At 38.7% G+C, this 144,179-nt stretch overlaps 1 protein-coding gene across 3 annotated transcripts; it reads left to right on the top strand.

Moving 5' to 3' along the window:
- Positions 1-61,947: 61,947 nt before the first annotated feature.
- RAB18 (RAB18, member RAS oncogene family) lies at positions 61,948-107,554 on the top strand. Of its 3 annotated transcripts, XM_037835583.1 has the most exons (8): positions 61,948-62,136; positions 66,432-66,487; positions 83,156-83,217; positions 88,272-88,344; positions 89,538-89,656; positions 89,730-89,796; positions 95,352-95,438; positions 104,269-107,554. In XM_037835583.1, exons 1-8 carry the CDS (start codon positions 62,069-62,071, stop codon positions 104,280-104,282), a joined length of 546 nt encoding a protein of 181 aa, XP_037691511.1. In that variant the 5' UTR covers positions 61,948-62,068; the 3' UTR covers positions 104,283-107,554. The 3 variants fall into 3 exon arrangements, with proteins under 3 accessions (XP_037691511.1, XP_037691509.1, XP_037691510.1); XM_037835581.1 differs by lacking the exon at positions 104,269-107,554 and having other exon boundaries at positions 61,957-62,136; positions 95,352-99,303; XM_037835582.1 differs by lacking the exons at positions 61,948-62,136; positions 104,269-107,554 and adding an exon at positions 62,159-62,975 and having other exon boundaries at positions 95,352-99,303.
- Positions 107,555-144,179: the final 36,625 nt, after the last annotated feature.

The raw sequence follows: 144,179 nt of genomic DNA, 5'->3' as shown, positions 1-144,179 counted from the left end.
CCTGAATAGTTTTTGGTTTCTGTGCTCCAAGGGAGTGGTTCTGAGCCATTTGACTTATTCGAATTGCATTTGAAACAAAGTTCAATGCCCAAGTCGTCTTCTGTCTCCCTCATCTGCAACTCCCACATACAAGCCATTGATGAATGCCACGTGAACGTGTTTTATAATTTTATTTCTTATTTTATAGGAATGCCATTAGTTAACAATATTTCCTTTTTAATCTTAATGTATTTTGTATTTAACTATGTAAATTACCATATTCATATTGATAGTTTTGGCTGACATCAAATTTTTGAGCACCAATATATAAGTTGGTTTAATGACATTGGGAATCTGTGAATAAAGCAAATGCATATATCTGTCATGTTTAGATGACTTGCCTGTACCATTTTTTTCCCCAGCAATTAATCATGAATAAGTCCATGGGGTCATTTTTCAATCTGGAGTTTCTGCACTCTAGAAGAAACTCTCCAAAATGTGTGGGATAGGGGTGATACCTTCCCTAATCGCCAATGTTTTTATAAGCTTGTCTCTTTTTTAGATTTCTTTTGTCCATGCACCAATTAGTCCCTGGGATGGGGACTCATTTTTTATGAAAATGCTTACCTACCTTTTGACATGCACTTAGTCAGGCTCTCAGAAGGCAGATCAGATGGTGCAGTTTCTAGTCCTTTGAAAATTGCTTGGTCCTTTTTCCATGGCTGGCAATTACTGAGCATTAATAGTTTAGTAGTAATTGTGTTGCGTGCATGTAGACACAGCATCTTTATGAAATCTTCAGAGTCTAAGAATCAAGGAAAAATATCTTTAACAATATTTTCAAGGAGAGAAAAAGAGGAGATTTTGTATGCTGGCTTTTCAGAAGTCTAAAGTCCTTGTTTAAGTGTGACCTTATTAAAATAACCACAAGATGGCACCAGTTTTCTATTGTAAAATTTATAGCAAATTGGCCTGAGGAGTCTTTTGTCTCGTGTTTGTAGAGCTGAAGTTCTAGTTACCACTGCCCCTTGAGTTGAGCATTCGTGACCTACAAACCTAATGGAACCTGCACCACATCTAAAGTCTGCAGATAGAGTAACTGCGTTAAGGATTCCATTTGTTGAACCCTATCTTCATATGGAGAGATGGCTCAGCTGGTCTCCCAGATATTTAAGGTAGAATGTCAGAATGTGCGTCTTCACAAGTCCTATGCCATGGAGCAAACCCAAACCCAGGGCTTCTTACTGTCTGTCTTTATGGTGTTTCTTTAGCACAAGGCCAGCAGATTTGTTTTTCCTCAAAACACGAGTACTAAATGTGTACCAAATGTGTACCATTGCTTTCTAAGTTCTATAGAAAAATGTGTGTGCTTCAGGATCGGGTTTTAAGTAGCTTCCTTACTCTTTGATTGCTAGTATTAGTGTGACTTTAGAGTGTCAGACAAAAAAGACTGCCATTAACTACTGTCGTGCCAGTTTTACTGTCTCATTCTATAAAAGGAATTTGGCTTTCTTAAAAGGCCTAGGATTTAAAATCAGTCCACATATTCCACGAGCTCATCTGCTTTTTTTTTTTTAATATTCATTTTATTGAGATATATTCACATACCACACAGACAAAACGAATCGTACATTTGATTGTTCACAGTACCATTACATAGTTGTACTTTCATCACCTAAATCAATCCCCAACACCCTCATTACCACACACACAAAAATAACCAGAATAATAATTAAAGTGAAAAAGAGCAACTAAAGTAAAAAAGAACACTGGGCACCCTTGTCTGTTTCTTTGTTTCCTTCCCCCACCTTTCCACTCATCCATCCACAAACTAGACAAAGGGAAGTGTGATCCCCATGGCCCCCCCAATCCCACTGTCCCCCCTCATAAGCCACATTTTTATACAATTGTCTTCAAGATTCATGGGTTCTGGGTTGTAGTTTGATAGTTTCAGGTATCTACCACCAGCTACCCCAATTCATTAGAACCTAAAAAGGGTTGTCTATATTGTGCATAAGAGTGCCCACCAGAGTGACCTCTCGGCTCCTTTTGGAATCTCTCTGCCACTGAAGCTTATTTCATTTCCTTTCACATCCCCCTTTTGGTCAAGAAGATGTTCTCCGTCCCACGACGCCAGGTCTACATTCCTCCCCGGGAGTCATATTCCACGTTGCCAGGGAGATTCACTCCCCTGGGTGTCTGATCCCACGTAGGGGGGAGGGCAGTGATTTCACCTTTCAAGTTGGCTTAGCTAGAGAGAGAGGGCCACATCTGAGCAAAAAAGAGGCATTTGGGAGGAGGCTCTTAGGCACAATTATAGGGAGGCCTAGCCTCTCCTTTGCAACAGTCTTCTCAAGGGCAAATCCCGTGGTAGAGGGCTCAATCCATCAAACCACCTTTGTCTGTCAGCATGTTAGCAGCCATCCAGATAGGGCAGGCCAATACCCCTGCATTCTCCACCAGCTCCTCAAGGGGGCTCTGCATATTTTTTTCCTTGTTTATTTTTTATTTATTTTTTTCCTAAATCAACTGTATGAAAAATAAAAAAATTAAAAAAAAATTAAAAAAAAAACATACAATTAAAGAACATTTCAAAGAGACCATAACAAGGGAGTAAGAAAAAGACAACTAACCTAAGATAACTACTTTACTTCCAACATGTTCCTACTCTACCCCAAGAAAGTAACCTAATATAGCAACATTTCTGTGAACTTGTTCGTACTATGCCCATCAGAAATTAACAGACCATAGTCATTCCTGGGCATTCCCAGAATGTTAAAGTTACCCATGATAGCTAATCTGTTCTAATTGGATTATTGTTCCCCCTTTCTTAATTGCTCTCTATCGCTAGTTTCCCTACATTCTATATTATAAACCATTTGTTTTACATTTTTCAAAGTTCACATTAGTGGTAGCATATAATATTTCTCTTTTTGTGCCTGGCTTATTTCGCTCAGCATTATGTCTTCAGGGTTCATCCATGTTGTCATATGTTTCACAACATCGTTCCTTCTTACTGCCGTGTAGTATTCCATCGTGTGTATATACCACATTTTATTTATCCACTCATCTGTTGAAGGACATTTGGGTTGTTTCCATCTCTTGGCAATTGTGAATAATGCTGCTATGAACATTGGCATGCAGATATCTGTTCGTGTCACTGATTTCCAATCTTCCAGGTATATACCAAGAAGTGCAATCGCTGGATCAAAAGGTATCTCTATATCTAGTTTTCTAAGGAACTGCCAGACTGACTTCCAGAGTGGCTGAACCATTATACAGTCCTACAAACAATGAATAAGAGTTCCAATTTCTCCACATCCCCTCCAGAATTTGTAGTTTCCTGTTTGTTTAATGGCAGCCATTCTAATTGGTGTGAGATGGTATCTCATTGTGGTCGTAATTTGCATCTCTCTAATAGCTAGTGAAGCTGAACATTTTTTCATGTGTTTCTTGGCCATTTGTATTTCCTCTTCAGAGAACTGTCTTTTCATATCTTTTGCCCATTTTATAATTGGCCTGTCTGTGCTATCGTCACTGAGTTGTAGGATTTCTTTATATATGCAAGGTATCAGTCTTTTGGCAGATACATGATTTCCAAAAATTTTTTCCCATTGAATTGGCTGCCTCTTTACCTTTTTGAGAAATTCCTTTGAGGTGCAGAAACTTCTAAGCTTGAGGAGTTCCCATTTATCTATTTTTTCTTTGTTGCTTGTGCTTTGGGTGTAAAGTCTAGGAAGTGGCCGCCTAATACAAGATCTTGAGGATGTTTTCCTACATTATCTTCTAGGAGTTTTATGGTACTTTCTTTTATATTGAGATCTTTGATCCATTTTGAGTTAATTTTTGTGTAGGGTGTGAGGTGGGGGTCCTCTTTCATTCTTTTGGATATGGATATCCAACTCTCCCAGCCCCATTTGTTGAAAAGACCATTATGACCCAGTTCAGTGACTTTGGGGGTCTTATCAAAGATCAGTCGGCCATAGATCTGGGGGTCTATCTCTGAATTCTCAATTTGATTCCATTGATCTATATGTCTATCTTTGTGCCAGTACCATGCTATTTTGACAACTGTGGCTTTATAATAAGCTTCAAAGTCAGGGAGTGTAAGTCCTCCCACTTTGTTTTGCTTTTTTAGAGTGTCTTTAGCAATTCGAGGCATCTTCCCTTTCCAAATAAATTTGATAACTAGCTTTTCCAAGTCTGCAAAGTAGGTTGTTGGAATTTTGATTGGGATTGCATTGAATCTGTAGATGAGTTTGGGTAGAATTGACATCTTAATGACATTCAGTCTTCCTATCCATGAACATGGAATATTTTTCCATCTTTTAAGGTCCCCTTCTATTTCTTTTAGTAGAGTTATGTAGTTTTCTTTGTATAGGTCTTTTACATCTTTGGTTAAGTTTATTCCTAGGTACTTGATTTTTTTAGTTGCTATTGAAAATGGTATCTTTTTCTTGAGTGTCTCTTCAGTTTGTTTCTTTCTAGCGTATAGAAACATTACTGACTTATGTACATTAATCTTGTATCCTGCTACTTTGCTAAATTTGTTTATTAGCTCTAGTAGCTGTGTCGTCGATTTCTCGGAGTTTTCCAGTTATAAGATCATATCATCTGCAAACAATGACAGTTTTACTTCTTCCTTTCCAATTTGGATGCCTTTTATTTCTTTGTCTTGCCGGATTGCCCTGGCTAGCACTTCCAGCACAATGTTGAATAACAGTGGTGATAACGGGCATCCTTGTCTTGTTCCTGATCTTAGAGGGAAGGCTTTCAGTCTCTCACCATTGAGTACTATGCTGGCTATGGGTTTTTCATATATGCTCTTTATAATATTGAGGAAGTTTCCTTCAATTCCTACCTTTTGAAGTGTTTTTATCAAAAAGGGTTGTTGGATTTTGTCGAATGCTTTTTCAGCATCTATTGAGATGATCATTTGATTTTTCCCTTTTGATTTGTTAATGTGTTCTAATACATTGATTGATTTTCTTATGTTGAACCATCCTTGCATGCCTGGAATGAACCCCACTTGGTCATGGTGTATGATTTTTTTAATGTGTCTTTGGATTCGATTTGCAAGTATTTTGTTGAGGATTTTTGCATCTATATTCATTAGGGAGATTGGCCGGTCGTTTTCCTTTTTTGTAGCATCTTTGCCTGGTTTTGGTATCAGATTGATGTTAGCTTCATAAAGTGAGTTAGGTAGTGTTCCATTTTCTTCATGTTTTGAAAGAGTTTAATATTGGTGTCAATTCTTTTTGGAAAGTTTGGTAGAATTCCCCTGTGAAGCCATCTGGCCCTGGACATTTATTTGTGGGAAGCTTTTTGATGACTGATTGGATCTCTTTGATTGTGACTGGTTGGTTGAGGTCTTCTATTTCTTCTCTGGTCAGTCTAGGTTGTTCATATGTTTCCAGGAAGTTGTCCATTTCCTCTACATTATCCAGTTTGTTGCCATACATAGTATCCTCTTATAATTTTTTTAATTTCTTCGGCATCTGCCGTAATGTCACGTTTCTCATTCATTATTTTGTTTATATGGGTCTTCTCTCGTTTTGATTTTGTCTGTCTAGCTAGGGGCTTGTCAGTCTTGTTGATCTTCTCAAAGAACCAGCTTTTGGTGTTATTTATCCTCTCTATTGTTTTTTTGTTCTCTATGTCATTTATTTCTGCTTTAATCCTTGTTATTTCTTTTCTCCTACTTGGTTTAGGATTGGTTTGCTGTTCATTTTCTAGCTTCTTCAGTTGATCCATTAGTTCTTTGATTTTGGCTCTTTCTTCCTTTTTAATATATCCATTTAGTGCTATAAATTTCCCCCTCAGCACTGCTTTTGCTGCATCCCATAGGTTTTGGTATGTTGTGTTCTCATTTTCATTCGTCTCTATATATTTAACAATTTCTCTTGCTATTTCTTCTTTAACCCACTGATTGTTTAGGAGTGTGTTGTTTAACCTCCAGGTATTTGTGAATTTTCTAAGTCTCTGATGGTTATTGACTTCTAATTGTATTCCATTGTGGTCAGAGAATGTGCTTTGAATAATTTCAATCTTTTTAAATTTACTGAGGCTTGTTTTATGTCCCAGCATATGATCTATTCTGGAGAAAGTTCCGTGAGCACTAGAAAAGTGTGTGTATCCTGGTGATTTGGGATGTATTGTTCTACATATGTCTGTTAAATCCAATTCATTTATCAGATTGTTTAGGTTTTCAGTTTCCTTATTGGTCTTCTGTCTGGTTGATCTATCTATAGGAGAGAGTGATGTGTTGAAGTCTCCCACAATTATTGTGGAAACATCAATTGCTTCCTTTAGTTTTGCCAGTGTTTCATGTATTTTCTGGCACCTTGATTGGGTGCATAGACATTTATGATTGTTATTTCTTCTTGTTGAATTGCCCCTTTTATTAGTATGTAGTGACCTTCTTTGTCTCTCAGAACATCCCTGCATTTAAAGTCTATTTTATCTGAGAGTAATATTGCTACACCTGGTTTCTTTTGGCTGTAGCTTGCATGAAATATTTTTTCCATCCTTTCACTTTCAATTTCTTTGTGTCCCTGTGTCTAAGATGAATGAGTCTCTTGTATGCAGCATATTGATGGTTCATTTTTTTAAATCCATTCTGTGAATCTATATCTTTTAATTGGTGAGTTTAATCCATTTACATTCAACGTTATAACCGTGAAGGCATTTCTTGAATCGGCCATCTTATCCTTTGGTTTATGTTTGTTGTATATATTTTTCCGTCTCTTTATTAATATCCTTTAATGTACCCATATCAAATCTCTTTAGTACTGAACCTTTCTCCATGTCTCTCTCGCCTTTCTTTGTTTTTCTGTTTGTAGGGGCTCCCTTTAGTATCTCCAGTAGGGCAGGTCTCTTGTTAGCAAATTCTCTCAGCATTTGTTTGTCTGTGAAAAATTTAAGCTCTCCCTCATATTTGAAGGAGAGCTTTGCTGGATAAAGTATTCTTGGTTGGAAATTTTTCTCACTCAGAATTTTAAATATGTCATTCCACTGCCTTCTTGCCTCCATGGTGGCTGCTGAGTAGTCACTACTTAGTCTTAAGCTGTTTCCTTTGTATGTGGTGAATTGCTTTTCTCTTGCTGCTTTCAGAACTTGCTCCTTCTCTTCCGTGTTTGACAGTGTGATCAGAATATGTCTCAGAGTGGGTTTATTTGGATTTATTCTATTTGGAGTTCGCTGGGCATTTATGATTTGTGTATTTATGTTGTTTAGAAGATTTGGGAAGTTTTCCCCAACAATTTCTTTGAATACTCCTCCTAGACCTTTACCCTTTTCTTCCCCTTCTGGAACACCAATGAGTCTTATATTCGGACGTTTTATATTATCTATCATATCCCTGAGGTCTATTTTGATTTTTTCTATTTTTTTCCCCATTCTTTCTTTTGTGCTTTCATTTTCCATTCTGTCATCTTCCAGGTCACTGATTCGTTGTTCAACTTCCTCTAGTCTTGTACTATGAGTATCCAGAATCTTTTTAATTTGGTCAACAGTTTCTTTAACTTCCATAAAATCATCTATTTTTTTATTTAGTCTTGCAATGTCTTCTTTATGCTCTTCTGGGGTCTTCTTGATGTCCTTTATATCCTGTGCCATGCTCTTCTTGATGTCTTTTATGTCCCATGCCATGGTCTCATCGTTCATCTTTAGTTCTTTGATTAGTTGCTCTAGGTACTGTGTCTCTTCTGATCTTTTGATTTATGTGCTTGGGCTTGGGTTATCCATATCGTCTGGTGTTTTCATATGCTTTAAAATTTTCTGTTGTTTTTGGCCTCTTGGCATTTGCTTAACTTGATAGGGTTCTTTTAGGATTTGTAGACCAATTGAAATCCTTATGTCTAATTTGTGAGATCTACAGTTTCATGGAGTACACTTTCTCTGACTAACCAGCAGGTAGTGTCCATGAGCCACCTGTTCCCCTGAAGCCAGTTCTCCCCTGCTTTGCCTCTGTGGTGAGTGGGGGAGTAAGTCTTGTGGGGTCCAATTGGTGTACCAAGCTTGCGTGTGTAGTTGGTGTTGCCCGCCCTGTATAAGGGGCGTGTGTCTGGGCAGTCAGTGAGGGGGGCGGCTCTAACAGTCAAATCTCTGCGGTGTTCCTGGATTTTTAAAGCTGCTGCAATAGTCTAATCCTTCATTTCAGTCCTACCACAGTTTGTCTCTGCCACTGACCCAGAAATCCTTGGTATTGGTGTGTGGCCCCTGAGACTTGCGAGTGGGTCCTTCTCCTAGGCCTTGCACCCCCTGGTCTTCTGTTGAGGGATGACTGTGCTATGTCACAGGTGAGTGCCATCCCCCCAGGGCAGTTCTGAGCTGCCGGTCTGTGTAGGGAGGCTCCCAGTCTGCTGAAATGATGTCTGAATGGGGCATGTTAATTCATGCTGCTCCACTTTCCCAACTCTGGGACAGCCAGCTGAGGGTGCAGGGAAGGCTAATGTTCACGCCCAATTTTGTGGTGTATGCGTGTTATTGGAAGCACTTGCATCACACTTGGTTGTCTGGGGCAGCTCTGGGCTATGGGGCCGGCAACGGGCAGGAGTGTTTCCTGTCCACCAGGATGATGGCTGTGAGCAGACGCCCCCCTTTTCTTGGGAAGTTGTGGTGTTTAGTGAATTTTCTCAGCCACTGGATTATTGCCTTTTGTCTCAGAGCTCTCTTAGTTCTGCTCTTGTCTTGACCTGCCCAAATTGCAAGTCTTTGAGCCTTTCTGTATTGGGCTTCTTAGAGTAATTGTTTCAGAAAAAGAAAAAAAGAAAGAAGAAAGGAAAAAAAAAACAAGGGCCTCCTGGCAGATCTAATGGGTTATTGAAACACTAAGAGACAAAGCAATTAAGGCTATTAAGGAAAGATCCAGGGGGCAGAGAGATCAGTTTTTCTTCGGGATTTGCAAATGAGCCTCAGGGCCTGAGCTCTGCCCTCCCCCTTTCTGTGTTCACCAAAACTCCAGAATACCTCCCCTTTTATTTTTGAGTTTTTCTTGCTGTTTTTTGCTATGCCTGTCTCCTCTCTGCTGGGCTGGCTGCTCTCAGGTTCTCTGGTGTCTGGTCTCAGTCTATCTGTGCTTGGAGTTTAGACCAGTAGAATGAGTTTCCGATAAGAGCTGCCACTGCAGTTCTCCCTTCTCCTTCCCATTGCTGACGGCCCCTCCTCCCACGGGACTGAGCCTGGCAGGGAGGGGCGCGGGTCCCCTGGCCGCAAAAACTTACAGATTTTGCTGATCTTAGCAGTTCCATGTTTTCATGAGTGTTGTATGAAGTATGCCCGAAGTCAGATTGCTCTGTGGTGTCCAGTCCATGCAGTTCCTGGCTTTCTACCTACTTCCTGGAGGAGTAACTAAAACATACACCTCACCAATCCACCATCATGCCCGCCTCCCTCATCTGCTGTTTTTGAGTCGGTGTTCAGCTCTCAACTCTGCTCTGGTACAGCAGTGGAAGGGCCTAGAAGTCATACGGCTCCTGGTTAAGCAGATCTCAGATGGTTCTTCCTTTCACCCTTGGAAGACCCTACTGGCCTTTACTCTGGGAATAACATCCATTTTTTCAGAATGGGATCCCTCACAATGCCCTCTGTGTGTGAAGGGGAAGAGAATTGGGGGATTTTAAAGTATAGTTTGGGACTCAAAAAGTTATCTGGTCTACGTCTTACATATATTCAGTCTAGACAAAATTAAGCAGGGAAAGCATTATTTGGGGCTGTGACCCACCCTATCATTATCACTTTCACTAGGTAGTTGCTATTTTCCTTTTGTTCTTTAGTCCTTCTCAAGCAGCCCCTCTGCTCCACAAATTTCCTTTTCACCTTCTCTCCTTTTTCAGTCCCATTCCCTCAGGTCAGCTCAAATAAGTTTGGTATGAATAATGTGAAGTTGTCTGCTTACTCTTGTAGTAACTATAAGATCCTCTGTTGTAATTGTTTTAGTTGTATGCATATCTTTTTCTTACACTTGATTCTGAGTTCCTCAGAGGCAAGGCCCGTGTCTTGCTCAGCCTAGTGTCTAGCTCTCAGAGGACACTCCAGTGTAGTCATAAGGGAAAAGGGAAAACCCCTTCAACTGAACTGTGTCGGCATCTGCTTATTCTCACTGCTTGGGAGGTCTCACTTGCCTTTCCATAGCTCCAGAAATGATATTGTTAAAATATGGCAGACAAGGTTATGGCTGAACTGGATTCTGTTGATAAGCAGAGCCTCCAGGGTTTGTTTGAATGACTCTGTTCTGCATCTTCTCATCTGACCTACCTTCATCTTTTCCTCTTTTCTTCCTTGGTGGAAACATAAATATTTAAGAAGACTGGGGGAGGGATAGAAGTGATGGCAGCAGGACCTGACCAGGAATATTGTGTTGGGGGTAATATGTGGCCAAATGTATAAATATATTCAGGTGGGGAGGTAGACACTTATATTGATGGCCTCCAATGAATCAAGGCTCCCAGCGTTTATGACCTTTTGTGGCCCCCTCCCATGGTGACCTTGGGCTTGGCTGTGTGACTTACTTTGTCATTGTAATCAGTGGCGAGAGCTGCAGAGTCCTCTCGGGCTGAGGCTGCTGCAGGCAATGGACACTGGGGTTTCAACATATATGTGAGGGTTTCCAAGCATATCCCACACATGTTAGGGCCAGAGCCAGCCTACCCGTGCAAATTCAGTGGCTGAGACTGTGCTCCTCAATAAAGAAAGAGGGTGAAATTTCTCTACTCCCTCACAGGTACACTGAAAAAAAGCCAATTGCCCTTGGCCAGAAAAAGAAGCAGAGGAAACTGGGTGAAACTGGATTTGTGTTACCTGGGCAGACCCAGAACAAAGAGTCTCTACTACACCACCTGTTGAAGGGCAAAACCAAGGACAACCTGAAAACAGCAACCAGAGGCCCGTGGGAGCAGATTCCTAGGCAAGATAAGGTGACAGATAAAACTTGCAAAGAATAGGAAACAAATCCTGCACAGTGAAAGCAGGTATGGAAGTAAAGATGATGTAAAAATCTGAAAATAACTTTAAAATAAGCAAAAGTTCTCTAAAGGAGAACACAGCATCCATGTAACAAAAACAGGATATTTGCAAATAAGAATAGTCCACAATATCTATTTTCTAAGCTGTTGGGAATAAGAAATTAGTACTTATTAAATGCTTAAGACACAGTACACACTAAATTAATGTTAGTTGTTTTTATGGATTATTATTGTTTTTATTGTCACTTGGAGAGCTCTGAAGAGAGAATTAACAAGTTAGAGGACTGAACACAGGAACATTTCTAAAATGACCCAGAGAGATAAAAAAAAATGGAAAATATAAAAGAGGGTTTAAGAAACATCAAAGACAGTAAATGATTCCATATAAAAATAACAGAAGAATGAGGGAGAAAAAATATTCTCAGAAATAAAGCTGGCAATTTTCCTTACATTGAATAGTCCTTCAGGTATTCAATTTTAAGACATTATTTATTATTTTAAATTTTACCTTGAACTTATTGGAGTTTTGTTCACTACTGTTTCTTTTATCATTTATCTTCCTTTTGTATTTGTTTTTATTTTTCTGGGGGAATAGCCACATGTAATTGTTTGATATTCAATCAAGGGGTAATAAATATGGAATCTTTGAATGTCTGAAACTGTCTTTATTGTCTTCATACTTGAATGATATTTTGGCCAGGTATAAACTCTTGGATTAAAAATTTACTTTCTCTTGCTACTTTCCAAATTTTCTGTATTGACTTCTTGTATCCAGCTTTGCTATAAAAATCTAATATCAATCATATTGTTGCTCCTTCGCACATATTTTTTTCCTTCTTTAAAGGCTTTTAATTTATTCTTATTATCCTTCTAATATTTCATGAGAACATGTCAATGGTTGTTCTTCATCCTGCTCAATTCTTGGTAGTGCCTTTCAATATGAAGATTGTGTCTTTTGACATCCTTGGAAATGCTTTTCTATAATCACTTTAATTTCTTTTTCTGTCTCATTCTCTCTGTTCTGTCCTTGGAAATCCACTCACATGGATGCAGGAGCTTCTGGGACCCTCCCTCAAGCCTTAACTTCTATTCTTTTTATTCATTCACTCTGTTGTACCACATTTAGGGCTTGGTAGTCAGTCGGCTTTTCCTTCTTATTAATGTGCTTCAGTGTGTCCATTCTATCACTCAGCCTATGGATTGAATTTTAATCTAGGAAGCCTATTCTTCACTTTTAAGGTCTCAGATTGCTCAAATGTTACTTATTCTTTTTTTCATAGTTTTGTTCCCCTTTCTTATCTTTCTGAGGATATTAATTTCACTTACATTCATTCTTTTTGCTCCATTAGCTGTTTTTTCTTGGGGCTTAGTTCTGTCGATTAAGTTTGTTGCCTCGCCTTTATGGTGCTGGTTTTCCTCACTTATTTGGCAGTTCTTGGTTGGGGTCTTAAACTTGTCTGTGTCTATCTCCAGGGTTGTGGAGATGCATTGTTGGATGGGGAATGCCAGGTGCCCCGACCCTCTGCTTGGGCAGCTCCATTCATAAGGGCTGCTGCCCTCCTCTCCAGCTCACAGGCACGTCTCCAACCTGGAGCAAATCTCCCAGCTGCCTGCTACTTGACAGAATGCGGAGAGAGACTGTGGGGCAGGAGGAGGGGATCGGGCCACCTGGCTGCTCTGTAGGTCACTGACTGTGCCCCAAGACTCCTCTTGCACCTTGAGCCCATTGTCCCTGAGCGTAGGACGCCTCAGAGCATCCAGCTTTCACAGTGGCCCTCTCCTGTGTGTTTTTGCTGGGACTCAGCCAATTACATCTGCTTTGGGTCTGTTAGGGGTTCCTCCAAATTCTTTTGCTCACCAATAGTATTCTTTCTTGCTTTCCAGCACTGTTACAGATACATTTTTTTTCTATCATTTCTAAGGATTTGGAGTAAGAGGGGTAAAAAGGGAGGTGGAAATGTGTAATTTTGATTTTTTCTCTGCACTACCCTATTAAATATTTGGGTACATTAAAATTAATTTGCTGTGATTGGAAAAGCCACAAGGACCACACTCCCCTTTATCCAGTGTATGGATGGATGAGTAGAAAACTGGGGGCAAAAAAAAAAAGAGGCACCCAATGTTCTTTTTTACTTTAATTGTTCATTTTCACTTTAATTTTTATTCTTATTATTTTTGTGTGTGTAGTAATGAAAATGTTCAAAAATTAATTTTGGTGATGAACAGACAACTGTGTAATGGTACTGTAAACAACTGAGTGTATGCTTTGTATGACTGCATGGTATGTGAATATATCTCAATAAAATTGAATTTAAAAAAATTAATTTGCTTATAACTTTGGAAAAAATACTTTTATTTTAATTAATAATAATTTAGGAATTGAAATAAATTCTTTAATTGTAAAAATTTTATAATACTTTATCCCCACTTTGCCAACCATCCCTAACAGAAGTTCACACTTAATGCCATTAAATTTGCTGAAAGCTACAAAAGAAAGAGCATCTGGTGTCTTGTTTTTGTGGACAGTATAATAAAAGGCAGATTCAAGGAAATGACTCAAAATTCGTGAGATCAGAGGGTGAGAGAAAAGCTAAGGAAAAGTGAGGGTGTACATGTGTATATGTTCAAACACCTTTATTAGGATGCTAATTAGGGAAAATACAGTTTCTGGAGAGGTGATTAAAAATGCAATATCACCATCAGAGAAAATGGAATGTAAAATTTCAAAGCATTTATTAATAAAGGGAATTCAATTTGGGGAATGTGAGAAAGGCAAGTTTGTTTCTGCTGTAATTTCCATTGATAATAGAACAGTATTCAACAACTGTACACACTGATTGTGCTTAAATTCTTAGAAGATGAGCGAGTGCATTTTCTTAGGTCAGGAGAACCCTAATTCAAATGTCTATTTCTACAGTAAGGATAAAAGTAATTCTTTAGCTGCTTCATCATGAGCCTCAGTAGGTTCTTGGCCCAAGATTTAATTGGCTCTGATTTCCTGTTGATGATCTGCATGTTTTTCCTATCAGTCACTTTTGTTTGTGAATTCCACTAGAATTTTAACTCCCGGAATGTAGTTCTCTTTAGGGGATAAGGAAGGCCTTCTCTTTCCCTCTCCATCTCTTTCTCTCCGTCTTTCATTTCTTTCTCTCTCTCTGTGTCTTACTTTTGGATTAAGTCTGATACTTCCACTGTACATGTTCACCATGATATTTATTTGATTTGCTAGTCACTGGGTTTTGCTCTGCGATGAAACTTAGCATCTGTGAGCCCAGTATTATTGGGCTAACAGTGAAATCTTAGGTTTTACATAAAAGTCATATTTGAGCCCCTAGGAATGTTTCTGGACATATTGAATAAATGACCAAAAACAATGTCACCAATGATACATCATAAGTATGTCGAATATGTTTCTTTGCTGATGTGTATTTGGGACCAAATTTATAGTCTGATTTGGAAAAACTTTCCTTGTGTAGACTGCCAACAAATTCCTTTCTTTTTGTCTTCCATCACTATTGAGATTAAAGCACACTTACAAAAGCAAGCCCAACAATTACTGGATACTACCTGAATGTTATTTGACATCCTACAGTATGCTGACATGCCTAAATTCAGACACTTCAATTGTGTACTTATGGTACACGGGAACATAAATTCATCTGTTTTGTTCATCTGTATCCTGAAAGGTGAAACTTCTACATTTGTGAATTCTTAGAACAAGATTAAATTCCTGACTGTATCATAAAAAATAAGGACACATGTTTAGGGTTCAAAAGCAGTTTCCCCGTGTTACACTAAAGTTGATGCATACTCTAAGCACAATTGCCCTATAAAAGAGAGGAGAAATCATGATTGGTAAGATGTAATATTATAATATTTCTTTCCTGCAATGTATCTTGTTTTAGTAATAAACGGAAAAGTGTGGGTAACATTCCCTTTTCCTCAAACTGATCACATTCTCAATCAATACTTTGTTAGCCTTCTGTCTTACTCTTCTTGCTCATTCTGCAACACCGTACTGAGGATTCAAGCCATTTGCTATTTTTCAGCAATAAAATACCCATTAAATGCTTTTTATTGAAGATTTGAAGTTTTTGTACCATTTTATCAATTATACAGTTGAAGTATTTAAATCCTGTTATAACAATACGTTTAACTACAAATGTGGAACTCTAATATGGAAGCTAAAAACCGATTAAGTTCTAAAACGTTAACCCAGTGCTATGGCTTTTGTAGGAGGTATCTCAAAGGGAAAGGAACTCTATATTCTTTTCCATTGGGAGTGAGTGAAGGAAAAGATTTCTTCTCTCAGAGACTCTAGCATATTTATTATTGATGAAATAAGTAACTTTTGTATCAATTTGATGTGACTTCTTTTGACATCGTTGTATTATGAGTACATTATAAAGCTTATTGCAAACATTTTTAATTTTCCCCATACTTTGCTTTTGAATAAATCACAGTACCTGAATGTACAACTATGTAATGGTACTGTAAACAATCGAAAGTACAATTTGTTTTGTATGACTGCGTGGTATGTGAATGTATCTCAATAAAATGATGATTAAAAAAAAAAAAAAATATAAAGTCCAAAAAAAAAAAAAAAAAAAAAAAAAAATCACAGTACCAATGTATTACTTTACCATGCAAAGTATAACAAGCAAGCCAAGCTCTCTTTTACGGACTCACATTCTTTCTGTATAGTAAAGATATGTGGGAAGTTGCAGTTCTACATTTTTAAATAATTTTTGAATGGTTTGAGGCAGTGGTTCTGCAGTGGACTTTGGCATGTGAAGATCTTTGGAATTCATGTGACCTTTCTCAGGCACAGTGTGCATGTGTGCACGTGTTCATGGTTTTTGCCCAGTTTCATAGGTTCCTGGCCCCCTGGGGCTACCCTTGACTTATGGTTTGGTAGGGGGAGAACAGAGCAGATTCTTGGATGTTCTGCCAGTGCTGCAAATGCTACAGTTATGTGCGTCACGCCCCATTTTCTCTTAAAGTTTTTACTGTGTGGAATTTGCATGTGCAAGAATAATTATAATAAGCCAGAGAGTTTTAGTTTCCTTGGCTGCTCAAGCAAATACCATGCAATGGGTTGGCATAGACAATGGGAATTTATTAGCTTATGGTTTTGAGGTTAAAAGAAAGTCCACACATCAAGGCATCATCCAGGCACTGCTTTCTCCCCGCAGACTGTGGCATCCTGGGGCCGGCTGCCGGTCATCCTTTGTCCTGGGCGCCTCTGTCACATGGCCATGCTCATGGCGGCCTCCCCTGGCCTCTCCCTCTTCTTCCAGGTGTCATTGAATTTCACCTTCTGGCTACTCCCTGTGGCCTTTCTCCCTCTCTGTCTGAACTTCTCTCTGCTTATAAAGGACTCCAGTAATAGGATTAAGACCCATCCTGATTGAGGTGGATCATATGTTAACTGAAGTAACCTCATCAAAAGGTCCACAGGAATGGATTAACCTTAAACCTTGTTTTTCTGGGGTACATACTGCCTCAAACCATCACAAAGAGTCTATTAAATTTAATAGAAGACTAAAAAGTTCCAGGCCAGAAAGGGTGTTTCATTACATCCCTGTTAATGTGGTGGAAGACAGGAAGATGGGAAGTTATATTTGTCCATTTGCACCAACAGAACCAGCCCTTTAAATTGGGTCATTGGGAGGTGGTGCTGTGTCCCGGTTAGGAGTGCAACTCTGAGGTCACGTCCCCATGTTCACATCCAGGCTCTGTAATGGCTTTAGTGTCAGACTTGAACTGGTCAAATGGAGATCAAGGACCTACTTCCAAAGAGTTTACGATAGTGCTGGCATGCTGCAAGCACTGAATAGATGGTCGTATTGCTTTCTTAACAAAATAATTTTGATTTTTGTAATATTTAGAGCTATTAGTTTGTTCATGGGAAGACTTTCTGAGCTCTACTTTTGGTGACATGGACTTATCTGGAAAGAGTTTCTTAGGCTTTTCCTGTGTCTCCTGGATTGAGCAGTCTTCCTACAGCTCAATCTGGGAAAGAGGGGTGGGGGTGATTACAATTGGAATCTAACACTGAGCAATGCTATGATGACTTCACGCAACATGAGCCTTCTGCCATGCTCTCTGAGGCTGCAGATGGAAATTGTGATTCTTTCTGCATTTCCATTCTGCAATTTGTAGTTTGAATTTGAGGGTATTAGATGTATTTCTTGGTGTTGATTCTTTAGAAAATGTAAGTCTGCCAAACAAATGAAAGACTGACAGCACTGCTAAAGCTAATAGAAACAAGAGACTTCAAAGCTCTAAATTTAATTTTAGAAATTAGATATTTAGAAATGTTCTGTTAACTAGGGCAGTGGTTTCATTTCTTCCAAGGACAGTATATTTTACACAAATAAATGAAAATAATTACAATTTAAAAACATTTCCAGAGTGAAGCTCTGGAAGTGACAACATTCAAGCACTAATTTTCATACTGTGCAATTTAAACATGTGGTAGCACTTACAAAAACACGTAAGTAGACAATTGAAATTAATTCATTATACATTTATGTTTCAGTCATATATTTGCATAGGTGTTCCCTTATTCTTGGAGGGTCAGTGGCTCTTTTGGTAACATATCATGTAGCAGATGGAAAACATTAACTACTATTTTCCATACTTGTCAAAAATGTTTTGTAATCATTGCCCTAATTATACATACATATTGTACTAAGTCACAGTTAAAGGAAATATTCATAATAAAGTGAACCATTGGTGTGAAATGAAAAACAAGCTAGACTTTAAAACAAAAATAAATATGAGTTGGATCCTGAGCTGGGTAACAATTTTAAATTAAAACTCACAGAGAAATAAAACGACAAGAATTTGATTTTACTTTCTTGGGTCTTTACACAACAGTTCTATATATTTTAGCATCTGAAAAGCACAGGCTGTATCTTATACTTCACAGGTCACTTCTGAGAGCTGGTAACAGTTAGTCATCAACACTAACTTGTTAACTAACTGATAAAGAATATTCTGAAGTACTTAGTCTGATTATAACATTGGAGCTAAGTCAGTTCTACAGCCTCCATTTTGTTGTTGTTGTTTTTATTTAAAACAGTTTTATTCACACGTCATGCAATCCATCCTAATTGTTCAACCAGTGGCTGTTGGTATAGTCACATGTTATGCATTCACCACTACAGTCAGTATGAGAACATTCTCATTTCTTCTGAAGAAAAAAATCCCATATCCCTTATATGCCCCTTTTATTAGCATTTAGCTTTGGTATAGTGCCTTTGTTACAAATAATGAAAGAATATTACATTGTTACTGTTAACTATAGACCTTAGTTTACATTAATTGGATCCCCCCCACATATAGCATCCTATTATTAACACTTTGTAATAGTGACATATGTTTGTTCTAGTTCATGTGAGAACTCTCTTATATTTATACAATTAAGCACCATCATTGCCCAGTCTGGGTTTCACTATGCTATACAGTCCCAGTTTTGTTTTGTTTTTTTCACTCAATAATTCATTGCTGATTTATTTAACAATCTTTATTCAGTATTTCAAATATTTAAATCTGGTTGATAAGTTTTTGAAGGATAGAGTGATGTATCACACAATTTATTTCCAGTGATTTGCTTTACAATTGCTTTACTTCAAGATTTATGTACAGTTTGCATTCAAAGCTAAAGTACCTAGCTACAGAAATTATCAGTCTTTAAACATAAACTAATGTTAAATTATTCAGATCAAAGCCCCTACAATAATATACAGTAAAATCTTTACAGTTTCCAAAGTATAAGAGAGGCATGTTGCACATAGCATTAAAAAGGAAAATTAAAGAGAACTCAAACTTTGATTGGGTTCTCATACACTCATATTAGCAATTTGTCTAAATCAAGAGGTCTTTTTTTGAAAATATAATTTTATTGAAATATGTTCACATTACAGTCCCAGTTTTTATCCTCCAGCTTTCCTTCTGGTGATTTACACATCTCTAGCCTTCTGCTCTCAACCATACTCACACTTCGTTTTGTTAATTACCTTTACAGTATTGTGCTACCATCACACAGTATTGTGCTATTTCTGAGCCTTTACAGTGAACCTCGTTGTACATTCTGTACTCCTTAAGCATCGATTGCCCAGTCTCTGTCCCTTGTCGATCTCTTGATAACCTGTGCTCTTGAATTTAATTCTTGGAGTTTGCTCATTATAGTTAGTTCATATTAGTGAGACCATACAATATTTGTTCTTTTGTTCTTTTGTTTCTGGCTTATTTCGCTCAGCATAATATCCTCAAGGTTCGTTCACCTGGTTGCATGCCTCACGACTTCATTCCTATCTGCAGACGCACGATATCCACTTGTATGTATGCACTGTATTTCCCCTTCGGCTTATCAGTCGATGAACCCTTAGGCTGCTTCCATCCATTGCTAATCCTGAATAATGCTGCTATAAACATTGGTGTGCAAATGTCTATTTGTTTCCCTGCTTTCAGCTCTTCTGAGTGTATACCTAGTAATGGGATTGTGGGATCATATGGCAACTGTATACTTAGCTTCCTGTGGAACCACCACACTGCCCTCCAGAGGGGCAACACAATTCTACTTTCCTACCAAGAGTGAATAGTTGTACCTCTTTCTCCACATCTTCTCCAGCACCTGTAGTTCTCTATTTTTTTTAACAGTTTTTTTTCACGCACTGCAATCCATCCCAAGTGTGCAATCATGGTATAATCACATAGTTACACATTCACACCACAGTCTATATGAGAACATTTCCGTTTCTTCCGAAATAAAGAAAAGAAAAAAAATCTCATACCCCTCCCTTATATCCCCCTGTTATTGACATTTAGTTTTGGTATAGTGCCTTTGTTACAATTAATGGAAGAATTTTACAGTGTTACTGTTAACTATAGACCCTATCTTGAATTAATTGTATTTTTTCCATATACCATCCCATTTTTAACACCTTGTAATAGAGACATACATTTGTTCTCGTTCATATAAAAACTTTCTTATATTTGCATAATTAACCATGCACATTGTCCACTCTAGGTTTTGCTAAGTTACACAGTCCCAGTTTTTATGCTCTATCTTTCCTTCTGGTGTCATACATGCTCCTAGCCTTCCTCTTTCAATCATATTCACACTTAGCTTTGTTCATTATACTTACAGTATTTTGCTACCATTACACAGTATTGTGCTCTCCATTTTTGAACCTTTACAGTCTAGGTAAACATTCTGTACTCCTTAAGCATCAAATGCCCAGTCTCTACCCCTTGCCTATCTCCTGATAGCCTGTATTCTCAAATTTAACACACAGAGTTTGCTCATTATAATTCGTTCATATTACTGAGACCATACAGTATTTGTCCTTTTATTTCTGGCTTATTTTGCTCAAGATTCATCCATGTTGTTGCATGCATCATGACTTTATCCCATCTTACAGCCGCATAATATTCCATCAAATATGTATACCACAGTTTGTTTATGTACTCATCAGTTGATGGACATTTGGACTGTTTCCATCCATTGGTAATCGTGAATAATGCCGCTGTGGTCAGAAGGGGAGAGGTTTGGTTGGCAAACTACTGCTCCTAGGCCAAATCCAGCCCACCACCTGGTTTTGGATAGCCCTGGAGCTAATAATAGTTTTTACATTAAAATTGTTGAAAAAAAGCAGCAGAAGAAGAATAGTTTGTGACACATGAAAGTCATATGAAATTCAGATTTTGATGTCCATAAATAAAAGTTTTATTAGAACACAGCCACACCCATCATTTGCATGTTTTGCATGGCAGATGTCGCCCATGGCCGAGTTGAGTAATTGTGACAGAAGACCAAATATATTTGTGCAAAGCCAAAAATATTTACTATCTGATGTTTGCTGACCCCTGCCATAGGGCATAATTCATGGATTTTAGGAAGAGTAATAATAAAACTAATATTTGCTTAGTACTCACCGTCACCCGGCACAGCTCTAAGCCCTTTACATATATTTACTGTAATCCCAAAAACAACCCTGTGGAGTAGGGCTTTATCTCCCTAGAGACAAGGAGAGTTAGGTATTTTGTTCAGGATCATACCATTAGTGAGGAGGAAAGCAGGGTTATTGTGTAATTCTAGAGCAATAATGTGTAATATCTAGTTTTCATTTCTTGCCTGTTATGTGATGTAATTCTGGGTGGTTATTCCTCAAAACTTCAGTATTGCCGTATAAACCATGGCCCCCTGATCTTGCTGTGGAGAATTAAGGGATTGGCCTGTGCCTACACCTGGGACAAGGGGTCAGTGAGAGAGGACAGGAGCCTAGAACAACGTTGCCATTTTGATCCTGAGCTTTCCATCTGACAGCATCATGGAATGGAGGACCTCTTGGTGTGTGCTTGTGTGTGTGTGTGTGTGTGTGCTGCTTCCATGGAACATGTCTAGAGGGACAAACCCCAAACTGCAAATGGTATTTGGCTTTGAGGAGTAAATTGGATGCTGTAGACTTACTTAGTGATGTCTGCATTTTAATTCTATGTATTTGAATTATTTAAATGAGGTTGTAGTCTTTGTATTGCTATTAAAAAACAAAACAACACAACAACAACAAAAAACTCTACATGATATTGGAGAAAGAACTCTGTTCTGGTTTGCTGAAGATGCCAAAATGCAGTATACCAGAAATGGATTGGCTTTTACAATGGGGGTTTGTTAGTTCACAAATTTATAGTTCTGAGGCCATGAAAATGATCCAGTTAAGGCATCAACAGGATGATACCTTCTCTGAAGAAAGGCCGATAACATCTGGGGTTCCTCTGTCAGACGGGAAAGCACATGGCTGGTGTCTGCTTGTCCACTCCCGGGTTTAGCTTCTGGTTTCCATGGCTTTCTCCAAAATGGCTCTGGGCTTCTGTCTTAGCTTCTCTTTTAGCTCCCCCCGGGGGCAAACTCTAGATTCCATATCTGATCTTTTCTGAGCTCTCTCTCACCATGAGCTCTCTTAAAGGACTCCAGTAAAGGACTAAGACCTACCTTGAATGGGTGGGGCCACACCTCCATGAAAATGATCTAATCAGAAGGTCCCACCCACAATTGGGTGGGTCACATCTCCATGGAAACAACCTAATCAAAAGATCCTACCCGCAACAGGTCTGCCCCCACAAGATTGGATTAAAATAACATGGCTTTTCTGGGGTTTATAATAGATCCAAACCAGTACAGACTCCCTTGACCAGTTTTTCCTTTTGTGAGTTCAATTAGCTAAATTCTCCTTTAAGCATCATAGGTATTGAGAAAAGATAAGTTGTTCAATAATCCATTTCCCCAGGGTAAGGCCTAGATGGAAGGAAGATTATTCAGGCACCCAAAAATGCCCTGTTCCTCTGTTTGGGATATGCCCAACTGAGTGGGGAGAAGGAGTCAACTCTCCTTCCTGTTGAGGTTACACAAGGTCACTGGGCTTCCTCTTGACATGGAGATACTTCCACCACTTGGGAGATGAAACTCTGTGGAAACAGCTTATCATTTGTTCCACTTGCTGTTCTTGGAAAAGGAAGAGAAAGCCTTTTCCCTGCTCAAGAGACAAGGAAAATCGATGCTTGGCTTTACTCAAGGGTGACTTCTACTTCCCTTTGAGATAGTGAGACACATGCTGTTCTTAGAATCTTGTGTTCTCAGAAAGATTACGTACATTTCTCTGGTCTTTTCCCACAAGACCGAGAGAAAGAACAGCCCCGGGTGTTTGGCTACTCAAGGATGGAAGGGGCTGGCACAGCCCTCCCACACTCGACTGTTGCTCACACGTGGGGCTCCGTGGTTCCCAGCCCTCAGCTTTGGTGGGGATGGGAGCTGGTCTTCCAGGCTCCTCTTGAAATCTTGGGGGGCTACCTCAGGTTAAGTCAATGGCAGTGAGTGTTGCAACATTAAAAATTGAAGCACCCAGATAAGCTGGATATTTGAGTTTCAGGTATCTTCCAATGTTGAATATAGACTTCCAGTTGAGAAACATGTATCTAGGTGAAAAATGATCACACAGTACACAGTGAAATATCATACAATAGATCTTTTTCTATACTGAAAGATTTTAAAAATAAATCGGTAGAAAGCTTGCAATTTTCCTTTCTTGGAAAACACTATCCTTTTCTCTGAAATTATATTCTTTCCATGTTGGGGGAAGGAGCGTCCTCCCTCTTATGAAATCAAGAACCCCTGTAATTTACAAGGAAGTGTTCTAGGCATTGAGGAGTTAGCAGTGAACAAACCAGGCAAAGTCCCTAACCACACAGAACAGAGTCTATGAAAGAAACAAATATATAATGTTGTGTCAATACTAATAAGTGCTATGAAGAAAAAGGAAGCAGGGCCAGGAGTTACAGCTGTGGGCCTCATCCTTGGCTCAGCATTGGACACACCTGGGAGCATCAAAATATACAGGCGCCTTGTTCTTCTGCTGAGATTCTGTTCCATGTAGTCTGGAGTGCAGCCTGGGCATCCTGACTTTTAAGCTCCTGAGGTGTGTCTAATGTACAGCAGAGTTGACAGTGACAAGGGGTGCAGTTTTAGGTGGGTGGCCGGAGAATGCCTCTTCAAATAGTTTACCTTTGAGGAGATACCTGACTGGAGAAAGAGAGCAAGCCATGAGCTTTTCTGAAGAGCATCTCCAGCTCATGGACCACGCAGGCCCAGCCCCAGGGTGAGTGGGTGCTCAGGGTGCCCTCGGGACAGGAAGTAGGCAAGATGGGATGGTGCAGAGTGAGCCAGGGGAAGAGTAGAGGACCGAAACCATGTCCGTGAGAGCCTGGGGACTGTGGAAGGAACCTGGGTTTGTTTTAAATGTGATGGGAAGCCCGAGGAGGATTTTGAGCAAATCTTGGGTGAAATAATCTGATCTTTATTTTTGAAGGATCATCCTGTTGGCTGGGTGGAGAATAGACTAAAGGTCAGGGTCAAGAGCAGAGGGAGGGAACTGGTAGGAACCTGCTTTTGAAGATCAGGCCAGAAATAATGGTGGTTTAAAGTAGGATGTTAACTGATCAAGGTGATGGAGATAATTTTGAAGGTCAAAGAATCAAAAGAATTCACTGTTAAAATTGATGTGGGATGCAAGAAAAAGAACAAAGTCAAGAATGATTCCCAGTTGTAAAAACTGTGTGGCTGACATTCCCTCTATCAAGTGTATGGGTAGATGAGTAATAAAATAAAGACATGCATGAAAAAAAAATAAAAGGTTGGGAATATGGGAAAAAAATACCTCTACATAAGCTACATAAGCAGCTGCCTGTACAGACACGTTGAGCCACGGGGATGCTCTCTCTGCTCACAAATACTCAAATTCAACATAAGCTACATAAGCTTATGGACAATAGTTATAGTATTATTTTCACAATCTTTCATGAATTGTAATAAATGTAATTACTGTTAAAAAGTAGTAGAATTACAAAAAAGTGTTACCATTTGTAACAAATTTTCCACACCAATGTAAGTGTTGGTGGTGGGGAGGTATATGGGAATCCTGTATTTTATGCATGATTGTTCTGAAGCCCACAACTTCTCTAATAAAAAATTTAAAAAAAAAGGGATTTCCAAGATTTTGGCTTAAGCAAAGTGTTTTGGGTGAATGGTGGTACGTACCTCTTACTAAGCTGGATGACACCGGAGGAACAGGTCTGTGTTGGCAGAAGGGGATGGAGAATTTTGTTTTGGGACATGTTGATTTGAAATGATGGTGGAATAATAAATGTTAGTCTTTTTGAAAAATTAATATCCTCAGTTGACACAGTTGGTAACCCTATGCATCTTAATTTTTAAAGTTTTACTAAGGATTTGAAACTAGCGACTTCCTGTTGTAGGGAATGATTAGGAAATATTTTTGTGTTTATAAATATTTCCTGATAAAAGATGTCTAAAATAAAGTTTTAAGAAATTAATGGTATTTCATTTCCAGTTTTTCAGTTTTCCAGTTTTAAGAAATTAACGGTATTTCATTAACAAGACTGTCAAAGTAGAAGGTTCCTGGTTTTATTATTTCCCTGAAGTATCTACAGTACAGCAGAATTAAAACATTAGGCTAATTTTAGATTTGGGAGATCTATGTGGAAATAAACTCACAGCAGTGGCTGGACTGAATTTCTTTAGTTTCATGTCATTGTGTGTGAGTAAAATCAAAATACTTATGATATGAGATAATCCATAATATCCATTGTGACGTCTTAAAGAGGAAAGTCAGGATTTCTATAAACTAAAAAAAAATCTTTTTTTTCAACACTAGGGGTGATGCTGGAATATAATATGTTATAAATGCTCAGGCATGTCGTTAATATTTAGTGGAGTCTTTTTGAATATCTGATTTTCCTACTATTATTTGGCCAATCGAACAATAAAACAATTCCTGTGACGTCAGTGGCCACATTTTGAATTTGAGTATTTGTGAGCAGAGAGAGCGCCCCTGTGGCTCAAAGTGTCTGTACAGGCAGCCGCTAGAGTGCGTTACTATGTCTTTCAAGTGGGAGTGAAAGTTTTCTGGCAACAGAAGTGGAAAAGCGACTTACATTTTTCTTTAAGAAAAAAGAAAATATGAAAGAAAAACTAAAATTTCTAAGAAGTTGGACATCTTTCAATGAAGCTCATTTCCTAGTATCCAAAGCTTTTATTTACTTTCACTAGCTATAAAAGTCTCCATGTTGAAAAGCTACTCAGCAAAAACGATGCAAATGCAATAAAATCATCCCTTGGGGAAGGAAACTGCATTTTATAATTTTGTTTATGGTCATTGTATTTGAAACTCAAACTGTAGCCCGGTACCATATGGACATTTGTGAAATTAAAAGCTTGTTCAAATTGTGCTTGCTTGGGTGATTTTTAAGGGTCTCATCATAAATTTAAGTCTTGTAAATAGCCAGTTAGGTCCATAATTTTTCCTCTGGAATTACAGAGGCTAGAAGCTTTCTACCGATTTTTCTTCGCAGATCTATGACATCTCTCTCCAAAGCAGAGCTTCATGTATGTATCAAGGAACTTTTCATAAATAAAAAAACCTGCCTCACCGAGGCATCCTGAGCATGCTCTCCTCATGGCCCGATAAAGTAGCTGTCAGGGGTGATGGGAACAGAAAGTGACGTCGGGAACAGCAATCCCAGACTCTGCCTCTTTGGGACTTCACAACTTCTCTTTCTCGGCTTTCTTTCTCGCAACCATGAGAAAAGTTTAAAAACATGGTATCTGGTTAAAGCTGACCAAGTTCCCTGAAATCCTGCTGGTACAAATAAAACTCAGTCTTCAGCACAGTTATCTGTCACACACACACCTGATAATAACAGCTAACACATGTTTAATGATTTACTTTGAGCTCCACAGATATCATATCATTTAATCCCCCAAACAGCCCTATGCAGTAGGTTTAACCATTAACCCATTTTTCACATGAGGAAATGGGCCTTAGAGATGATGACATTTCCCCAGTTCGGCCAGCCTCCATGCAGAGCAGCTGGACACGCTATGGTGACTCTCCAGCCACCCCCTCCTCACCCGCCTCACAAGAAGACACACCACGTGGTGACACCCTTGGGTAAAGGGTAATTCGTGCTCGCCCTTATTAGACAGCATCCCAGAGAATCAAAAGAGCAAATGATATTGAAACCTAGAAGTACGTAGCCAGCTAACACTGTTTATTCACCTGGCAAAATCTGGTCCATGGGAGAAAGGAAAGGGCAGTAATTGTCTCATAAAATCCCCCTTCCTTGTCCTGAAAGTTAATTTGAAAATAGAAATAGAGAAACCTAGAGTTGAAAGGGATCTCTAGAAGCAAAGGGATCTCTAGAAGCAGATCATTCCTAGTTCTTTTTTTTTTTTTTTTTTTTTTTTTTTTACATGGATGTTCATACCACCTTTATTTGTAATAAACCCAAACTGGAAATAACCTAAATGCCCATCAACAAGCGAATGAATAAACAAACTGTGGTATCTCTATACAATGAAATACTATTCAGCAATAAAAATAAACAAACTATTTAGACCTTAACAATGCAGATAAATCTCAGAATTGATACATACAACACAGATTAGTTAAAGCAATGATGCTGAGTGAAACAATCCAGATTAAAAAAAAAGAGAGAACATTTTGTGATCTTATTCATATAAAATTCTAGAAAACTCAAACTAATCTACAGTGACATAAAGCATATTCACTTGGACATGGGGGTGGGTAAGTGGGAAGGATAAATTACAAATAATAAGGAGACTTCTGGTGGTGGTCAACATATTCATTACCTTGATTGTTGTGATGGTTTTTGTATACATATGCCAAAACTCATCAAATTGTACAATTTAAATATGTGCAATTTACTATACATCAATTATACCTCTATAAAGTGAAGGGAAAAAAAAACACAAAACAACCCACACATGAAAGGCAGAAAAACAAACACAAAAGAAACTAATTATTTTACCAAATTCACAGGTACTCAAGGTCCCTGATTACATGGCCCTTCTTTTCAATTCAAATTTTTTTTTTTTTTTTGTTTGTCTTTTTTCTTTTTTTTTTTTTTTAACTTTCCCTTCTTTTTTAAATCAACTGTATGAAAAAAAAAGTTAAAAAGAAAACAAACATACAATAAAAGAACATTTCAAAGAGACCATAACAAGGGAGTAAGAAAAAGACAACTAACCTAAGATAACTGCTTAACTTCCAACATGTTCCTACTTTACCCCAAGAAAGTTACATAATATAGCAACAATTCAGTGAACTTGTTCCTACTACATCCATCAGAAATTAACAGACCATAGTCATTTCTGGGCATCCCCAGAACGTTAAATAGCTTATCTGTTCTTCTTGGATTATTGTTCCCCCTTCCTTAATTGCTCTCTACTGCTAGTTCCCCTACATTCTACATTATAAACCATTTGTTTTACATTTTTCAAAGTTCACATTAGTGGTAGCATATAATATTTCTCTTTTTGTGCCTGGCTTATTTCGCTCAGCATTATGTCTTCAAGGTTCATCCATGTTGTCATATGTTTCACCAGATCGTTCCTTCTTACTGCCGCGTAGTATTCCATCGTGTGTATATACCACATTTTATTTATCCACTCATCTGTTGAAAGACATTTGGGTTGTTTCCATCTCTTGGCAATTGTGAATAATGCTGCTATGAACATTGGCGTGCAGATATCTGTTCGTGTCACTGCTTTCCGATCTTCCGGGTATATACCGAGAAGTGCAATCGCTGGATCGAATGGTAGCTCTATATCTAGTTTTCTAAGGAACTGCCAGACTGCCTAGTTCCTTTTTTATTTTAAGTAAATTCTTGAACATGGGTCTTTGTTTCAGCATTTCACATACTCCAGGGTTTCATAATAGCAGAATATGGCTGGGTTTCAGGCCTTCGGCTTCTCCAGTAGGAAAGTCTTGCCTTGAAAGCATTTCTAGCTGAAAGGCTTCAAAAGCAAGCCCTGGCAGCAGTTCAGAGCCATGAACAACCTTGTTGCTTCTCGAACTGTTCTACTCAGAAGTCGATTCTGCTTACTGCTTGCCAAGTGCCCAGGCCCCCCTGAACCCTGTGGCCTCCCAGAATTCATCTCCAATCACATTTGCCTTGTCGCCTCTCCGGGTTAATCTCAGCTCTGTACACCTGAGCAGGGGAAGGTCCAGAGGTTGGTAATATACTTGGGCATGTGTTCCCTCTGATCTGCCAGCCCAAGTCAGGCCCAGGTGGGTGGTGATTCAAGTTGAAACTAACCCTGGCCTGGTCCAAGCTTTTGGTTTTGATCTGTAGGAAAAGCTCTTTTTAATGTGTGCCAGGGAAGTACAATTTTTTTAAAAAAATAACAATATGTGGGGACGTGTTATATGAGGGTAATATTATTTTATGATCCCTTGGCTGGGATGTTTCAAATGCTGTATTACAAGGAGAAAAACATAAAGTGGAGGAACATTACAACCAAAGTTCTGGTATGAAATGCTCCCTTATTAGAGAGACTGGAGTTTTAAGCCCTCCTTTTAAAGGACTCTGAGGTCATCCCCTGACTTCTCAAGAAGTCTTCCCACTCGCGGCTGTGCTGCTGCTGTTTTCTCTCAAGCCCACAATAGTATTGGAAATTGATGAAACACGAAGCCAAGAAGAATCTCCTCACTCTTGTCCTCATCATTTCTCCTTTCCCTTCATAGGACCAATTTTATTTATAATGAAGTGGATAGTTGAAAACAATTCTTCAGCTAACTCTGGCAAACATGTTTTAATATGAGTTGTTAAAACCGTTGCCTCAATTCTCCATTTATGAATGTAATGCAGACATATCATTTATTGTCCAATGACATATGCTCCATTTTTATTTCTCTGGTTAATTATTTTTTATTATTAATGTTGTAAAGCATATCTAAAGCTGGTAAGTCCTGAGAAGGTACATAATGATCTGCTTGAATTGAACTAAAAATTAAACTTTATCATTAATAAGGAAAAACACTACTTTAGGTAGAATCTAGGTGGTGTATACATGAGTGTTCCCTGTAAAATTTTTTCAACTTTCCTGTGCATATGAAATTTTATATAATAAAAGGTTGGGGGAAAAAACACTAGACTTGTCTGATGTGACCTCTCTAACTTTCCCATTAAAATACCCAAGAAGATACACGAAGGGACAAAAATTGGAAACAACACTGGAAACTAAATGGAAAAAAAAAAAAAATACTGCATTTCCACTGTTATATCACCAGGGGTAGACTAAGGGACTATATGCACCTGCTAAACTAAAACAGTGAGGATAGCAGCTGTAAAGAAAGAACAAAGCTTTGCCCCACCTCCACTGCCTGCCCAGAACAAGGAGCTGCCCTGGAAGAAAGCACCAAAAAGGCATTCAGCCACCTGCCTTCCGTGAGCTGCCACAGGTTGGTCAGTTAGCACCCCTCCACCTAGACTTGGGGCTAGTCTCTTGTCCAAAGGGAGCTAGAGATAGCTCCAGGACAGAAAGTCCCCACAGCCCATACCACTTCCCTTGGACAAGGTATTGGTGATCGTGACTTGGTGTTAAAGCCAGGTTTTGTTTTTTTTTTAATAATTCAATTTTATTGAGATATATTCACATATCATACAGTCATACAGAGCGCAGAATCAGTTGTTCATAGTACCACCATATAGTTGTGCGTCCATCACCAAAATTAAGTTTTGAACATTTTCATTACCACACACACAAAAGTAATAACAATAGAAATTAAAGTGAAAAAGAACAATTAAAGTAAAAAAGATCACTGGGTGCTTTTGTTTTTTTGCCCCCATTTTTCTACTCCTCCATCCGTTAACTGGACAAAGGGGAGTGTGATCCACATGGCTTTCCCAATCACACTGCCACCTCTCATAAGCTACATTGTTATACAATCGTCTTCAAGATTCAAGGGTTCTGGGTTGTAGTTTGATAGTTTCAGGTATTTACTGCTAGCTATTCCAATTCATTAGAACATAAAAAGGATTGTCTGTATTGTGAGTAAGAGTGCCCACCAGAGTGACCTCTCGGCTCCCTTTGGAATCTCTCAGCCACTGAAACTTATTTCATTTCATTTCACATCCCCCTTTTGGTCAAGACGATGTTCTCCATCCCACGATGTCGGGTCCAGATTCCTTCCCCGGAGTCATATTCTATGTTGCCAGAGAGATTCACTCCCCTGGGTGTCAGATCCCATGTAGGGGGCAGGCAGTGCTTTCACCTGCCAAGTTGGCTTAGCTCGAGAGAGAGGGCCACATCTGAGCAACAAAGAAGCGTTCGGGAGGAGATACTTAGGCACAATTATAAGCAGGCCTAGCCTCTCCTTTGCAGTAACAGTCTTCCCAAGGGCAAGTCCCATGATTGAGGGCTCAGCCCATCAAAGAAGCCAGGCTTTTATGTGGAGCTGGTCTCAACACACATATTTACCTCTTCTAGTGCTCTTGGTTTTGCTCTGCAGATCCTTTCTTCCATTTGGTATCACTTCCCTTCAGCCTAAAACCTTTCGTTAGCATTTCTTGCAGTGACCAGTCTGTTGGCAGTGAATTCTGTCAGTCTTTTTCTGTTTGAAAATGTTTTTATCTTGTCTTCATGTTTGAAGGATATTTTCACTGGCTATAGAATTTTAGCTTGCCAGGTTTCTTTCCCCCTTCAGGACTTTAAAGATGTTCAATTGTTTTATGGCTTTTTTTGTTTCTGAGAGAATTCAGCCATTATTCTCTTCATTATCTCCATGAATGTCATAAGTTTTTTTTCCTGCTGGATGGTTTTAAGATCAGCTCATAATCTTTGGTTTTTAGCAATTTGATTCTGTAATGTCTAAGAGCAGTTTTCTTTATATTTATCCCACTTGGAGTCCACTGAGATTCTTAAATCTGTGGATTGATACTGTTATTCAGTGTAAGAAAATTCTCAGCTATCTCTTCAAACTTTCACTTTGCCTGTCCTCTCCTTCTGGATTCCCTATTACATGTATGTTAGGCCATTATGGTTGTCTCAGAGAACAAAAGAATTTTTCTAACCTCCATTTTCCCTCTGTTTAGTTCGATTTGGATAATTTCAATGACTTGTCTGCAAGCTCACTAATTTTTTTTTTTCCTCTGCTGGGTCTAGTCTGCCACTAAGTCCACTAAATGATTCTCACATCTGTTACTGTATTTTTTTAATGTATAACATCTCCATTTGTTTCTTTTAAAATAATTTCCAGCTCACTGTGGATATTGCCCATCTGTTCATACATGTTGTCCACTTTTTTTTTCCACCGGCTCCTTCAACATATTTATCATAGTTATTTTAAAGGCCCTATCTGATAAATCCAGCAGCCAAGCCCTCTCTGGGTTTGCCATTATTGACTGTTTCTTATTTCAACCATATTTCACATTTTCTTGCCTCTTTGCATGTTTAATTTTTAAATTAGGTCAGGAGTTTTGCGTAGAAGGAGATGGAACTAAGTCATACTGACATCCAGAAAAGTGCATTCTGATTCTTATATCAGGCCACTGGTGTAAGGATTGAATTGATCTATTCTGCAGTAGAGCTGGATCTGGGTATTTTTGCAACTTTTTTAGGTTCATGTCATCACTGCATTTAAAGGTTTTTTTAAAGGATGAGGACATTCCCTTTAGGTGGGCTTCAGCAAGACCCTACAGATCTCTTTATACTTTATGAGCCATGGGAGATCTCCTTCTGCTCTCTATGTTAGCTGCCAGATTTCTGGGCCAAGGGAAGTTCTCTTTCCCTTCAATTACAACCCCTACTCAGGGGGCCTCAGGAGGACACGCTGTGCCCATTCACAGCTTCAAAGGGCCTCTGCAGCTCACTCTGTGAAGGCTCATAGAGCCGAGGCAGATTTCTTTCAGCTCTTTGTCCTGCTCCTGGCTTTAGGCACCTGCCAGCTACTGCCTTGCACTGGAAGTAAGATTCCGAGGATTTTCTGTCAGAACTTCTGATATGCTTTCAGATTTTGCTTACTATTCTTGTGCACTGAGTTAAAGCCCATGGGACAGAGTTGACTGGTGGGGGCAAATATAATCTGTGAATAGGGCTCCAAATAGAAATAAGGAAATAAAAAATTAATGAAACAGATAATCATCCAACAATAGGATTTAAAAAGCCCAAAGTTGGGTCTTTGAAAAGGCTAACAAATTTGACAAGTTTCTGGTAATGCTCATCAGGGAAAAAAGACAAAATACATAAATAGTAATGGGAATGAAAAACACTTCAGATGTTACAGAAATTAAATAGCTAAAAGGGTATTGTAAAATAAAACAACTTTGTACCCCTGAAATGGAAAACTTAATTGAAATGGAAAAACTTTTTTAAAAACTGATGAAACTACTATATGATGATACTTTGAACAATTGGTTATACACTTTGGATGATTATATGGTATGTGTACCAGTTTAGATGCATTATGTCCCCCAAAATGCCATGTTCTTTGATGCAATCTTGTGGGGGCAGATGTATTAGTGTTGATTAGATTAGAATCCTTTGATTGAGTGTTTCCATGGAGATGTGACTCAATCAACTGTAAGTGAAATGTTTGATTGGATAATTTCCATGGAGGTGTTACCCTGCCCAGTCAGGGTGGGTATTAATTGGATCACTAGAGTCCTATGAAGGAGTTCACAGACAGAAGGACCTCAGAGCAACTGAGAGTAACATTTTGAAGAGGAGCTGCAGCTGAAAGATGCATTTTAAAGACAGCCGTTGGAAGCTGACACTGACATTTTGAAACCAGAATTCTAGAGCAGATGCCAGCCACATGCTTTCCCAGCTAACAGAGGTTTTCTGGACACCATTGGCCATCCTCCAGTGAAGGTACCTGATTGTTGATGTGTTACCTTGGACACTTTATGGCCTTAAGACTGTAACTGTGTAAACAAATAAACCCCCTTTATAAAAGCCGATCCATTTCTGGTATTTTGCGTAACAGCAGCATTAGTAAACTGGAACAGTTTGTGACAATATCTCAATAAATTTGCAAGGAAAAAAACTAATGAAAATAATGCAGAAAGAAATAGAAAACATTAGTAATCATTAAACAAACAAACAAGCATTAAATAAATTATATTGGTAGTCAAATAACTACAGAAAAACAGAACTACAGGCTCATATGGCTAGGCAGGGTCTACCAAGCATTCAAGGAAGAAATAACATCAATCTTGCCACAAAATCTTCCAGGTAATGAGCATAAGATGGTGTTTCGGTTTGTGAAAGCTGCCAGAATGCAACATACCAGAAATAGAGTGGCTTTTCAAAGGGGATTTATTGACTTAGAATTTGTAGTTCTTGGGCTTTGAAAATATCCTAATTAAGGCATCAACAAGATGATACCTGGACCCTGAAGACAGGCTGCTGGCTCCTGGGACACCTCTGTCACATGGGAAGACACATGTCCTGTGTCTGCTCGTCCTTCACTCCCAGGTTTCATTGCTTTCAGCTTCTGGTTCCAGTGGCTTCCTTTGTAGGCCCTCTCTTATCTTCTATGGGCTTTTTCTCTCTAAGCTCTTTCAGCTTTTTCTGTCCTTTATCCTTTCATAAAGGACTCCAGTAAAGGATTAAGACCTACCTTGAATGGGCTGGCTCACATCTCGATTGAAATAACCTAACTGGAAAGTCCACCCATAACAGGTCTGCACCACAGAATGGATTAAAAGAACATGGTCTTTTCTGGAGTGCATAACAGCTTCAAACCAGCACAGATGGGGAGGGCTTATTTTGTGTGGCTAGCAGAATTTAGTTTTAAATCCTAACAAGGATAGTACAGGAAAAGAAAATCACAAGCAAGTCTTGTTCATGAACTTTGGTACAAGAATTCTAAAACCATTAGCATTATTGGGAAAGCCATGTGGATCACACTCCCCTTTGTCCAGTGTATGGATTGGATGAGTAGAAAAACGGCGGCAAAAAAAAAAAAAAAAAAAGTACCCAGTGTTCTTTTTCACTTTAATTGTTCTTTTTCACTTTAATTTTTATTCTTATTACTTTTGTGTGTGTAATAATGAAAATGTTCAAAAATTAATTTTGGTGATGGACGCATAACTATATTGTGGTACTGTGAACAATTGATTGTATGCTTTGTATGACTGCATGGTATGTGAATATATCTCAATAAAATTGAATTATTTAAAAAAAAGGGAAAAAAAAAAAAAACATAAGTAAACCAAATTCAATAATTATGAAACTTCTCTCTCCAATGGTGAAACTGAGTCTACTTATAACTATGCCTAAAAGTCACCCCAAGAAAACTTCTTTTGTTGCTCGGATATGGCCTGTGTCTCTAAGCCAACTCTGCAAACTAACTCAATTCCCTCCCCTCTACGTGGCACATGGCCCCCAGGGGTGTAAATCTCCCTGGCAACATGAGACATGACTCCCATGGATGAGCCTGGCCCTGGCATCGTGGGATTGAGAAAGCCTTCCTGACCAAAAGGGGGAAGAGGAATGAAACAAAATGAAGTTTCAGTGACTGAGAGATTTCAGATGGAGTTGAGAGGTTATTCTGGAGGTTATTCTTATGCATTATATAGATATTCCTTTTTAGTGTCTAGTATATTAGAACAGCTAGAAGGAAGTACCTGAAACTGTTGAATTGTAATGCAGTAGCCCTGATTCTCAATGATGATTGTATAACTGTATAGCTTTTTATCATGTGACTGTGTGATTATGAAAACCTTGTGACTGACACTCCCTTTATCCAGTGTATGGGCAGATGAGTAATAAAATAGAGACAAAAACATATAAATAATGGGGTTGGGGGATAAGGGATATGGGATGTTTTGGGTGTTCTTTTTTATTTTTATTTTTTTATTTTGATTATTTCAGGGGAGTAGTGAAAATGTTCTAAAATTGATTGTGGTGATGCATACAAAACTATGTGATGATACTGTGAGCCATTGATTTATACTTTGGATGGATTATGTGTTGTGTGACTACATCTCAGTAAAATTGCATAAAAAATTATACCACTTAGGATAGCATCCAAAAATCTGTTATCTAGGAATAAATCTGACTACAGAACAGAAAATCTCTGTAGGGAAAAATGAAAAATTTTTTGACACCTGCAAAGAGTTAAATAAATGAAGAGAAACACCGTGCTCATGGATTAAAAGACAATAATGCAAAAAAAGATTAAGTTTTTCACAAATTGACTCACAGATTTAAAGCAATCTCAGTATCATTCTTCAGTGAAATCTCAAGAAAAATTCTGACAGGTTTGTGTTTATCTGTTTGTGTGTGTGTGTGAAACTGGACGAATTGATCCCAAGATTTACACAGAAAATAAGAAAGCCTAAAATTAAAATTTATATGAAACTTAGAAAGGCCAAAAGTAGTCAAGGTGTTCTTGAAGAAACACAGGTGAGAGGGTTTTCTTTACTAAATATTGAGACAATTTCTAAAGCTTTTAGTAGTCAAGATATCATGAAATTGTAGATGGAGAATAGAGAACTTGTAAACACACGCACATGGACCCTTTGCCATATGACAGAGTGATGGGCAGAATAGTAGGAAAGGAAGGTATTTTAGTTTCATTGGCTGCTCAAGCAAATACCATGCAATGGGCTGGCTTAAACAAAGGGAATTTATTTGCTCATGGTTTTGAGGCTAAGAGAAAATCCAAATCAAGGCGTCATCAAGGCAATGGTTTCCACCCAAGTACTGTGGCATTCTAGGGCTGGCTGCTAGCCACCCCGGGTTAGTCTGTCTCATGGCTGGGCATGTGGTGGCATCTCCTGATCTCTCCCTTCTCTCCCAGCCTCCGTCAGTGTTCAGCCTCTGACTGCCCCCTCTGTGGCTTTTTCTCTCTCTAATTTTATTCTCTTGTAAAGGACTCCAGTGATAGGATTAACACCCATCCTGATTGGGCTGGGCCACACCTTAACTGAAGTAACCTCATCAAAAAGTCCTACTTACTACCAGTTCACATCCACAGGAATGCATTGAGTTTAAAAACATGTTTTTCTGGGGTACATGCAGCTCCAAAACACCACAGAAGTTTCTTTTAATAAAAGTGCTGTGATAACTGGATGTGCATATGAATAAAATGATACTGAATCCTTAACCTTAAATTATGTAAAAATTAAACTCAATTTTAAGACTTTTGTACTACCAAAGCAGAGTTAAAAATAAAATTAAGTCCAAAAAAAAAAAAAAAAAAAAAAAATTCAGACTCAGTAAGATTAAAGCCAAAATGGGAAAAGTAAAACTATAAAAATTTTAGAAGATGATAAAGTGGAGTGCCATCATTACCTCAGGGAAGGGAAGAATATCTGTAATATGACCCCCCAAAAAGTCCTAACTGTAAGGAAATATGTCTGAGTTCAGTTATGTTGAAATTAAGAATTCCATTTAAAAACACTATAGAAAGAGTGAAAAGACAAACCGTAGTGTGAAAGAAGGCATTTTCAACTATATAAATGCCAGAGAACATTTAGAAGTTCAGAATATTTAAAGAACTTCTATAATAAGAAAAAGAGAGATAATTCTAAAAATGGAGAAATCCAAATGATAAAGAAATGTAGGAGACGGTGATCAAATTCGTTAGCAATCAGGGAAATGCAAATTAAGACCACAGTGAGATATTACTTCACAGTCATCAAATTGGTGGTTTTTAAATTTCACTGTTGATTAGCCTGACTTCTATCTTTAAAATATCTAGACGTTCTCTGTGGGGCTCTGCTTGTTGAAGATGTTAGCTGGGATTGGGCCCAAGCATTGAGGACTTGTTAAAAAATAACTTTGAACATGCAGCGTTGTGAGCTTGGTACCAAGAATTTTGTTTTTCCTTTAACTATTTGGTTGCAGCATCTTAAGTTGCCACATGATTGACAAAAATCATAAGGTCTCACAATACCAAGAATTGGCAAGCGTGTGGAACTAGAAGAACTCACATGTACAGTGATGAGGGTTTAAACTGGTGCAGCTGCTGTGGGAGAAGGTTTGGCACTACATGGTCATGTTGATGATGTGCCTGCCCTGTGACCCAGAAATTTTACTCCTTGGTATACCCAAGATACACGCACGGAATGTTCACAGCAGTGTTGTCGACAAAATTGCCCCAAACTGGAAATAGCCCGAATGGTCATCAATAACGAAAAAGATAATTAAATTGTATTTTCATAAAATAGAATATCATACAACAATGAAACTGGATGAATTATAGCTATACATACTATGTATACATCTTATAAACAAATTAAAACACGAGACAAAAAATATTATTCCTCTTAGGAAATTTTAAAAGAGACTAAACCAAACTATATTACTAGTGGATGTGTGCACACACAGTAAAATTGTAAAGAAAAGCAGGGGACGATTAACTTAAAAGTTGGGGTAGTGTGTACCCCTCTGGGAGGCAGGGGAGTGGAAGCAGGAAGGATTGCACAGATGGGAGGCTGGGGTGCTAGGAATTTTCTGTTTTGTGACTTACATGATGGAAGCACTGGCAAATGATTTCTGACTATACATGGACCATTTTATATGTAGGTAATATTTCACTGAGAGAGAGAGGGAGGGAGGGAGAGAATTGTTTGGTTTGTGTGTTGACTTGTGGACTGAAGATAGAATTTGTCAGCAACAATCAATTTTCTACTGCCTTTTTAAAAAAACAGATTCAGTTACAAAAAGAGTTGTTGTTGTGTGGTTCAAAGATAGCCATGGATTAAAGAGCTGTAGACCTAAAGCAGATCTTTTCCTTTCATGTCATCCTTGCCCTCTTGATGCTGGATTTTTGTGAGTTTTTAGTGATTCCTAAAATAGCTGTCTCTCTGTTTTCTCCTAAAAATAGAAGATACCAGGAGAGAATATATCTCTTATTTCTCTTTCCAGACAAAGCCTCCCTCATTGTGAAGAAAGTGGATGGATCACATCTACTCACTCAGAGTTTTGTTCTGTCTTTGAAGTTGTGGATTTTTAAAGCACAGCAGCAAAAAGGGATACTAGAATAACTTTGGGTTGGGTTGTAGAACTTAGAAAGTATGCATTCTAACTGAGGGCCTCTAACTGCGACAGGAATACTACATTCTTGGGTTTGTCCTTCATAGTTGTGAAGGTGTGGTAATTGTAGCTATATATGAAAAATATTCCTAACTTTAAATAGTACTAAGAGTTACCTGTGAAACTTTTAACTCCTCCTAAAACAAAAGTAAAATGAAATTGCCTCCCTACACACTCACACACACACACACAGACACACATACACACACACATCCTTCAGCAAAACTACTTCCTATAACCTGGAATAAGGGTGGCTCTATATTCTCAGAAAAGAAAAAAAAAGGTTTTTGTGTTCTTTAGGAGCATGATTACAATGAGTATTCAAGTAAAAGGAAGTTGAGGGAACCAAAAGATCCTTTCAAGGAAGAATGAATAGCTGTGGGAGTTAATGAAGGCAATAAATATATGTATTTAGGCCATGACATTGCTAATTTGGCACACACTGCCTGCAAATGTTTAAAATAATCGTCATGAAGAAAAGCACCTTATATCAGAGGAATATGGTTTACATTAGAGTAATGGGGTAAAATTAGGCAAGAGTAAATAAAGGCTAATTTTGAAAACTTCTTCCAGGATGATTCGTTATGGTATGGAAATGACTTTTTAGGAAATGAATGATTTTCCCAAAGACCTTTTCGTGGGGCTGATCCCCTTGGCTTGGAGAGTCCCAGTGTGCTGAGATCTGCCAGCCTGGGAAGGCCTCCTGCCTCTCATGTGCGTGGCACAGCACGGGGACAGGGTCTCGGGATCTGCTTGCAGCCCTGCCCTCGAGCCAAGTGTTTCACATCACAGGAGCTGGGAGGGAAGGACCAGAGGCAAGCCTTGTATTTCTGTGTACTGCAGTGACAACAACTCTAGATGAAAGAGTTGGGAGACCTGGGTCCTAGATACATACAACTGCGGGATTTAGAGCAAGACACTCAAACTTTATAGGGCTGTTTTCTCATCTGTAAAGCAGGGATAAAACTACTTATCTTGCCTCAATCATTGGGTTGTTGAAAGTATCAAATAAATGAAGCATTGTGAAAATACAAAGTAAATCATAGAATCCTCATCCCCGCCTTCTAGAACAGCCCTGTGTGCTGCCCCTCCCCGCCTTCCCAGCATCCTTTGCCCCGACACAGCTCTGCCCTTGCTGCTGGACCCAGGACCCTATCCTGGAGTTGGTGATGGGAGTTGGCAGTGATGGCGCAGACGCTGGGAGCTGAAGGAGCTGAGCTCAGCAGTGCCTGCAGATCAGTTGCCCCTAACAGGTTGCTAGCTACAGCCCCAGAGAGGTTCCTAACCTGGAAGGACATTTCTGAAAATTATTGGGCAATAACAGCAGTGTCTCTGAACATTTTTTTTCTGGCTCTAAGTTCTCTCATTCTGGCCTCCCTCGTGAATCTTCAGGATTGTTAGAAGGAGGGTTCTTATGCTGAGGCCATCCCCTTCTCCTCTGGAAAGAGCACCCTAGGCATGGTTGAATCATGGAATAAGTTGAGTGCAGTGGAATATGATTTACTGAGTATTGCTCAAGACTGACAGGATGGGACAGGCCTTCACGATGGTAACGCTTTGCTGAAAGTAACACGTCTTTTAAAGGGGTGTGGAGAGGACTGTCTCATGACAGTGTTCTCTAGACTTTTCTGGGTGGAGCACAAGCTTGGCGTGGATATTTCAGGCTCATGGTTTATATGCCTGAACAGGTGCTAAGAGGGGTCGCCTTAGAAGGGAATTTCCTTATTCTTTCCGAGGGGTCACAGGTTAAAAGGGATTTCCTTTAGGTTAAGAAGTGCTAACATGTGTGTAGACACTCAAAGTTGAAGCCAACTCTGAGCAGACAGACTTGCCTTACCACCAAAACGGCTGCTCTACTGATATTTCAGGCTGGATAATTCCTTGTTGTGAGAGACTGTCCTGTGTGTTGTAGGAGGTTTAGCAGCAGTCCTGACCTCTACTGTCCACACACCAGTAGCCAGCAGCACCCCCTCAGTTGCAACAACCAAAAATGTCTCCAGACATCGCCAAATGACCCCTGGAGCCAGAATGACCCCTGGTTAAAACCACTGCATTAAAACCATTAGTGTAATTTACTGTGCAAAGTATTGTCTCTACTTCTGGAAATGTGCTATTATGAAGAAATATGTTTTTTCAAATAATCAGTAAACAAATTTGAGTTATCACTAATTTTATTAAGTTATTTTGATGGCACTTTACAATTTTACAAAATACTTCCATGTACAATATTTTGGAAGAGAAAGAAGGAAAGGAGTTAAAGTTTATTATTTATTATGTGCTTAAGGACTTTCTTCAAGTACATTCTTCCCTTTAGATCTCAGAGTATTTCTAAATGAGAGTCAGTCCCCGCTCCCCAATTTTACAGATGAGGAAACAAGCTTAGCAACATTAGGTAGCTCTCCCAAGACCATATAACTAATAAGTGGCTGAACCAGCACTGAAATCCACGACTCAAGACTTCAAGTTTTACTACCCTCTTTTTTTTTTTCCCACATCACAGCTGCCCGGGAGACACTGATCTTTTACACTTGAAATTGAAAACAGCAATTATAATCTGTGTGTCAGAATTACCTATATCATAAGGGGCCCAAGTCGTTTTTATGATAGTATCAAGCTTCTCAATTGTATAGTGTAAGAGGCCAGCCCCAAATTACCAAGTTGCAAGCATGTATCATTAAAAGAAAAATCAGTTCAGTGTTCTGCAACAGGCAAGTGAACATAACCAAATCAACACACAGTCTCCCTGGGTGAGGAAGTGACAACACCCTCCCATTGGCAGGTTTGTATTAGGAATATTATGGGGGTGGTAGTTAGCAGGGTGACTAGGGCAAGGTGGGGATTGCCTTCCATTCACACAGCTGAGCGTCAGCTCTTCACCCCTGCTCAGACTGGGGTCTACACTGCAGAGTTGAAGACACATTCATCCCTTTGCAAAACAAAAGTCCCTCTCCTTTGGAGCTCACCCCTCTGCAGAACTGGAGACCAGGCAGAGGCTTGGCAATTTCTGTCTGTGCCCCCTGCTCCTCCCCCACCCCCATTTCCCTCCTCCTGAGCTCTGTAAGTGGAAGAGTTCAGTATAGATGTTCCTTTCCCATGGTTATGAATAATCTACCCCTCCCCAACACACATCTTAAAAAGACGCAGTGGTAAGTCAGTTTTCATTCTTTTAATACTTGATATTAGAGTTTAAAATACATGCTGAAAAGTGCACAGTTCATAAGTATACCACTCTATTAATTTTTAAAAACTGAACACACCTGGGTCCATGGGCTCCAGAACAAGAAACAGAACATTACAAGTGCTCCAGAACCCTCTTTGTTCCCTCTACCGATCCATGTAATGTCTTCTAATGACAAAGGGTGTAATCTCTTCTAATGACATGTTACCCAACCAAGAGCTTTGCAATGAGTAGTTTGGTCTTATTACTATGTTGTGTCCAACCACAAGTTTGTACATGAGGCACAATTGCTTATATTGTTTTGTACACATGTCATTGAAGATGTAGTGATTGTATGAATATTAGAGAGAACTCTCCCAGATCCCAGGCCCGGGATTTCTCAGAATCTATTAGTCTTGCCCAGGTGGGATTCTCTTCTAGTCACCCAAGAATCCCCAATTTTTCTTAGGTATCATGGATATTGTCCATTCTGAAAAGGGATTACAGCTCTCCTGGCAGAGCTCACAAATAATTGCATGTGAAATTTATTACTCCCGATTTTAATCTCCCAGTTGTTAAAACAAATATCATACAATGGGTTGGCTTAAACAACAGGAATTTATTGGCTCACAGTTTCAGAGGCTAGAAGGTTTGTTTCCTCCCGGGGTAGGTATCTTCTGGCTGCCAGCAATCTTTGGGGTTGCTTGGCTTTTCTGTCACATCGCAGTGCATGTGGTGGCATCTTCTCCTTTCTGGTCTGGGTTCCATTGACTTCCACCTTCTGGCTGCTCCCTGTGGCTTTCTCTCTGTGTCTGATTTCCATTCTTCTTGTAAAGACTCCTGTGATCTGGATTAAAAAAAGTCCAACCTGATTCAGTTAGGCCACACCTAAGCAAAAAAATAGCATCATCAAAAGGTCCTATTTATTCCTGTGGTTCACACCCATGGGAATGGATTAAGATTAAGAACATTTTTCTGGGTCCCATAACTCAATCCCCAACACTCCCAGAGCTGCCACCATCATCATTTTACAGTGTAACTGTCTCTGTACATACAGGACCCTGAAATCATGGAATTCTCCAAACCAGTTGGTCTCATCCCTGGCAGTACATTAGAATTATCTGAATAATTACAAAAAAGTAAAAAGTAATAAAGATGCTCATGCCCACTCAACCATTTATATCAGAACTCTGGAAGGCTGGATTCCAGCTTGATAGTTACTAAGAGTTCTAGGCGTTTCTAAAGTAACTAGGATTGAAAAGCATTGCAACTTCTCAGCCTCTCCTTGTAGCTCCCTTTGATTTTTATTTTAGGCATATTAGCAACTCTAATTATGTTCTCAAGGTGACTAATAATTTAGCCCGAACTCATGCCCTAACCACCTCTCAAACATAGGGTAGGGCATCTCTGTACCAAGGGACTACCCTTAAGCTGTCATAAACTGGCAAAGCCTGTCCTTCATCTCCCAGCTTACTTCCATCAATTCCTGGATGGGAACCATCAGTGCACATGGGCCCACCATGATCTGATCATTCGAGCCCTCTCTCCCAGGGGAAGCCAGGTCCTCTCCAGCAAGAAAGTGGCTTACATCTGGCCATGTCCAAATGAGGACATTCTCTGGCTAGGCAGAGCCGCATAAACAAGCTGCTCTCTTTTGCCTCTGAAGACAGTCTTACTGCCAACAATCATGAGTCACTCACTGGCTACATTTTTATAGCTTTGAATCTGCAGTGGTGGTGTGAGGGGGCGAGTGAGTTGAGGAGATGGGGTTTGCTCAAGTTGATTGTGAGGGGAAGGGAGTGTCCTGGAAGTTCAATTCGGAATGAGTGCAAAGAGAGGGTAGGTGTTGGCAGAGTCATGGAAGGGCACTTCTTACAGAAAAAAATCAGTCCCTGTAGTCTTTCATGGCATCATGTACCCGCTTCTCTGCCTTGCTCTGCACCCCTGGGAAGTGTTGGGGCCAGGAGACCTTCCCTAGAAATGAACCCTGCCCCCAGCACCTGCATGAGGAGAAATCAAGGATGGACAGGGTCTTCATAGGTTGTCCTGGAAGGAGACATGTTGACTGTCCAGGGGCTCCCATCCAGGTATGCAGTCAGCCCCAAACATCTCCAGCCCTGACTATACTCCACCACCACCCCTTCCCACCCCACCCCCCCAAAAAAATGGAAATTCTACCTTTCTTCTCCACCCCCTTCTCTTCAGACTGCTTTATTTTTTATTTTCCCACTTTTTGAATTGCCCTTCATGTTTATTTTAACCTGACACTTCCCTGTGAAGTTTTGTAGAATGGATGTCATGCTGAGTGATTGCTACAAACTCTAAGCTGCCAAGCATCATCTTTGCTAGAAGTGAAGGTATAGCCTTTGATAAGCCTCTTACCCTCAAGCCCCAGCTTTGAAACTGGGTCAGAGGCAAACAATTCTTAGGTCAGCTGTCCATAGTAAAACTCCTGGGGAATCACTGACATTGATACAGTGATGACCAATGATGGGCTCAACAACAACAACAACCATACTTTATTGAGGATCTACTATTCACCAGGCACTGTACATTTATCATATTACATGATCCTCACCATAACCCCAAAAGGTTAGATATAATTCATCTCCTTTTATAAATGAAGAAATAAAAGCTCAAAGCTACTACACAGGTAGTAAGTAGCTGAACAAAGCTTTGAAACCAGGTCTGTCTGATCAGACCTACCTCTAGTAAACCGAGTTGGTCTTCCCTGCCCCCTTTTACAGGCAAAGCTGCTAAGCCCTCTCTGGGGTCTGGGGCTCTTATGCTAATCCTGGATTCCCAGAGTCTCTCCTAGTTGCAACCCAACTCAGGGCTGTCTTCCTCCTCCAAAGTTTCCCACAGAGGGAGTTATCCTATTGGGGTCTACCCAGGGCCCTGTCTGCTTTAGGAGGCAGCTACCCAAAGCAGTGACAGTTCTATCTGCTCTGTGCCAAATATATTAGGTCTGTATTTTGTACTTCCCAGGTAATACCTTCCATTTCTGAGAGCCATCCAAAAGCAATGCCTTAACCAAACTTGGCTCTGATGGGGTGGGGATTCTAAGAAGAGAGACATATATGGGGAACTTTTAGAGATTTTTTTTAATGAATCAGTCAGTACTCTTTGGTTGGTAAGAAAGGGAAACTCAAATCCAACCTGATTTAAGGGAAAAGAAGGTGTTCTAGTTTGCTAATGCTGCTGGAATGCAAAACACCAGAAATGGATTGGCTTTTTTAAAGGGGGTTTATTTGGTTACAAAGTTACAGTCTTAAGGCCATAAAGTGTCCAAGGTAAGTCATCAACAATCGGGTACCTTCATTGGAGGATGGCCAGTGGTGTCCGGAAAACCTCTGTAGCTGGGAAAGCATGTGGCTAGCGTCTGCTCCAAAGTTCTGTTTTCAAAATGGCTTTCTCCCAGGATGTTCGTCTCTAGGCTGCAGTTCCTCAAAAATGTTACTCTTAGTTGCTGTTGGGGTGCTTGTCCTCTCTTAGCTTCTCCAGAGCAAGAGTCTGCTTTCAACGGCCATCTTCAAACTGTCTCTCATCTGCAGCTACTCTCTCAGCTTCTGTGCATTCTTCAAAGTGTCCCTCTTGGCTGTAGCAAGCTCACTCCTTCTGTCTGAGCTTATATAGTGCCCCAGTAAACTAATCAAGGCCCATGCTGAATGGGCAGGGCCACACCTCCATGGAAACTATCCAATCAGAGTTATCACCCACAGTTGGGTGGGGAGCATTTCCATGGAAACAACCTAATCCAGACTTTCCAACTTAATCCCCACTAATATGTCTTCCCCACAAGATTGCATCAAAGAATATGGCTTTTTCTGGGGGACGTAATACATTCAAACTGGCACAGAAGGTGTACTAGCCAAACATTGGAAGCATCCGAGGGGGAACTGATGAATACTTACCTTTATGGAATTTAGGATGCCATACGCTACTTCTCTCAACATAGCTAAATCTCCAAGACAATGCCGAATGAAAAAGGCAAGTTGCAGAAATATCTGTATAATATGATAAAATTATAAAGTTAAAAAATCTGTAAAATAAGTTCAAGGTTACATAAATAGGTAGTTATAATAGAAAATCATGTGTAGACACGATAAACACTGAATTATGATGGTAACTGTCTCTGGAGTGAGAGGAAGAGAGTGGGGTCAAGGAGGAGCACTCAGGAGCCTCAGATGCATCATAACTATTTAATGCTTTATGGGGGCCCAGGGCCCGGGCCCCTCTCCTCCATAGTGTGGCTGCCTACTTGACCAGGACAATCATTAAAAGTCATCAGACCTCCCCAGGGTAGGAAAAAATGTACTGTTAACAAAGCATTGAAACTCCCCTCCCCAATCTCTGTTGATAACAGAGCTCCACACCCTTGTGTCACAAGAACCTGCCAAAACTCTGCTGTTACACCCCCCTTGTCCTAACCCTTATAAACCACCCCCAGCACCCCCTGCTTTTGCGGAGCGCTAACTTCCATCTTTCCTGGCCTGCCGCCGCCGTGGAACCATAACTCCTGTAAGTCAGTCCTACTAAACTCATGTCTGACTCCATGCCTGGGGGGTTTGCTAAGCTGGGTTGTGACATGCTTTAAATTAAAAATATCTAAAGTATGATGCCTCATATATTTGATAAAACTTGCGTCATAAGCACATGGGTGTTCATATTCTCTACTCTGATGCATAGGTTTAAAATGTTTCATAATCCTCTTTAAAAGGGGAATTTCATATAAAAGAAAGATCTGTGAGTATGGCTTTGAGTACAGTTTGATTCTGAGGATCAAGAGGTGCCATCAGGAGCTCTCCGTCTCCATCTCTTGGCTCTACTTTCTTCTTTCCGGGTTCTGTTCTCATTCAGGTTCTTTCTTCATGTTAGCAAGATGGCTTCCAGGAACTCCAGGCCCATGTCCTAACCTTTTGGCATCTCTTACAAAATGAACTTCTCTCTTCCCAACAGTTTCAGTAAGAGGCATAGCATTTCATTTCATTAATTCAGGTACCCATGCATTAATAAAGTCATTTTGACCAGGGGAGTGAGCTGATTAGCTTGGCCTAGGTTATGTACCACCCCTTGGACCTGCTGAGAGCAAGGATCAATTTCTCCCAAATGACACAAAGGGAAGCATTTCCCAAGGAAAATAGGGGAATGCTAACCAGAATAAGGGGATATAGATTCAGGGTAATAAGAAGCAATAGCTATCTACCACAATGAGCCCCTCCACAAAGAACTTTCTGCATACTGTATCTATAATTGTCTTAGAACAAAGCCTGCTGTACTCCCCAACTAAGTGTAAGTGCTTGTAGGAAAATATAAATCAGTATCACTTAGAAATGGGTGTGTATATGAATATATCTTATGCATATATATGAATATATAATATATACACAAACATAAATAAAATGCCAGAAAATATAATTGAACAATACATAAAGGCATACTTTATAAGACCATTGAAGATGTACCTCAGTAAAGTATAATGTAAGAAAATCCATTAATATAATGCATTGCATTAAGAAGTTATGAAAAATGACAATAAACAATAAACTCTAGAGATATTCCTGTTAAAATCAGGAACAAGATAAACAGATGGTTGTTGTTGTCACTATTTAATAAGGTTTGTTCTGAAATGCTAGTCAATGCATTAAGGAAGAAAGCAGAAATAAAAAGTATCATTAAAAGAAAAAGTTGTTCTAACATAAAAGACCCAAAGTAACAGAGATGGGCAGATTCAGTCCAGCTTATCAGCAAAGAGAACTGGATCTAAAGGACAGAGACACAGGTTTTCTGTGGAACAGAGACAGTGAGAGTGGTGGATACTGAGCCAGGTCATTCTAAGAATTATCTCAGAAAAGAAGGACAAGGCCCAGCCCCCAGGAAATGAGGCTGGCAGGAATGAAGTCGGAAGCAGACTCCAGCCAGCTGGCTTGATCCACAGGGGGCTGACACCTTTGCACTGGGAGCAGCAAAACTCAGAGTCCTCAAGGGGAAGAGTCAGGTGGGGGCTCCAGACTGGAGCTGCAGGCAAGTGTGACATACACATCCTTCGGTGAGAGTAGCAGGGCAAGAGTTTTTGATACGGTGCTGCGCTGGCCCATCATTGGCTCAGGAGAGGGAGAGGACAGGCTGCTTTTCCTAAATGGATATTTCTCTGTCACGGTTGGGTTGAGAATACTACAGGACAGGCCCTTGCACATCAAAAATTGTGAATGGCATATAAATAAATCACTATTTTTGAAATGCATTAATGAACAACATTGTGTTTAGGTTTGAGCTTTTGGCATGGTGGATTTTTCTTTGTTGCTCAATAGATATACCCCTGTTAGTGGACTAGAGGGCCAGAGAGTCCAAAAATCAAAAGCTGCTGGTTCATGGGCTCAGTTCCAGGTAAGAAGGAGTCCGTAGACCCCACCCTGTGTCTCCCATTGAATGAAACTGTATGACCTGGACAGAATGCACAAAGCAGCTGTTTAAGGATTCTGAACAGTAAATAGTAGCAGGTAGATGGGGAAAGAAGACCAGAATTTGAAATGCCACTCAACTGACAGTGAGTTTACTGTCTTTTTTTTCCCTCCAGTATGCCCTGGTCTAAACATACTGCACTGAAAGTGGGCACTGGGGCACAGAGAGAGAGAGCTTCAGGTGAAGTCCTCTGGCTCTGGCTTGAGGAGTGGGAAAAGTAACTTGCAGAACCAATTTTGATGAGACTGTACTAAGCATTGTTTCTGAAAAGACTTAAGGCTTTTGGGATGTTGTGATGGAATTAGTATATTTTGTATGTAGAAAGAACATGTGTTTTGGGGGTCCAGAGGGTGGAGTGTGGTGGTTTGAAGCTGTAGCTACCCCAGAGAAACATGTTCTTAAATTTAATGTACTCCTGTGTGTGGGAACCCATTATGAGTAGGGCCTGTAGGACTTTTGATGAGGTTACTTCAGTTAACACCCACTTCAATCAGGAGGGGTATTAATCCTGTTACTGGGGTCCTTTAAAAGGAATGAAACGCTGGGCGATAGAGTGAGGGAGAGAGGGAGAGGGAGAGAGAGAGAAAGAAGAGAAGAGAAGAGGGAAGGGAAGGGAAGGTTGATGAGAAGAAAGGCAGGGAAGGCAGGGGAGGGGAGGAAGGAGGGGAGGGGGCAGGGGAGGGGAGTGGGGGAAGGGGAAGGGAGGCAAGAAGCTGAAACTGGAAGAGAAAGGAGAGACCAGGAGACACTGCCACGTATCTTGCCACGTGACAGAGAGCCAAGGATTGCTGGCAGCCAGCTCCAGGGTGTCACAGGCTTTGGGGAGAAAGCAACTTCTTGATCATATCTTGCTTAATTTGGACTTTGTTTTAGTCTGAAAACCATAAGCAAATAAAACCCCATTGTTTAAACCAACCCATTTCATGGTATTAGCATGAACAGCCTAGGAAGCTAAAACGGTAAGATTTTTACATTCCCCTTGTATTGGTAAAATACTGATTCAAACTAGACTATGAAAAGTTAAGTATGTATATTGTAATCCCTAGGTCAACCACTAAAGTCAATGCAAAGACGATATAATACAAAACTGGAGAAATTAAAATGGAATATTGAAAAATGTTCAGATAACCATAAAGAAGTTAGGAAAAGGCCAGCAGAGTCATCAAAAAGAGAGGGAACAAGAAGAAATCAAATACTAAAATGGCAGACCTTAAATTCAAACATATCAGTAGTTACATTAGGTACAAATGGTATAAATACATGAATTAAAACATTGTCAGAATGGATTAAAAAGATTTGTGAACTAACTATGCTTTGTACAAGAAATTCAATTTCTATACAGTGCTGTATCATGCAAACACTACTTAAAAGAAATGGAAATGGCTATATTTTTTTTTAATCTTCATTTTATTGAGATATATTCACATACCACACAGTCATACAAAACAAATCTTACATTTGATTGTTCACAGTACCATTACATAGTTGTACATTCATCACCTAAATCAATCCCTGACACCTTCATTAGCACACACACAAAAATAACAAGAATAATAATTAGAGTGAAAAAGAGCAATTGAAGTAAAAAAGAACACTGGGTACCTTTGTCTGTTTGTTTCCTTCCCCTATTTTTCTGCTCATCCATCCATAAACTAGACAAAGTGGAGTGTGGTCCTTATGGCTTTCCCAATCCCATTGTCACCCCTCATAAGCTACATTTTTATACAACTGTCTTCGAGATTCATGGGTTCTGGGTTGTAGTTTGATAGTTTCAGGTATCCACCACCAACTACCCCAATTCTTTAGAACCTAAAAAGGGTTGTCTAAAGTGTGCGTAAGAGTGCCCACCAGAGTGACCTCTCGGCTCCTTTTGGAATCTCTCTGCCACTGAAGCTTATTTCATTTCCTTTCACATCCCCCTTTTGGTCAAGAAGATGTTCTCCGTCCCACGATGCCAGGTCTACATTCCTCCCCGGGAGTCATATTCCACATTGCCAGGGAGATTCACTCCCCTGGGTGTCTGATCCCACGTAGGGGGGAGGGCAGTGATTTCACCTTTCAAGTTGGCTTAGCCAGAGAGAGAGGGCCACATCTGAACAACAAAGAGGCATTCAGGAGGAGGCTCTTAGGCACAACCATAGGGAGGCCTAGCCTCTCCTTTGCAGCAACCGTCTTCCCAAGGGTAAAACCTATGGTAGAGGGCTCAACCCATCAAACCACCAGTCCCCTATGTCTGTGGTCATGTTAGCAACCATGGAGGTGGGGTAGGGAAATGGCTATATTTTATCAAACTGGACATCAGAGAAAAAATAATTACTAGGGAAAATAATTAAAGGGACATTGTATAAAGGGGTCAATTCATGAAGGAAACAAAACAATTCTAAACATGTATGCAGCTAATAAAGGGGCTTCAATATACATAAAGCAAAAACTGACAGCACTGAAAGAGGAAATAGATGATTACAGTTGGAAACTTCAACACTCCTCTCTGATAAAGCAAGTAGACAGAAAATCAGTAAGGATATAAAAGAACTGAACAACACTATCAACCAACTGAATCCAATTCACATAAATTTATAGAACACATTACCCAAAAAGAGAAAATATTCATTATTTTCAAGTGCACATGGAACATTCACCATTGTAGACCATATCTTGGGTCATAAAACTAATCTTAACAAATTTATAATAATTGTACTCATATAAAATATGTTCTCCAAACACAGTGGACTCAAACTAGAATTCAATAGCAGAAAGATAATAGGAAAATCTCCAAACCCATGAGTACTAAACATGTCATAATCCGTGGGTCAAAGAGCAAATCTCAGGAAAATTAGAAAAGGTTTTGAAATAAAATAAAATGAAAATGTAACATACCTTTTATCTAAATCAGTGCTTGGATGGAATTTTATAGCATTAAATGTTTATCTGAGAAAGAAGAAAGAAATCAGTTCCATAATCTAAACATCCTCCTATGAAACTAGAAAAACAAGAACAAAATGAACCATGAGCAAGCGAAGGAAAGGAATAATAAAGATGCAAGGAAATATCAATGAAGTTGAGAACAAACAGGGAAAAAAATCAATGAAACCAAAAGCTGTTCTCAGAAAAGATTGATAAAATTGATAAGTCTTTGGCTAAGATCACCAATGAAAGAAGAGAGAAGACACAAATTACCAATATCAGGAATGAAAGAGGAGATATCACTACAGACTGCATGTATTAAAAGGATAAGAAGGGAATAATGGAAACAACTCTACTCACATCAGTTTTGCAATTTAGATAAAATGAACTAATTCCTTAAAAATTACAAATTGCCAAAACTCATCCAAGATGAAAAAGGTAGCCTGAATAGTCTTATAACTATTTTAAACATTGTACTCTCAGTTAAAAACCTTCTGAAACATATCTGGTCTCAAAGGGTTTCACTGGCAAAGTCTACCAAACATGTAAAAAGGAAATAGCCCTGATTCTACCCGGTCTCCTCCAGAAAATATAAGAGGGAACACTTCCCAACTCATTTTATGAGGCCAGCATGACCCTGACACCAAACTGGACAAAGGCAGTCCTTATAAAGAAAAGTATACCAATATGCCCCTGAACATAGACCCCCACATCCTCAAGAAAATATTTCAAATCCAACAATATTTAAAAGGAATAACACACCAAAATTAACTGGGGGTTATCCCAGGAATGTACAGCTGATTCAACAGTCAAAAATTAATTAATGAAATCCACCATATTACAGGCTAAATAAAGAAAACCACATGCTTATATCAGTTGATACAGAGAAAGAATTTGACCAGGCTTCCAGTAGACCAAGACGGTGGTATAAGTTGGGTGCTGTTTCCCCCACAGAATCTTTGTACAACTAGCAAAATCTGGGAGAGTCAGCTTCCTCAGAATTCCAGAAAACAATGCAAGTTTTTAATTTTGATGAAATAAAATATATCTATTGTTTCTTTTGTTGCTCATGCTTTTGGTGTCATAGCTACTTGTCCATTGCTGAATCCCAGGTTGTGAAGATTTTCCCCTATGTTATCTTCCCACAGTTTTATAGTTTTAGCTCTCTTTAGGTCCTTGTTTCATTTTGAGTTGATTTTCATGTGAAGTAGGGGACCTGTCAGTTTGGATCTGATCATGGTCTTGGTCTGCATTCTGGTGCGTATTGACCCATTGCATATAGGATCTCTTCAATATGTTACTTCAGGTGAGGTGTGGCCCAACTGAACCAGGTTGGGCTTTAATTGCATTATGGAGTCCTTTATAAGCAGAATGGCATTCAGACAGAGTGAAAAGCCAGGAGAAGCTAGAAGCTGAAAGTCAATGGAACCAGGAAGAGAAAGAAGAGGACATAACCATATGATTGAAAAACCAAGAAATTACAGGGATTGCTGGCTAGCTACAGCAGGCAGCCGTCTTCAGGGAGAAAGCATTACCTTTCTGATGCCTTGGTTTTAGACTTCTATTCTCAAAACTGTGAGCCAATAAATTCCCGTTGTGTTTGTTTTGGAAGCCAGGAAACTAATGCACTTTTTGGTACCAGAAAGTGGGTTGCAGCTGTTACAAATACCTAAAAAATGTGGGAAAAGTTTTGGAATTGGGTAATAGGTTGAAGCTGGGAGAATTGTGAGGCACTTGATAGAAAAAGTCCAGATTGCTTTAAAGAGACTGTCAGTAGCAATATAGAATTAAAGGTACTTCCAGTGAGGCCTTGGAAGGAAATTGGAGGAAAGGTGATCCTTGTTACAGAGTAGCAGAGAACTTGGTAAAATTGTGTTCTCATGTCTGACAGAAGGCTGAATTTACAAGCAAAGAACTTGGATATTTATCCGAGGAGATTTCTAAGCTAAGAGTAGAAGATGTAGCCTGGTTTCTCTTTCCAGCTTATAGTAGGATGCAAGAGGAAAGAAATAAACTGAGAAGTAAACTGTTAAGCACAGTGGAACCTGAAATTGATTATTTTGAATGTTCTCAGTCTATCCTGGCAGAGTGATCTGAGACTGGGACCAGAAGCAGCTAAATCACAGGGAGCTGAGCTTCCGGGAAATGAATCCCCAGAGGACAGGACTCCATGGGATGTTTAGCTGAACAACTCTTTGCTAAAGAGGATGTGGCTGAACATGGATCCAGTCAGCCATTGTGCTGGAAGTCAGGATTGGAAGTTAGTTGTGTAGGAAGGATCTGTGGAAAGTTCTTTTGTCTGATGATTTATACCCCCTTGAATTGCATGAAAAATTGACAAAGTTTCTGCAAAATTTGTATGATCAGAACCACTGGCAGCTGGGACTGAAAGGGACAGAGAAGGGATGAACTTAGGGAAAGATGACTTAAGGGCAGAACCATGGAAGCAGAAGTTTGGAAAGAAAAGATCTCCCAGGACCAATAGAGTGGGCCCACATACATGTGTGGGAAGGGCAGGTTCACCCCTGCCCTTGGATGGGGTGGGCCTTGCACCCCATTTTTCAGGGAGAGTGCTGCCACCCCAGTGCATGGAGATTTTGCAACCTGTTACCCAGTGTTCATGAAGAGCCTGGCCTCCACCGTGATACTGAGAGGGTGGGGCTTATGACCCAGTATTTGGAGAGAGCATTGCTTTTGCACAAGTGCTTAGAAGTTGTGGGGCTGCCATTCCATCGGGCCCAGAGGACAAAGCATCAAGCCACAGATGACTCTCATACCTTGAGATCTAGTGGGGTTTTCTCTGCATGGTTTCAGGTGTTTTTGCGACCTGTAAGCACTATTTTCCTTTTAATTTCTCCCTTCCTGTTTATACTATGCTTATCCTACTGTTGTATATTGGAAGCAGATACTTTGTTTTCTAAGTTTCACAGTTTCATCAAACAGAGGAATTTTGCCACAGGATGGACACACTCATAACTGAATTTGATGAGACTTTGTATTTAGCATTGCTCTAAAATGGCTTAAGCCTCTGGGGGATGTTGTATTGGAATCAATGTATTTTGCATGTGAGAAAAACTTGTCTTTTCAGGATCCAGAGGGTGGACTATGGTGGGCTGAATTGTGTACCTCAGTTTGGACATGTTCTTGGTCTTGGTCAGCATTCTGGTTTGTGTCGACCCATTGTAAATAGGATCTTTAAAAGATGTTACTTCAGTTAGGATGTGGTTCAACTGAATCAGTTTGGACTTTAATCCAGATTTCTAGACTCCTTTGTAAGCTGAAAGAAATTCAGACATAGGAGAAAAAGAACCACGACTAGCTAGAAGCCAGAAGTCAATGAAACACAGAAGGGAAAGGAGAGGACATAGCCATGTGATGGAAAAGACAAGGAACCCCAAGGATCTCTGGCCAGCCCCAGAACACCACAATCTTCACAGAGAAGGCACCCATTGTACATTATTTGTTTTAGCATCCAGGAAAATAATACAGGGTCTAACCCCATTCTCCTGCATGTAGATATTCAATTTTCCCAACATCGCTTGTTTGAAGGGACTATTCTGTTCCCACCGTACTTACTTTGCACCCTTGTCAAAAATCAATTGACCTTAGATGTGTATGTCTATTTCTGGACTTTCAATTCTGTTCCATCAATCTATTTGTCTGTTTCTGTGCCAATATCATACTCTTTTTATTATTGTCTTTATAAAACAATTTGAAATCAAGAAGTATGAGTCCTCCAACCCTGTTCTTCCTTTTCAAGATCATTTAGGCTATTTTGGGCCTCCAGCAGTTCCATATAAATTTGAGGATCAGTTTTTCCATTTCTGCCAAAAAGTTTTCTGGAACTTTAATAGGGATTGCATTGAATTAGTATATTGCTTTGGGTAATATTAACATATTAACGATGTTAACTTTTCCAATCCACAAACATGGGATGTTTTGTCATTTATTCAGGTCTTCTCTAATTTCTTTCAACAGTGTTTTGTAGTTTTCAGTATACAAGTTTTCTTAGTTAAATTTGTTCCTAGATATTTTATTCTTTTAGATGCCATTGTAAATGGAATTGTTTTCTTAATTTCCTCTTTGGATTGTTCATTTCAAGTTTATAGAAACACACTTGATGTTTCTGTGTTGATCTTGTACCCTGCCACTTTGCTGAATTCATTTATTAGCTCTAAAAATTTTCCTGTGGATTCCTTTGGATTTTCTATATATAAGATCCTGTCATCTGCAAATAGAGATAGTTTTACTTCTTCTTTTCCAAATTTGTTACCTTTTATTTATTTATCTTACCTAATTCCTCTGGCAAAAACATTTTGATATTAAAGAAGGGATTGACACATAGATCAATAGAAAAAATAGAGTCCCAAAAATAAACCCATAGATACATGGCCATTTGACTTTTTACAAAGGTGTAAAAGCAATTCAATAGGGAAAGGATATTTTTTCAACATATGTTGGGCATCCATGTGTAAAAATTGAAATTTCACCTAAACTTCATACCTTCCTTATACAAAAATTAATTCAAAAAATGCATCATAGATCTAAATGTAAAATATGAAACTATACAACTTTAATGTGAAAACATAGAAAAGCTTCATCATCTGAGGTTAGGCAAAGAGCTCTTAGATATGACACCAAAAGAGCAGTCCATAAAAGAAAAAGTATCAATAAATTGTGCTTCATCAAAATAAAAAACTTTTGACCTGAAAAAGACACTGTTAAAGAGAATGAAGAGAAGCTGCAGATTAGGAGAAAATATTTGCAAATCACATAAACAACAAAGGACTTGTATATAGGATATATAAAGAACTCCCAAAATTGAATAGTAAGGAAACAAAACAATGCAATTTAAAAATGGGTCAAAAGACTTGAACAGACACTTCATCAAAGAGAATATGCAGATGGCAAATCAGCATCAGTCGGGGGGTCCTGGGTAGAAACAGAGTCTCCTTCAGATACCTCAAGAGACTACAATGAAGGGGATATTTCAGCAGCAAAGTCAGGTTAGGGCCACCAACAAAGGGAAAACCCCGAGATTAATTTTGGTTGGAAGCCTTTTCTGTGGCTACACCTGGAAAGATAGAGGCAGGAAATGATGTTACCAGAATCCAGTGAGGCTGGGACTGTGGGTGGAGCCACATGGGAGCAACATGTAATACAGACCTGGGGGGTCAGGTGCTCCCCACTGACTAGGAATTCTGTCTCTTGAGGAAACAATGTGACTTGTAGATTGCAGATTTAAAATTTATACTCACATCCTGTAGGGTTGGCACCCAAACCCCACAGGATATTTTCTCCCTGCTGGGACCAGGCTGTCAGAGATCCCATCTGGGTGATGGAGTGTGCTGGGGACACAGGTGAAGTTCGAGGGCGTGCATGAAGCCCACTGTCACATTCTCTCTTTGTAGAATGAGTTCCTTGGTAGGAAGTGAGGTTGTGTGGGTTATAATAAAGGAGAAAATGGGTCTGGGGGCAAATGGAGAATAACAGCACAATGGCCCTCTCCTCAGTCTCGGCCTCACTGTCCCATGGGCCCTGAGCAGCACTGCTTGTGTCAGGCTACAAAGCCTAAACAGGTCTTCTCCAGCCCTGAACCTGACCTTTCCTGTCTAAGGACTGAAACCCCACCCAGGGGTCAGAGGGAACACCAGCTCTCTCTCACTTATCTCTCCCAAGCCCCCAGGCTCTCACCCAAGCAACTACACAAGAACAAAAACTCCTTGGCTGCACACCAAAGTTCCCCTGCACAGAAGCGAAGGCAAGGAGATGCTAGGGAAAGGGAGAGCATTGTTTTGGAACTTCTGCTCAGCCAGGAGCCCGTGGAATGCCGCACGACTCCTCTCACCAGCAGGGCCAGTGTGGAGACACGGAAGGTTCCCTGGCTTGATAAGTTATACAGGGGGGCCGCTCCCAAGCATTGGAAGTCTGAAGGCCGGCACCAGGCTGGGAGAAGGCCAAAGCTTTGCATGCCTGAAGGCAGGCAGCAATTTAGATAAGGGAAAAGTCGCCGGGCTCCTTCTGTGCTCCTGTCTCCTGCTCCTGCTGTCTTCGGACTAGCCCCAAAGACATTGTCTCTTGAGATCAAAGACATGCAACACACCTTATGGCTTTAGAAAAAATGAACCCTCCCTGAAATACCTGAAAACAGTCACGTAGGAGACTACCTTGTATGTTATAAAAACCTGTAAGAATGAGTAGAATAAAACTTTCTTTTGCATGAACACAGAGACGGGGTCAGCTCCCTTCTTTCACAGGCCAGAACTGCACCCACAAAGCCTGTCACCCGGCAGTGAGTCACGGTGTTCCTGCGGGTGCTGGATCAGAGCATGTGAGCTCTACAGGCAATATTTCTGTTCCCGTCTTCACCCATGATCCTAAGAGGAACAGGACACCAAAGGGATGGAGAGAAGCCAGTGGTCTGAATTGGATTTTGGTCCCCTTTTGTTTTTTGCTACAGCTGCTTCCCTGGGGCTCCTGCTGTGGGCACAGGGCTGACAGCACAGACTCCAGAGCCTTCCCTATCACAGCTCCCAGAGGTCCATTTCGATCCCTTCCTCTGTTGTGGGCTTGCGCATCCATCATCTCAAACTTAAGTTTATAGGAATATTGCCTCCGATTTTACCTTATGAGCTGATTGTGTCTTAAGAATATTGTGGAAAGGATTAATGCTAGAAGATGGAGCTACAGAGAAAAAGACGGCAATGTATGCCTGAAGTCGATGAAAGAATTTGCCTCTTTTCTTCCAGGGATTTAAGGACAATAATGTGAATTGTACATGGAACAGAACACTCAGCAGAGAGCATCGGTTAAGAATGTCATCTCCTGATTTTGTCTTGATGTCCTGGAGTCTCCTTCCCTGATACTGTAACCGCAGGCTACAGTGTTTATACTTGTTATTGTAACGGTTACTTTAGCTTAGTTCCCCTCCTTTACCTGATACTATAACTGTTTATACTTGTAGTGTAATGACCAGCTATTTTAGCTTAGTTACTTGTTATTGTAATGGTAACAACTCTACCACCCCTTGTTTGAATCCATAAAAAACCCTAAACTCTTTAGACTCTGGGAGACAGATTTGAGATTTTTCTTACTCCTGTCTCTTTTCATGGGGGCAATGAAATAAAGTCCTTTCTCTCTCTGAAGCACTAGTGTCACTATATTGATTTCAGTGTGCCTCGGGCAGTGAATCTGCCATTTTTGGCAACAGTATCTGCCCTGAGCTTCAGAACCACAGCTCTAAAAGTGTTGTGAAAAAATTTGCCTCTGTCAATCTAGAAATAATAAACTAAGCTGCAAGGCTATAAAGGCATTTATTTGGGGTTTTGGAATTGCAATTTGGGGAGAATAGATTCAGGTGGCAACCCAAATCAGGTCCCACTTTGGCATTTCCAGGCAAGGGTTTTTAAAAGGCAGAGAAGAAGGTTACACATGATGTTTGTGGATGGTGGATATTCGGGGTACTCCAATTGTCCTTCACGTTAGTTAACTGAGTTTTTTAACTTGTGGTTTCTTTATGGTGTCTGGAATTCTTAGGGTTTTCAGGAACATTGTTGCTTGAGGCTTTGCATAATGTGGCAGTTTGTGATAGCTGGCTGAACCTGCTTAAGAGGAACCTCCAAAATGACCTTCTGACTCCATTTGAAATCTCTTAGCCATAGAACTCTTTTGTATAACTCTTTCAACACCTCCATGGCCCACCTTCATGTAAAATTCAGCATGGCTGAAACCAAACTCTCATTTTCCTTCCTGATGCTGTCATGAGTTTTCTTTCTTGTCAGTGGCACTGAAACTTGAAACATTTAATATTTTTTCTCCCCCTTTTCTTCTCAATCATTGTGTTGCACACTTCCCTTCATTTCCAGCCTGCCATCTTCACACTGAAGTCTTTCAATAATTTCCTCTAACGTCTCCATGCCTTCTTTCCCAAACCCTTCTCTAAAACTTCCTATACCCAGCCAGATGTATCCATCTAGGAGATTATATTTTTTCTAGTTATCCTGGTGCTTGAAAACATTTGGTGCTCTAGTGCCCTCAGCGTAAAGCAGAAACTCCTTAGATTAGCAATTAAAATGTTCTCAGTCTGCCTCTCACTATTTATTTACCACTTGTTACCCGCATAAATTCTTGGCTGCTGGTAAATTGGTCCTCTCAGGCCATGCACATTCCCACCTCTGGCAGTTCAAGGAGTTTGCTTATACTTAATTCATTCTCCCCAAAGAGCTGCTGCTTTCTAGTTGTCTACATTTACCCTTCTGTTGTGAGAGAATAAGAGTGATAAAGTAAATAACTACTTAAATAATTGTGAAAATAGTGTTGATCTTGCAGACCTTCTGAAAGCTTCTCAGGATTCCCTAGGGCTCTGGGGAAGACACTTGGAGAATCACTGCCCCACAGCAGGAGAGTGTGACAATACCGCTAACCTCACAAATGAGTTGTCTGTCTTTGGTCAAGAACAGGTTGGATAGATTTGATTGAGGAGGTTTCAAGGGCTATTTTGTAAGAAGTTGAAGTTATCCTCTTGACATCATCCTCTAAGATTAGGGATGACATCTAGAACATTCATTCACTCATTCAACAGATATTTATTTAGCACGCATTATGTACCAGGTACTATTCTAGATACTGAAGATACAGTGGTAAACAAAACAGACAAAAATCTTTGTCTTCCTGAAGCTTCCTTTCACTTTAAGAGAGGTCAGACAGTGAATAAAGCAGCAGTATGTACAGAAGAATAGTGAACTCTAACCCAGATGCTTTCCCTTATAATTGCAAAGGAATCAATAATTTTGTGACCCTGGGGTTACCCCTTATCCTGTTTTCTTAACTTAATGGTCTTATGATTCTGCTAACAACTCCTTGTTTATTAATGAGGAAACCTGAATTATTCCACCCCAGTTCTAGTTCCTTTTCTCCTAGATAAAACCATTTTCAGTCAAAGTTGGCCCTCTAGACATGCACAGTAGTAATACAGAGCCTTAACCTATAGTAATCTAGTCCTTATTATAATATTAAAAATCATACCCATTGTTCTAGTTTGCTAGTGCTTCCTGAATGCAAGCTACCAGAAATGGATTGGCTTTTATAAAAGGGGGTTTATTTGGTTACACAGTTACAGTCTTAAGGCCATAAAGTGTCCAAGGTAACACATCAGCAATCGGGTACCTTCACTGGAGGATGGCCAATGATGTCCGGAAAACCTCTGTTAGCTGTGAAGGCATGTGGCTGGCGTCTGCTCCCAAGTGCTGGTTTCAAAATGGCTTTCTCCCAGGACGTTCCTCTCTAGGCTGCAGTTCCTCAGAAATGTCACTCTTAGTTGCACTTGGGGTATTTGTCCTCTCTTAGCTTCTCCAGAGCAAGAGTCTACTTTCAACAGCCGTCTTCAAACTGTCTCTCATCTGCAGCTCCTGTGCTTTCTTCAAAGTGTCCCTCTTGGCTGTAGCTCCTCTTCAAATTGTCACTCACAGCTGCAGTGAGTTCCTTCTGCTTGTTGGCTCATTTATATGGCTCCACTGATAAAAGGCCATGCCTCCATGGAAATTGTCTCATCAGAGTAATCACCCACAGCTGGGTGGGGCATGTCTCCAAAGAAACACTCAAAGAATTACAATCTAATCAACACTGATAACATCTGCCCACACAAGTTTACATCAAAGATAATGGCTTTTGGGGGGACATAATATATTCAAACTGGCACACCCATCATGTCAAGGCTGCCATTTTCATACATGTCCTATGAATAAGCATGCAACTTGCCTGCAAATGCTCAACCAAAATACCACCCCAGATTCTGTCACCTCAGACCACTGTACTTATCACCATAATCATGCCCTTCACCAGAATACTATAAGACTTCCCGAGTCTTTCCAATCCTGGAGACAGATCTGAGGTTTTGCTTCCTGTCTCTTTACACAGCTGCTCTTTAATAAAGCTCTTTCTCTCTTTGAAACCTTGGTGTTACAAGGATTGACTTGTGTGCATCAGGCAGCAAAACTGGCTCTGCAACAGTGATAAGTGCTATGCAGAAAAATAAGGCTGAGAAAAGTTACAGGGAATATTAGAGGGGTTTTCAAATTTCACATGTGGACAGGGAAGGCCTCATGAGAAGCCAACCTTTGGACAAAGACCTGAAGAAGGTGAAGGAGCCATGTGGATATCTGGTAAATGAGGTTTCTAGATATTTAAAAAATTAACTCATTAATTTATTTAAGTTATATGTATTCTTCATCAATTATCTGTTACATATGACATTAGCTCCAAATATAAAGAGATAAGAGGAGAGAACTACTGTTTATTGAGCGCCTGCCATGTACCAGGTACTTTGATCGGTGTCGAATATGAGGTTTGGTACCTTCACTGAGAGTTACAGCAGTGAAGGAGACAAGGCGTTACCATACATTCTTGGGGAAGCAGCTGTTATGAACAGGAATTAGTTGAAGTTGCACATCAGACGTTTGTCTGCACCTGAGCTATATGAAGTTTATCTCTCCCTTTGAGAACGAACTGATGTGTGAAGTGCGTTTGTCAGTCTACAGAGGAAAGCCAGCCGGGAAGCTAACAACACCTGATCACACCTTGTATTTATAGAGCACTGCAGTTTACAAAGTGCCTTCATAAATGTACTCATCTAATCTTCACAGTAATTCTAAGAAGTTGGTATTGTCCTAAGAAGTACTGATGTCTCCCTGGGTAAGACGGGGAAACTGGTTCTTCAGAAGGGTGGGTAATGTGATTGGGAGGCTGTACTGTAGGGCCTGGACTAAACCCTAGATAACCTGGCTTCAAGCACGATGCTTTCCCTCCCGCAGTGCAGCTGCGGAACGGCTGATGAAACAAAAGAGCTTTGTACTCCCGGGCTTGGTCCTCCTTCGATTTACAAAACGGAAGTAGCATTAGGATAACAGCTAGTGGTCGAACTAGTCACACAGCCTGCGCATGCGCAAGGGGCGGGGATCACGCTCACCGGAAAGGCGCCTGGGACTCTGAGTCCGCGCAGACGCAGAACTATCTCCCGGCGGAAGCGGGGCTGGCGGGGCTCTGGCTGCCTCAACACCCGGTGTACAAGGTGGCAGCGCGGCGCAGTGCGCATGTGCGGCAGCTTTCCTAGGGGCCGGGTTGAGAGCCGGACCGGGGCCAGCTGGGCTGGTAGCTGAGCGGGTGAGGATGGACGAGGACGTGCTGACAACCCTTAAGATCCTCATCATCGGCGAGAGTGGGGTGGGCAAGTCCAGGTGAGGCGGGTCTGGGGCGGCGGCCGGTCTGGACGCCGTGACGAGGACGGTAGGGCTGTATCTGCGTCCTGGGCCGCGACGGGAACGGTCGCTGGCGGCGGCGGCGGGCCCGGGCGGCCTGGCCCGCGCCCTCGGCCTCCCCGCGCGGCCCGCTCCCCGCGCCCTCCCCGGCTCTGGCCTCGAACGGGCCCGAGTTCCCGGGATCGCCTCTTCGGTCACTGTTGCACCCAGAAAAACAATCGTGAGGGCCCCCCTTCGGCCGCCGTCGTGCGGCCCGGAGCGCAAGGCGTGGCCGGCCTCCCAGGGCCGAGTCCGGCTGCGGGGAGGCCTCGCCCTGGGCCCCTCGGGGTTCGGGCTCCCTGCTCCCCGCGGGTCGTCAGCCGGAACTTTATCACTGGGGGATTTCTGTCGGGCTCCTCGAAATACGTAATGTCCCACCCAGGAAGTTTCATGGCGCGTTAGAGCACAGCCCTGACTTATTTTGGCGCAACCCCAGTGTCGTTTATGTTTTGTTTTGTTTTGTTTTTTTCATGAGTCGCCCGTGGAAGAATTCATTGGTGTTCACACTGCTTAAAAAATTCGCTTTAACCTAAGATGTGAGAGCTTAATTTATGGGACGTCTTTGAAAATAAAGCGAAATTGCCACTTCTCTGCCACATTGTGTAGAATTGTCTTTTATGTTCTGACCCTTTCTTGGGGGAAAATAATATTGACAAGACGTTGAGTGGAGGATAAGACAAGACATGGATGGGTGTGTGTGTTGCCAGAGGGTTGTGAATTCGTCCAAGACTCTCGAACAGAGTACTCCAGATGAGGTCATCGTTGCCATCTGATTTTGGGTAGGTTGTATTCTAGACAATCTTGATCTTTCAACAGTATTCATAATCCAAGGGCAAGAGGCAATTTCATATCTTAGCCATAATACCTGATATGTATTATCCTTCAACTCACTTTTTAAATTTCTTGGTCTTTCTTAGATAGTTAAGGATTTGAAAGCTTGCTCTGTAATATGTTCTGAAATTTTACTATTTTTAAATGATGACTGCGTTTTCACAGTTTTCTTCACTTAATGTACTTTGTATTTACTGGGGTGAGGGATTTGTACATACCATGGAATAGATTAATGGAATAATGTGGGCTAGCAAAATGGTATGATTTCTGTGTGTGTGTTACTTAAAGGGCTGATAAAATCCTTGTCATAGTTGCACGTTTTTGAGTGTTAAAAAATTAGTCGATCTATTGAACATTGTCTTGATGAGAATTCCAAAGCCTTGTGACCTTTCTCTTTCTTGAAATGTGGCCCTTATTTGGGTTAAGGTATATGGAATTGCTGTTTTTGAAGTCAAGTGTGGTCCAATGACATTTCTTCTGGTTTGACCCAATACATGGTTGGTTAGCACTTTTTCTGAATGTACTGGATGGAAGACTAGCTTAACTGTGAAAATTCTCTGGAGGGTTCCCTGAAGGTACAGTGTTGATGTAATCAAGGATCCCCCTTTAGAGTGAGGTCTGCTAAGTGGATTTATTATTGGTTGCCCTGGTTTGTCGTCCCCCCCCCCCCCCAACAAACTTACTTGGGCTTAGTCTGTACTAAGCTTTTTCTAAATACTTAAGTAGCGAATTATCAATGCTCACCTCTAATTACCTCTTTCAAGAAAGAATAGCATTTTGGGGAAAAGTTTACTTCTTTTTCTAGCTAGGTAAGCATTACTGGTCTGTGTGATGTGCTGTTGAAAACAATCGTGAACACTACTTTCTGAGTAAAGATGGGAGTAAATGACTCGGCTAAAATAGAAGCCTATGCTATTTAAGGTAACTTAGTAGAAAAAAATTGCTCAAAGATATAAACTTACAGGGTTGGTCTAACCAATAATTCATTTCTGTTTCCTTAGAGATCTGGAGCTAGTGGAAGTGAGATATCACTTGTGTTGTTGAAAAATTATTGCACAATAGAGGATAGTTTAGCTCAAATTAGTTTTTCCAGTTTTATTTCAGACTGTTGGAGGGTAAAGGGTATGTGACAGCAGCCACATCAGGGTTGAGACTGGTGTCACCACTTGGGTGACCTCGTGTACGCTACTTTAACACTGGGCCTTAATGCCTTCATTTGAAAAGTGAGGGCATTGGAATAGAAACCTTATAAGCCCTATCTAATGTCAAATGTATAACGTTCTTTGTTTCTGTGGCTGGGCTGATGAAGGAAGGATGTAGCAAAGTGTATCAGGAACTGGAAGGGAGTATAGAGACCTTCTGTTAGCTGAATTACTGTCCCTCCCACACTTCTTCCATCCTTTTTGAATTCCATTTGTAAATCGAGAAGTGAATATTAGTTATAATTGCACTGTTTATTATAAATCTGGTCTTCTGTAAGTGGCATGGTGGTAGTTATTCTTTCCATCCATAGCTCTGCATGGAGAGTATTTCACTCTTTAACTTTGAAAATAGAAAAGCTTAAATATACAAGCTTTAGATTAGTGGTTCTTAATTATTTTGGGTTGCAGATTCCTTTCAAAATCTAATAAGGGAAATGGACTCTCTGCTTAGAAATACATTTCGTGTCCCAGGTAAAGATCTGCTGATTTATACTCAGAGCCTGTATTAAAATGGGTTGCTTGTGCCATACCAATTCTCTGCCCTTCCTGATAAAGTGCCGTTAATGACCAGGGTTGTTGTAAGGAATAGTAATTACGGAAGAAATCCCCCTGGCCTTAGGGTCTGGCACATTGTGGATGCTCAGTAAATAAGAGCCAACACCATTATTATTTGTATTATTATTATGGGGTTGTTATTATTACTACTACTCTATGAGGTTATGTTAACCTATGTCTTAGTAATAGTTTTGTGTAGTGACCAAGTAAGTATGTTTTCTATTCTTAAATTATGGGTAACTGAAATTTTTAGTGAAAGCTTCACTTTTATTAATTTAAAGTTTAATGTTGAGGAGAGAAGAACTTTTTATAAGTAGTCTTTTAAGATCCTTAAGATTTTAGTAGTGCTATCACCTATTTCATGTGGAAGTAAATAAAAATGGTTATAGTCAAGAGGATTCAATGGAAGTAGAAAAATCTAAAATTTGGCTCTTTTCTCTTTTGCTTTGCCCTTGTAGTGCTGGTTTTATGGTAAACACAAGAAAGTAAAACCAAGAAAAGGAGAATTAAATCCTTCAAATATAATTAATGACACTGGGTTTGGAAACTACGGGGAGGCCCTTATGTTTTGTTGTCTATTCTGTGGACAGAAAAATCTGTAACATCAGTAATCACAACCTCTAGAAATAGTCATATGAAGTTTTCTGCAATTCAAACATCTGATAGCTATTTCCTAGATTTAGGAAATGCAAACAGATCCCTAGAACAGCCTTCTTGTACCTTAGGAGTTAATATGAAGAAAGATTGATCAATTTGATAAGTCTAGAGCTTTAACAAATGCCTAGATTTGATGTTTGAAGAGCTTCTAATAATTGACACTTCTGCCTCATAGTACATAAAATAATTCTGGGAGGTGTAAAATCTTAGAGTACCCTCTAATCTGGGTATGTTTTGCTTCTGTGCCTTCTTTACTAATTTGTTTACCATTTCCTAGGTTTAGTCCTTTATCTGTCACCATAAGGCGGGCAGTTGTCCTTTGATTTTTTTGCATTTTCTGTCTGTATTAACTTTTCATAGCACAGATCAGCTTGTCATTCCTTTGTTTGCATGCTCCTTACTGCCACCTTGATTCATGCAACTTCCCTACTGTTTGCCAGCCATTGTGTGCTCTTTCTGCCCTTATTTTTTACTATATGTTTTCTTCTGACCTAGGTAGTAGTCATACTACTTGTTACAAAAATTTAGGTTTTCACACCTTTTTGTTTCCACTTGAGTTCAGAATGGATTATACATCAGATTTTTAAAAAATCAATTTTTTGTATTCTAAGAGAATCTTATTTCCCCCCTTTCTTCTATATCCGTTAAAGCATGTGTTGCTAATATTTTCTCAGAAGGACGTACCGGTACAGTAAAACCACCAAACCAAAACAGACACATCTTTTCACACTCGGGGAGTTGTGTAAGGGAGCAGGGGGTATATATTTTCTAGTAAACTACTTTGTTCTTGAGGTTCTTTAATTGCCTTTCCAATCATTTAATTTCTCTGTGTATACCTGCACTGAGGCAGTATTCCTGGGAACAGACATACATCAGCTGTTCTTCTCTGCATCTGATAATTTGTGACAAAATACAGCATACATGAACATATTTATCAAATGATTAGAAAGAAGTCAGATTCCTAATCTGTCTTTTTAATATCTCTTCTAGCCTGCTCTTGAGGTTCACAGATGATACTTTTGATCCTGAACTTGCAGCAACAATAGGTAAGCCTGTGTTCAAAAATTCACTTATAATGTTGAATATTTTCTGGCCTTCAGTCTGTCTTCGCTAACTCTGTCTACCTGTCTCTGACCTCCCACTCCATTGCTTCCTTGTCTATTGAAATCTTGTTTGTCTTTTAAGGCCTAACTGATGTCATTAAATCTCTGAAGCCTTTTAGATTACCCAAGCAAAAGAACTCCCTTATCGTTGTCTCATGGCACTTTATTAATACTGCTGATAATATGATTCTCTCTATACACATTTCTTCCTGTACTAAGGATTCTCTTTTATTTAGCAGTATACAGCAGTTGTTTGAGCACTTATTGTGTGCTGCCCCTATCCCGAGAGGTGGGGAGGCTGTCACAGTATAGAAGTCTGGAGTTTGTATTTTTAGCATTAGCTCCAGTGTTGTGCATATATTCTGAGCCCAGCACATTTATTGATTTTAGCTATTAAAGATTATTAGGGTCAGTGATGCATAAATGCCTTTTTAAAATGAAATTTAGGTTGACTGAAAACAGTTTGCCACACTTGTTTACTAGATTGTATGAGAAGATAGCGGTTAATATTTTGGTATAACAAGTTTAGGAAGTAGACTGATAAAAGGTATCAAGAGACAACTGGGAGTAGTTGAAAAATAGCTGAACTGACTTGGAGCTGGTAGTGGTCTTGGCTTGGCGTTGAACTAGCTGTGTGATCTTGAGCAAATCTTGAGCAAGATTTCATTGTTTTGAACTCTAAATTGGGGGGTTTAGATGAGAGAGAATACATTTTTCTTCCAGCTCTAAAATTTCATGATCTTTTGAGTGTACTGAAGTGAAGATGGTCCTAGTAGCGTTATTGCTGTGGAAAAGAAAGAGTTTCTCTTAACTGGCTTTGTTCATTTTCATTTATTTTGCTGCCTTTTTTTTTCTTTTAACTTTTTATTGTGAAATTTCAAACTTAGAGAAAAGTTGTAAAAGTAGTACAAAGAATTCCTGTGTATGCTACTCAGATTGTCCAAATGTTAATATCTATCACATTTGCTTTATCATTCTCTTTCTCTCTACATAAACACACTCTTAGTATTCTTCTCTTTTGAATTGTTTGAGAATAAATTGCAAACATGATGCCCTTTAACCTCTAAATGATGTGTATTTCTTAAATTTACATTGATACAATATTACTATTTATAGACTTTCAGATTTCATCATTTGTCCTGTTAATGTCCTAAATAGCAAAAGAAAAAGTTGTTTCTGGTCCAGGATCCAATCTAGGATCACACATTGAATTTAGCTGTCATTTCTCTGTAGCCTCTTTTATGTATATGTGTGTGTGTGTATATATATATATAAAGTATTTTTTTTATTGAGATTGTTCGTATACCATAAAACTATCCAAAGATCCAAAGTGTACAGTCAATTGCCCATGGTACCATCATACAGCTGGGCATCTGTCAACACAATTAATTTTTTTTTTCCATTTTTAGAACATTTTCATTACTCCGGAAAAGAAATAAAGACAAAAAAAGGAAACTGAAATCCTCTCATACCCCTAACCATGCCCCACTCCATTATTGATTCATAGTTTTGGTATAGTACATTTGTTACTGTTCATGAAAGAATGCTAAAATACTACTCACTGTAGCATATGGTTTGTAATAGGTATATATTTTTTTCCTATATGCCTCTCTATTATTGAGTTCTAGTTATAGTGTCATACATTTGTTCTAGTTTATGAGAGAGATTTCTAATATTTGTATAGTTAATCACCGACATTGTCCACCACATGATTCACTGTTTTATACATTCCCATCTTTTAACCTCCAACTTTTCTTCTGGTGACATATGTGACTCTGAGCTTACCCTTTCCACCACCTTCTCACACCTTTCAGCTCTGTTAGTTATTCTCACAGTGTGCTACCATCATCCCTGTCTATTTCCAAATGTTTTAAGTTCACCCTAATTGAACATTCTGCTCATAATAAGCAACCGCTCACCATTCTTCAGCCTCATTCTATATCCTGGTAACTTACATTTCATGTCTATGAGTTTACATATTATAATTGGTTCATATCAGTGAGATCCTGCAATATTTGCCTTTATGTGTCTGTCTTATTTCACTCAGTATAGCGCCATCAAGTTTTCTTCATCACCCCATTTCTTTTAAGATGGTTTTGTTCACGCACCATACATTCCATCCTAAGTAGTCATTGGTTCCCTGTATAGTCACATATTTATGTATTCAGCATCATCACCACTATCTATAAAAGGACATCTCCATTTCATCCACAAAGAAGGAAGGAGAGTCAAAGAAGGCAGAGAGATAAAAGAAAATGAAAAGAGAAAGAGAGGGAGAATAAAACAACAAAAAAACACGAAAACTTGACAGTGAGAAAGCAACAAAAGGAAATAGAGCATTAACCTAAAGTAGAATAAAGAGTCAGACAACATCACCAATGCCAGGTGTCCCATATCCTTCCCCTAGTCCCCACCACCCCCATATGCATTTAGCTTTGGTGTATTGCCTTTCTTATATTAAAGGAAGCATAATACAGTGTTTCCGTAAATTATAGCCTCTAGTTTGCATTGATTGTATTTTCCCCCCAATCCCACCCTATTATTAACGCCTTACATTGTTGACATTCATTTGTTCTACCTCATGTAAAAACCTGTTTGTACCTTTTGTTACAATTGTTGAGTAGGTTTCCCTGAGTTACACAGTCCCAGTCCTTATCCTTCGTCTTTTGTTCTGGTGTCCCACATGGTCCCAAACTTCCTCTTTCAACCATACTCACAGTCATCTTTGTTCAGTGTACTTACATTGCTGTGCTACTATCTCCCCAAATTGTTTTCCAAACCTCTCACTCCTGTCTTTTCCTTTCTGTCTGCAGTGCTTCCTTTAGTGTTTCCCATAGAGCAGGTATCTTGTTCACAAACTCTGTCATTGTCTGTTTGTCAGAGAATATTTTAAGCTCTCCCTCATATTTGAAGAATAGTTTTGCCAGATATAGGATTCTTGGTTGGTGGTTTTTCTCTTTCAGTGTCTTAAATATATCACCCCACTTCCTTCTTGCCTCCATGGTTTCTATTGAGAAATTCATACATAGTCTTATCAAGATTCCTTCGTATGTGATGGATTACTTTTCTCTTACTGCTTGCAGTATTCTCTTCATCTTTGACGTTTGATTATCTGATTATTAAGTGTCTTGCCATAGGCCTATTCAGATTTATTCTGTTTGGGGTATGCTGCGCTTCTTGGATCTGTAATGTTATGTCTTTCTTAAGAGATGGGAAATTTTCATTGATTAGTTCCTCTGTTATTACTTCTGCCCCTTTTCCCTTCTCTTCTCCTTCTGGGACACCAATGACATATACATTCTTGCTTTTCGTTTTGTCCTTAAGTTCCTGGAGATGTTGCTCATATTTTTCCATTCTTTTCTCTATCTGTTCTTTTGTGTGTAGGCTTTCAGGTGCATTGTTCTCCAGTTCCTGAGTATTTTCTTCTGCCTCTTGAGATCTGCTGTTGTATGTTTCCATTGTGTCTTTCATCTCTTGTGTTGTGCCTTTCATTTCCATAGATTCTGCCAGTTGATTTTTCAGACTTTCAATTTCTACCTTATGTACGCCCAGTGTTTATATTATATAGGTCACATCTTTCTCAATATCTTCCCTGTTTGTCCCCCCTCAGTTATTTACTAGTTGTTCCTGGTTGTTTATTAGTTGTTCCAGGGAGACTATCTTCCACTCCTCTCTATGCTGTTATCTTAGATCCTTTCCCCATCTTAGATCCTCTCCTCTGTAGCCTCTTTTAATCTTTAGACTTTGTCTTTCATGGCCTTGTCATTTTTGAAGCGCATAGGCCAGCTGTTTTGTACAGTGTCCCTCATTTTCTGTTTGTCTGTTGTATCCTCATGGTTAGATTCAGGTTACCCATTTTGGGCAGGAATTCCACAAAAGTGTTTCTCTGAGCATTGCGTGAAGTGGCTCATGGTATCTGTTTGTGCCCTTACTCATGCTGGGACTATGGTCACTTAGTTTCTCTCCTGTGAAGTTGCTATTTTCCCTTTTCTAATTAGTAGGTATGTTGTGGAGAATGCTTTGAGACTATAAAGATGTCTTGTATCTTATACTTTTTGCCCACTTATTTCAGTATCCATTGATAATTCTTGCTGGAAACAAGTGACAAGGACAACACATGACCCATCATTCTTGTCATTCCAGTTACAGTGGTTTTCAAATGGTGATGTTTCTAAATCCATCATTTCTTCTACATTTCTTAGTTGGAATTCTGTTGTAAGGAAGAGCTTTTCTTTCTTTGTTCTTCCCCCCTCCCTTCCTCCTCCTTTTCTATCAAAGTGTACTCATAGAGCCTCTAACTTCTTAATAAATTATATCAGATATTACTTAGCTTTATATATATACATATCATTTACAGATTTAGTCTTCTATGTGAAAGAATAATTTAAAACAGTAGTAATTAAAAATCCATTTTAATTTGGCTCTTGGTGTATTATTTGCTATTTTAAAAGTTTTGTTAATAGTAAAACTTCATTTTGCTCAGAATGTTCCTGCAAATGGATAGTGAAGAGAAGAAGGAAAATAAACCCACTTAGAGTTAACGTTTTATTAAGGGAGTGACCATCATATATATGATGTAAAGCTAATTATCTTTGTTTGAAATTCATGGAACCTGGGGACTTGAGGAATAACAGATTCTTTATTACCCTTATTAGTAAAAAAGGTTTTGTCTGCTTTAAAAGCAAATACTAAGATTGAGGGATACCAATGACTATGTATGTAATTTGTTCTCCAAATGGTCCTGGGTCTTGAATGTCTAGTGAAAACGTATCTTTTACCTTTAGGTATCAGATTTTTTTCTGCCTTAGACTCTAACTAATACACTCAAGTTTCAGAAATAAAAACAGTTAGCTCAGAATTGTTAATGGCCTTGTGAAAAATTGTTTTGTGGAGAATTAGTATTTTACCTCATTGTAAAATAGTAAGGAAGACTCACTTTTATCTTCCAGTATTGAGGTGTAAAACTTAAGCTTCTGTTTTGTATAATTGTATAATTGTTTAAGATAATCATCGGACTTTGGGTTTGAAGATGGTATTGTGAAGTTGGTATTTTCTTCTTTTGCTTTCTGGCAATTAGCTAAAACACAAGAACACAACCCCCACCTTTTACTAAACTAGAAGACAGCCACAAAGTAAGTGGAATTGCTGCCCAAAGCAGTGGAGAGTAAGCAGGATGCATGTGGGGAATTAGAGAGGTTGCCACAGTGGCAGAACTCAGAGCCAGCAACAAATGTTTCATGAAGTTGAGATGCCCACCTGAGGTGCAAACCTAAATTCTTTGTTTATGAAAGCAGATGGGTTGCTTAGAAGAGCTAAAGGCAGGTGCTTCCCTGCACCTGGTTTTATTCTAAGACGTTGGGGAGATGAAGCTAAACAAGGGGATTGTACAAATAAGCCATCCTTTCAGGAAGCAATCTGTCTGTCTCTGTAGCTCTAGGGGAGGAGGTGACTGCATTGTAGGAAATCTCAGGGCTGCTCATCTCCCTCCACTGGCTGTTGAGAATTGAGCACCTAAACCATCTCTCATGCCAAAGTCTTTGCCAATCCAGTACCAGAGCCACCCCCACTGCCTTCTGGCTGAGCCTCCTGCAAATAGCTGGTCCAGGAAAACCTCATGTCCTGCAAAGATGAATAATCAAAAGGAATTCAGCTCATAAAAACATTCAAGAAGAAAAAAGGAAGAAGGAACAGGTAAAACAAATGACATGAAGAATACCCACCCGAAAAATAATTGCCATCAAGATTATGAAAATCGTGACCATACATTTTGCCATGATTTTAGCAAGTTTAGTGATATCTCACGTCCGAGAGTACAGAGTAGTGATAGAAGAGATCAGGGAAGAGGTGAGAAAATGCAGTCTATGTGAGCTGGGTGAACTGAAAGAAAAGAGTAAAATAATAAAATCTTCAATGAAATCAAAATGAAACTGGAAGATTACAGGGTAAAATAGAGACTGTGGAAAACATAAGGGACAAAGAAGCTAGAAATGGATGAACTAGAAAGAATGTATTGAAATAAATAAAAAATTTGAAACAAATTAGAGAGAAAATGATAGATTTGATAAAGAGAAAAGGAGATCCAGCGTATGCATAATTGAGTTTCAGAAGAAAACTATAAATAATTCAAGAGAACATTTCTGAAATTAAAATTAACACCATTGCCACCCTCTGTCTCCATCCCCTCCACCCCCACCTGCCTTCTTGCCTACACATGCACAATTGCGGGAATATTTTATCCAGGTTTTTTGTTTGCTATATGAGAATATTTGAAAAAGAGAGTATTAAATTCATTTTTATGTTATGGCAAGCATATATGGTGCTACTTAATCAGATACCTTCCTGAGATAGAAGTTATTGAAATTTAAGCCTGGAGATTAGATGCTTGTAGAAATCAGTTACACTAACTTTATATAATCTGATTAGATAGGCAAAATTTGCTTGATATTAAGGTTTTAATTTTTTATTTACCATGTTTTAGGAAGTTTAAATATAAAGAGAGGGCTTTAAATACAACTTTTTTCAAATAAAAAATTAGAAAATTTAAAGCCAGTTCTCTGGTTAAAAATTTTTAGGCCAACAACCTATTTCTTAATCTGTTATAAGATATAATTATTAGAATATGTGAAAAAATTTTGAGGATGATACATTTCAACTAAAGCTAGACAAATTTTGGTTGTTACTGGTTGACTTAGCTCAGTGATTCGTATCCCTCTCTTAATAAGCATTTAAAAACATCCCCGTGGTTTGGCCCTCATCACTGACCACTTTCTATGTTTGACTTTTGCATTTGGTAATAGGTTACAACTTCTGTAAAGGGAGAGACCAAATATGTTCCCACTGCAAGCTCCTTTACAATTTGAGCCTCTTTCTTTGATCCCTAACAAAAAGATAATTTAATTAAAATGGCCTTGTTCTAAAGTAGTATGTTTATACTTGTTTACCATAACAGGTACTTGTTAAAGTATTTGGAATATGAGATAATACAAGGAAAAATTAAAAAAAAATAATTCTATTTCATATAATTTCATTCAGTTTAATGTTCTGGTTAGAGTAAAGTAATAGGAGTTGGCTCTAGCATTTCTCTATTTAGAATATGTGGTAAATGATCTTTATATTTAAGTAGTTTCTTTTTTCTCTTTTATGTAGAGGTGTTATTAGGAAAGGTTGAGATTTTTTTATTTGCCTTTTCAGCATTGAGTAATGTGATCATATGATGTTTTTTCCTTAAATTTCTTGATGTAGTAAATTTGATTGATACTTTGGTACTGAAATGCCCTTATGTTTCTAGATAAACCTTCACTTATATTATTTGACGTATTTCTGGATTCTACTGACTAGTATTTAATTTAGAATGTTTATGTTTATTTTTGTACATAAGCATGGTCTTTCCTTTTTTGTTTTGTTTGTTTGTTTTGGCCAGGATTTGGTCTTAAATTCATATTGGTTTATAAAATGAAGGCACAGTCCATCTTTCTAAATTATCTTGATTCATTTAAACAATATTGAAATCATCTGTTGTTTAAAGGTTACATTTCACCTGTGAGTCAACCTGATCCTTATCCCTTTTTCACCATTCCAACCTCTTCACGTTTTCTATTTTTTATTTCTTAATTCTTTAGATAATTATAGGAGCATAACTTCTGGAAGAGTATCCATTTTTCTCAAGTTTTAAGTTAATTGCACATAATATTCTTTTAAACTCTTCATTATTTGTGATTATGGCTCCTGTCTCATTTCTAAACTGGTATAATTGTGTTGTTGGTATTTTCCTAGAGAATGTATGTATTTTTATTGTTTGGGAGAGTGCTTTTTCTTTCTCTCTCTCACTTCTTCCTACTTTTCTTTCTAGTTTATTTTGTTAGTTTCTTAAGGATGAGTGTTAAGTTCCCTTATTTTTAGTGTTTATTCTTTGGTAAAGATGACCTCCAAGAAAAAATTTCATTGTGTTTTGGTATGGAGTGTTCTTTATCATTGTGTTCTGGACAGTTTGAATAGTCAATTTTACTTTCCTCTTTGGTCGTTTGAAGTCTTTGATTCTCAGTTGCTAAGCTTTTTTTTTTTTTTTTTAGTCATGTTCCTTACTTATTGGATGATTTCCATGGGTTTGGAGTAAGACCTCCCCTCTGCCAGTCTCCTTGTCTCCATCAGCAGGAATCAAACTGGAGCCTCAGAATTCTGCCTGCTTTTGGCAAGACCCCCCTCTCACTCTCTTTCCTCTGCAGACATTTTTTCATCTTCTGCTGCTATCTGCCATAAGTCCAGCAGGCATCATACTGGTTTTCCCTACTGAAGTTAGTTATCACAAAAACCCAGGCTTTCCAGGCTGTCTTTAGCTCCAGACTCCAGTCTTCACAGGGCTTTGTACATCTTCCTTTCTCACCCCCAGCTTCCACTCTCTCTTAACCCTTGAAACCTATTCAGAATGCCCTCTGGGGTAGCAGAGCACTTATCCCATTTCATTGTTATTTCTTTTAAAATGGTTTGTAAACTCAGACTTGGAGATCCTCCATTGGATTTTTGGATCTGTAAGGCTTTTGTATTATCTCTCTTAACCCTCCTCCACCCTCCTGCTCTTACCAAAAAAAAAAAAAAAAAAAGAAAAGAAAAGAAAGAAAGAAAGAAAGGTAAAAGAAAAAAAAGCAGCAACAACAAAAGTATTAAAAGCAACAAAAATATTAAAAAACAGCAACAACAAAAATTTTTATTTTTCTTGATGAAGGGGGAAATTGATTTAAAGAAGTTAAGCTCTTGCTTACCTAGGCATTAGTAAGAGAGCTGAGAATAAACCCTGCCTCCCAACTCCTAATTTTATATCCTTTTAATTAAATCACAGCATTTAAACCACAGATTTGAACATAATGTCAAAGAATGCTAAACCTAAGTAAGAGAGAGAAGCAGCACAATTAAATGTATCAGTTAATTAAATATAAATGGGCCCATTTCTCCTAATAATTCACATTTTCAGTTATGGTTGAAAAGTACTTAAAACAAATAAGGAAAGGTTGAAAATAAAGGGGATAGCCAAGTAAATGCAAGCAATAACAAAGCAGGGGTGGTAATGTAACAGACTTTGAGGTAGAATTTGTTAATGCATTGAAAGGAAAAAGTGGGATATTATGTAATGATGAAAGTTTCAGTTGATTAACAAAGCAGCTATAAGAGTCATAAAACAGGTAGGCACCAAACATAGAAGCTTATATACAAAAGCAAAGTCTATTCAAAACAAAAGAGAAGAATTTGATGAAAATATAATTATGGGAGGATATTTGTTGTATCTCTTTCACAATGAGATAGAAAAGACCCAAATAAGGCCATAGAGAAATAGAATAATACAAGCAACAAATCTTTTAAAGAAAGAACTCATTATTTTTTGAAGTTCTTGGAACAGTTTTACAGAATCAATCTTGGAATTGGCAACAAAGTAAATCTTAAAAAGAGGTAGAGATTTTACAGTACACATTTTCTGGTAATTTATTTCTTCTTCAGTAAATATTTTTGACCCATTATGTTTCTGGCATATGAGTTGATGACAGCATTTTAAAAACATGATTATGCAGTAAAATTGACTTTTGGGTATGCAGTTCTTTGAATTTTAACATATGTAATTATAACATGTATATAGTCATATAACCACCATCACAATCAGGGTACCAAACAGTTCTGTCATTCCAAAAAACGCTGTATATACTTTTATATTCCCGGTCTCCGCCTCTGTCAACCACTGATGTGTTCATCATTAAAGTTTTGCTTTTTTGAGGATGTCAAATAAATGGAATCATGTAGTATATAAGTAACTCTTTGAGACTGACTGCTTTCACTTAGCATGATGCCTTTGAAATTCATCCAAGTTGTTGCAAATCAGTAGTTCCTTTTTTATTGCTGAGTTGTATTCCATTGTGTGGATGTAGCATAGTTAATTTTTTTCATTCACCTGTTGTAGGATATTAGGGTTGTTTGCAATTTTGGGTTATTATGAATAGACCTGCTACAAACATTTAGGTACAGGATTTTGTGTGAATATTAATTTTCATTTCTCTAGAGTAAATACCCAGGAGAGTTCTGGTTTCTCATCCTCACCTCCACTTAGTATGGTCAATCTTTTTAATTTTAAGCATTCAAATCAATGTGTATTGGCATCTCATTGCTGTTTTAATTTGTATTTCCTTAATAACTAATGATGTTGAACTTCTTTTCAATATTCTTATTTACTATCCATGTTTTCTTTGTGTCTATTCACGTCTTTTGCTCATTTTTAAAGTTTTTTTTTGTTTTTTTTATTGAGTTTTGAGAGTTCTGTATATTCTGCATATTAGTCCTTCATTAGATATATGCTTTGCAATTATTTTCTCCCAATCTGTGGCTTACCTTTTCACTCTCAACAGTGTATTCCTAAGAGCAGATTTTTTTTTTATTTTGATGAAGTCCGGTTTATCAGTTTTTTCTTTTTGGATGATTTCAGTGTTGTATCTTTTGCCTAACAGAAGGTTGCAATGATTTCTCTGTTTTCTTGCTGTTATATTTTGGCCTATGATGCGTTTTGAGTTAATATTTGGATACAATGCAAGGTATGGATTGAAATTTTTTTTTAAATATATATATCAAATTATTCCAGCACCATCAATTTAAAGAACTGTCCTTTCTCTGCTGAATTGCTTTTGCACCTTTGTTAAAAACAAAACAAATTATTGATATACTTGGGTTTATTTCTGGACTCTATTACATCCATCTATTTGTCTTTATGTCAGTATCTCACTGCCTTGATTTCTGTAGCTTTATAATGAATCTTGAAATCAGATATTGTTAGTCCTCCTACTTTGTTCTTTGTTTTCAAAGTTGTTTTGGCAATTCTAGTTCCTTTGCATTTCCAAATGAATTTTAGAATAGACTTGATGATTTTTTTTTTTTTTTTTTTATTGCCTGCATGGATTTTGATAGTGATTGTGTTAAATCTGTAAATCAGTTTGGGGAGAATTGACCCCTTAGCATTGAGTCTTAACAATCACTGAACAAGGTATATCGTGCCATTCTTTTAGATCTTCTTTAATTTCTCTCAGCAGTTTTGTAGTTTTCAGTGTATCGGTCTTTCACACCTTTGTCAGATGTATTCCTTAGTATTTCATAGTTTTTGATGAAAATGGTATTTTAAAATATCTTCGCATTGTTAATGTATAGAAATAGTTGATTTTATTTTTCTTGTATCCTGCAACCTTGCTAAACTTGCTTATTAGTTTGCTTTTTTTGTAGGTTGGGTTTTCTACATTCGTCCTTTGCATGGATGTCTTTTATTTCTTTTTGTTGCCTTATAGCCTGGCAAAACTCTCCAGTACAGGGTTGAATAAAAGCAGTGAGAGCTGATATCCATTTTTTGTTCCTGACATTAAGGGGAAAACATTCAGTCTTTTACCATTATGTATGATGTCAGCTATATGTTTTCATAGATGCCCTGTATTAGGTTGAAGAAGTCCCCATTCTATTCCGAGTTTGCTGGTAATTTTTATCAGGCATGTATGTTGGATTTTGTCAAATGCTTTTTTTCCTACATCTATTGAGATGATCGTAGGATATTTCAATTTTAGTTTGTTAATATGGTGAAATATACAGTTTTCAGTGTTAAACCAACAGTGCATTTCTGGGATAAACCACACTTGGTCATAATGTTTTGTTTTATATACATTTGGATTCATTATGGTAAATTTTTGTTTAGGATTTTCATCTATGTTCATGCAAGCTATTGGTCTGGTAGTTTTCTTTACTTACAATATCTTTGGTTTTGGTATCAGGGTAATGTAGGAAATCATAGAATGACTCAGGAATTATTTACTCCTCGCAGTTTTCTAGAAGAGTTTGTTTAGGATGGACTATTGTTTCTTCCTTAAATATTTAGTGGAATTCTTCATCTGGGCCTGGAGATTTTTTCATGGGAAAGTTTTTAAACCATGGATTCAATTTCTTTAATTGATATAGGACTGTTGAGGTTATCTATTTCTTCTTGAGTCAATTTTGGTGGTTTTTTATCTTTCAAGGAAATGGTCATTTCATCTGAGTTGTCAAATTTATTAGCATAAACTCCTTCACGACATTCCTCTGTACCCTTTTCCCATCTATAGAATCTGTAAATGAAATGACCTCTTATTCTTCGTAATGGTAATGTTTTCCCTCTGTCTTTTCTGATCGGTTTGGTTAGAAGTTTTATTGATTTTTATTAAATAACCAATTTTGTGGTTTCATTAATTTTCTTTATTTTTCTCTTTTGGATTTCATTGATTTCTGCTCTGATCTTTATTATTTCCTTTCTTCTGCTTGCTTTGGATTTAAATGACCTGTTCTCTTTTTTTTCCCCTGACAAATTGGAAACTGAGATCATTTTTCTTCTTTAATACAGGCATTTAGTGCTATAAATTTTCCCAAGTACTGTTTTGGTGGCATCCCACAAATTTCAATACCTTGTACTTTCCTTTTTATTCACAATACTTCTTAATTGATCATGATGTCCCTTGATATAGTTTTCTTCATATTTCTTGTGCTTGGGATTCATTGAGCTTCTTAGATCTGTTGGTTTATATCTTTCATCAAATCTGAAAAAAAATTTGGCCATTATTTCTTCAAATAGATTTGCTGTCTGCTGTTTTTTTGACCAGGAAGAGAAGAGACCACAACTTGATCAGAGAAAGTTTTATTTATGCGCAGGCAGGCTGAAGCCAAAAAATGGCAACAACCCCACACAAAGGCGGGAGGACATTTGTATAGCTTTTGGGAAGGGGTTTGGGCTAAGATAGAGAAGTAAGGAATTAATGTCAGGGGATTGGTTTGTTTAGGGTGGGTAAGATAAGGAGTTGATGGCAGGGGATTGGTTTGTTCAGGATAAGATAAGTTGATGTCTGGTATTGCATTATGGAAAATTTTTGTTTTTGTTCTTACTCAAACTGCCATCTTAGCTAAAAGTGGGTTTTATGTAAACAGTCATATCCCTTGTGGGTGTGGAGAGCTTCCTGGAATATTTGCTGAGGGTGGCTTGTGAGAGGTAGGTGTTTGCCTAACACCTACCTCTCTTCCCCTCTCTTTCTGTGGATTCCAGTTGCTTATATAATAGGCTACTTGAAGGTCTCACTGCTCACTGATGTTCTCTCATTTTCTTTGATTCTCTTTTCTCTCTCTGTTGCATGTTGGATAGTCTCCATTGCTATGCCTTCAAATTCACTAAAACTATTTTTCTGCAGTGTATAACCTGTTAATCCATCTAGGGTATTTTTCATCTCGGACATTGTCATTTTCATCTCCAGAGGTTTGATTGGGTCTTTTGTTTATTTTTCATGCCTACTTAACTTTTTGAACATTTAGTACACAGTTTTAACTGTTTTCAGTGCCCTTGTTTGCTAATTCTAACATCTGTTTCAGATCTGAGTGAGTTTCTGTTGGTGGGTTTTTCTCCTTTTTAATAAGGCAGATGCTTCCTATTGATAAGTTCTGGGTCTCCCATTCACAAGTATCTCTGTGGTTGAGGTCATTTTTTCTTTGGTAAAGTCTCATGTTCCATTTAACTTGCATAAAAGGCTTTGTGCAGTTTGAAACTGTTATGTACCCAGGAAAGACTGTGTTCTTTAATGCAGTCTTTTGGGGGTAGACTTATTATGGGTGGAATCTTTTGATTAGGTTGCTTTCATGGGAGATGTGACCCACCCAACTGTGGGTGAGACCTTCTGATTAGATTACTTCCATGGAGGTGTGACCCCACCGATTCAAGGTGGGTCTTGATTAGTTTACTGGAGTCCTTAAGAGAGCTCAGGGGCTGACATAGACTAGATGCTTAGAGATGCAGAGAGAAAGACATTTGGAGATGCTAAGCTAAGAGATGAAGCCCAGAGTTTGCCTGGAGAAGCTAATAGAGGACCCCCAGATGCTTAGAAAGAAATGCCCTGGGAGAACAGCAAGGATGCACAGGAGCTGAGAGGGAGAAGCTAAGAGAAACAGAAGCCCAGAGAAAATTTGGAGAAAGCCATTTTGAAACCAGAACCCGGGAGCAAAAGACCAAGAGACGCCAGCCACATTCCTTCCCAGCTGACAGAGATGTTCCGGATGCCATAGGCCTTTCTTCAGTGAAGGTATCCTTTTGGTGATGCCTTAGTGTGGACACTTTAATGGCTTTAGAACTGTAAATTTGTAACCTAATAAATCCCGAGTATTAAAGCCAATCTATTTCTGGTATTTTGCATAACGGCAGCAAACCAGAACAGGCTTGATGGATTATATTATCTAATTTTAGCTAAAAATAACCTTTATAAAATAGACAAGTGTGCCTAAAAAAGATTCCTGCAAAGAAACTGAATTAAAGATCAAATTAAAAGTAAAAGCATAAATGAATACGAAAAACGCTGAGAAAACAGATCTTCTACTTCTGTTACAAGCTTTTTGTCAGCCACATGAGGAGGTGAAAAAATGGTTTGGAAGTTGACAAAATCAAAGCTATGAGAAATACTCCCCCTGCTGCCAGCAATAAAGACAAATTATTGGCCACTTGCCAAACAGAAGGACCAGACTTGGTCAAGAAGCAGTTTTAGCATGTGGAAGCCAGAGAGCTCAATTGCTGCAAGTGAGACTCACCAGAAGACCCAAGGGAAGGTGGGTAGGGACTTGGGGGTCTGGATCCAGATGAGGTACCCTTTCAGGCAACACGTGCCTGTTGGCTTTGACAGTAGGGCTCCAGAGGGCACTGTCTCCTGTGGGTGACATTTGGGACTTCTGGATATAAAATGTCAAAAGAATAACTTGGAGCCATTTAGTTAATTATCCATGTGCAAGTTACTCATGTGACAGAGACAGTCTAAAAATTAGACTGTTGGCAACAAACATATGCAAAAAATAGAACTTATAAATGAGAGAAGGAAGATGAGATGGGGGGAGAGAGGTATGTGGAGGAAAACGGCCATTCTGGGAACAGTGAGTTTCATTTTTCTTTTCTTGGGTAAACTAATTAGTTGGTAGCTAGCAAGGAGGCCAGTCTGCCCTTGAGCGTACTGTCTGGGGTTATTAAGAAAACAATTTAGTTCTTTATATATTCCCTGAAAAACCTTGAGAATTTAACTATAGAGTGTGTACCATAGGCTCTCTCTGTGTCATGTCTACCAATGGCCTTCAGTTACTACCTCCACCTAATGACCTGTCTGAACCATTTCCCTCATCAGCATTTTCTCAGCTGCGTGTTTTTAAAAAAAAACAATTGGAAGAAAATGTAAATAATTTCATATTGTTTATATAGATGCTTCCAATTTTTAAATGACATATTTCTTTAAACCTGTTGAATACGAGATAATTTAGCCTGTGGGATTTTTTTTGTTTCAGTGTTTATTTGGCTGTAAAGAAATTTTCATATTTAGGTTGGGCTTTGTAATCAGCAGTGTCTGTCCTTTCCCTGATGGGGGCTCAGTCATTCTAGGCAGAGCTTTATCATCTCCTTTATCACCTGAGCCCAAAGGCCCAAAGTACCAGTTTTTTTGATCTTGGCTGTACAGAAAGACCTGGCATAATGTACATTTTGAATGTGCATTTTTATTACCTAATTTGTGTGCAATGGATCACCAGAAACCATCCAAGAATTACTAATGTAGTCCCATATTGGTGACAGGTGTTCTGTTAAACATTTAGCATATACGGGGGCTGTTCATCTCAGTTGGGGCTGTTCTGAATTAATTGTGACAAGCTCATACGATCTTGTGAAAGTTTCTTTCCAAGCTTCTTGAGCTAATGCTTTCCCTCTGGCCATTGGGGTAGGCTGCAAATTATTTTTGATACTCTTTAAAGGCATGAGGGCAGTTACTGTTCATTTAAGCCAGATGGCATGTGTCAACTCCTTTCCTGGAAAGGGAGAGGATTTTTGGGCTGCTGTAGTAAAACATTATGTGACTTCTTATGAAGCTCTTCTGTTTAAATAAATTAGGACTTATAAAACTTTTCATAGAACTTTGGGCACTTCGTTCTCTTGTGAAGTTTCTTATAGAGGTTGAGCACAAACATTTTTATTTAGTGTATAAGTTCTCTTTTTGAAATTGTATAGTACCAAGTGATCATTGAATGTATAAAACTTTTTTTTAAAGATAAAAACAAAACAAAGAAGTAATAACTATAAAGAGTGAGTGACCTTTTTGTATTTGTACTTGTCCTCCAAGCTTCTTAACAGTTAGGATCTGAGTTAGCAGCCTCACACCAACAGCATTGAAACACAGTGTGGGGGCACTTGAGGAGCCACTGAAAACTGTCCTGATCCCCAAATCAGCCAGGGTAGTTTTCTCTGCATTAGCACTGTGAATCCTAGCTCTTGGCTTTTTGTATGCTTAGTCAATTATCACCTTAAATTGAATTTTATTTTTTTCCTTTTTGAAAGAAGTACAGGTTGGTGAGTGTTTGAATTCTACAAGTATTTGATTTTTCACTTATCCCTATGAAATCCTAAATTGCAAAACTTCAGTGACACTGTTTCTTTCATCTTCACATCCTGAAATTTGGTGTGTGAATTTTGTGCAATTGATGAAATGAATTTTCCATTTTCTGATTTTTTTGGTATTTGATTTTAAAAGCATGTATTATTGGGAGACTTACCAGAATTTTCATTTCTTCAAGGTGTTGACTTTAAGGTGAAAACAATTTCAGTGGATGGAAATAAGGCTAAACTTGCAATATGGGTAAGAATTTTTAAAATATATTTTTTATAAATATTAAACTCATACTTTTAGGGAAACAAATTGATTTGTGTAGTGTTCTAAGGATGAATGGACAGTTTGTATTAAAAAAAACTATTGGGAGATTTAATATTGATTAAAGGATGAACAGTAAATAGTTATATCTTACAATTGGGTAATTAAGCAGAGGCTTGTTTTATTTAAAGTTTCAACATATATGTTCCCTTCAAAATATTTCAAAACATAACGAAGTATAAAAAAAGTCACTGAATTATTGTTATTGAATGTTTTAAAAGACTTTTAAAGTTTTCAAAAGACCATGTAGACTGAACTAACACTAAAGCAGTTGTTGGGGGGTGGGGGGTGAAGTGTTACTTAGAAATGAATTTTTATTTTTCATGTTTGTTTGTGAAAATATTTATAAAATTTGAGTTTGCAAACTGAAGATTTATTTTTACACTGATGACCAGGTTTCCTTACTGACTTTTTTTCATCTCCCGATGAAACCAATCATTATGATCATTTTACTCTCAACTCCTCTTGTTGCTAGACCTGAGTAAGGTAGCATTAGCTGTCAACAAAAACAGCCAGGCCCAGGGGCTTCTAACCAGGATGCTCAGTGTCTTTGTCTGTCTGTCTATCTCTCTTATCTATCTGCTCTAAGTATGATAATTCTGATATATACATATGCAATACAAGTGTGTTTAATACTTTTCAATTGATTTTTCTGTTAATTTAAAATAATTGCTAGCCTATTTGCCCTCCTCTCCCAAATATATTTAATATCAATCAGAACACTAGTATGTAACAGAAAACAACTTGGAAAATGCTTGACTAGACCGTAGTGACACATATTGGACAATTTAAGAATGCTGCATTCCTTCTGTACTAAAGGGAGGGCCTGATTTTCCATGTGCTTTTCATCATTGATTTGTCACCTCTCTCTGCCCCAGCTGCTGCTTTGTGAACTGTACACATTATAGAAGGAGCTGCAAGATCTTTCTCTTGCACATGAGATTCACTTTCTAGTTCCTGCCTAATAAATACCAAAGTGACAGTTTTACCATAGGCCTATATATATAGGCCTATAAATATTTTTTAAAGAAAGAGGTTTTCCCTTGACTATAAGAATAGTAATACAGTTTTGTTCTAAAAAGGATAAATAATTGAGACAATAAGAAGTTAATGCAGAAGAAAGTTCATCTTTAAAACCACTATCCACATTTTAGTGTATGCCCTTTAAATGCATACGTGTGTACATACTGTTGCACATATGCAAATTTCCAAAAGGAAGAGATTATATATGATTGTTTTATAGCCTGTTTGTGTCCTCCCTCCCCAACAAGTGTACATTTTTCCTTGTCAGTACATGTAGAAGTATATCAGTTTATATGGCCAACTGGTATTCATCCCACAGCTATATTTCAATTTAGTCAATTCTTGGTGAAAGATATTTAAATTTTTTCAAATTTTTCACAAAGATGAGCAATGCTCTGATGAGCTTCCTTATTTATACATATGTGTGCACTTGTCTTATACTTCCTTTAGATATATTTCTAGAAGAAGAATTGTTGGCTCAAAGAATGTGAAGATTTAACATTGATACACACTAAAAAGCTCTTAAAAGTCCGTATACATCCTCACAAATTATATTTTCATAGTAATTCTTCCACACTTTAATCTGCACTGTGTATTGTTGATCTTTTTCATTTTTGCCTGAGTAATAATTTTTCCTTTTATTTGCATTTCTTTTGATTAGTGAGGTTTTTGCTCATAGATTTATTAGTCATGCTTTTAAATGATTTCTGGTTATATATTTTGCCCATTTTATGTTAATGTTAATCTTTTTCTTGATCAAAGGCATAACTAAATATATGTGCTAAAATAATCAGAGATTACTATAGTTCGATCAGGACTAATTTATCAATTATAGTAATCTATATTAGTTACTGTAATAACTAAAATATATGTGCTAAAATAATCAGATATTAGATTTTTGCATGTGTTTTCAAAACAGTAGTATATAGTAAATACAAGGACATCTTTGTAAGCTAAAATTAGCAGTGCTGAGTCTTTACCCTGTGGTTTTATTATCTGATGGGGGAGGAGAGAAGAGATTATTAAAGACAGAAATGGATAAACCAAAGGCTAAAAAGCTTCTGGAAAAGCTAAATAATCGAATGTGGGGAGCAGGGTGAGGGAAGGGTGAAGAGGGGCAGAGTTATGCTTCATTATTTTATCTGATCCCAGAAGAAGCTTCGAGGGGGAAAGGAGCCTGGTTTATTTATATAAATAAAGCCATAGTAGAATTAGAGGAAACTATTGATTCATCTATTTCTAATCTTGGGTGAGAAGGCCATGTTAAATATGACATGAAACTCAGATGCCATGAAAAATTAACTGATCTGACCACAAAGTATTAAAACCTTGGAATGATTGTGCGCGCACACACGCATATGTGCTCTCTCTCCCTGTCATATGGTGCATTTTTTTCTACTCTGATCCAAAAACTATGGCAAAGGCTTATTTTTCCTAACTAGTTTCATCTATTTAAGCATTTTTATAAGTGAGTCCAGATCAGTCAAGACTTTAAACATCTAGCCTAATTAAATATTCACATGTAACGTGTCACTCTCATGTAACATTTTATCATTAAAAGATTTTTTGCTCTGTAGTCTTTACTTTTAAAACATTAGGCTTAATGAATATTTTAGCAGGAATTGCAGTTCTTTGTTGTTTCATCAAGGCAGTTTTTAAAGCTGATCTCAGTGAAGACTAGAAGCAACAAAATTCATATTCCATTGCTTTCTGCTAGCTCTGGAAATTAGTTTATTAAAATTGTAGACAATGTTTTTCATTATGGAAGTAGAATGACTTTTTTTTTTTTTTTTTCCCATAACAAAATGTCTTGGAATGAAAATATTTCATACTTGATCCTTGCCCCAAACTGTTTGTTATTAGAATGGAACAGCGTTCAAAACAAAAAGTGTTCACTGTTGTCCGTGCATGGAAAAATGATTAATCCTTAGAATTCCAAATTTTCTATTCCAAGACTTGAGTCTTGTCTTTTTACTAAAGTTTGTTCCTTCATTTTTCCTCTCTCTTGAAAAAAGATAACTCTGTAGTACTCAAAGTTGATGCTAAATGCTTAACATGACAGAATTCCAAGAGTTATAATGTATTTGGATATTGGGTAAATTGAATCCTAATTTATCAATTTTTGTATGTTTAAGTGAATAACCAAGATATGTTTCTCATAGTGGTTTGTCTTTTTAAAATATAAATTTTTATTTATATTTCCTGAAATAGTTTCTGATCAAAGGATGTGAACATTTCTAGTTTCTTGATATATGTATTACAGGTTGCTTTCTAAAAGCGAGGGTATAATTAATCATCATTAGCTTCCAGTTGATTTCCATTTTCTGCAAACTTGAGCTCTTTGAGTTGACAGTGAAAAAAAGAAAAGATTGGTGGACATCCAGGGGTTATTGATTATTAAATTATGATATTGGCCTATATCATTTTATCAAAATTATAATCTGGTTTAGATGGCAAGACCCACTTTACTTTATGCAGCCTTTAATTTATATTATCCTTGAAGAGTTGAGTAAAATATCTGTGCAAATTCAATAATTTGAAATATCAAAGCCATGTTTCATAAGGAACCTTGGAGCAGAGAGAAATTTTTTAAAGATAGAAATCATTTTGATCATCACTCATAAATGTATATTTGGAAAGTTTAATTTTAATTTCGTTACTTCTTCACTTCAACATGCTGTGGGTGGGGGCAGGCACTGTTTCTTTCCTCTGAAAATTTGGGGAGAATCTGGAAGCAAGGAATTACAGTAGATATTCTGCATTTCAGCAAGCATATCTGTGGAAGAGTGGTGGATATGAATAATGGTTTACAGTTAAACTGCTTTTCTCTACTGGAGCTGTAAACTACCTGGAATACTCTCTAGCTCTTGTTACTCTCTTATAGTAGTCTTTACTTTGACCGTGCAAAAAACATTAGCTATTGCTGGAGCCCCTTTTGCTGTTTTGAAATTTCACCCCAATTCTTCTAAACCCCTTAAAAATTTGTTAAAGCTTTTTATATATAAAGGAACTTCTGTTTCTCCCATTGCTAAGCCTGCTCTTAGAACTGTAGGACTAGTAGCTAAGAAAAGGTTTGGTAGACTCTTCTTCTTTGCATCAGTGGGCAGCAATCTTTATGTTAAAGGGCCAGATAGTAAATATTTAGACCAAGTCTAAAGCACGCTGGACCATCTCTGTTGTAACGTGAAAACAACCATAGGAAATACGTAAATGAATGGACCAGGCTGTGTTCTGATAAAACTTGATTAATGTAATAAAACAGGTGGCGGACAGTGGCAGCAGTTTGCTGACCACCACTTTAAGTAATCTCAGCTACCTTGAAGCTGAAGTCCAGGGATGGCAGAAAGAAGACAGAGAGGAGCCAGTCCCAGAAGTTGATCTTTGTTAAATAGTTCATTTAGTTTTTTCAGCAAACATCAAGCAGCTGTCCATGTCAAGAATTGCTCTGGTGTTGGGTTTAAAATGGTGATTAAGCCCTGTCCTCATGAACTTTACATTTCCTAGCTAGTGTACAACATTGGTTCAACACTGATATGTCAGAAACAACATGTGGTTTTAGTTTTATGCATGAAGATATATAGAAAACACTTGAAAAAGCCTAATTTTAAAAATTCTTACGAAAAATTAGGCACCCTGTAGTTGTCTTTAAATTGGTGATTCTCAACCTTAATTCAATATTAGAATCATCTGGAAAGATTTTAAAAATTCCTGTCACACCTGAGACTAATTAAATCAAAATCTCTGGAAGTTGGACCCACACTTCAGCGTTTTTCAAGTTTCCATCAATTTCACTGGGGAGCCAGAGTTGAGAACTGTCACTTTCAATGAAATGGGTTTCATGTGTGATAAAAATCTTAATTCCGAAAGAGTTTTAGAAAACCTTTACTTAGTTGCTTTTTTAATGAAAGTCTCTTTTTTATACTAAGTTTTATTTAATAATAGTTAATTGCCACTTTTAGGATACTGCTGGTCAAGAGCGGTTCAGAACATTAACTCCCAGCTATTATAGAGGTGCACAAGGTGTTATATTAGGTAAGTATTTAATGTAATACACTGTTTAAAATATGGTTGTCTATTGAAGATTGCTAGAATTTTCGATTTTCCTGGACTTGAAGGTCAATAAATTTTTGTTTTATTTTTCTTTAGGACTGCTATTATATAAAATAATTTCATTTAATATTTGATATTAAAACTTTTTGGATTTCTTTTCAGCCGCTTGTCTAGCAATTATAAAATAAAGACCACGCTAATTTATTTGGTTTAAAAGCATGTTAAAGAGGACATAATTGAGAATTAATCCACATATAGTTGGTCTGTCTGGGAGTATTAACCAAAATTCAAAAACAAAAAAATTTAAAAAAATAAATAAACAAAACAACCAAATGTAGATTCTCAGTGTAATTTGTTGAATAGTACTTGTCCTTAATATTCCTGGGAAACTGCTTACAATGAATATTGATTAGTTGTGGGGAGAATTCCTTTTTTTATCTCATGACTTACAAAGGTTTGGTTTCCTTTTTGTTAATTTGACTGGGTGTGATGGTTAATTTCATGTGTCACCTTGACTGTTATGGTGTCCAGTTGTTTGGTCAAGTTGCTGGCCCGGTTGTTGCTGTGAGGGTATTTCATGGATTTAAACCATTAGTCAGTTGAGATTCTGTCATTTTGGATCAGCGTTTCCTAAGTTTAGAAAACACTTTAAGTTAATAAGCTCTTTATTATAATACAGGATGACATAAGAGGAAAGTAGTAGCAGAGGAAGACAGTCAGGATCCTATCAACTGTACATATTTTTTCAAAGTTATAAATTCTGGTCCTCATAAGAAACAAACTAACAGAGTTATAGGTGATTAAATTCTTTGCTATTTTGCCACAAATTAGAATCTAAGTACATTTTGATTTTTAGACACATCTCTTTATCATTTTGAATAGGGATAGCTATTTGTTTTGCTTAACTTATTTTTCATTTATCACAAAGAGTATATTTTTATTTGTATCACAGTATGTGTTAATAAGATTGAAGTGTTTGTGTGCATGTGGTTTTCTAAATATACCTGTTTCTTCCATTTGGATCAGTAGACACTGGTTGTTAAGCCTTGAAGGCTTAACATAATACAGACTTGCCTACATAATTATGTTAGCCCCTTGCTACATATCAGAAATATAACATCATTGCTTCTTATTTCTAATGCCAATTTAATAAATGACTTTTACCTTTATTTCAGTTTATGATGTCACAAGAAGGGACACCTTTCTTAAACTCGATAATTGGTTAAATGAATTGGAAACATACTGCACAAGAAATGACATAGTAAACATGCTAGTTGGAAATAAAATTGATAAGGTAAGAAGGCATACACTTGGCATTGTTGGCTCTATATATTTAGCTTTTCTTAATTTTTGCATTTATCTTTTAGGAAAATCGTGAAGTTGATAGAAACGAAGGACTGAAATTTGCACGAAAGCATTCCATGTTATTCATAGGTACGTATGTGAAGAGCTATCATCATTAATGAGGCATTTTTTAAATGGAGTTTTGCTAAATTTATCTCTAGTATATTTTTTAAGTTCATAGTTGCTTTGTGTTATTAAATCTAACTATAGAATTAGGTTCTTTGTTTTTCCTTTTATAAAAATAAAATAGGATCACATTATGTGAAGTCAAATCCTGCCTCTGAGGCTATAATAGCATTCAGGAAGAGCCTGGCATAGGTTGGCTCTCTTATTGGCACCCCTGTGTAAAGTTGTGCCCTGCTGGTCTGTGCGCCTGCAGCATTGCACCACCTGGAAGCTTGTTAGAAATAATTGCTCTTGGACCCTATCCCAGCTTTTCTGAGTTAGCATTTGCATTTTTAACAAGATCTTTGTGTAATTCCTGTGCACATTAATGTTTAAGAAAGATAATAAAGCAGTGATTGGCAAACAATGGCAACCCACCACCTGCTTTGTAGATAGTTTTATAGGAATACAGCTATGCCATACATTTACATATTGTCTAGCTGTTTTTGTGCTGTAGTGTGCAACAAATTGTATGGTCTGCAAGGCCTAAAATATTTACTGTCTAGCCCTTTACAGAAAAAGCTTGCCAGTCTCTGGTCTAGAACAGTGGACTAGCTATGTCAGAATCATCTGGGGAGCTTCTTAAAATTACAGGTCTCTGGGCCTTATTATGTGTATAAAACAGGGCCTGGAAGGCAGTTTAGGAAAAAATACCCTACTTGCTTCTGATGTAAAGACAACTTTAGAAATTACTGATTTAACTTTTATACTGTGCTAGAACTTCTTAAGTAGGAATCAGTAAATAGTATTGGGAGAACAGCATACATGGATAGAAGCAGGGTGGCATAAGTGGAAAGTATAGGGATTTTTAGAAAGGAATTGCATGCTGTCTCTCTTGCTTACTTGTTTGGTGTCCTTCATTTCTATATCTTAGTGTAGTCAACAAATATTTATTGAATGCTGAGGATATAATAGTAAACAAAAGGGACAACTCTCTGCCCTCATGGAGCTTACATTCTAGTAGGGGAAACAGACATAACCAAATAAGCAGTACTGTGAAGGGGAAATAAATCAGGGTGAGGGGAGAGAGAGAGAGTGAACAGTGATTGGGACCATTAGGGATAGTTCTTTGAGGCAATGCCATTTGAGGAGGAATCCACCATGTAAAGATCTAGAGGGAGATCATCTTAAGCCAAGAGAATAGCAAAGATTTCCTGAAGGTGGGAATCAGTTTAATGTGTTTAACAAACAGGAAGAAAGCTTGTGGGCTGGACCATCATGCGTGCTGTGGCAAGGGTGGTGATGGTGGGAGAAGATACTAGAAAAGAATGTGGGGGCAGGTCATGTTAGACCTCAGAGAATATGGTAAAGTGATGGATTTTATTCTAAGTATGGTAGAAATCAGTGGAGTTATGAGATGATCTGATACTCTTTAAAAAGATCCATTTATGTAGAAAAGGGACTATGAAAAGTGGAAGCAAGAGACTGGTTATTCTCTTGCAGTGTTCCGGAAGAATGAGGCTGGTGTCATTGATGACTAGCAGTAGTGGGCGGTGTGCCGTGGGCAGATCTGGGAGATGCGTTGAAGGGGAAGCTGACAGGAGATGCTGGTAGATTGGGTGTGGAGGATAAGCAGAGAGCAGTCAAGGATGCTCTGGATTTTCCTTGGCCTGAGTTGTGAGTTGTGCTGCCATTAACTGGGATGTGGAAACCTGAGGTGAAAGTAGGTTTGGGTAAGGGAACAGGGGATCAGGAATTGTGCTGAGACATAAGAATGAGCCAACAGGCATCCAGGAGACCTGTTGGTTGCTGGCATTTAGGTGGCATTTAAGGTCATGGGACTGCAGTGATCACTGCTAGAGAGAGCACATATAGAAAAGGGCTGAAGATGGAACTCTGGGGGCACTCCGGCAATCAGAGAGCAGCAGAAAGAGGAGGTGCCCATAGATGAGGCTGCAGAGGACCTGGGAGAATTGCCAGGGGTGTTGAATGTCCTGGAAATCAAGTGAGCAAAGTATTTAAAAATGTCAGATAAGATGAGAACATTGGATTTGACAAAGTAGAAGATGTTTGTGGTCTTGAAAAAAGTGGTTTCAATGAGGTGTTGAAAGCGAAAGCCTAATTATTAGAGTAGCTTGAAGAAAGAATGAGATACAGAAGTGGAAACCACCTATGTCCATAACTCTTCAGAGGAATTTTGCTTTGAAGGAGAGTAGAGAAAGAGGGTGGGTGCTTGAAGGAGGTTTGTGCTTGTGCTGTTTTGAATGTATTATGTCCCCCAGAAAAAGCCATATTCTTTGATTCAGTCTTGTGGGGCAGACGTTTTGGTGCTGATTAGATTTGCATGGAAATGCGTCCCACCCAACTGTAGGTGATAACTCTGATGAGATATTTCCATGGAGGCATGGCCCCACCTATTTGGGGTGGGCCTTGATCAGTGGAGCCATATAAATGAGCTGAGCGGCAGAGGGAACTCAGTGCAGTTGTGAGTGACATTTTGAAGAGGAACTATAGCCAAGAGGGACACTTTGAAGAAAGCACAGGAGCTGCAGATGAGAGACAGTTTGAAGATGGCTGTTGAAAGCAGACTTTAGCTCTGGAGAAGCTGAGAGAGACAAATACCCCAAGTGCAACTAAGAGTGACATTTTTGAGGAACTGCAGCCTGGGAGAAAGCCATTTTGAAACCAGAACTTTGGAGCAGACGCCAGCCATGTGCCTTCCCAGCTAACAGAGGTTTTCCGGACGCCATTGGCCATCCTCCAGTGAAGGTACCCGATTGCTGATGTGTTACCTTGGACACTTTATGGCCTTAAGACTGTAACTGTGTAACCAAATAAACCCCTTTTATAAAAACCAATCCATTTCTGGTGTTTTGCATTCTGGCAGCATTAGAAACTAGAACAGATTTTGGTACCAGAGAAGTGGGGTGCTGGTGCTGCTGAGTTTGCAAATACCAAACATGTTGGAATGGCTTTTTAAATGGATAAGGGGAAGGTTCTGGAAGAATTGTGAGGAGCTTGATAGAAAAGGCCTAAACTGCTTTGAAGAGACTGTTTGTGGAAATATGGACTCTAAAGATACCTCTGACGAGGCCTTGAACAGACATGATGAATGTGTTGTTGCAAACTGGAAGAAAGGTGATCTTTGTTTTAAAGTGGCAGAGAATTTGGCAAAATTGAGTCCTGGTGTCAGATGGAAGGAAGAATTTGAAAGCGACAACCTGGAATACTTAGCTGAGGAGATCTCCATACTACGTGTGGAGGATGTACCCTGGCTTCTCCTTGCAGCTTATAGTAAAATGTGAGCGGAGAGAGAGAAACTTAGAACTGAACTCTTGGGTTCAAAGAAACCAGAAGCCAATGGCTTGGAAAATTACAGGCTTCCAGGGGATGGAATCCCAGAAGCTACAGCCCAACGTGAGGATGTAACCAAACATGGAACCCAGCTGCCATTTCAGTACAAGCCAAGATTGGAAAAGGAGTTTAGTAGAAAGGATTTGTGGAAAGTCCTATTGTCTGACGGCTTTGACCCCTGTGTGCTTCACGCGAAGCCAACAGAATTTTTGCGAGATCTTTATAGACAGAGCCATTGCCGGTCTAGACTGGAGGAGACGGACAAGGGACAAATTGAAGGACAAATTTCTTCAAAGACAGAGCCATGGAGGTTGAGGTCTAGAGTAAAGAGGCCTTGGGCTGGGAGAGCAGAATGGCCCACATGCATGGAAAGGGTGAGTTTGCCCCAGAGGTCGAGGGTGGGCCTTCTGCCTCGATGCTCAGGAAATGTTCTGCCACCCAAAGCCCCAAAGAGGATGGGGGATATTTCCTGGGAATTGGGGAGAGCCTGGCTGCCCCTACACTTTTCTGAAGGGGCTGAATATGTGCCCTGGAGATGGAAGGGAATCCGGGTGCTTCCCCAATGTTTGAGGAGGGTGGGGCCAAGAAGATGGTCTCCCCAATGTGTGGATATGTTGGAACATTAACCCATGTGTTTGGAGAGGAAAGGGCTACTGCAAAGGCCCTTAGGACAGGTTAGACTCCCGCTTTCTCAAGCCCCAAAGATGCAACGTCGTTCTGTAAATGACTCTCAGACTTTGAAATCTAATGGAGTTTGTCCTGCAGGTTATAGGAACTGTTTTGGTCCTGTTAACCCTGTTTTCCTTTCAGTTTCTCCTTATGGCAGTGGAAATGTTTATCCTATGAATGTCCCTCCTTTGTATATTGGAAGCACATAACTGTTCTAAGTTCACAGATCCACAGCTAAAGGAAAATTATGCCTTAGGACTGACCACGCCTGTAACTGATTTCGATGGGATCTTGTACTTAACTATTGCTACTGAAATGAGAAAAAGTTTTTGTGATATTGTGATGAGATGAATGTATTTTGTATTTGGAAAGAATATGTTTTTCTGGGGTCCAGGGGGTGGAATGTGCTGGTTTGAATGTATTATGTCCCCCAGAAAAAGCCATATTCTTTGATTCAGTCTTGTGGGGCAGACGTTTTGGTGCTGATTAGATTTGCATGGAAATGCGTCCCACCCAACTGTAGGTGATAACTCTGATGAGATTTTTCCATGGAGGCATGGCCCCACCTATTTGGGGTGGGCCTTGATCAGTGGAGCCATATAAATGAGCTGACCGGCAGAGGGAACTCAGTGCAGCATTAGCAAACTAGAACAGTGCTAGAGGACAGGGTTTTGTTTTTTTCATTTTTGGTTTCTCAGTAAGACGGAAACAAATGTCATTAGGTTTTTAGGCTTATTGGTCTGATCCAATAGAGAGGGAGCACGGCCTTTAGTGAATGAGGGGATGAGATCCAAGGAACTAGGGAAGCAGGTGGCCTTGGATAGAGCAAGGATAGCTCATCCTCTGTGACCAGAATGACAGCATACCAGGAGGACACACATGCACTTGTTAGTGGGATGGACAGGTGGTTTATGTTTTTCAATGTAAAGCCAGATCATCAGCCGAGGTGGAGGAGTGTTGAGGTGAAAGAATAGTCCTCTCAGCGAGTGGAAAAGGCCACTCACTGGGGAACCATGGGACTGTGGAATGTGCTGCACATCCACATGAACTTGCTGAGCATGAACTTAAAACGGGACCAGTCTCTGTGGCTGTGTGTCACCTCTGGCATCACGGAGCTGCCTGTGCAGGCATAGAGTAACCAGGTTAATAGTTTACAGTGGAGCCTGAATTTGCTTGTTCTAAAATGGAGATCAGAGCTGCTTCAGGGGGTAATTTTAAGAATTAATTGGAAATGTAAGGAAAGACGTTTGGTCTTATGTTTGAATAGGGCTTTTCAGTTTATCATTCTGTCACAAAATTCTGGGGTAATATACTAGTATTTTTATGGATAATTTAAATAGCTCTATTTTGAGAATTGGGGGAAATTCACTAATATTAAACTGGTGAGGAGAAATTGCCAATTTTGGCTCTTAATATATTGTAGGCTAATGGTTATGCCATAATAATTTCCTGAAAAGCATACACATAGGGGACCCAAAAGGAATGTATATACTGTGACATTTTCTCTTGTATTTCAGAGGCAAGTGCAAAAACCTGTGATGGTGTCCAGTGTGCCTTTGAGGAACTTGTTGAAAAGATCATTCAGACCCCTGGACTTTGGGAAAGTGAGAATCAGAATAAAGGAGTAAAACTGTCACACAGGGAAGAAGGCCAAGGGGGAGGCGCCTGTGGTGGCTATTGTTCTGTGTTATAAACTCTGGGAATTCCGTCTCTTGCATATTTGATCAGATAGTGACATCTTTCTGTATATAAACTCCTAACTGCTATTTTAGGGACCTTGCAGTTTGCACATATTTGTTTTGCATCATGGCAGTAAATATTTGCAAGAAATCCCACTCACCGGCTTTCCCAGGTAAAATGTTATGGTAAGCATGCACAATTTGCAGTCTACAGTTTTTTATGTAACATAAAATAGGTGTACCTTTCTAAGTTACATTTGATTTTATGAATTACATTTATCATGTAATTTTAAAATCTATCCATCCAGTATATGTTGATACAAGGTCTGCTTTTGGTCTCCTCTTTGCTTAAATCCTCCTATCAATTACTGAATTACTTGGTACATAGAGTTCCTGGAAACACTGGGAGGTGTACATGTATTATCAAACTGGTATATTTCTTAAGGAATAACAAAGAGCATGATTCCACAGCTTTTCTAGGATGTGCACTGGCAGATTCTCTTTTAGTACTACACATAATTCTCGTGACAGAATGTAGCCCAGGCCACTTATAATTAAATCTCTTTTTGTTTTGATGATGTTTCTAAACTAGCATTGATACTTTAAAAATTAAAGTTTGGCCTTACTTTTTAATTTACTTCAATGAGTAACTCAGTTGCTTACCATTAATTCTGTGCTACCTACGTTGGATGAGAAGCCCCTTTGCACAGCCTGTTGGGTTATGTGGTGCTTGGCAGAAAGGCAGTAAGATTTTCCCTCATCTTGGTTTCACAAGGATGTGAATAGTGTGTTTATTGTAGCTCATATAGTACCACTTTCCAAACCAACCCTTTTTTTCATAAATGTTGGTAGTGTTCGTCCAAGAACCTCAATTGTAGCTTGTTTAATGTTTATGAAGGCCTGTATCTTATGACTTTGTAAATGGCTAGTTACTATTCAAAAACCTGTTTCTGTGTTTCGAGGGGTGGGGTAGAAACACTAAGTGACAATTTGAGAAAGGCATATTGCTTCCAGATTCTGATAAGTGTGGGAAAATACTGTTGAAATGAAAATCTTGATCATTTACTGTAACAAGTAACCAATAGTTTATCAAAACCAACTTGTACAGACTAATAAATCTTTTCCACAGTATTCAATTTACTAACCCCTTGCTATTGTGCATTGTTTTTTTCAATTGTGCTATTTAATTTATCTTGATCCCAGATATTTTAAGTTCCCAAATCAGTAGTTTGTTCTTTAAGGTTGGACATTATGATAACCCTCAGTAAAAGTCTATATAAGTCATGACGGATAAGCATTTTTGTGGGTCACTTTTGCAGTAAGTGTGTTAATGCATTTCAGGTTGGATTCTTTCTGCAGTGTACAGCTTCACAGATGAAAACCTCACAGTCTCCTTGGCTTTCACTTGTTAAGACTACATTGCATGTGTTAAAGGTTTTATACATTCTGTATGTTCATACAAAATATAAAACATTTACTACTATAATGTTGGAAAAAGGTAGCTAGCAGGTGTACTTACAGTTTGTTCATGTTATGTTAAAACTTTAGTTTTTGTGTATTTATGTGGCATCTGTATTGGTGAGACTTTTCTGTTTATTATTTTTTGCTCCTTGAGCTATTAATAGTCTTTCTGTGCATTGGATTGTCTTGATTTGGTCAGAATTTGGATACATGTGCGTTCCTTCAATATGACTTTTAAAAACTAATTTTGTTTGATGGATTTATATTGTAACCTTTTATAGTGTTTGAATAAATATAATAGCCTACTTTCCCTAGAGGCATTTGTGCAGAAAGTATTATATGCATCCCTCTTACTCTCAGCAGGTGAGGAACATCTGAATATAGTGTTATTTAAATTCTATTGTGTGTTCATTTTAATGTTTTGTGCAAGATTATTGCGTCATAGTGGAGGCTTCGTAAGTGAGGTCATTGTAATATCTAAAATCAGTCACTAAATGGCTTTTCAGAATCATTTGACGTAGTCTTATTAAAGTGCCTTTTGCAGAAGGTACAAAATAGAACAATTAGAATATAGTATTTGGAGTTCTAGGAATACTGACATAGCCCTAAACAAATAACAAATAACTGTTCGATTTATATGAATAGTTAACATTATCACTGAAAGCTTCCTTGGTGCCAGGTGCTGCTCCAAATGCAGTATTCTCATTAAACCTCACAGCAACCTAACAAGATTGGTACTCTTACCACTCCCATTTTAAGGATGAGGATCCTGAAGCAGAGGTATGTTAGGTAACTTCCCAGAGATCACATGGCCAGTCAGCATGGAGCTGGATTCCAGTCAGGGCATCTCTCCTCCCAAGCCGTACTCTCCACCACTGCTCTGTTTCCCAGGGCTCAGTACTAACTTTCTGTTGTATCACAGCAAGGTTAAGGTAGTTCCTGTTTCTTTATGACTCTCTCTTGTTGTATGTAATAGAGGTATTTCAGATTTCTTGGTTATAAAGTAAATCCCACTGACGTAAACCAACTACAGAAGTCATTTGATCTAAAAATTAAGGTAGTGGAGTAGATGGTCTCTTAGTTCTTTTGCCTTCTCAGGGTGGAATGCATATCCCTGTCTTAGATACGTACAAAGTCAGGATTAATGGCTTCCTAATTTCCTGTTAGTAATGGGATACGAGAAAAGACATTTAGTCTGGGAACAATTTTTTACTCGAAATTGAAATCTGGGGGATGTTTTCCTTTCAAGTACTAAATTATACTTAACACTTGCTATAGAGCTTCTCACTGAGTGCATTGGAATTGGACTTAATCTTGATTCATTGTAGTTTGCACATTCAAGAAGTATGCTTGATTCTGTATGAAGTGAGGTGCTGGTCCCATCGTTCTTAAGAGAATTCTTCTTACACCTGAGCTTATCCTGCCTGTGGGATAGCACAGAATTATCTTATATCCACTGTATCTTTAAATACAGTTTATTATATAGACTTTGTATAACAGATATTCAGGATTATAGATTTATCTAGGTATCTCTCCTCCACACCCATCCCCAAAATGGGAACATCCATCAGGTTGGAAAAGTTAGTCAACTTTTGTTACATTATGGGGCTTTACATTTTACTATTTTGTTGCTAGCTTACTGTTACATATTTAGCAATCAGTAATATTTCTGATTATAAAAGTGATATAAAGTTTGCTTAAATACTTCTTGGTTCATACACACACACATATTTCCAGTAGTCATGTGAGCACCTGTTTTCACCCTTGCCCCTCACCATCTTACACACACACCAAGAAAGGTTCTGTCTTTTTCTTTCTTTTCCAACCTGATAAGCAACACATTATGTACTTTTATTTGCATTTCTTTGATTACCAGTGAGATTGAGCACTTTAAATATGATGACTAGTTATTTGTAATACTTGCCCTATTTCTTTGGATACCGCCCCTCCCCCATCGCCACACAGGCCATTTGTGGGAGATTGTTGCACCCTGCTCTACGATTGGCCCAGTGCTGGCCTCATGCATAGTTCTGTGGGAGTGCCGGCCCAGATCAGGCTGCTGAGATAAAGGATGTCTGCAGAGGCTTCCTCAGGAGTTACCAAAGAAGACACAGCCTTGAAGACAGTATGGTGTAAGGATTCAGGTTCTGAACTTGCTGCAGCTTATTTATCTAGCATAAAGGAGCTGTCCTAATGGCAGTACCAAGAAAGTGAGAAAGGAACCTAAGCTGGAGTCTGATACAGTCCGGAGCCTCTGGATCCAGATTGGAATTCAGCTCTGTTTCTGGACTGTTAGGTACGTGAGCCAATAAATTCCTTTTTTGTTTAAGCCAGTTTGAATTGGGTTTTATTTTCTCTTGGAACCAAGTGTATGCTGTGTAAGTGTATGTATTCTTATTTGTAAGTGCTCTCTATACACTGAGCTCAATATATTGTTTGTTGGCATACAGAAGAAAAAGTGACTTGAAAAGTTCACTCTTAAATAACTATTAATGTTCTAGTGAGGTTACTTTCTATACACTTCTATGGATATATGCCTATAAAACTGTGTAAATGAGTTAACCTCCCAGTGCTATCTTAAGGACCTCTTGTTGCATAGGGTCTTGTGTCCTTGGGTTTCATCCTTCCTGTCACCAGAATGCTCCCTCTCACCCCACTCCTCCTGGAGGTAGTCAGTTCTGCTACCTGGCAGGTGTGCTCTGTCTGCATTTCTCCATACCCTTGTAATCATATACAAATCTATGGACATCGTTTTACTATGGCTTGCTTTATGGAGTCAAAATCCACTCTTTTCTGGATTTTGCTTTTCTTACCCGACAATAGATTGTGAAAATCCTTCCAAGCCAACTTAAATGCCATCTATCCTGTCCATCTGAATGATTGTACAGTATTCCATGGTATGGCGATGCACAAAACATTCAACCATTCTTCTACGAATAAGCAGTTATCTTGTTTTCATTTTTAGCCACTGCAGGTAGTGCTGTAATAAATATCCTTGTACATGTGCCATTTTTGCTTCTATGGGAGAGACAGGCCTAAGAGAGAGATCCATGTGTATTTTTTAGTTGTATATTTTGTAAATTACTTTCTGAAAAATCTGTCATAATTTACATTTCTATTAGCAATATGTGAGTGCATCATTTTCCCTGTATTCTCCCTTGGCAGGAGGAGGTGCTCTCACATTTTAATTTTTGCCATTTGATCTTTGTAAGGCATAATTTCACTACTCTAGTTTGCATTTTCTGTGGATCATTTTCATCTTTGTAGGCTGTTTGGACTTGCGTTTCTTTGAAATGGTTGTTCAGATCCTTTGCCAGTTTTTTGGTTCATTTTTTTTTTGTGGTTTTGTTATCAATTATGTGATCTCTTTGTTGTACAGATATTAATCCATATGTGTATGCTACGGGCATTTTTTTTCAAACCTAATAGTTGTTTTTTGACTTCATATTCCTTTACCCTTACAAATTATTCTTTGTATTTTATAGCTTTGGAGTTTTCTCTTAAATAAGGAATTTTCCCCAACTCTTAGATTATACATAGTTTTCTTAAACCTTGTCTATGATTTTTAATTAATTTATTTTAATCCTTTAATGCACTGAATTTGAAATACCACTTTTGTCCTAGATTAAATTCCTGTAACTATTGGAATCTACATTAGGTCTCTGAATTCTATTTTAGGGACTTGTAACCACAAAAAAATAATGTATTTCAGTGTAATTGGGTGGGGTTTTTATTGTTTTTTTAGTTCTGTGTAGGTTTTTTTTATGCTTTAAAAAACATTCTTAGAAGGGTTCCACAGGTTTCATCAAATTGCCACAGGGGCCTGGTGAAACAAAAGTTCTGATGGTAGTAATTTTAAAATATGTTTTATAGCTGGTAAGGCAGGTCCTTTCTTACACTTTTCAAAAAATTTTTTATCTGAGTCTGATAGATCACTTTATCCTTTGCCCATTTTTCCATTTTGTAGTTCCTTCTTTTTAATATATTGGTATGAAGGAGTTTGCTTCTTTTAAAAATTGTGATTTGGATACTAAACCTTTGTTAGTAATACATATTTCTGCTGTCTTCTCCCAGCCAGTGATTTGTCTGTTGAATTTGTTTGGAATATTGTATAAAATTTAAAATTTTGGCTTAAATTCTAAACTAAAATTTAAATGATTTCATTTAGTTTTTTAAAAATTGGGATTCTAATTGGAATTGTATGATATTTCTTTGTTGATTGTGGGAAAATTGTTAATTTAATGATAAGCCTTACCATGGGATATATTTCCGTTCACTCAGATTTTATACTGTTTTTCAGTAATTATTGTTTCCTTTATACAAATCCTGTACTTTATAAAAATTGATTTTTTTGTCCCTTGTGTGACTAGAATAGTTTTTTTTTTTTTTTCATTTCAGAATGTGTCTAGTCATTGCTAATAAAGATGACTTTTCTGTCTTACATCCAGCCACCTAATCAATTTCTTTAATTTGCTGCTTTTGATTAAACAAGGGTTTATTTATTTTTCTAGGTAAAATAAAAATACAATTTGGTAATTTTTACATATTTATATATTTACTTAGAGGAAATGGCTGGCATCCCTTGTTTCTGGTATCATTTTGAACCTGTTCCCTGACGAGGTGTTTGGAGGAAGCCTGCTCCCCTTTCACGCTGCTAAGGCCAGCACACCTCAGCCTCTCCAGCAGAAGCTACAGTGAGGCTGGGCTATTGGGTTTCTGTAGTTGTAGCTAACTTCATTTTTGCAAGATTCATAAAAAAAAATTGGGAAGATTGCGATCTTTTTTCATTCCGCAATACTTTGTTTAAAAAATGAGTATTGCTTCTTTTATTGCAAGTTTGCTAGATGTCAGTGTGGCTCTTGGAATCAGATGGGGCTCATAGCCCAGCCCAGCGACCTTGCTGCTGAACTTACCTCACCTTCTTGGGCCTCAGTTTTTCATATTGGTGACTGGGGAGAATAGTTGGCTCCACAGCTCCATCGGCTTGTGAGGATGAAACGCGTTAGAGAATGTGAGGCCTGGCTGTTAGCTGTTGGGCAATGGCCATGCCTTGGTGTGGGTCTCCTCAGTTGTTCCCTTGTCTTTAAGTTGATATTTGTAATTCACATAGAGTTATGTTCAAAATTTTTCTGAGCAAAGTGGGACATATTCAACTCATTAAAAGATGTTTTTCTGAGGTTGTAGTTTCTCATTCCACATTTGTATGTGTGTATTTTTCTTTTTTCTTTTGCGAACAGTTTGTATATGTGATCTTTTTGGTGATATTTTTGTTACTTTAGATGAAGCAAAAAGATAGTTTAGAAAGGTTTACTGGAAAGAAATGACACAGTGATTTCTAAGTAGAGAGGAAGAGTAGATGAATGGAAAGAGATACCTGCTGAGAATACTGCCAGGTGCCTCCATCACAAAGACCTGGATATTGTGAGCAGGCTTACCTCAAACTCCACTGCCTTCCATGGCCTCAGCAGCTGGAGTGCACACTTGTAAAAGGAAGTCTACGCATTCAGCATGCCATATCAAGAAATAGACTCCTGGCCACATGACTTTTATCCTTTTTAGATTCATGCTCCTTTAGCCACATTTTCTTCACTAGGAATTTAAAACCAGTTAAATATCCCTATCTGTCACACACCACCTTTTTAAGGTTAAACACACAACCAACATTTAGTTTTTTTTAAAACAACACCAGTAAATTTTACAGTACCAGGTAGACTGCATCACCAAGTACATTTATAAGCATGTCTGTTTACATGTACTTCTTAGACAGTTCACTTTAACAGTGATACTGTTAAATTGCTTACAAAATAGTTTCAGGATTGCAATACCAATGGAACCATTGGCCACAAACCTACAAAGAAAATGTTGAAATTTATTTGCACTGGTTTTGTCCTTATATTGGTCTTACTTTAGATCTATAGTCAGGTGTTCAAGTTACTTGAACAAATTCTTGTTTCTACAAAAAGTGTGGTTTTATTATCAGTTGACTATAAGTTGAGTTCATTTGTTTTTTGCTTGTATGCAATTTTAAGGTTTACTTTTCATCCCTTTTAAATAATATTTTGAATATTTAAATGTTTATATTGTTCCAAAGTCAATACTGTATAAATAGTCATGTTGCCATGCCTACCTACTCCATCCTGTTCTCATATCCTCCCCATATGTAATCGTTATCAGTTAGGTTCTGGTTTATTTCTCCTGTGTTTCTTTTGCAAAACTATGCAGTAATTTTTTTTCAGTGTTGTATACAAATAAAGCAGTGAATAACTTTGTGTATATGTTGTTTCATATGTCTAGAGGATAAATTCCAAAAGCGATCTTTAAATTCATCTTTTTGAGATATATTTTCCATACAGTAAGAGGAACTCATTTTTAAGAGTGTAATAAGCATCCACACTTATGTAACCACCACCAAAATTAAGATATAGAACATATCCATTACCTTAAAAATTCCCTTGTGCACTATGCTTGGTTATCCTTCTTAAGCACCTCCACTACACCTGACTGCCTGGAGCTTTGGGGGTGCTCCGCTGGTAGGTTTGCTCTGGGTTCTATTGCAGTCACTGCCAGCATATCCTAGATGTCGTTTTTCTCCTCTTTTGTCCAGTAGAGGCATCCGTCTTCTCCTTTTTGCATTAATCTAGAAATATATTCTTCACTTCCTTCGCTATCAGGATTTATTCTTCAGCTCCTTTAATTTAAGGAGTTGAATTTAATTCCTTTAATTAACATGGTCTTGGGAGGCCTTAAGAACTAATGGATATGCTTTGGTATACCCTTCTAAGCAAGAAGCAGTCAGTTGTCTTTTAACCCTGCAGTTTAATTTTTTTTTTTTTTTTTTTTTTTTTCCCATTTTTACGTGGACAAAGTTTTCATTTATGGCTTTTGGATTTCCCTTTTAGTTTACGGGGAAACCCATCCTAAGGTTATATAGATATTACAAGTTTTCTAGTGTTTTCATAGTTTTATTGTTTGCTTGTCTTTACATGTCGTGGTATGAAATCCATCCGGGATTTATTTCTGTTGAAGGTGTGAGGTGGGTCTAAATTTATTTTTTTTTCCAGGCTGAAAAATTATGCCAACAGTGTATTAAATAAACCCTTTCTCTACTGAATAGGAATTCCATTATTTATTGATATATACAACAAGGATTTATTTTATCCTTCCAAATTGCCAGGCACACTGTTCTAGACCGGAGGCATACAGTGGTGAATAAATCAAAGTGAACAGCTTCATGTGATTTATGTACTATGATGAGAAACTTACAGTAAACAAATAAATGATTTTTTGATTGCAGTGAAAGAAAATTGACCAGAGTAACAGGATAAAAAATGAAGTCAGGGTCAAGCAAGTGACATCTGAGCTGAGACCCAAGTGAGCAAGAAAAGATCCTGCTGTGCATGATCTGGGAGGTGAGCATTCCCAGCAAAGGGACCAGCAAGTGCAAAAGGCCTGAGTAGACCCAGAGGGCAGGTTCAGGGACTAGCAAGGCCAATGTTTGGAGCACAGGGAGTGAGCTGGAAAATGGTAGAAAAAGGAAGCAGGGATCAGACCATGTAGGATGTTGGAGATCTTGGTAAAGTGCTTGGATTTCATGCTGAGTGGTGGGAAGCCACTGGAGATTTTAAATGGAGGAGTTGTATCATTCAGGATTATAGTCAGGCATATATAACAGAAAATTAAAAATTAATAGTTGTTAATATGCAAGGGTTTATTTACTTATACAGGAGAAATCTAGAAGTGGCATTATAAGACTGTGGTGGTTTCATTGGCCATTTCTATCCCAAGGCTTACATCTTCATGCCCAAAATTGGCTGCTAGAGCTCTAGTGGTCATATCCACATGCCAGGCCCCATGAAAGAAAGAAAGGGCATACTTCCCAACTGGGTCAGCTCGCTTTAGGGAAACTTCCTGAAGATACACATAATACCTGTGTTCCCGTTTATTTCACTGACTGGAGTGTAATCAACTGGGCACACCTAGCTGTAAGGGAAGCTGGAAAATCTAGTCTTGGTTAGGCACATTGCTGTCACCGATAGTGTAAAAGTTAATGGTTGTAAGAAAGACAGAGAGGATGGTTACTTGGTAGATAATTACCCAACTTTGTCACAGAATGTGATCTGAAGGATGTTTCAAAAACTCACTTAACTGCTATTTGGGGTCAAGAGTGGAATCAGGGAGATGAGAAAGGAGGCTGTTGCAAGGTCTAGGGAATGGATGATGGGAGCTTGGACTAAGGGTGGGCACGGAGGAGATGGTGAGAAGTAATCACATCCAACAGATACTCTGAAAGATACAATAAAACTTACTAATGGATTGGATGAGGAAAAGAGGAACCAAAGGATGATTCCTGGGTGTTCAGCACAGGCATCTGTTCCATAATGAGATAGGAAATATTGAGAGAGAAAAATCATGAATTTTATTTTGGACTTACTAAATTCAAATTGTCCATTGGAGATCCAAGAGGACATTTTGAATAGAAATTTGACTATAAGAATCTGGGACTTGGGAGATAAGAGATTTGGAAATACATATCTGAGAATCATCAGCACATAGATGGAATTTAAAGCCATGGACACAAATGAACCCTACGACCTTCCACTATTTGGACACCAAGAGGGAGAGCCAGCAAAGGAGACTGCGAAGGAGTTGCCTGGAAAAATCAGGAGTGTATGGAATCCTGGAAATCAACTGAACAAAGAGTTTCAAGAAGGAAATGGTCAATAGGGATAACAGTCAATGCAACAAGCTTCCTGGTAGGTCAGCATTTTCAAAGTGCATTATGTGTATTAAATCACAGAATCCTTCCAGAATTCTATAACATAGCATTGTCATATTGTCATCCTTTTCAAATGAAGAAAGGTTGGCTTAGGGAGCTATGGGACTAGCCCATGTCCTCGCAAGTGATTCAAGACCACCCAGAGTACAAACTGCTTTTAAATGCTCTACCCTGCTGCAGAGTGGAGACCTAGAAGAGAATCACGTTGGGTTTGCAAGATGGAGGCCATTGGTGATGGTGAGAGATTTTGGAGGTGTGGTGGGATGAAAGCCTGGTGAGAGTGGGTTAAAGAGAGAATGGAAAAGAAGGAAGTGCAGGCAGAGAGAAAAGACAACCCTTCACGGGCTTTTGCTGGAGCAAAGTAACTGTAAGGGGGACTGGGTTTAGGGATAGGGAGGATGGGAGATGTTACAGAATGTGTGCTGATGGGAATGATCAAGAGCAAGAAAATAGTCAACAGTCACAAGGAGACCTTTTAGTAGGAAAATCCTTGAGTAGGTGAGAAGGGATGGGATCCTGTGAAGGTAGTGGCTTTGGATGGGAGCAGAGAGTATGTAGCTCCTATACCAGACAGGAAGACTGCGTGTGAGCACAGATGTGGACAGGCTTGTAAGTTTGGGAATAGGTGTAAGAATTTTCTTCTGAGTGCTTCTGAGAAAAGCAAGATCTTCAGAGTTGATCCATGTTGTAGCATGTATCAGAACTTCATTCTTTTTTTTTCTTTTTTTTTTTTAGCACTTGTATCCCTCTGTTTATTTTTTAAACAGTTTTAAATTGGTCCATTGGTCTATACATATGGTGCTAGTACCATGCTGTTCTGATTAGTGTGGCTTTGTAATAAGTTTTGAGATAGGGAAGTGTGAGTCCTACAACTTCATTCTTCTTTTTCAATGATATTACTGTCATTCCAAATAAGAACCCTATATATTTTAAGCCTTAACTTGCCATTCCTTCCTCAATAATGGGGAAGGTTTGAGAAAAGAGAAAGCAAGAAATAACCATCGAGGAGAGTGGGAAAGAAACTTTATTATGACAATGTAGAATTGGCAATAGTAGAATTGAGGAGCAGTGCCAGGTGATCATTTGAGATCTGTGGTCAAAAATAGAAAGAGGCCAGTTTTTGTGTTTTTCTCCAGGCATGTTCAGCTGGGGACCAGAGTGGGGGGAAAGCTGAATTTAACCAAGCTTGGATCTTCCCAAGGTAGTGAAATGGGGATAGATACACAGGTGATTTGAGGGTGAATGTAAGGCACAAACATGATATCGATGCACTATGGAATCTAAACTGGGTAAAGGTGGCTCAGGAGAAAGCAAGGGGAACTTGTGGATGAAGAAAAAAAGTGGCAGAACCAAAGGTTGGGTGTTCCTAATGGGGTCATGTAAATTGGCATGACAAGTGAGGTGGAAAAACAGGCAATGTCAGAAGATGCTTGACATTGAGATTAGGTGGATCATGAACATTTCTTCAATCAAAGAATAAGTTCCTACATGGCTGGTTCTGTTTTTAGAGCCTATTCTGATACACAGTGTAACCTGTTGTCAAAATTGTAACCATTTTGATTTACAATAGATTCATAAGTCAGCCCCCCCACTACTTTTTTTAACAACTATTATCTTGACAGTCATACCTAGATACAAAATAAAATCCTTTGGAATTCTGATAGAAGCTGCTTAAATTTATATATTAATTTGTGAAAGTGACATTTTAAGGAGTCCTCCCATCCAGAATGATGGCATGTCTCTTTCCATTTATTCAGATCTTGTTTTATGTCCTTCAATAAAATTTTAGAGTTCCTTCGTATAAGCCCTATTTCGTTTTTATAATCCTAGGTATTTTATTAATTTTTGGTAATACCAAAATTATATGTATCATTTTTTTCATTTCCACTTCTCATTTTTTCCTGTAATAAAGAAAAATTACATTTATATATCTTATAAACTGCATTTTACCAAATCTGCTATTAGAGAAGTTGTGGGTTTACAGAATAATCATGCATAAAATACAGGTTTCCCATATACCACACATTATTAACACTTTGCATTGGTGCAGAACATTTGTTACAATTGATGATAGCACATTTTTATAATTGTACTATTAACGATAGTCCATGGTTCAACTTAGAGTTCACTATTTGTGTAGTGTAGTTCCATGGATTTTTAAAATTTTAGTTTTATTCTGTTACCATATATACAATTTAACATTTCCCCTTTTAATCACATTCTGATATATAGTTCATTGCTGTTCATTATGTTCACAATGTTGTGATACCATCACCAGCATCTGTTACCAAAATATTACTGTCATTCCAAATAGGAACCCTATACATTTTAAGCCTTAACTTCCCATTCCTTTGCCCCCATCCCATCCCTTTGTAACCTGTATTCTAGATTCTGATTTTTTGAGTTTGCTTATTATTCCAATTGTTTCAAATCAGTGAGCTCATATAAAGTTTTCTTTTTGTGTCCAGCTTATTCACTCAACATGATGTCTTCCAAGTTCATCCATGTTGCATATATCAGGACTTCATTTTTTTTTTTCAGCACTTGTATCCCTCTGTTTATTTTTTAAACAGTTTTAAATTGGCCCATTGGTCTATATGTCTGTTCTTGTGCTAGTTCCATGCTGTTTTGATTAGTGTGGCTTTGTAGTAAGTTTTGAGATAGAGAAGTGTGAGTCCTCCAACTTCATTCTTCTTTTTCAAGATGTCTTCAGCTATTTGGGGCCCCTTACCCTTCCATATAAATTTGATGATTGGCTTTTCCATTTCTGCAAAGAAAGTTGTTGGAATTTTGATTGGGATTGCATTGAATTGGTAAACTGCTTTGGGTAGAATTGACATTTTAACATATTCTAGTCTTCCAATCCATGAACTGGAAGGTCCTTCTATTTATTTAGGTCTTCTTTGATTTCTTTTAGCATTGTTTGTAGTTTTCTGTGTACTAGTCCTTTACATGCTTGGTTAGATTTATTCCAAGATATTTGATTCTTTTAGTTGCTGTTGTGAATGGATTTTTTTCTCTTGATTTCTTCTCCCAATTGTTCATTGCTTTTGTACAGGAACACTACTGATTTGGGGGCATTGATTTTGTACCCCACCACTTTGCTGAATTTTTTTATCAGCTCCGGGATGATCTGTGGATTTTTCAGGATTTTCTGTATTTAGAATCATGTCATATGCAAATAGGGAAAGTTTTACTTCTTCTTTTCCAATTCGGATGCCATTTATTTATTTATTTATTTGTTTGTTTGTTTGTTTGTTTGCCTAATTGCTATGGCAAGAACTTCCAGTACAATGTTGAATAACACTAGTGACAGTGGGCATCCTAATCTCTTTTTAATAGTGTCACTTCTTTTCTATATTCATAACATATGTGCAAATCTCTTTTTAATAGTGTCACTTCTTTTCTATATTCATAACATATGTGCAAATCTCTTTTTAATAGTGTCACTTCTTTTCTATATTCATAACATGTGCAAATAAAGATGATTTTGTCTGATCCTGATTTGATCATTTTTTTTTATATTTTTACCTTTTATTGTAACATTTGATTTTTTCCTTTATTTCAAGAAATAGTTATTACCATTTTCTCATATTGGCTTAGTTTTATTCTTCTAATAAATTACTTCAGTTTTATTTGGAATGAAATAGTTTTAATTTTTTCAAATTCTTTTTTTTGCCACCTGTTGATATAATCAAATGTTTTTGTTGCTTGATTTAATGTAATGAATTTCATTTAAGGTTTCCCATAGCAAAACCATCCTTATATTCTCGGAATAATCTTACTTGTCTGTATTGCATTTTCTTCAATACGTTGCTAGATTCAACTTACATTTTTATTATAGCATTTGCAACTGTAAGCTCTGTGAAGGCATGTACTGGGTCTTGTAAGTTGATCTATCTTCAATGCTGGACTAAGGGCAACCTGTAGAACTTGATGTGCTCCATTTTTGTTTATGCAATTTTATTGAAATATGTTCACATACCATACAATCATCCAAAGTGTACAATAATTGCTCACAATATCATCACATAGTTGTGCATTCATCACCATAATAAGTTTTGAACATTTTCATTACTGTAAAAGTTAAAAATAAGAATAAAAATAAAAGTAAAAAAAAAACACCCAAAACATCCGAAACCCTTCCTCCCCCTATTATTCATTTACTTTTTGTCCCCATTTTTGTACTGATTTGTCCATACACTGGGTAAAGGGAGTGTGAGCCATAAGGTTTTCACAATCACATGGTCAACCATATAAGCTATCTACAATCATCTTCAAGAATCAAGGATACTGAATTGCAGTTCAACAGTTTCAGCTGTTTCCTTCCAGCTATTCTAATAAACTAAAAACTAAAAAACTATATAATGCATAAGAGTAACCTCTAGAATAACCTCTCGACTCCATTTGAAATCTCTCAGCACTGAAACTTTGTTTCATTTATCTTCCTCGTTTTGGTCCAGAAGGCTTTCTCAACCCTATAAAGCTGCATCCAGGCTCATTCCTGGGAGTCATGTCCCATGTTGCCAGGGAGATTTACACCCCTGGGAGTCATGTCCCACATACAGGGTAGAGCAGTGAGTTTACCTGCTGAGTTGGCTTGGAGAGACAGGCCACATCTGAGCAACAAAAGAGGTTCTCTGGGGGTGACTCTCAGGCACAATTATAAGTAGGCTTAGGCCTCTGCTTTGCAGTAACAAGCTTTGTGAGGGCAATGCTTGTGAGAGTATCAGGAGTTCCCCAGCTGGGGAAGTTTAATATTTCTGCATTTCCCCCCAGTCCCTTATGGGGGCTTTGCAAATACTTTTTGTTCTTTGCCCAATTTGCTTTGCAATGTATTGGGGCTTGATGCTAACCTGTACAAACCAACCATATCTCACTCCTTATTCAAGGTTCCATGTAATTATGTGTTTGAGTAAACTGACCATACAAGTTAAATTATATAGTGTGCTGCAGAAAATATAGTTGTAGGACACAGTTAATATTATCCTCTACCCTTTAGTCTGATCTTCTTTTCAGCCTCTTTAACAGTTGCTGCATGGGGCAATGCTGACACTCACAGCTGCTAAACTCTAGCTCCAAGTCCCAGGTGCCACACAGACACCTGAAGCTCCAGGGACTGATCAGGTTACACACAAACAGCTCAGCAGCTCAGAATTTAGAAATAAATGTTACAACTCATGAATAGATGTGACTGCTGTAAGAGCTTACAATCTAGGAACTTTTACACAAGCCTTGCCCTGATAACCCATGCTCCCAGATTCAATACTCAGTTTGCACATTATTGTTAGTCCATAATAGTGAGGTGTTATAATGTTTGTCTTTTCATTTCTGGCTTATATTTCACTCAACCTACTGTCCTCAAGGTCTGTTCACCTAGTTGCATACCTCACAACTTCATTTCTTCTTGCCGCCACTCAATATTCCATTGTATGTATACACCACAGTTCACCATTTGGTTTATCAGTCAATGTACCCTTAGGCCACCTCCATCCATTGCAAATTGTGAATACTGCTGCCACAAACTTCAGTGTGCAAATGTCCCCTTGAGTCCCCACTCGCAGTTCTTCCAAGTAAATAACGAATAACAGGGTTACAGGACCATATGGCAAACCCATACTTAGCTTCCTGTGGAACCACTACACTGCCCTCCAGATGGGCTGCACCATTCTCCTTCCCCACTATCAGTGAATAGGTACATCCCTCTCTCCACATTTTCTCCAGCACTTGTATGGTGAGTGAACAGTTTTATTCACTCACCATACAATCCATCCTAAGCAAACAATCAATGATTCCCAGTATAATCACAGAGTTATGCATTTACGCCCACAACCTATATGAGGACATTTCCATTTCTTCTGCAATGGAAGAGGAAGAGGAGAAAAAAATGAAGAATACAAAAGATATGAGAAAAAAAAAATTAAATACAATGAATAGGTCATACAACAACAGCACCAAGAATCCCATACCCCCTCCCTTATATCCCCCTCTTATAGACATTTAGCTTTGGCATATTGCCTTTGTTACAATTAATGGAAGCACATTACAATGTTACTGTTAACTATATTTTTCCCCTTATACCATCCAGTTTTCAACACCTTGCAATGTTGACATTTATTTGTTCTCCCTCATGTAAAAACATTCTTAAATTAGTACACTTAATCACCATCCTTGACCACTCTAGGCTTCACTAAGTTATACAGTCCCAATCTTTATCCTCTATCTTTTTTTCTGGTATCATACATGCCCCTAGCCTTCCTCTTTCACCCATATTCACACTCGTCTTTGTTCAGATTACTTACCATATTGTGCTGCCATCAGAGTATTGTGCTATGTATTTCTGGATCTATACAATCAACCTTGTTGAACATTCTGTACTCCTTCAGCATCAGATGCCTGATCTTGCCCTCTGTCTATCTACTGATAACCTGTGTTCTCAACTTTAACTTTCAAGGTTTGCTCATTAATGTTAGTTCATATTAGTGAGACCATACAGTATTTGTCCTTTTTTTTCTGGCTAATTTCACTCAATGTAATATCTACTGTCTACCATTTTGTCTTTTGGATTTTATATGTCGTATCTCATTTTATCTTTATTTTTTCTCTCTTTTATTACTCTTACTGATAGTCTTCATTTCTACACTCTTTTCTGAACCTCGCTCTCCTCTTTTCCTATCTGCCTGTAGTGCTCCCTTTAGTATTTCTTGTGGAGCAGGTTTCTTGTTCACAAACTCTCTCAGTGTCTGTTTGTCTGAAAATATTTTAAGTTCTCCCTCATTTTTGAAGGGCAATTTTGCCAGACATAGAATTCTTGGTTGGTGGTTTTTCTCTTTCAGTGTCTTAAATATATCATACCACTTCCTTCTTGCCTCCATGGTTTATACTGAGAAATCCACACATAGTCTAATCAAGAGTCCCTTGTATGTGATGGATTGCTTTTCTCTTGCTGCTTTCAGAATTCTCTCTTTGTCTTTGACATTTGATAATTTGATTATTAAGTGTCTTGGAGTAGATCTGTTCACATCTATTCTGTTCAGGGTATACTGTGCTTGAATCTGCAATTTTATATCTTTCATAAGAGATGGGAAATTTTCAGTGTTTGTTTCTGCCCCTTTTCCCTTCTCTTCTCCTTATGGGGCACCCGTGACATGTATATTCTTGTGCCTCTTGTTGTCATTCAATTCCCTGAGACGCTGCTCGTATTTTTTCCATTCTTTTCCCTAACTGCTCTTTTGTGTTTAGGATTTCTGATGTCCTGTCCTCCAGTTCATGAATCCTTTCTTCTGCCTCTTCAAATCTGCTGTTTTATGTCTCCATTGTGTTTTTCATCTCTTCTATTGTGCCTTTCATTCCCATAAGTCCTGCTGTTTGTTTTTTCAAGCTTATTAATTCTTCTTTATTGTCACCCAGGGTCGTCTTCATACCCTTCATCTCTTTTGCCACATTTTCCTTCAGCTTGTTGGTTTGATTTAGATTTGTTTGAATATCTTTAATTAGTTGTTTCACTCTTGTATCTCATTTGAAGTGTAAGTTTATTCCTTTGACTGGGCAATATCTTTGTTTTTCCTAGTGTGACTCAAAATTTTTTGTTGTCTAGACATCTGGTTTCCTTGATTACCCCAATCAGATTTTCCCAGACCAGATGGGCTCAGGTCTCAGGAGGAGGCTGTATGCAGTATCAGGTTTCCCCTAGGGTGGGACCCAGCAGATTGTCAGACTTTCCCATGAGGCCTCTAGACTCTGTACTTTTCCTTTCCTGCCCAGCTTATCAGTCCACAGATCCCTACTGGTGTGGAGAGGTGCAATGCCTTTAATTCTCAGTGGGCCCTGTCCAGACCAGGGACTGAGGGTGTCAGAAGCCAAGCTTAAGTGTTTCTGTCCCCCTCCACTACCCCACCACCCCAGGCCTTGGGGTCTGAATTCTCTGAGGGAGGGCAGCCACTTGAGCTGGGCCCTTCTTCCCCTTTTCTTAGGGAAGATATGCCCTTTAGGGAATTATCTCCTACATTTGACTACTTCTTTTGTCTCTCTGACCCTCTTAACTCCACCCTTGCCTGGGTCAGCACTGACAATTGAAAATGCCTGAGGCCTTCTCTATTGAGCTACTTAGAATGAGAGAAAAAAAGAAAGAAATCCCCTTTTCAGATCCAGTCCCCAGTCTCCCAGTTTCACTGGTTGACTGGAGTTGGTACCCAGTTCTATGTGCTCCTTTTCTTGGGGCACAGCCATTTTCCAGTATTCTGAGCTGAGATGTCTCCAATAGCCTCTATATTTATTTATTATTTTTTCCCATCAGTCCCACCTCTTCGCTGCTGGGAAAGACCTCAGGATTCCTTTCCTGCTTGCTCCAGGTTTATCTGTGCTCATAGCCTGTATTCAGTAGTCCAAATTTGTTAATTAAAACTGCAATTGGAGCTTGGTTGAGATACTTTCCTTTGCTCGTAGGAGCCTGCTTCTTTTTTCCACAGGGAAGTTTTCCAACTCAGCCTGCCATGCCAGTGAGGGAGGGGTGCCAGCTCCACAGTTTGGGGAGATTTACTTACAGTTCTATGCTGCGATCTCAGCCATTCTACCCATTCCAGACTGGCATACAATGTGTGTCTAGTCACAGATGTGCCCCAGCAGTTGTTCTAGACTATTTATTAGTTGTTCCTGCCTATTTACTAGTTGCTCTAGAGGACTAACTGAATTCCACACCTCCCTTTGCTGCCATCTTGCCCTGCCTCCTTGCTCCGTTTAGTTTTACTTTGATTTTGAAATAACTATAGGTTCACAAGAAGTTACAAAGTTGGTACAGAGAGGTCCCATGTACCGTTCCCCCATTTGCCCCAATAGTTACATCTTACTAACTATACTACATCAAAACCAGGGGATGGTCATTGGTATAAAGCGTATATATCTTTCTGTGTGATTTTATCACGTGTGGATTAGTGTGACCACCACCTCAGTCAAGATGCAGTAGTTCCATCACTGCAAAAATTTTCCTTGATGGTAATACCTACTCTCTCCTGCTTACTATCCATAATCCCTGGAAACCACTTATTTGTTCTCCATGTCTATAATTTTTTTCATTGCAAAGGTGTTATATAAATGGAATCATACAGTATGTGACCATTTGAGATTGTCTTTATCACCAAGCATAGTGCCCTTGAGATCCATCCAAGTTGTTGGGTGGGTCAACAGTTATTTTGTTTTTACTGCTGTCTAGTATTCCATCATATGAATAAACCACAATCTGTTTAATCATCTACCTATTTTAGGACATTTTTGTTGTTCCAGTTTTTGGCTATTACAAATAAGCTTGCTATGACAATCAAGTGCAGGGATGGGGTAGAGGCGATTGCTGGCTGGCACTCAACTGCCTGCACCCAGCATGCCACTGAGTTTGGTTAATGCCCAGAAGTTCTACGTACAACCCATATAATACAGTAATTGGGTCCACTGACACCAATGCATAAATGATTCTTGGCCTAGGTATAACCTAAATGAGATTCCCATAAAGCCCCAATGACCTTACAAGTATAATCAAATCAAACCTGCACAGCTAATTGTCCTCTACCCAAGCCAGTGGGGCATAATATTCTAAGACAAGAAAGCCTACAAAAAATCAACACCGATTTGGAATATAAGTGTAGATGAAACATATTCTTTTTGTGAAGGAAAGTGCAGGGGACTGTGTGGAACATGCAGCCAAAGTCTTTGCTAGATATATCCTAGACAACCCCCCAAAGTCATGGAGCTCTGTGATGACAACCATTTTACAGAAACCTACAGAGATATCATGACTAGAGCTGCCCAGTGGTATCCAACAGCGCATGACAACGTTCCCCATCCTTTATGAATTGCTACTTGGGAGGGATGTCCTCTGCTGGCTTGGCCGTCAGTGATCACTACCTCATGTGGCATCACACCAGCCCATGACCTCATCAATGGAGAGGATTTTGCCTCCTGTTGAATCCATCACAGGAATTGGAATACAGGACTTACAGCATTGCTTACAGCCCTGGGACTCAGACTTGAAATTTTACCCCATAGAGATTTCCAACCTTAAAGCCTGCAGAACTGTAAGTTATCCCCTCCACGAGTGTCAGCTTACCCTGAGATTAGCAAATCCCTATTGGTTAGTTAAGCCATGTCTATGTAACCACTCAGATGATGACTCAGGTCTATCCAGACAGCCCCTCCCTGACCTTCTCTTGCTCCATAGCCCCAACTGAGGGGTTCCCTGCACACAGTATCATGGGTACTCCCAAACCCCATATCAACATCTCCACCTTCCCTACTCTTCTCCCCACAACACCTGACCCACCATCTTGGGAATATTCACCCACCAACAGTATTTATGCACATGTTGCCAACTGTCCACACAACTGAAACTATTTCTACACAGCCTTTCAAGAAACCTGTACTCCAAGGGATGCATGGATTGGCTTCTACTATGGCCCCAGCTTAGATGGTCAACATTTCCTCTTCTTTTCGCTCCCTCTGCTGGATGCGAACTGGCCCACTGTTTGTAGACCCATGGGCCCGGGTCTCCATATGCAAGGTAGCCAGGACCATTGGAGGGAGCTTCCCTGCCCAAACAGGCCATTCTGGCCCCCATATTATTAGGACTAGGAGTCCTTGCTGGGGTCACTGGAAGCACTCTGGGAGCCACGTCAAACCAAGAACAAACAAATATCCTCCAAACCAATCAACAGTTGTCAACCATGATAACCCAGCACGTGCAACTGGTACCCCAGACCCTGGGCTTCAAGCAACGACAGCATAGCTCCCTGGCTCAGTTGGTTGTTGACCACAGACTAGTATTGGATTATCTGCTGGCTAAGGGGTGGGGAGCCTATGCTACAACCAGCACATGTACATCAACAGTGCAGGGCAAGTCCAATGCAATTTACAGAAGATGCAGCAACAGATGCACAGTATTAATGACATCTCCAACACCTTTGTTAAAATGTGTAATTCCTCCAAAACCCTCACTATCTCCAAGCCCACCTGGGACCTTTTCTCATGGCTGAGCCCCATGAGCTGGGGAGATTGGCTCTGCCAGGCCTTCCAAGTACTAGCTGTAGGACTAGATCTAATTATGATTATGGGGCCCTTATTTAGACTGATAGTTCAAGCTGTAATGAACAGCTTAAATACATCCTTAAATGTCTTGACTACTCAGGCCATAACCATCTTGAAAAATGATGCTAAGGCACCACAGGGTGGATTGTAATGACAAAAGAAATTATATCTGGTGCTTTGTCATCTTGCCTGGCCTAGTCATAAACTCCCTTTTGAGCAGCCACCCCAGTCACCCTGCCCTGAGCATAACCGCAGCTAGCATGGTATGTACCCCTGTATGGTCTGGGTGATAAGAGTCACCTCCACTCCCCCAAAAGGTCCTGGCCAAATCTGCCCTTGGTGCCGCAGGGTTTAAAGCAGCCGATCCCCCAGCATCCGCAGGAAAACCCCACTCCTCCCCTCTGTCACAACACAGATGACAGCCCAGGTCCCTTGCCGTCTTCTTCCTCCCCATCCTTCCACTGACCCTTGCAGGAGCCTGGGTTAGGTAAGCCTTGGGCCCCTCCCCTCTCCCCTTCCAGGTGCTTTGATCCAACAAAGCATTCTCAGCTGTCTGGTTATGTGTGTTTGCTTCTCATCACGCAAAGAACTTCCACATAACATTCAAAACACTGGGGTGGGATCAAAGGTAGGTGAACAGAATTGTGAAAACCCTACTTTCATACACAAATTTGACAGAAGGGGATCTGGCTGAGGCATCCAAAAGGAAAGACATGGAAATGCCAGAATTCACCTGCTTTCTACTGATTAAGATGTAACTATTGGAAATACGAACTCCAGCGATGAATATCATTTGTAAAAATTTCATCTTAGACTTTAAGTTCCCTTTTTTCCTGAGTCAAAATCCACACCATGGCATCGCATCCTTCTGCAGAAAAAGACACATTGTTTTGCTTTGCCAGTAAGCGATAAAAGCTCCTGGGAAGTGAATTTGTTACTGTATTTTAGCTCTGGAGTTTGTTCATTTCTGTTGCTAGGATCACTTGGCTTAGGACAGGACTTGAAGTTTGAGAGACAACAAAACAAAAACTAGGAGAGGATTTTTTGGTTTTCATCCAGTAGGACATCCAGTAGGACAGTGGCCGTGAAGTCTCAAATATCAACTTCAGTTTTTTATGCTCAAAATTTTGAAATGCAGCTATTAGATTTGTGAAGCGTACACTCAGGGCAGAATTGTAGCCTATCATGTCAGGATATTTTGCTGCACTTATGTTTGGGGAACATAACGTCACTGATGATATATCTAAATCAAAGTAATTAACCACTTTGATTAATGAGATTCTATATTTCATAAGTTTCATGTGCCTGTGCTTTGAATGCACCCCCAATGTGCTATATCAAAAGTTGAATTAGTTATTTTTAAAGGAAAATTATGTATCAAGAAGAATGGTTCTATTCTCTAAGAAATATTTTTGGTTGTCAGGTTATTTTCTTTTTAGTAGTCCAATAAAAGAGTAAAGGCAAGATGTAAAGGTCTGATCATAGACTCAGTGTTTCTAAATGAGATTTTTCAGTTCTCCATGAGGTGGCAGCAGCTCTTAAGTAACCTAAGTGGTCTTGCCAAAAATGTCATCATTAAAGAATTGTTAGACCCTGTCTAACTTACAACTTTTACTGCCTGTGCTTTCTTTTGTCGGTTTTGCTCTCAACACTTTTTCTTTTTTTGAGCAAAGTTCAGCCACAAATGACCTCTTTATTAAATCTGAGCCTTTCTGTTCTGAAATGGCCTACTTATGCTGATGTCAACAGGCAGACTTTACAACAGTTCTTGGGGCCAAAATTACAGTTCAGCATCGACAGTGGTTAACTTGGCTGAACGTGGAGGAGATGAAAGCATACTTGATCCTGCATTTCTGGAATGCATTTTGTTTCCTTCCTAGGGTATTCCTGTATTTTTTAAAATAGAAACTTCTGGAGCTCGAACAGAAGTGTTATAGATAAAATGAGAATGCCATCAGTATTTGGTAAAATTGCATTAATTTAGACTTGAAAATAATTTATTATTTACTTTTACATTTTTTGCTTTAAAGTTATTTTAAAGATTAAAGATGAGATTATACTAGGCTTCTTTTTGAGGAAAGAGAACTGTTTTCTGGAAACACTCAGTTAAAATAAAGAGATTTTAAATTGCACTTCATTTTCCACCAAACTTTAAAAAGTAAATTGTTTGATGATTTTGCTTCCAAAATACATTTAATTCTAATAGGCTTCTGTCTTAGTTTGCTAATGCTGCAGAATGCAAAACACCAGAGATGGATTGGCTTTTATAAAACGGGGATTTATTTCGCTACACAGTTACAGTCTTAAGGCCACAAAGCGTCCAAGGCAACACATCAGCAATCGGGTACCCTCACCGGAGGATGGCCAATGGCCTCCGGAAAACCTCTGTTAGCTAGGAAGGCAGCCGGCGTCTGCTCCAAAGCTCCGGCCTCAAAACGGCTTTCTCCCAGGACGTTCCTCTCTAGCAAGCTTGCTCCTCTTCAAAACATCACTCCCAGCTGCACTCTCTTTCTTCCCCCCAAGTCAGCTCATTTATGTAGCTCCACCGATCAAGGCCCACCCCGAATGGGTGGGGCCACGCCTCCATGAGAACATCTCATCAGAATCATTGCCCACAGCTGGGTGGGGCACACTCCAAGCAAAATCTAACCAACACCAAAAACGTCTGCCCCACACAAGACCACAAAGATAATGGCATTTGGGGGACACAATACATTCAAACTGGCACATTCCACCCCCTGGAACCCAAAATGACATTATCTTTCTAAATACAAAATACATTCATTTCATCACAATATCACAAAAACTTAAATCATTTCAGTAACAAAAGTTAAGTACAAAATCCCATCAAAATCAGTTTAGGCTTGGTCAGTTCTAAGGCATAATTCCCCTCTAGCTGTGGATCTGTGAACCTAGAACAAATTATGTGCTTCCAATACACAAAGGAGAGACATTCATAGGATGAACATTTCCATTGCCATAAGGAGAAACAGTAAGGAAAACAGGGTTAACAGGAGCAAAACAGTTCCTAAAACCCACAGGACAAAGTCCATTAGATTTCAAAGTCCGAGAGTCATTTCCTTGGGGCTTGAGAGAGTGGGAGCCTAACCCTTCCCAAGGGCCTTTTCGGCAGCCGTTCCTCTCCAAACACTTAGGTGAGTGCTCCAACATTTCCACACATTGGGGAGACCACCTTCTCGGCCCCACCCTCCTCAAACATCGGGGCAGCTCCCGGATTCCCTTCCATCTCCGGGGCACACGCTCAACCCCTTCCGAACAGTGTGGTGGCAGCCAGGCTCTCCCCAATTCCCTGGAAATGTGCTCCACCCTCTTTGGGACCTGAGGTGGCAAAACTCTTCCAGAGCATCCAGGCGGAAAGCCCGCCCTCAACCTCCAGGGCAAACTCACCCTTTCCATGCATGTGGGCTGCTCCGCTCTCCCAGCCCTAAACCTCTTGACTCCAGACCTCAACCTCCATGGCTCTGTCTTTGAAGAAATTTTTCCTTTAATTTTTTCCTTGTCTGTCTCCTCCAGTCCAGACCGGCAATGGCTCCGTCTATAAAGATCTCGCAAAAATTCTGTTGGCTTTGCATGAAGCATGCAGGGGTCAAAGCCATCAGACAATAGGAGTTTCCACAAATCCTTTCTGCTTAACTCCTTATCCAATCTTGGCTTGTCCTCAGGTTGGGCTGTAGCTTCTGGGATTCTACCCACTGGAAGCCCGTAATTTTCCAAGCCATCAACTTCTGGTTTCTTTGAACCCAAGAGTTCAGTTCTAAGTTTATCTCTCTCTGCTCGCATTTTACTATAAGCTGCAAGGAGAAGCCAGGATACGTCCTCCACACGTAGTCTGGAGATCTCCTCAGCTAAGTATTCCAAGTTGTTGCTTCCAGATTCTTCCTTCCATCTGACACCAGGACTCAATTTTGCCAAATTCTCTGCCACTTTAAAACAAGGATCGCCTTTCTTCCAGTTTACAACACATTCATCATTTCTGTTCAAGTCCTCATCAGAAGTATCTTTAGAGTCCATATTTCCACAAACAGTCTCTTTAAAGCAGTTTTGGCCTTTTCTATCAAGCTCCTCACAACTCTTCCAGAAATTCCCCCTTATCCATTTAAAAAGCCATTCCAACATGTTTGGTATTTGCAAACTCAGCAGCAAAAGCACCCCACTTCTCTGGTACCAAAATCTGTCCTAGTTTGCTAATGCTGCAGAATGCAAAACACCAGAGATGGATTGGCTTTTATAAAACGGGGATTTATTTCGCTACACAGTTACAGTCTTAAGGCCACAAAGCGTCCAAGGCAACACATCAGCAATCGGGTACCCTCACCGGAGGATGGCCAATGGTGTCCAGAAAACCTCTGCTAGCTAGGAAGGCAGCTGGCGTCTGCTCCAAAGCTCCGGCCTCAAAACGGCTTTCTCCCAGGACGTTCCTCTCTAGCAAGCTTGCTCCTCTTCAAAACATCACTCCCAGCTGCACTCTCTTTCTTCCCCCCAAGTCAGCTCATTTATGTAGCTCCACCGATCAAGGCCCACCCCGAATGGGTGGGGCCACGCCTCCATGAGAACATCTCATCAGAATCATTGCCCACAGCTGGGTGGGGCACACTCCAAGCAAATCTAACCAACACCAAAAACGTCTGCCCCACACAAGACCACAAAGATAATGGCATTTGGGGGACACAATACATTCAAACTGGCACAGCTTCCTTCTCCACCTGTTTCAAATTATAAGACAATTCTGACATTATATTTGTCATCAGAATCAGGCACCATCCCTCTTTCTTTGCCTTACTTTGCTTAAATGACACTACTTCTGGACTCAGCAATGACAGACATGCTTGTTATATGTTTATAATGTTAGATGTGTTCTTAGAAGATTCCGAAGTCTTTGTTCAGCTAACATTCTTGATCACACTTGCCACTTTAAAAAAATCTCAGTTTTATTGATAAAATCTGTATTTTTATTGATGTTTCTATTTCTCTAATTTTTGCTTTTATATTAATTAATTCTCCCTTTGCTTTGTTTAAGGCTTGTTTTCAGGTTCCTTGAAACTTATTTGATTTTAATGGCTATTTCATTATTTTTTACCTTTCTTGCATTTAAGATTACACATTTTCCTCTTAGTACTACTTTTTCTATACCCCATAGTTTTGATAATGATCATTTATTTGCATATATTTTTAATGTCCGTCCCGGCCCGCGGGACGTTCAATGGAGGCTCCGAGTCCTGTGAGGGAGGAATGGTATGGGACAAGAGACACGAGGAATGACAGCAAGACAGGTTTCTGATCAAGCTGCAAAATTTTATTGAAGAGGCAGGGTATATATACTCTAAGGGTGGAGGGAGTGGCTAGTAAGGATGGGTGGCAATCTAGGATTGGCTGCTGCTGTTGCTAGGGTGGAAGGCAGATGTAGGGGGATTGGCGGTTGCTGTTACTGGGAGTCTGGGATTGGTGGTAGCTGTTGCTGGGGTGGATGGCCAATGGGCGGCTACTGTTTAGGTGTGAACTAGCTACTGCTTGGGCGGGAACTACTGTTACTTCCTAGAAGAAGGCTAATTATGGCTTAGGCTGTTCTTGCATCAGCCCTGGCGTCCATGTTGCATGTTACCGGTATCGCTGAAGGTGAATATTATATATGCTACCTTAATTGTCTCCAACAAATGTCAAAAATCCCTGTTCTTTTATCTAAAACTCTTTATTAAAAGGGTGTTTAGTTTAGTATTTTTCCCCAACTGGGTATATTTGTGGTGTGGGATAGTGGGGCTCTATACTTTTTGTGGCATTGAGGTCAACCCATGACCTTAAAATTTTCTCCTTTTGTAATTTTTAAAAATATTTTTCCTTTGTAGCCTAATACATGGTTGGTTTTTGTGAATTTTCCATGTATTTTTGAAAAGCATATGAATTCTCTATTTATTGGGAGAAATGATGAACTATGACTGTATGTTCAGAAAGAAATATTGTAGGTGTGTTCTGTATTCATAGATACTGCCAGATTGCCCTCCAAAGAGTCTGTAGTTGTTTGCCTTATTGTATGACAGTGTCTGTTTATTCTCATCCTTTCCAACAAATGGTATTGTCATAGCTTAAATTTTTAGCATTTTGATGGCAAAGGTATCTGTTGTTTTAGTTTACATTTTTTTTTGTTTCCAAGTGTGGTGGTTAATTTTTTTTGTCAACTTGGTTAGGATATGTTGTCCAGTTGTTTGGTTAAACATTGGCTTAGATTTTGCTGTGGAGGGATGTTGTAGATGGCATTAACACCTATAATCATTTGACTTTAAATAAAGAGATTGCCCTCAATAATGTGGGTGGGCCTCAGCCAGTCGGTTGGAGGTCTTAAAATCAAAGACCTGAGAGTTCCAGAAAGAAGAAGGAATCCTGCCTCAAGACTACACCATCTACTCCTCTTTGAGTTTCCAGTCTGTTGGCCTTCACTATGGATTTTGGACTAAAGATTGTCACTTCGCTCTTACTGGAATTTCCAGCTTGCCAGCTTGCCTGCAGATCTCACACTTTCCCAGCCCCACAATTGTGTGAGCTGATTCGTTAAAGTAAATCTCTTTACACATACACACACACACACACACACACACACACATACACATATAGATATACACACATACCTACATACCTACATATATCCTGTTAGTTCTGTTTCTCTGGAGAACCTTGACTGATACACTGACATTGAACATTTATTCAAATGCTTAGTTGATTTTAATTTTGTGTTTTTTGAATTTCTTTTCTGTTTTTTTTTTGGGGGGGGGGTTCCGCTTTCTCTTGGATTATTAGTGTTTTTCCTATTGATTTATAGGAGTGGTTTGCAACTTAGGGCAATTTTATAAATATATTCTCCAAACTGACATTCATCTTCAAGAGTCCAGGAATCAGGGGTTATGAACTCCTGCTCTGCATTTCCCAATTGATTGATCTTACCCACAATCATGGCTGCAACTTTTGGTTTTAAAGTCTACATGCTCCACCAGACCTTTTTCTGAGGCCCAAATCAGTATAATCAGCTTTTGGATGTCTCACAGAATCCTTGAACCCAATATTTCTAAAACTCAACTGACCATTCTCCTCCCCCAAAAGAATGCCCTTTCTTGGTTATTCCCTGTGCTAGTTTGTAAATTTATGTCCCCCAGAAAAAGCCATATTCTTTAACGCATTCTTTTGGGGGCAGACGTATTAGCGTGGATTGGGTTGGAACCTGTTGGTTCAGTGTCCATGGAGATGTGACCCACCTAACTGTAAGTGATAACCCTGATTGGATAATTTCCATGGAGGGGTGGCCCCACCCATTCAGCGTAGGCCTTGTTTAGTTAACTGGAGCACTATATAAGCTCAGACAGAAGGAGCTCAGGGTGAGCTGGAGCTGAGACAGACATTTTGAAGACAGCCATTGGAAGCTGATGCAGACATTTTGGAGAATGCCATTTTGAAACACAACCTGGGAGCAAGCAGACGCCAGCCACATGCCTTCCTAGCTAACAGGTTTTCCGGATACCAATGGCCTTCCTCCAGTGAAGGTACCCTTTGTTGATGGACACTTTATGGCCTTAAGACTGTAACCTTGTAACCAAATAAACCCCCTTTTATAAAAGCCAATCCATTTCTGGTGTTTTGCATTGTGGCAGCATTAGCAAACCAGAACATTCCCCATCTTAACATCAATCACCCCTGGGAAGCTAGGGTGTCCCACACTCTTCCCTCCTCTCTCCCATCCAATCACTGATCAAGTCCAATAGATGCTATCTCATTAACATTTCTAATCTCTTTCCTTTTCTTTAAAGGGAGGTGGAGACTGCTTGTCCTTAGTTCAGGTCCTCATTGAATGTCTCCTCTATTTCTTCCTGTACTATAAAAAATTTCTTATTGATCTCTGAATCTGGTCTTGCCTCCTTCCAATCTAACTGCTACACTGACAAGAGTATTCTTTCTAAAAGACAAAAATGATGATGCATATGTCCTACCAACTCTTATACAGATGACAATTATAAACTCTGAATGCAATACAAAAAAAAAAAAAAAAAGAAAACTGGCTAAAGGCATTGAAACAGGCAGAAAATGAAGGAATTCCAACCTTGGAAGAAAGGAACCATTCTAGATGAGATCCATGTATATATGAAGTCAAGCAAACAGCCCCAGTCTTCTTGGGTTGAGGTTTCAAAGCATGAAGTTTGGAGCTGCCAGAGCTGAGGAGGTATATGTAGAAAAGAGTAAGCCACAAATGGGGAGAACACATCTACTTACAAACATCTCAAATTCTTATCTGACTCTGAATCTTGCATGCGTATGAGGACTCTAGGGAACCCAATAGAAATCAACAGCTGGCAGCCTGAAAGAATCAAGCAGATTCTTTAGTTACTGTCAACTAAATGTGTGACAGAATTTAGAGTTTAATTCCCACCATGTTGGAGGAGTCAGGTGGGCTCTACATGAAACCCAATAATTTTTTCTGCTCTGTTCCCTTTTTTCCCTTTAGCATTCCAATTATGCCTATGTTACACCTTAGAGGTAAAAACTATGTCCCAGGATTAAGAAATTTGCCTTGGAATAAGGGAAGAATTGAAAAAGACATGGCCTAACAAAGTTTAAAACTAAGCTTCCACAAGTTCAAGGTCATCAGGTAGTAACCAGCCTACTGGGAGAAAAATCAACAGTCTCCAGAGGAACAAAATAGAATCCTGAGTCTCTGTAATGTACTTCATAAAGAAGTACTTTTAACTTAAGACTATGTTTAGAGTTGACTTCTTCTAGACAACATATACTTGGGTCTTGTTTTTGTTTCTACACTGACAATGTCTGTCCTTTTATTCACATATTTAGACCATTCAAATTTAGTGATTGATACAGTTAGATTAATATCTGCTACATTTGTAACAGGTTTTCATTAGTTGTATTTGTTCTTTGTCTCTTTTTTCCTTTCTTTTTATGCCTTCTTTGATCTTAATGAGTATTTTATAGATTACATTTCATCTCTTCTCTAAGTGTATCAGTTATACTTCTTTTTAAAATTGCTTTTAGTGGTTGCCCTAGAATTTACAACATACATTTTAAACTAGCCTAAGTCCATCTTCAAATAACACTATACTTCTTCACGTATAGTGCAGGTACCTTGTAACAGTATTCCCCAATTACTCTCTCCCTTTACTTGTGACCTTGAAGTCATTCATTTTACTCATCTGTATGTTATAATCAGCCAATACATGATTACTATTATTGCTTTTAAAAGATATCTTTTACATCAATTAAGAATGAGAAAAATGAAAGATTTATTTAACCTTCATTTATTCTTTCCCTGATGCTCTTTTTTTCTTAATGTAGATCCAAGTTTCTGACCTATATCATTTTCCCTCTGCCTGAAGAACTTCATTTAGCTTTCATGCAGGACGGATCTGCTGGAAATCAAGTCCCTCAGTTTTTGTTTGTCTGAGAAAGTCTTTCTCTCTACTACCTTTTGAAAGAGAATTTCACTTGATAAGTCTGGAGGGTTTTGTCACTCCACTTCTTCTTCCTTGCATTGTTTCTGATGAGAAGTCTGCTGTGATTCTGGTCTTTGTTCCTCCACAGGTAATGTGGCAAGGATTTTCTCTTTGTCTTTGAGTTTCTTCAGTTTGAATGTGATATGCATAGGTAGGATTTTTTTTGGTTATTTTTCCCGCTTTGTGTTCTCTGAGCTTACTACATCTGTGATTTGGTGTCTGTCATTAATTTTGGAAAGCTCTTGACTATTATTATTCCAAATATTTATTCTGCTTTGTTCCCTTTTTTCCCTTTGGTATTCCAATTATGCCTATGTTACACCTTTTGAAAATTTCTCATAGTTTTTGGATGTTGTGTTCCTTTTTCTCTTTGCCTTGCAGTTTGGGAAGTTTCTATTGATCTATCTTAAGCTCAGTGATTCTTTCCTCAGCTGTGTCCAGTCTACTGATGAGATCATTGAAAGCATTTTTCATTTCTGTTACAGTGGTTTTGATTCAAAACAGTTTACTTTGATATTTTCTTAGAGTTTTCTATTCTGCTTACATTACTCATCTGTTTTTGCATGTAGCCTACGTTTTCCATTGCAGTCCTTAACATTTTCATCATAGTTATTTTAAATTCCCTGTCTGAAAATTCCAACATCTGTGTCAAATCTGAGTCTGGTTCTGATGATTGCTTTGTCTCTTCAGACTGTGTTTTTTTCTTGCCTTTTGACTTGCTTTGTATTTTATTTTGTTGAAAGTCAGATATGTTGTATTAGGTAATAGGAACTGAGGCTTTTAGTGTGGGGTTTATGTTAATCTAGCTAACAGTTGGGCTGTTTAATGTTAACTATAACAATAGCAGCCAGAGACTTCACCTTCTTCTGATGTCTTTGTTTTGCACCCCCCTTTTGACTTTGGTATTCCGTAAGTACTCATAAGAGAGTTTGTGTCTTGTAGCTTTTTTCAGCTTTAACATACTGTTGTTATACTGGAGCCCTGTTGGTGTGGTAGTTTGACTAAACTCAGTGTTTTAGTGGGCCTGTGTCTTGCATCTGGGACCTTCAGAGTGTTTCTCCAGTGATGCAGCCTTTTCTCCCCCATACCTCCCACTCTCTTCCCTGGCTACACATTCCTAATCTTTTTCCTTAAAGCCTTGATCCTAGTTGACTATGTTTTTTTTTTTTTTTTTTTTTTTTTTTAATCCCCTTAAGTGGGACAGGAAGGCCAGAGGAGGCTGGAATGGGAAGAATGCCTTTCACCCAGATGGGGAGAAGCTCTGGTGAAGCTTCCCCTGGAGGATAGGTCTTCATTAAGGAGAAGAGTCTGGGTATGCTCCATAGTGATTACTTTTATCCTCTCCCCACCAGAGCCATTAGGGATATGTTCCTGGCATTTTTACCATGATAACCCACCTGATGGGATTCCCAGAGGTAAAGCCTGTGGAAGTTTGGGGGCCACTGAGACTATGGCCCCAGGAGTTTCTCAGTCTCACACTAGTCCATACTCATTCTCTAGCAATTTCTCAAAATTGCCACTTAAGTAGTCCTAGCAGTACATGGCTCTAATGAAGTTTGACAACTGAAAAATAATGGACAAATTCCTTGAAAAAACAACTTATACAAAAACTAGAACAAGAAGAAATAGAAAGTCTAAATAGGCATATATACATTAAAGAGACTGAATTCATAATGAAACTCCTTCTCACAGAGAGAACTCCAGACACAGCTGGTTTCACTGGTGAATTCTATCAAATATTTAAGGAAAAATTTATGCCAATCTTAATAAAAGTCTTTCAGAAAAAAAGGAGAGGAGGGAATGCTTACCAACTCTTTTTTGAGGCCAGTATAACCTTACACCAAGACATAACAAAGAAAATACAAACAAAAATTTTACAAATGCATGTGAATGCAAATATCCTTAACAAAATATTAGCAAGTCAAATACAGCAATATATGAAAAGGATATTGCATCATGACCATATAGGGTTTATCCCATAAATGCAGGGTTGTGTCATCATTTTAAAATCAATCAAAGTGATTTACCATAGTTTCCTAATGTGGGACAATCCACATGTCCATCCACAGGAGAAGTGCTAAATAAATTGTGGTCTGTAATTACAATGAAATACTACTCAACCAGTGAACTAATGATACATGTGACATAGGAGTGAATCTCAAAAGCAATGCTGACTGAAAGAAGCCAGACATCAGTGTTTGGTATCACTTATGTGAGTTTTAAGGGCTGGAGAAAGTCATCTATGGTGATAGAAATCAGAAGAGCGAGTGCCGAGGATGTTGGAGATTGACTGGAAGGGAGAACAATAATAAAAAAGCAAAAAAAACCCACCATTTTCAAAACCCATTGGGAGAGGATCTAAGATGGCGGCATAGAGAGGAGAAGAAGCCAGGTAGTCCCCCTGGAACAACTGAAAAAAAAACAGAAACAACTAGTAAATAAGCTGGAATAACTGCGGGGGGGACAAACATGACCGTCCACTCATCATACACCAGCCTAAATTGGGAGGAATGCCCAAGATCACAGCATTAAATCTGTAAGTAAAAACTGTGGATCTGGACCTCCAGAAGATGGCAGTTAGGAGAGACAGGGCAAAAAAATACCTCTGTGAAAAATACTAGATAAAAGCCAGAAAGTCACCCAGAACACCAGTTCCAGCAATGCACCTGCTGGACAAGGTCTGCTAAATCCACAGGGACTGTGCAGTTGCTGAAACCGGGAGTCTGCGTTCTGAAGTGAGTGAGTGGGCCTGATGAATATCCGGCAGCCACACTGTGGTGTGGGGAAACCATGGGTTGGTGTTTGGTGTCAGACTAGTTCTTTTTAAAAACCGAGGGGTAGTGGCGAGGGCTGCACAGGGAAGCACGGAAGGAACGGCGTCTCCGTAACCTGTGAGTATGCCTCGGTATCTGGCATGGATGATAGCCTTTTGTGCACCTGCTGCTAATTGTCTTGGAGTGAGGCAGGCAGAGGTTAGCCAAAAGGGGAAAGAAACCACACCCCTTATAGCCATCTTCCCAGCGGGGTGGAAACACTCCTGCCCAGTGCCAGCACCACAGCCCAGAGCTGCGCCAAAAAACCCCAGTGTCATGGGAAGTGTTTCCAGCAACGCACACACATGCTACAGTGTCTGGTGTAGATAATAGCCTTTCACGCACCTGCAGCTAATTGTCCCGGAGCTAGGAAGGCAGAGCAGTGTGAAAAGGAGGAAATTAACAGCCATCCTTTCAGTGGGCTGGGAACGCCCATACAGGGCCCTGCAGCCCAGAACTTCCCTTGAGGTTCAGCACACACTTGTGACATAGCACAGCCTTCCCTAAGCAGAAGCCCTAGAGGGGCACAGCTTGGAAGAGGGACCCACCCAGAAATCCCAGGGACCATATGCCAATACCAAGGACTTGTAGGTCAGCAGCAGAGACAATCTGTGGTGAGACTGAACTGAAGGTTTGGACTCTTCGAAGAGCATTAAATCTCCAGGAACACCTGGGATGTTTGATTGTTAAAGCCACCCTCACTCCCTAACCGCTGAGTCACACACCCCACATTCAGGGCAGACAGCACCAATTACACATGCAAAACTGGTGCACCAATTGGACCCCACAAGAATCAGACCCCTACACACCACAAAGACAAAGTTGGGGAGAACTGACTTGAGGGGAATAGGTGACTTGCGGATGCCACCTGCTGGTTAGTTAGAGAAAGTGCACGCCACCAAGCTGTGGATCTGACAAATTAGAGAGAAGTATTTGAATTAGCATACATATCCTAAAAGAACCCCATCAAGTTAAGCAAATGCCAAGAGGCCAAAAACAACAGAAATTTTTTAAGCATATGAAAAAGCCAGACAATATGGATAACCCAAACCCAAACACCCAAATCAAAAGATCAGAGGAGACACAGTACTTGGAGCAATTAATCAAAGAACTAAAGACAAACAATGAGACCATGGCACAGGATATAGGGGACATAAAGAAGAGCATGGCACAGTATATAAAAGACATGAAGAAGAGTCTAGAAGAGCATAAAGAAGAAACTGCAAGAGTAAATAAAAAAATAGATCATCTAATGGAAATAAAAGAAACTGTCATCCAAATTAAAAAGATTCTGGATACTCATAGTACAAGATTAGAGGAAGCTGAACAACAAATCAGTGACCTGGAATATGACAAAAAGGAAAATGAAAGAAAAAAAGAAAGAATGGAGAAAAAAATAAAAAAAATAGAAATGGACCTCAGGGATATGATAGATAAAATAAAATGTCCAAATTTAAGACTCATTGGTGTCCCAGAAGGGGAAGAGAAGGGTAGAGGTCTAGAAAGAGTATTCAAAGAAATTGTTGAGGAAAACTTCCCCAACCTTCTACACAATATAAATACACAAAGCATAAATGCCCAGCGAACTCCAAATAGAATAAATCCAAATAAACCCACTCTGATACATATTCTGATCAGACTGTGAAATACAGAAGAGAAGGAGCAAGTTCTGAAAGCAGCAAGAGAAAAGCAATTCACCACATACAAAGGAAACAACATAAGACTAAGTAGTGACTACTCAGCAGCCACCATGGAGGTGAGAAAGCAATGCCATGACATATTTAAAATTCTGAGAGAAAAAAATTACCAACCAAGAATTCTTTATCCAGCAAAGCTCTCCTTCAAATTTGAGGGAGAGCTTAAATTTTTCACAGACAAACAAATGCTGAGAGATTTTGCTAATGAAAGACCTGCCCTACTTGAGATACTAAAGGGAGCCCTACCGACAAAGAAACAAAGAAAGAAGAGAGAGAATATGGAGAAAGGTTCCATAATATTAGATGAAGATGCATTTTTAAGCCATTTAGTGACCACTGAATATAAGTTTGGCTTTATTATCATCTTAGTCATCATAAGACACAGGCCTATATTAAATTATTTTTAATTCCATATTTTAGAGAGGAATAAACAGATATTGCAGAATGGTGACATTATGAAGGAGAAAACATACTTGGTATCACATCCTATAACATACTACCATTTCTTTCACTCTATTTCAAATGGGTATCTCAGGTTTATGGTACGGCATTCTTTCTGAAACGCTAGAAGTCAGAAGATGAAGATACTTGCCTCACTTTTCTGACTTGCTGACTGTAAATGTGGTCATCTCACTTAACTTGTAAGATGACTCTTAGTTTCCTAATTGATAAAACAGGAATTAGACTAAGAATAATTAACAACTATTAAATTTAAGTCTGAAAATATAGACTTCTTTTGAAAATCCAAAGGAATACTCTTATACTTTTTGAGACCACGAAAAATGTGTATGCTCAGTTATGTTTTATTGGTTGGTGTAGATTAGATGCCATTGTCTGGAGATAGGCATGGAATGTATAGAGCAAAGGCATATAGGGAGCAGTTGTGGTGAAAATGTCTATTTACATATGGAGAGACATCTGTTATTGTAGTCATTGAACCACTAAATTTAAGTGGCAATTATTAACTTCTATTTCATACACTGAAACAAAAGAACATTAATTGTGGACCCAAGATTTGCTACTTATTGCATAGTTAATGGAAAATACTGAACCATTTTAGCTTCTGAGTTCAGATAGAGGGTTTGGCAAAAAAAAAAAAAAATCTATTTACTCTCTGATCCTTAAGCTTCTATAGTTTACAGTGAGAATTCCTATAAATAAAACAAAATTATCTCAATGCATTTAGTTCCTTGGTTCAGATAAAAATAATTTGAATAACAAGGGTTATATGTAGGCATGTTTGTAAATGTACAAAGGAGGAAGTAGGGGAAGTATTGATCTATATTCAGGTTTATTCTGCAACCTAGGTATGGTGAGAATAGTGCAACAATATCCTCATCTGTAAAATTTATAACATGGCCACTATTTTGTGATATCAAATAAGATGACTATAAATATCTGAAAATTAAATACTATTCTGAAACTTTAAAAAAAATAATAGAGGGGCATATAGGGAAAAATATACCTATCGCAAACTAATTACAGTTAGTAGTATTTTAACATTCTTTCATCAACAATAACAAAGGAGGGGGGTAGTTAGTGGTATGGGAAGATTTGAGTTTCCTTTTTTTTTGTCTGTATTTCTTTTCTGGAGTAATGAAAATGTTCTAAAAATTGAAAAAATAAATTAATTGTGGTGATGGGTGCACAGCTGTGTGATGGTACCGGGGGCAATTGACTGTTTGATTGTACACTTTGGATCTTTGTATAATTGTATGGTATGTGAACAATCTCAATAAATAAAAAATTAAAAAAAAAAAAACATTGACTTGAATATTTAAGATTTGTGCATTTCACTGTATGTAAATTTTAATTCCATTTTTGTAAATGGTTGCTCCACTTTCCCACTTAAAACCATCTAGCCTAAACATCTTAGTCTGGAAAGATGAGTAGTCAGTTGCTTCATCCACCCACCCATGCACTGGCCATGCGAGCTACTGACTTTAGTCTTAGTCTGCCCTACTGACTTTATTGTGCCTTCTCCCACTTTTTTGTCCTCATTTTGTCCAGTAGTGATTTGCCTTGCAGGACTGCTGTACTTTTTAGTTGATTTCTGTTTCCTCATGAGGAGGGCACTTCATTCATTTGTGTGGGTATTTGTGTATGTATTCCAATACCTAGTAGAGTATCTTTTATTTTTAATTTTTTTTAATAATTTTTTTTTATTAGGGAAGTTGTAGTTTTACACATCATTCATAAAATACAAGTCTCCCATACACTTCCCATCAGCAACACTTACATTGGTTAGAAAAATTTGTTACAAATGATGATAGCATGTTTTTTTATAATTCTATTTTTTTAAAGTATTTAGTTACAATTGATGAAAGATTAAAGTATTAAAGTATTAACTGTTGTCCATAGTTTATGTAGGGGTATTTTTTCCCATATTCCCACTTGTCTTTTTATGCATGTCTTTATTTTATTATTCCTTTACCCATATACTGGATAAAGAGAGTGTCAGTTATTAGCATTTTACAATCACATGGTCACAAGATGAAATAGTATAGTATCTGACATACAGAGGTGCCTGATACTAGTTGAATAAATATACATTGGGTATAATTATATACATGTACATGTGTAATATACTCTGTATTAAACACATACACATATTTAGTGAATTGTATAAAAGCGCATGATTATAATAGTATTGGTAGTTTGTATCTTTTTAACAATACAAGTTTTCTGGTTTGATTCTGTTTTTGTTGATAGTTAACAGAGCCCAGAGTGTTAGCATTTACATGTTTTATCAGAATCCACTACATTATTTTCAATTTTTTTGTGTCATTTTGATTTATGTGTCTTCCGTAAAAAGCATACAGTTGAATTTCATTTTTGTTTCTGTGTTTAGGCCAGTCCTATTTGCTGGATTTAACCCATTTTTTTTATTGCAATAATTAATACATTTAGTTTTATACCTGCAACTTTAGTGTAGTCTTCCATTTGCTATGGTTTCTTTTCAATCTACCTAATTTCTTTTGCTTCTTTCCTTCCTCACTCTTCCCCAACCCCCAACATCTCTCTCTTCTTCTTTCCCTACCTTCCTTTTTCTTCCTTTTGGTAGATTGGAAGTTATACTTTCTATTGCTATTCTTCAAATTGATAACTGTACATTTTTCTATTAACACTGACAATCTGTCTCTATGACCTGCCTCCCTCCTACCTTGAAAAGTCTGAGGTTTTGGCATACTTTTATTGCCCTCTTTGCCTTCCCATCAAATTTACTTTGTGAAAAATATGAGAAATTGTAGTTGAAGATTTTTATTATTTTCAAACCATGTTTTCTCTATCTTTAAAGGAATAGTTTCTTAAATTGTGTCATGTTTATGTGGAGTCATATGGAATTAGGACATCATAATTTTACTGGTCTCATTATTTTCCATTATTTCTTGAATCCCGTGGTGTTGTTTTCAGCCTTTTTGTTCTTGATTCAATGAAGTGCATCATCTAGTAATTAACTTATTATGGGTTCCATGAGGAGTAAACTTTTAGAATCCTTGTAATTTGAAAATGCCCTTTTTATGTCTTTAAAAGTATATGATGGTTTGGTTGTACACTTGAATTCTAAGTTTAAAATTATTTTACTACAGAGATATTTTGCTCTGTAGACTTCTTGCAGATGTGTAGTCATATTCTAGTCTACTTAAATATATGTTTTAGGTGGGGGTTTTGCAATTTTTCCTTCCTCCTTCTCTCCCGTACCTCTTCTTTCTTTCTTCATTTCTTTGACACCTGATAACTTTATTCTTATCAGAAATTTGAATAAGATGTATCTAGTTTTGCCCTCCTGCCTCCCTAACCCCACCCCTGGAAGCCACACACATACCCACAATTCCTGCTAGGCTTCCAGTGGACCATTGTGTCTATTCTCCTTGTTTCTTAACCTTTTTAGTTTCATTAATAATTTCATTAATTTTTGATTTGCACTTCTAATTTTCTGAAGGAATATCTTAGCTGGCATTTCCAAGTCACCAATTTAATCTTCAGTCCTTTCTGTCTGTATTTCAACCCATATATTGAGATTTATTTGTGGAGTGAGGAATGATAACTGTTTGTATTTTTTCAACCACTCTGATCACTTTTTTACAATAACTTTTTCATGTTTTGATATCCTCTCATCTCTTAAGAATGTTAATGATTATTTCACAGTTTTCTTTGCAAATTATGCTCCCTTAAGTGTTAGTTCTCTTTTGTGTTGTTGATTTTCCTCAGATATCTGGTAGCTCTTGAATGTGTCCTTATCTTTATTATAGAGGATTTAGATTTCAGTATGTTCAGGTGAAAGGTATTCCCTCAGCAAAGTGAAAATTCTTGTTTTCCTGGACATGAATGTAGATTCCCAAGGTTGTGCCAGAAAAGGCAGGGGCATGTGCCTGAAGGTGGGCTTTCCTTACTCTGCCTGTGTTCTAGTTTGCTAATGCTGCCAGGATGCAAAACACCAGAAATGGATTGGCTTTTATAAAAGGGGGTTTATTTGGTTACACAGTTACAGTCTTAAGGCCATACAGTGTCCAAGGTAACACATCAGCAATCGGGTACCAATCGGGTACTGGAGGATGGCCACTGGTGTCCGGAAAACCTCTGTTAGCTGGGAAGGCACATGGCTGGCATCTGCTCTGGAGTTCTGGTTTCAAAATGGCTTTCTCCCAGGATGTTCCTCTCTAGGCTGCAGTTCCTCTTCAAAATGTCACTCTTAGTTGCTCTTGGGGCGTTTGTCCTCTCTTAACTTCTCCGGAGCAAGAGTCTGCTTTCAACGGCTGTCTACAAAACGTCTCTGTAAACCGCAGCTTCTCTCAGCTCCTGTGCTTTCTTCAAAGTGTCCCTCTTGGCTGTAGTAAGCTCCCTCCTTCTGTCAGAGCTTTTATAGTGCTCCAGTGAACTAATCAAGGCCCATGCTGAATGGGCAGGGCCACACCTCCATGGAAACCATCCTGTGTAAGATCCTCCCCACAGCTGAGTGATCACATCTCCACGGAAACATCCAATCAGGAGTCTCCAACCCAATCAACATGAATAAGTTTCCTGCCCACACAAGACCGCATCAAAGATAATGGTGTTTTGGGGGACATAATACATCTAAACCAGCACAGCGTGGGCATAGGGTTCCCACTCTTCTTACCAGCGGCAGTTCATGTGGGCCAGTACCCTATTTCTCCAGCCCCAGCTTTTTGCTCTGAGATTGTTTCATATCAGAACTTGTAATTTTTTTAGAACAGATTACTCTCAGTATATTAAAAACATAAATTACCAAGATTCCCTCACAGTCACCTAGTCAGTAATCACAGAGACATGAACTTGAGGACTGAAAGAGCCATCAAGATGTGAAGGAATGGAATTATAAATAGTAACTTTTCACTGGGTGCCATGAGCTGTATTCCTTTCCTATAGTTGCTTTCACAAATCACCACATATTAGTGGCTTAGAGCAATACAGCTTGTTGTCTCTTAGCTCTTGAGGTCAAAAGTTTTAAAATCAAGGTGTCAGCTGGGCTGAGTTCCTTCTGGAAGCTCTGGAGGACACCTGTTTCCATGCCTTTTCCACCCTCTAGAAGCCACCTGCATTCCTTGACTTACGGTCCCTTTCTCCATCTTTAAGAGCAGCAGTGTAGCATCTTCAAGTCTCCCCCCACCATCCTTGTGATTACATGTGGCCTACCCAGATCATCCAGGATAATCTTCTTATCCCAAGATCCTTAACTCAATCCACTTTGCACAGTCCCTTTGACATGTAAGGTACCCACGTTCACAAGTTTTGGGGAGAAGGATAGTGACATCACTGGGGGACATGATTCTGCCTACCAAAGGAGGCTAAGAGGTGTGTGTCTCTCTTTGGGCTGGGGAGGCACAGTGGTGGGGGGATGTGGGAACAGGTAAGCACAGGGCATCCTAGGGTTAGGGTAGGTTCTCTGACTGCCCTCCATACCTTCCACTCCCTCCACCTTTTACCTTTACTCTCCCACCACTGCCCCCATTCTTCCTGGGGCCGCTTCTTCTCTTTCCTACATGTTCCTTTCCTTTCTAGTTGCTGTTCCTCAACACTCAATGTCATTTTACAGGATGCAGAAGCCATACCACCCGATTAACACAACTCAAAGGATAAGTGTCAACATTTACTCAAAATATTGGCAGAAAGGATACAAAAAAGTAGGTGGGGTCCTTATTGATTCTGTACAGGCCTACAAATATCCAATTTATATACCATAAATGCCTACATGTGTTGTACAATTGAAATACCTCTCCTGAATTCTGAAATGTGTAAGTGTTGGGCCTGCATCGAATCTAGAGTCGTCTGAAGTCTTTGATGAGAACCATGTGGCAGAGCTTTGCTGCTTAACCATAGAACGGGGCAGCCCTTTCCTGTGCTGTGCATCCTGCATATCTCTCTTATTTGATGGACAGTCTGCTTTCCTGTATATTTTAACAGATGCATCTTTCCGAAACAGTGAACTCTGATGATCAAGCCCATATTTGATATATTTAACCTGAGCTGTTGATAGAACTGAAAACTTATTAGCTGTGGATACCATCAGTTGTCTACATTTAAAACAGAAATTTTTTATTGTTATTGTGGATCTGGCCAAAGTTCTTTCCACAGCCTTGTGCCCTGAAGAAAGGGAAGACAAGTGGAAGAACAGATAAAGAAATGAGTGGTAGGAAGTGGTGTCAAGTCCTGGAAAATTCATTAATCATAAACTGTGGATGGAGAATTATGTTTAATTCTGTAATACCTAAGAAGACAGTATATGATAAGCACTTTAATAGAGTGAACATTATTAAACAAAACCTCCTGATAGAAGCAGAATTTTTTGCTTTTATAAAATATTTTTTAGGATTATAAAATACTTCAGGCTCATGGAAAATACAGAGCAAAAATCTCTGTACTGAAGACCCAGATTTAACAGATTTACCGTTTACTTCACATATTTTTTTTTTTTAAATAGAGGACAACAGATATAGTTAAAGCCTCCTTTGTCTCTTTCCCTGTTTTCATTGTGCACCCCCCCTCCCTCTCTGGAGAGTTGGCTGCTCTTCTCAAGTTGATAAATATCTTTCTCATCCAGACTTCTGGTTCTTATGAAGTTTCTGTGTAGTTATAGAAATAAACATTTTTGTTTGGTATATTTGAAACTTTATATAAAAGGTATTATACTGCACGTATCATTTTAGAACTACTTTTTGTCCCCCAACATCGCTTTGGAGATTTATTCTCCAATGGCTTTCTATCATCCTTACAATGAAATGCAAATTACAAATAACATAGTATATTATTTAAGGTAGAGGGTAAGTGAAGGTAGCACAGATCCAAAAGAATTTATTTCTTTTTCACAAAACAGCCCTTTCAACTTACATGTTGTGCTAGCCCTTTTATTTTTATCTTTTGTATGTGTGTGTGTGTGTGTGCCTTTGCTCCTGAATCATAAACTATTATTATTTTATGTAGTCAGTGTTCTAGTTTGCTAATGCCGCTGGAATGCAAAACACCAGAAATGGATTGGCTTTTAAAAGGGGGATTTATTTGGTTACACAGTTACAGTCTTAAGGCCATAAAGTGTCCAAGGTAACACATCAGCAATCGGGTATCTTCACTGGAGGATGGCCGGTGGTGTCCGGAAAACCTCCATTAGCTGAGAAGGCATGTGGCTGGCGTCTGCTCCAAAGCTCTGGTTTCAAAATGGCTTTCTCCCAGGACATTCCTCTCTAGGCTGCAGTTCCTCAAAAATGTCACTCTCAGTTGTACTTGGGGCATTCTTCCTCTCTTAGTGTCTCCGGAGCAAGAGTCTGCTTTCACTGGAGGATGGCCAATGGCGTCCGGAAAACCTCTGTTAGCTGGGAAGGCACGTGGCTGGTGTCTGCTTGCTCCTGGGTCGCGTTTCAAAATGGCTTTCTCCACAATGTCTGTGTCAGCTTCTAATGGCCATCTTCAAAGTGTCTGTCTCAGCTGCACCTCTTCCAAAATGTCACTCTTAGTTGCTCTGAGGTCCTTCTGCCTGTGAATTCCTTTACACAACTCCAGTGATCCAATTAACACCTGCCCTGAATGGGTGGGGTAACACCTCCATGGAAATTATCCAATCAAACATTTCACTCACAGTTGATTGAGTCACATCTCCATGAAAAACACAATCAAAGGATTACAATCTAATCAACACTAATACATCTGCAACTACAAGATTGCATTAAAGAATATGGCTTTTTCTGGGGGGCATAATATATTTAAACCAGCACATTCCACCCTTTGAACCCCAGAAAAAGAAAAAAAAGAAAAAACATATTCTTTCCAACTACAGAATGCATTCATCCCATCACAATATCACAAAAACTTAAATCATTTCAGTAACAATAGGTAGGTACAAGACCTCATCAAAATCAGTCACAGGCTTGGTCTGTCCAAAAGCAAAATTCCCCTCTGGCTCTGGACCTGAGAAACTTACAGCAAGTTATCTGCTTCCAATATACAAAGGAGGGACAGTCATAGGATAAAAATTGTTATTGCCATAAGGAGAAACAGTACAGGGTTTAAGGGACCAAAACAGTTCCTAAAACCCATGGGGCAAACTTCATTAGATTTCAAAGTCTGAGAGTCATTTACAGAATGAGGTTGCATCCTTGGGGCTTGAGAGAGCGGGAGTTCAACACCTTCCAAGGGCCTTCGAGGCAGCCCTTTTCTTTCCAAATGCTAGGGTGAGTGCCCCAAGATATCCACACATTGGGGACGCCACCTTCTCAGCCCCACCCTCCTCAAACATTGGGGTGCCACCAGACTCTGCCTCTCTGGGGCAAAGGCTCTCCCCACTCTGAACAGTGGGGTGGCCGCCAGCCTCACCCCAATCCCCAGGGAATGTGCCCCACCTCTCTGGGGCCTGGGGTGGCAACGCTTCCTGAGCATGTCTTTGAAGAAATATTTCCTTCAATTTGTCCCTTCTCCAGTCCAGACCAGCAGTGTCTCCATCTACATAGATCTTGCAAAGATCTTGTTGTCTTGGCATGCGTTTACAGGAGTCAAAATCATCAGACAATAGGACTTTCCACAAATCCTTTCTGGATAATTCCATCTCCAATTCTGGCTTGTACTGAAATGGCAGCCAGGTTCCATGTTTGGTTAAATCCTCATGTGGGTTGTAGCCTCTGGGGTCTCATTTTCTGGAAGCCCGGACTTTTCCAAACTATCAGTTTCTGGTTTCTTTGTACCTAAGTGTTTATTTCTCAGCTTATCTCTGTCCTGTCACATTTTACTATAAGCTGCGAGGAGAAGCCAGGCTATATCCTCCACTTGTAGCCTAGAGAGCTCCTCAGCTAAGTATTCCAGCTTGTCACTTTCAAATTCTGCCTTCCATCTGATTCTAGGACACAATTTTGCCATATTCTCTGCCAATTTAAAACAGGGATCACCTTCCTTTCAGTTGGCAATGACACAGTCATCATTTCTGCTCAAGGCCTCAGTAAGAAATAATTAGTATCAGTGATTTAACTGGCAAGAAATGTTAGATTCTCATTTTTCAGAAACATTTACTTTTCAAGATTATTGGAGAGTGGAAAAGGTAATTTCATACATAGTATCCTAATATACCTTCCACAAACAATCAAATATTGATTCCAATAGTAAAAGCAGGCTCTGATCTCCATTGGGATCAAAATGAGCAATATTCAATATTTTACATAACAAGGAGTCATAATGATTCACTTTTGTTGACAGGATACCCCACCAGGAAGGACGATGGCGTTCCAAAAATAAGAGTAAGATAAGTTTCTGGCATCATCACCCCATCTGTGATGAAAGCTCAGTCAAACTTAGGATATTCTTTGCAAGCTGGGTGGGAACATTAATATAAAAGATCTGCACATCTAGTCACACTGCCAAGGGATTCATTGTCTTGGGTTTGCAAGCATAAATGTCAAGTTCACTCCCAAATTCAATGGCAGAAGCCAGGTTGGTGCCATGTCTGTAGATGAGGCTCTTGGATTGAGAGGCTCACATGTTCCTGGGATCCCTGTGTTAACACACATCAGGGAACTGCTCTGGGGTCCCTGGGCAAAGACAGTGTGGGTAGTGGTGTCCCTTGGTGGAAATTTGGAATACAAGTCAGTTTCATGCACTGATGCTCATGTCTACCCAGTTAATCACCATGTTCCTAATAAGAGTTTCAGGACATTCTTACTGTAATGCTATTTGAGGAGTATGCATATTTTAAAAGTGAGCTCTACATACTCACATAGTTAGCTGGAGTGAAAATGGTACAGTGTTAGAAAAGGTGGTTAGAGTTTTCAATCACATTTTCAAATACACACATCCTTTGACTCAAGCAATTCTACCATTAGATAGAAGTAAAGCACTGGAAACAACCTAAAATGCCAATTGACATAGAAACTGATAAAATAAATTATGGTTCAGCCATGCATTGCTACAAATAAGGCATCTTTAAATATACCAATTACAGAAGTAGTTTTAAGTGATTTGTTAAATGAAGGAAGCAAGCTGCAACATAGTGTAGGCTGCCATTTGTCTAACAATGAGAACAAATAAGTACATATTTGAAAATACATAGAGTATCTCTAGAATAATATATGAGAGATTGGCAAAAGTGATTGTCTTGTAAAAAGGAGAACTTGATGGCTGTAAGACATAGTAAGGAGGAAAATTTATTCATCTTTGGCCTGTAAATTATTTAGGTGTGTAGTAATTTCCAAATATCTGGAGAAACTTGACAAAAATTGCTGTAATTAATTTTTAATTTAATTCTCTTGTGGTCAGAGAATATATTCTGTAAGACTCCAATCTTTTAAAATTTTTGAACTTTTTTTTATGATCCAGCATATATGATCTATTTTAGTGAGCATGCCATGTATACTTAAAAAGAATGGGCCTTCTGCAGTTATTGGTAACAGTCCTCTGTGAATATCAATTTAGGTCAAGTTGGCTAAGAATGTAGTTCAGATCTGTATCCCTACTGTTTTTTTCTCTGCTTGTTCTGTCAGTTACTGAGAATGGGTTAAAGTTCCTAATCAAGATTGTAATTTCTCTCTTTCTCCTTTTAGTTCTATCAGTTTTTGCTTTATCTATACTGAAGCTCTGTTGTTAGGAGCATACACATTTAGGATTTTGTCTTCCTGATTAATTGACTCTTTTACCATTATGAAATGTTCCACCTTATCTTTGGTAATTCTCCTTTTCTTACAGTCTACTTTGATAACATAGACACCCCAGCTTTTTTATTTCATGCTATATATTTTTCCATCCTTTTCTTTCTAATATATCAGTATATTTATATTTAAAGTCACATTAGACTGCTTTGAGTTTGAATTTTTTAAATCAGAAGTGTTTTGACTACAAAAATGCACAATTGGGTTTTGCTTTTTTATAATCAAGTCTGACAACTTCTGCCTTTTGATTAGAATATTTAATCTGTTTACATTTAATATAATTATATATAATTGCCTCAAATGTCTACCAATTTGTGATTAGTTTTATATTCATCCTGTCTGTTATTTCAACTTCAAAAACTTCAAAATACTTCCTGAGGAACAGGACACAGAATATATGATACAGTTTCACCTCTCAAACACTTCAGTGCAATTATATGAGTATGCTTGGCTCATCTTCCGAGGGTGGCCCGCTTTTAGCACAAAGTAACTTGTTCCTTTTTTTTCTGCTTCCTTTTCTTCAATTACATTGTATGGACACTGGAGTCACCTTATCATTGTGATCATATCTTGATATTCTAGTATTTTTCTTCTGTTTTTATTTTTTGGTCAAAATGAGACCAGGATTCTGTCAAGTCACAAAAACTTGAAGGGTTTTAGTCTGAATCGTGTGTGGAGTCCTACAATCAAAATTGGTCTCCCTTAAAATGGTAAGCTCCACCTTTGTTCCCTGAGAGGTTTTGCTATACTGGTTACAAATGGACTTTGTTCCCAGCTTTTTAGAAAAGCAAAAGAGCATCATGAACCACCATGGGTTTTTGTAGCTCTAATTTTGCTCAGGATTTAAACCCCCTAGCAATATTTGCTTGGTTTTTTTTTTTTTTTTTAACAACTTTTTCCTCAGGATTTATTGGGTTTCCTCCATCTTTGTAACTTCTGTTTCTGCAGGATTTGTGAGATTTGATTTTTTTTTTTCAGGATATATCCGTTTTGGTTTCTAAAGCTGCTCAAAGCAAATACCATGTAATGGGTTGAGTTAAACAATAAGAATGTATTTGCTCATGGTTTTGAGGCTAGGAAAATGTCCGAATCAAGGCATCATAACAAGGTGATGCTTTCTTCATGAAATCTGGCTGCTGGGAATCCTTGGCTCCTTGTCACATGGCAAGATACATGGTTGTGTCTGCTGGTCTCTCTCTTCTCTTCTGGGTTCCATTGATTTCAGCTTCTTGCTTCTGGTCTTTCTCTCTCCCTGTCTGAATTTCAATCTCTTATAAAGGACTCCAGTGATAGAATTAAGACCCATCCTGATTGAGTTGGGCCATACCTTAACTGAAGTAATGTCGTCAAATGTCCTACTTACAAAGAGTTACACCCACAGGAATGGATTCAATTTAAGAACATGTTTTTCTGGGGTACATACAACTTCAATTCACCATAATCCCTAACAGAAAATTAATGCTTGTGTGCAAAATATGAAAGAGCAAAATAAGGATACAAGCTTTCCAGAGCAATTACCACCATGTTTTTTAGCTCTGCATCCCAGAAACACAAGATTGCCATACAAGAAAACAAAAGTGAGGGATTTTCTCTGAAAACCAGTAACAACAACAGTAACACAAATCCCTGAAACTGCAAAAAAAAAATAAGTAGATTATAATTAAGGAAATATTTTAAATAAAACCCAGCTGTTAATCTAAATGCTGAGGTTGTTGTTCTGTTTATAATAGCTTTGGATTGAAAAGACTCAAGGAGAATGCCTCAGAGTAGAATAAAAATTTAATTGTATTATTTTCACCCATATTCTCCTGAGCTTTGGTGTATTCCAGTTGGCTCATATAATTGTCATACTAATTGTAAAAGGAACAAAGGAGGCTTTATTTAAACAAATTAAAACTTAGCTAATGTCATTCTGGGATATTTTACAAGTTCAAGAATTAATTGATTGATTGGTAAATACTAGGATGAAATTTAGAGGGCTGCATTAATATTTTTAAATTACACAAATAATATGGAGTCATTTTAGGAAAATTAGAAAACTCAGCCAAGGAATATGGAAGCGTAAGAGCAAGCTTACATATCACTGATTCCCATTCTTGACCCCCAAATCCCTTTCGAAATAAAGATTTAAGAAATAGAATATTTGGGACAAAATAAGACATCTCCTGAACTCAGGAACAATGCCAACCACATTCCAGAAACTTCACAGAA

Source organism: Choloepus didactylus, chromosome 5 (assembly GCF_015220235.1).
Source record: "Choloepus didactylus isolate mChoDid1 chromosome 5, mChoDid1.pri, whole genome shotgun sequence".
NCBI classification, from domain to species: Eukaryota; Metazoa; Chordata; class Mammalia; order Pilosa; family Megalonychidae; genus Choloepus; species Choloepus didactylus.
Note: the sequence above shows the minus strand (reverse complement) of the source record. Positions and strands in the feature narration are given on the sequence as shown.

Coding starts and splice junctions, on each gene's coding strand:
- RAB18 (XM_037835581.1), top strand. CDS start 62,069: ATGGACGAGGACGTGCTGACAACCCTTAAGATCCTCATCATCGGCGAG. Junction 66,488..83,155: donor TGAACTTGCAGCAACAATAG/GTAAGCCTGTGT, acceptor CATTTCTTCAAG/GTGTTGACTTTAAGGTGAAA. Junction 88,345..89,537: donor TGCACAAGGTGTTATATTAG/GTAAGTATTTAA, acceptor CCTTTATTTCAG/TTTATGATGTCACAAGAAGG.